Raw genomic sequence first — 113,119 nt, 5'->3', positions numbered from 1 at the left:
AACCCATTCAGAGCCACGATCTTAATTAAAATAAAATATATTTGTTTTTCTGCTTATCCATCAAAGCGACGAGCATGAAAAGAAATATACTACAAGAAATGTTCAATTTCAGAATTCAAATAAAAGGAATTTATTTTACTTTGCAGTCATCCTTAAGAAACTGTTTCCTTTAAAGCAACCGGAATGTACAAATCATTAATAATGATAATTTTACTTTTAGATACACAGGATCTATGTAAATAGGGTATTTTCTTATTAATGCAGCCAATGTTTACATAGTGCATAGTCACTTCCCTCAGCACACAAAGTACCGAAATGCTAAATCACGCCAATAACAAACTGGATGAAAACCGGCTACCCGTTACCTGTTCATGTTCTAGACCAGTGGTGGCGAACCTATGGCACGGATGCCAGAGGTGGCACTCAGAGCCCTCTGTATGGGCACCCAGGCCATCACCCCACCTCAGAGTTTGCCAGACAGGACTCAAGGCCTCTTGCAGTCCCAGGCAGCCCAGAACCCTAGAAAGAAGCTACAATGATAATCAAAACTTCTTTTCCTTCTCTCTACTATATTGGTGTCCTCAGGTGCCTATATTATTTAAACCTGTGACCGAGCAGGGAGTAATAAGTTACTGCTTAAATTGTCGCATCGGCACTTTACGAAAAATATGTGGGTTTTGGTTGTAGTTTGGGCAATTGGCGTCTAAAAGGTTTGCCATCACTGTTCTAGACAGTCTGCAGAGAGATGCTTTTCATATTTAAGTTCATAAAGTCAACATGATTAATATTTCTTGCTTATTCCATTACACTGAACAGGGGTCAGTATTGCAACAATGCAGACATCACGCCTCTATATGACTGATGTCTGCGGCAACGAGGCTGATAACATCCTAAAGATCAAAAAGTACTATATTCATAAATGATTTGGCTCTCCTTTTTTTGACTATAGCGTTTCCAAAATGTATTAGAGATTAATTATTGTACTCATATATAACGTTATAGAGTTGCAGATTTACAAAAGTTCTCTTATTGTTATAAGAGGCTATTGTTTTAGTTAATGTAATCCAAAAATTGTGGAACTGTGGCCTTTTTCTCCAAACAGACAACCAATTTCAGCTAAGCCATTTTCCCATCCACAGATATATTGCAGTAGTCTAAAATATATCTTAAAGAGGACCTGTCACCCAGAATAAACCCTCTAGGAGCTGCTCACTAAAGTAAGCAGCAGTGGCGTAACTTGAAGTTTTCGGGCCCCAGTGCAAAATCTGTACCAGGCCCCCTAAGATAATCTATGGTTTATAAAACTTTTTCAGATGGCGCATCTATGATGCATAGTGAGCGTTTACACGCTCAGTTGTTAAAATTGCAAGTTTAAAATAAATAAAAATAAATAATTTAGAAGAACTACGTGTTTCGCACTCGAACCGAGCGCTTCATCTGGTTTATCTATGGTTTAAAATACTAGTCTCCTTATATAGGAAACTAACATTTATTGGGCCACCTAAGCGTCTTGCGCCTGGTTGCGACTGCACCCTCTGCACCCCCTCAAGTTACCCCCCTGGTAAGCAGCTCCATAGCCCTACCCCATTATTAGTTTAACTGCTAGCTCTATTGGAACATACCAATAAAGTTAGCAAACACTGTACTGCCATAGCCCTCCGAATGCTGGACCAAGCTAACAGCAGCACCATTATTATGGAATGACAGCAGTAGCTTAGGGAGCTAAATAGGTGGATTAGAAAAAGGTGCAGGAAGAAGGGTTTGGGTTCATGGAGACCTGGGACGAATACTACGATGGCTACAGGCTTTTTGCGAGGGACAAGTTGCACCTAAAAGGGGAGTGTGCAGTTGTGCTGGGAGAAAAGATGGTTAGTCAGCTAGAGGAGCTTTCAAACTTGTATGTGGGTGGAGAGGGGCTAAACTGTACAAGATAACAAGCCTCATACAGCTCTGTAAATGGAGAAATTAAACACAGTCATAACAAGTTTTCACCTGTCCACAGGATGTGGAATAACTTGCTGCTCAGTGGGGTCCTAGCAGCAGGAACCCCACAGATCACCCGAATGGGGGTCCATTGTATCCCAATGAATGGCAAGACAGACGTGTGTGCTGGCAGAGTGGTCAGCTATCTTGGCCACTGCCATAGAGGTGAGAAGAGAAGAGGTGTCAATTTGAAATACAACGCACCCCTGTTCCTGTGATGAGTGGGTACCCCAGTTGATTATTTGCACATAACTATTTGATTAGGAGTATGGGGGTGTCTTTCTATGGTTCACCTCAGGCAGTAGAGGGAGTAGGTTCACTCCTACACCAGTGTATAAAATGGACATAGAACTGCAGCAGGTGCAGAGAAGAGAAACCAAGATTATTAGGGGAATGGGGGGACTAGAATACAATGACAGATTACAAAATTTGGGGTTATTCAGGTTAGAAAAAAGAAAATACCTAGGCCTGTGGCCAAACAAGGGGGCATCCTCTCATTGCCATAGACAGGGATTCTTTACTGTAAGAGCAGTGAGTCTATGGCACTCTCTGCATTGTTATGACTGTAATGAGGTTGTAATGACTGATAATTTGAACATGTTCAAGGGGGGCCTGAATGCCTTTCTGGAGAGCAATAATATCACATTGTATGGGAACAAAACTTTTCTGTTGATCCGTCAAATTATTCCGACTGCCGTTTTAGGAGTCCGGAAGGAATTTTTCCCTATTGTGGGCCAATTGGCATCAGCCTTGCAGGGTTTATTTTGCCTTACTCTGGATCCATACTGTAAAATGAAGGATTAATAGAGCAAAGGAAGGAGGCATTATAATATGTGGGACCAATAATGGGAGTTTTATACTTTATGGGCACACTTATTGGGTGGGGAAATGGTATGCTCCATTTGGTATGCACCATCATTTTTATACCTCTTTCGCCATCCAGAATGTTGGGCAGTGTGCATATCTTTGGACAGTTATCAGACTTTTCAATTATGGGCAGTGTTACAGCTTAGGGAAAGAGAAGATATATTGATAGACATTTAATTGCTGCTATCAGTTCTCCTTTGTGATCTTTCCCCATTTTTCTTTGCATTAGCTTCTCATGATTCTGGTCATATCCAGTCTTCATAAATTGCCAGGTCACTGCTTCCCACCCACAATATCAGCAAATTCCCCTCACGCTGTGGTGATCATTTCAGCGATCTGCAAGATGTTATGATGTTTTCATTATTCCATTTACGACGGCCTACTACATTTTTACTGCAGGCTGACATGGGCTTTAAACCTAAGCTCTGTAATTTTATAGAGCACGGGAATGGTGGCTGCTCACTGCCGCGTGTTGTCGTACATCTATAGCTGGGCTGTCAGTGACAGCATGGGACGCCAGAGACTTTCAGAAGGTAATAAGAATAAATGGCTCTTGAGTGGATGATCAAACATTCACAGAGTAAAATTTTGATTGTACAGAAAGCAGGATCTCTATTTAAGGGAAATACTGTACAAAACAGAAACAGGGCATAGGCAGAATAAAATAGGCCCCTGTCCCAAAAATGTGCTCAATTATAAAGATCACCTATTATGACACATCTTTGTTTGTGAATATACGTAACATCATAGAGATAGAGCTATCGCGTCCAGGAATAAAGAATGAACATTCTCATTAAATGGCTACGAGCAGATATCCTAAATGTGGTGAGAAATGTAGTCTGTCCAAATATTCTACTTTACATGTTGAGCACTATCATTAAGTAAAAGGGAGTGTTCTCCTTTAAGAGTCAGTCTAGTAAAATGTTCAAGTTTTGTTGATGTAATTCTGTATTTTTTCTTGCACAACAGTGCCATCATGTGGTAAGATTGGATAGTACACAACATTATAAAATCTGCCGGTCATCTTTTCATCTGTTCAGTGTCGTCCATTCTATGTATGGTGATGATATCTTAGCATCATCATATTATTACAGTAAGTGCATCCTAGAGATGTAACATGGACACAGAATTCTGACCTATTAAAGCCAGTTTATTGTCATCTCCGGGTATTCGAAAGGCATGAAAGGTGTGATTAGGGACTTTAGGAACGGCTGCCAATGGTCACACTTGATTGGTCTCTTCTGTGGGTTTTCATAGGGAGGACACAGATCAGGTTCAGACAAGCAGTTATGAGCAATAGGCCTATGCAACACCCCTGCCAAAGTGTAGGAAAGAGGGTAGTTGCGAATAAGGCCCTCTACCTCTCAGGATCCATCTAGTCAGCCTGTGCAACTCACCCAAGGGATAATGCAGGGAGATCTCAGGTAATCTGCAGCTGTAGCCTCTGCATGGAAAGGCAATAGTTAGGTGGGTGTAGAATGTTATCCAATTATGTGGCTGTATTGTAAACTGGAGTGTGATTGGAGAGGTGCTACCACTTGACCAGGGGGAGAATAAAACCCCTGTTCAGTGGGAGCACAGGTCTCTAGACTTCATAGACTTTCTACAGCAGTCCATGAAGTCTAGCAGTCCAATCTGCAGAGACAGAGTGAAGACAGCGACACTTAACCTAATCCCAGGACCAGAGTCAGGAGACTCTAACCAGAGCTGCAGCTTACACAGTTTGGACACAGCTCCATCTCAATTCTCCCAGCCTGCATCTACTACCAGGCTGGCGCACTATTCCTGAGAACCACTCTCCACAACCACTCCAGTACCAGAATCTGCTGTTGATCATTTAGGCCCATTGCCTGCTTCCTGTTCAATAAGGAACCGTGAGTTGATTTGCATAACGTTGCCTCCGTCTGATCCCTGAATTCGGCTGTCTACCACCACAGGTTCCCCATCCATTACCCAGGGACTCATCTTACAGACACTCGGGGGTTGCCCCAGGGAGAACCAGTACATCAGCCTCTTCCTCACTATTTCTTGCACACACCACCTGCTGGAGACCTGCCAGGTTGTGGGACAGCCCTCTGGTCCCCATACCAAGCACTGTGACATCAGCACGCGCTTGGCCGCAATCGCCAGCCTTTCCGTTATTCTGGGCCCTGGCTGCCTCCAGACCCCAACAATAGGCTAGGCCCCGGTGGGGGAAGTTGCAAGTGACATCCCGAACAGGATATTTACTTCTGTGCCTTATACTTACACTATAGACTGTCCTTTTATTGAAAGACTGTGCTGCCTAACCCTGCTGCCATCCGGGTTAAGGCCCAAGTGATTGTGTTCTACAATCCTAGAACCCTGATTATCATATGTTGACCGTTTGCAAACTTGCTAAATATATAATAATCTATTACAACTAGTAAAATCTTTTGATGCAATGTTAACAAAAGGTTAAAAAAAACCTCTGGGCACTGATCTAAACCTTGAGGGCAGTTTCACACTGTCAGTCTGTGAATACTGTCAGTCCATAAGTTCAGTTTCCTGAACCAACAACTCTGCTGGGAACAGGAATCTTTACATCATAGCTTTCTATGTTGTAAGGCAGAATGGACAGATCCTACATCTCATCACAGAATAGCCTTATACAGTATATGAAATGGGTTTTCTAAAGTAGACTTTTCATTTAAGTCCATTGCAGTAGAACAGTAGGCAGGGGTTAATCAAGAGTCCCAAGGTTGTCAGTGCAAAGTTACAGGGAACCTGTCATGAAAAATTGGCCTAATAAACCACCTGCTGTATGTTGTCAAGCAGCCGAGCAGCTTCTAGATTATGTTTCTTTCATGACCTGATGCGATGGCATAAAAAAAGATCAACTTTGAAGTCAGGTGTAAATTGGTTTTATGAAGTGAAAGCTGGATTTTAATACTCAAGTCCAGCTTTCCCTGCCTTAGAATACTTCACTGTAATTGATGGCTTGCGTCCATGATCATCACTGATCACATCTTCTGATGTCAATCACATGGGAGGAGGTGTTCAGAGAAAGAGAGAATGTGACATCAGTGTTAAACTCTCCTCCTCCCTGACTTTATACATCTAATTTACATCTTACTTTAAAGTTGATTTTCTGGATGATACCACCAAGCTAGGCCTTGAAAGAAACATGATTTATAAGGCTGATTTCTGATGACAGGTTCCCTTTAAAGCGGTTTTCCCATGAAGGGCCTAACTTGCTAATAAGTGGGGGTCTCAGTGCTGAGACCTCCCGCAGATCGCAAACACAAGGTTTCCGTCAGAGCCCTTGTCACTCCTCATGGAACTAATGGAGCAGTCAGCAACGCATGACCATTCGGAAATTGCCGAGCGCAGCGCTCACTGATCTCTGTCAGCTCCGTAGAGATTAATGGAGCAGAACTCTCATGCACGGCCGTCTGCTTCATTAGTCTGAGGAGCGACGAGGGGTCAGACGGAAACCTTGTTTTCACGATCTGCAGGGGCCTCGGCACTGAGATCCCCACTGATCAGCAAGTTAGGCCCCATCCCATGGATAGGCCCTAACTTTCCTTCGTAGGAAAAGCCCTTTAAGACTTGGCCATCCCCACAATGCTGAAGTGTTGAAATGATCTAGGACTTAGGGGGCTAAATAAGAACCAAGGAGGCCCATAACAAAACTTGGTATGCCCCCCTCCCAGGGATTGCACACACAGTGATGTCACACACATCAAAGTAAACAGATAATTTAAAAAGTGATGTCTTGGTATACACGGATTATGTATACAGTAGCCCAGATTTATCAAAAGTGAGGCAAACCTCACGAAAGTGCAGAGTGCGACAGATGATTGAATACCGGCACACATGCTTCAGTTATCTCGTGCAACCTGCCTTGTTCTGGAAATGTGCAACATTTCTTCTTTTGGTGCACCTTTAACATACAGCATATGACATAATTCTGTCAAGTCCCTGTATTAAATGTGTTGCAAACTCTGACTAAGCACTAAAACACCCCTTTAGGTGCACAGTTTGTCGGGCATAGTGCAGCCGAGACACAAAACTGGCACATAGACTTTTTAAATACAGGTGCAAGCTCCAAAGATGTTCTTTTATGTGCAAATTTAGACAGAAAACTGTCGCAGCCAGAATAATATATCCGGGCCACTGATGTCAGAGTAAGGGGATTACACACATAGGGGCACATTTACTAAAAACTTAAGGACACCCGACTTACAGACGACCCATAGTTAAAGACGGACCCTCTGCCCACTGTGACCTCTGGTGAAGCTCTCTGGATGCTTTACTATAGTCCCAGATTGCAATGATCAGCTGTAAGGTGTCTGTAATGAAGCTTTATTGATAATCCTTGGTCCAATTATAGCAAAAAATCTTGAAACTCCAATTATCACTGGGGCAAAAATTTTTTGGGCTGAATCTACCATTATAAAATATACAGTTTTGACTTACATACAAATTCAACTTAAGAACAAACCTACGGACCCTATTTTGTATGTAACCCGGGGACTGCCTGTATGTGTATAGTGTGCAGACGGCGCTAGATTCAGGATTTCTGGCGCACGTTCTACACTGCCCCGGCAGAGTGCACCAACTTTTTTATGATGCACCTTTAACATGGGGCGGGCGACAAACTTCTGCGGGATTTAAATTAAATGTGATGCACGGTCCGACCGAGACCGGGATGGCCATTTCAATGACAAAATTTGTGTTGCCTAAAGAATAGTGCAGCCATGACACAAAAGAGTTGCGTTTGACACATGTGGCATGGACACTACTACATGCAATCCCCTATTTAAGAACACCCAACTTACAGACGACCCATAGTTACAAACGGACCTCTGGAAATTGTCAATTTACTGTACTTTAACCCTAGGCTTCAATGATCAGCAGTAACAGTTATCAAAGGTGTCTGCAATTAAGATTAATTGGTAATCCTGGTTTCATTCCAACATTTTTAAAATCCAATTGAGACAAAAAAATTCGGACTGGAGTTACAATTATAAAATATACAGTTCCGACTTACATACAAATTCAACTTAAGAACAAACCTACAGAACCTATCGTGTACGTAACCTAGGGACTGCCTGTATACACAGTGAGATCACAGTACAGGCATTATATACTCAGTGATGTCACAGTACAGGGATAATACCCAGAGTGGTGTTATAGTGTAGCGGCATAATACACACAGTGATGTCAAATTACAAACATAATACACATAACAACTATACAGAAAATACAGACAGTGATGTCACAGTACAGGGACTATACACAGTGAAGTCATAGTACTCAGGGATTATACACACAGTGATGTCATGGTACCCAGGGATTATACACACAGTGATGTCATGGTACCCAGGGATTATACACACAGTGATGTCATGGTACACAGGGATTATACACACAGTGATGTCATGGTACCCAGGGATTATACACACAGTGATGTCATGGTACCCAGGGATTATACACACAGTGATGCCACTGTAAAGCAGTAATGAACACAATTATGTCATAGTGTAGGGGTAAAACACACAGTGATGTCACAGAACAGGGATAATACACAAAGTGATGTCATAATGAAAACAGTTATGTAACAGTCCAGAGATAAAAAACATTGTAATGTCACAGTACGAGGGTAATAAACACAGCGATGTCATAGTCCAGAGATAAGCTCAGAAGAAGAGAAGAGACCCTGGCAGTTATACCCATGACTATTATGACGGTCCAAAAAAATACAATATATATGCAAATGGTGCTTCTTCACTGCCCACTTCATGTGTGTAGTGTGGGTGGCTTAGATTTTATTTTTGATCCATGCACTGAAGAAACCTTGTCATAATTGTACTGACAACTTTTGGCAGCACACGAGAAAGTAAAACTGGTTTGCAAACATGAAAATTACCACTCACTTCAGTTAGACTAATGCACTCAGATGATTGGCATGGGTGCCTGGTACTGCACCTGTGCCACATACCTATTAGTGAAAAGGTTATTTATAGTTTATATGTAGAGGCTTTCTTATGCTGCCATGTTCTTTTTAGAGAGTAGAGCTTTTCTCCAGGAAGCCCTTTCCTCATGACAACTTATTCTTTGAATAGTCTTTTTGTACTGGCATCTTGAACATGCCAAGACTTGTACAGCTTGGAAGAATTTCTTGTTGGCAAGACTGAAAGTCCCATAGACATGGCGCAACTTCACTTTAGAAGTGTCTTTATTATTGTAAAAGATGAACTACTTGTTTCGGCGCTGGACTAGCGCCTTTGTCAGGTTCAGAAACAATAAAAAGATACAATACAAATTGCAGACAGCATTATATAAAATTCCCCTTCTCCAGAGGGGAAATACGTCATGGGGAAGATATTAGTTTGATAGGAAGATGTCGCTGAACAAACGTTCATATACAACCTGTATTTGAATACACAAGTCCTTTTTTCTATGGATCTGTTTAATTTGTATTTAATTTGTGTTTATCTACAATCCGATGTTCCGGAGTGACATTGAAGGACAGCGACATCTTTCTATCAAATTAAATACAACAAAAAAGAGGGATGCATATGTGGAAAAATATACAAAGTAATTTTTATTATAAGTTCACATAGACAAAATTTAAAAGCCATTTAAAAGTCCTCAATCGGACATACAAAATAGACCAGCAGACAGTAGTGTGGGACTTATGAATAGTAATTGCAAAAATGTGCACTCAGTATAAGTTGCAATTAGGTTACAGCATGTATGAAAAACACAAACATCAATAAATATGTTAGGATGGAGCACCAGTAGAAATATATATATAAACAGTATATGTATTAGTCTATTACAGTGGTCTCCATAAGTCAAAATTACATGATAGAATTCACAGTAACCAGGTATTTATAAACTAATCACAATATGTGCACATAACCAGATAACGGAAAGTTAGTTACCAGTCCTGACACATGTCAGCAGAGAGCGACCCGACGTGTTTTGCCTATCAGGAATAAATACATACAGTGCCTACAAGTAGTATTCAACCCCCTGCAGATTTAGCAGGTTTGATAAGAAGCAAATAAGTTAGAGCCTTCAAACTTCAAACAAGAGCAGGATTTATTAACAGATGCATAAATCTTACAAACCAAAAAGTTATGTTGCTTAGTTATATTTTAATAAATTTTAAACATAAAAGGGTGGGTCAATTATTATTCAACCCCTAGGTTTAATATTTTGTGGAATACCCCTTGTTTGCAATTACAGCTAATAATCGTCTTTTATAAGACCTGATCAGGCCGGCACACGTCTCTGGAGTTATCTTGGTCCAATCCTCCATGCAGATCTTCTCCAAGTTATATAGGTTCTTTGGGTGTCTAATGTGGACTTTAATCTTGAGCTCCTTCCACAAGTTTTCAATTGGGTTAAGGTCAGGAGACTGACTAGGCCACTGCAACACCTTGATTTTTTCCCTCTTGAACCAGGCCTTGGTTTTCTTGGCTGTGTGCTTTGGGTCGTTGTCTTATTGGAAGATGAAATGACGATGCATCTTAAGATCCTTGATGGAGGAGCGGCGGTTCTTGGCCAAAATCTCCAAGTAGGCCGTGCTATCCATCTTCCCATGAATGCGAACCAGATGGCCAGGCCCCTTGGCTGAGAAGCAGCCCCACAGCATGATGCTGCCACCACCACGCTTGACTGTAGGGATGGTATTCTTGGGGTCGTATGCAGTGCCATCCAGTCTCCAAACGTCACGTGTGTGGTTGGCACCAAAGATCACGATCTTGGTCTCATCAGACCAGAGAACCTTGAACCAGTCTGTCTCAGAGTCCTCCAAGTGATCATGAGCAAACTGTAAACAAGCCTTGACATGACGCTTTGAAAGTAAAGGTACCTTACGTGCTCGTCTGGAACGGAGACCATTGCGGGGGAGTACGTTACTTATGGTATTGACTGAAACCAATGTCCTCACTGCCATGAGATCTTCCCGGAGCTCCTTCCTTGTTGTCCTTGGGTTAGCCTTGACTCTTCGGGCAAGCCTGGCCTCGGCACGGGAGGAAACTTTCAAAGGCTGTCCAGGCCGTGGAAGGTTAACAGTAGTTCCATAAGCCTTCCACTTCCGGATGATGCTCCCAACAGTGGAGACAGGTAGGCCCAACTCCTTGGAAAGGGTTTTGTACCCCTTGCCAGCCTTGTGACCCTTCACGATCTTGTCTCTAATGGCCTTGGAATGCTCCTTTGTCTTTCCCATGTTGACCATGTATGAGTGCTGTTCACAAGTTTGGGGAGGGTCTTAAATAGTCAGAAAAGGCTGTAAAAACAGATAATTAATCCAAACATGTGAAGCTTCTTTGTGCCTGAACTACTTCTTAATACTTTAGGGGAACCAAACAGAATTCTGGTGGTTTGAGGGGTTGAATAATAATTGACCCATACTTTTACGTTTAAAATTTATTAAAATTTAACTAAGCAACATAACTTTTTGGTTTGTAAGATTCATGCATCTGTTAATAAATCCTGCTCTTGTTTGAAGTTTGAAGGCTCTAACTTATTTGCTTCTTATCAAACCTGCTAAATCTGCAGGGGGTTGAATACTACTTGTAGGCACTGTAGCAGGGGAGGATTGCCCTATGTACCTGTGACTGCTCGGCGCGCAGTTCCAGTCAAGATACGGCGCATGCACTGTACAATTCACAAGCGCCGGAAATACATCATAGTCTGGCAGCCGCTCAGTGAGTGGAACGCAAGCTGTGTGTCGCCAGGTACTAGGTAGTATCATGTGGTCCATACTGCAGACAAAAGGCGGAGCTACAGTATAATAAGACTATCGCATCTATAATGAATCGGACCTAGAAGTCCTATTGACGAGAATATGTTAAGTCGGCGAAGTAATCATATATTTATAGTCATATGCAATCATTATAGAACATAGAGATTGAAAAAGAAAATCTTCCTATCAAACTACTATCTTCCCCATGACGTATTTTCCCTCTTGAGAATGAGGCTCTCGGACTTTTATATAATGCTGTCTGCAATTTGTATTTTATGTTTTTATTGTTTCTGAACCTGACAAAGGAGCTAGTCCAGCACCGAAACGCGTTGTTCATCTTTTACAATAATAGAGACACTTCTAAAGTGAAGTTGCGCCATTTCTGTGGATCTTTCAGTCTTGCCAACAAGAAATTCTTCTAAACCGCGGGATCAACCTTCTGGACGCCTAATCCTTGTGGATCCGCTCTTCCACAGGTAGCACTCCACACCCATCGGACTGCATGCTAGGCTACAAGATAGCCGTAAGGTGAGCATTCTAAATTTAAATTAGATAAGGCTACAAATCTAATACTACACCTGAGTCGTAGCACCCTGGATCTTCCCTTCTATCTTTGATTCATAGAATTGGTCCATAGCCTTTCCTTGTACAGCTTGGGACATCTACTCCTTGAAGATTATCAGCTTTCCTTATTGTTGTGATTAATCTCTCTCAATGCAGAATGATGATTTTTTTTCCTACATTGATAGACAGCAACAACTGCTTCTCTGACATAATTACTGATGTCTAAGATCATTGCTGATATTGCTAATGAATCATCCAGACCAGGAAACTGCCAAAACATTTGCTTTTGCAGAGATGGTCACACTTGCTGATGATCAATTAATGAATGTTGGTAGATTAGCAGCACCTGACTACTTCTAACCCTATCAATTATTATGAAATTAGAAACAGTATAACTTGTCAAATATTGGCCTAGTTCTTCTTGAATTAATGATGACATGGTATACCATGTCATGTGACATTGGGCATATACTGTAAGGTTATACATCAGTCTGTCAACTGAAAACTGAAGTAACACATCCATGTCTGACAGTCATGTCTCAGGTAGATATGTAAATTATTTCAGATATGGTCTGATAAGACACTTGGTCTTGCCACTCAAAAACAGGACACCTGTCTGGCACATTTTGTGGGCCCTGTTCACCCACACACACATTGGCCCACATTTATTAAAGTGCCAGTTTTCTGTCTGACCGTGCACTAAATAGAAAACAAACTGCTTGTGCATGTATTTATAAAGTGTCTGTACCAGTTTTGTGTCGCGGCTGCTCTGTGTCCGACAAGACAGGAAAAATGTGCACCTAAAGGGATGTGTTAGTGCTTAGCTAGAGTTTTCACCACATATATTACTGAAGTGCGCTACAATTCTGCAGCATGAACAAAGTGCACCAAGAAAAAGGTGCACACTCCCAGCGCAGGGCAGATTTGATGAATCTGGCGCACTCTGCACACTCCAAACTGCACATAGTACAGACTGCACTAGTTTTAATAAATGTGGGTCATTATTTTCTAATTTTATACTACTACACCACATCACAAGGTTAAGATAGACCCTGAACTCAAAAAGGATTGAGGCTTTTCCAACAGTTTGTAGATTTTTAAATTATCTGATGTTTAAATGATCTGATCTGCCCCCACAATATCTAATATAGTAGCAGTTCCTCTACAGTAATCCATTTAGTCACAGTCCCCACATAGTAGCCTATAGTCACAGTGTCCTCTCAGAGGCAAATATACAGTGAGGAAAATAAGTATTTTACAGGCCGATTTTGTAAGTTTTCCCAACTAGAAAGAATGGAGAGGTCTATAACTTTTATTGTAAGTGCACTTAAACTGTGAAATACAGAATCTAAAAAAAATTCCAGAAAATCACAACGTATTTGATACCACAGAAAAACAGAAAGTAATATTTGGTACAGAGTCAAATTACAGAGGTCAGACGTTTCCTGTATTTCTTTTTTTTTTTTTTTATAAACAACCAAGTTTGCACATACTGCAGCAAGGAATTTGTCCCAGTCCTCCATACAGATCTTCTCCAGCCAGATCTTTTAGATTTACAATATTTTTCAGCTCCCTCTGAAGACTTCTGATTGGGATCAGGTCTGTAGACTGGCTAGACCACTCCAGGACCTTGAAATGCTTCATACCGTGCTGCTCCTTAGTTAGTGGCTGTGAGTTTTGGGTCATTGTCATACTGGAAGACCCATCTTCAGTACTCTTATTGAGAGGAGGATTTGTACTAAAGACACTTCTAGGTTCTACTCATCCTTATTCCTTCAAACCCATCAAGTGTAGTCGATACTAAAGAGTTCTATTTTGGTCTCATCTGATCATCAAAAATTTGATCGCGAATAGACCGGGTAAGTAAATGAGCCCCAATCTCTCCATTGGTTGCATAAAACCTCTTTCTGCCTTTCCTCCTCTCTCATTAGTGTTCTAGACATTGTTTTTGCTGCCAGCTGATATCCATTGGTATTCCTATGGCCTCATAAACATAGTTGTTATTTTCACAGCCCGTGTATGAGTGCAGTGTCACAGAGAAAATCTCAGAGCAGGTCCTATTCCCGGGCTCAACCCATGTATGGAAGGGAACGTGAAAAAAACATTCAAGTGTATGGTGCCTAAATGTAATTTCACCATGTGTAAAAGGATAAGTACCTGATAACTGGATAATGTATATTCTAGTTGCACAGAGGCCTTCATGTGCAATGATCTTATCAGTTTAATTGTAAGGCAATTCCACACAGTGGCAAGTGCACAACAGTTTCCTTGATAACCTTCCTCCGAAAGTTGTCAAGCCTTTGGGTCCTCACATTGTATTTCATGCTAGTGACTTACAGTACCTTGAGTATTCGGCCCCCTTGAAATTTTCTACCTTTTGCCACATTTTAGGCTTCAAACATAAAGATATAAAATTGGAATTTTTGGTGAAGGATAAACAACAAGTGGGACACAATTATGAAGTGAACCAAATTTATTGGCTAATATAAACTTTTGTAAAAAAGTAAAAAACTGAAAAGTGGGGCGTGCAATATTATTCTGCCCATTACTTTCAGTGCAGCAAACTGATCCAATGTTGTCCTAAATGACTATTATCCCCCTGTGTGTAATGAAGTCTCCCTATAAATACACCTGCTCTGTGATAGTCTCAGGGTTCTGTTTAAAGCGCAGAGAGCATCAAGAAGACGAAGGAAAACGACAGGCAGGTCCAATACAAAAGGATATCACAAACTTTAAACATCCTAATGAGCACTATAAAAACGATCATATTGAAATGGAAGGAGTATCAGACCACTGCAAATCTACCAACACCGGCCGTCCCCCTAAACTTTCATCTCAAAGAAGGAGAAGACTGATCAGAGATTCCGCCAAGAGGCTCATGATCACTCTGGATGAACTGCAGAAATCTACAGCTGAGGTGGGAGAGTCTGCCCAAAGGAAAACAGTTGTACACTGCACGAATCTGCCCTTTATGACAGAGTGGCAAGAAGAAAGCCATTCCTCACAGATATTCCTCCCGGCGTGCGCCGGGTCCCGGTGCATGGAGAGGGCTCGCGGGCCGAGCCCTCTCCATAGCCGGTAAGTCTTTGCTGCATATTGCAGCAAAGGCTTACCGGTAACACCCGCGATCGGTGCTAGCACCGATCGCGGGTGCTTTCACGGCGATCGCGGCTGGCAATGCTGCCGGTGGCTTCAAAAAGATGGCCGCCATCTTGCCGCGGATCTTCGCTCCCCGATGACGTCACGTGGAGCGGTGATCCGTTGCCATGACAGCTTCGGGTCTAACGAAGGCCCGAAGCTGTCTTGTTTTAACCCATTCATTTCAATGTGCTATCAGCACATTGTAATGAATGAGGAGTAAAATCCCCATATACTGTCATATTGCAGTATGGCAGTATATGGTAGGATCGATCAGACAACTTAGAGTTGTGGCAGTCACCTATTCAGTAATTTATTAATGTCTCCTCCCTGTGGAGCCCTTAGTCAGCAGAGTGTTAAATGTGGGGGAAGAGAGGACACAGCACAGAGTAGCTTACTTCTTACTTGTGAGGCTGCTCTCCACCTGCAGCCTTGGTGTCAGACATCTCTCCCTCTGTCCTCTCTGTGACCCGACAACTGAAGGAGCTGCACAGGAAACATCTCACACATTGCTCCATATCAGCTCATCTCCTGCTCCTGTGACTTGGGAACATTGTGTCTCCACACTGATCGGGGGCAGAGACTGACACTAGGGGCGGAGCCGGCACTGAGGAGGCAGAAGACTCCGCACTGTAAGTTATAAACACAACAACCTGCAGCTCCTGCTGCGTGTTCTCCGCTCTGCATTGTGTCGGGACCACAAGCGGGGCAGGTATGAAAAACCGGGACTGTCATGTCAAAATCGGGACGGTTGGGAGCTATGTAAATGCAGTGTCTGACCGCACACTCAGGGTAGTGCAATGAGGGGGTTGCATACCTCCCAAATCTTGGACGAGTGAAAGAGGGGCTCCCTCCTGCTTTTTTCTAAACAATGCCCATTGTCCCACCCACAAACATAGTATAATATCGACCTTGATGGTCCCCACATGGTAGAATTCCCTCTAACTTTGGCAACCCCGCCACCCCCATGGACCCGTATAATACCCCCTAAAACCTCTCTTTAATTTCATCCTCCCATTACATTTGGTTTTCCGTTTTTATTTATCTCCCAAAACTTTCATATAATGCTATTTGTACTTCACATGGTGTGATCCCTGTTCTCCATCCAACTCCTTTAGCCCCTTGTACAGCCTCCTCCTGTGCCCTCATGTCCTCCAACCTTCTCCTGTGGCCTACTGTCCTCCAGCCTCCTCGTGTGGCCCTTGACCTCCTGCCACCTCCTCCTGTCCTCCAGCCTCCTCCCATAGCCTCCAGTCCTCCATTTTCCTCCTGTGGCCTCCTGTCCTCCATTCTCCTCCTGTGGCCCCGTGTCCTCCATTCTCCTCCTGTGGCCTCCTGACCTCCAGCCTCCTCCTGTGGCCCCTGTCTTCCAGCCTCCTCCTGTAGCCCTGTGTCTTCCAGCCTTCTCCTGCAGCCCCCTGTCCTCCAGCCTCATCATGTGGTCTCTTGTCCTCCAGCCTCCTCATGTGGTCTCCTTTCCTCCAGACCCTCCTGTAGCCCCCTGTCCTCCACCCTCTTCCTTTCCTCCTGCCAACACCAGTAGCCTCCTGTCCTCCAGCCTCCTCCTGTAGCCTGCTTTCCTCCTGCTGTAGCCTCCTGTCCTCCAGCCTCATTCTGTGGCTTACTGTCCTCTATCCTCCTCCTGTGGCCTTATGTCCTCCAGCCTCTTCCTGTGGTCTGCTGTTCTCCAGACCCTCCTGTAGCCCCCTGTCCTTCAGCTTCCTCCTGTCCTCCAGCTTCCTCCAGTAGCCTCCTGTCCTCCATCCAACTCCAGTAGCCCTCTGTCCTCCAGTCTCCGCATCCTGTGGCCTCCTGTCTTCCAGCCTCCACATTCTGTGGCCTCCTGTCCTCCAGCCTCCTCCTGTGTTCCCTATCCTCATGCCTCCTCCTCCTGTAGCCCAGTCTCCTCCTATTGTCCTCCTACCTCCTCTTCCTGTCCCCCAGACTCTTCCTGTAGCCTAGCCTCCTCCTCCTGTCCTTCAGCCTCCTCCCGCTGTCCTTCAGCCTTCTTCAGCATCCTCCTGTCCTCCTCCTCCTCCAACATCCTTTTTCTCTCCCCCAGCCTGCTCCAGCCTCCTCTTGTCCTCCAGCCTCCCCTCCTGTCCCCCAGCCTGCTCCAGCATCCTCCTGTCCCCCAGCTTCCTGTCCTTGAGCTTCCATGTATTCTATCCTCTTCCTGTCCTCCAGCCTCCTTGTCCTCCAGCATCCTTCTCTTGTCCCCCAGCTGCATCATATCCCTCAGCCTCATTTCCTTCTGTCCCGAAGCCTCCTCCATCTTCCTCCTGTCCCCCAGCCTCCTCTTCCTGTCTTCCAGCTTCCTCCTGTAGCCCCCTGTATTCCAGCCTTCTCCTGTAGCCCCTTGCCCTCCAGCCTCATCATGTGGTCTCCTGTCCTCCAGACCCTCCTGTAGCCCCCTGTTCTCCACCCTCCTCCTGTCCTCCAGCCAACACCAGTTGCCTCCTGTCCTCCAGCCTCCTCCTGTAGCCTCCTGTCCTCCAGCCTCCCCCTGTAGACTCCTGTTCTCCTTCTGTAGCCTCCTGTCCTCCAGCCTCATTCTGTGGTCTACTGTCCTTCAGCCTCCTCATGTGGTCTCCTGTCCTCCAAACCCTCCTGTAGCCCTCTGTCCTCCATCCTCCTCCTGTTCTCCAGCCAACACCAGTAGCCTCCTGCCCTCCAGCCTCCTCCTGTAGCCTCCTGTCCTCCAGCCTCCTCCTGTAGCCTCCTGTCCACCAGACTCATTCTGTGGCTTACTGTCCTCAAGCATCCTCATGTGGTCTCTTGTCCTCCACCCTCCTCCTGTCCTCCTGACAACACCAGTAGCCTACTGTCCTCCAGCCTCCTCCTGTAGCCTCCTGTCCTCCAGCCTCCTCCTGTAGACTCCTGTCCTCTTTCTGTATCCTCCTGTCCTACAGCCTCATTCTGTGGTCTACTGTCCTCCAGCCTCCTCATGTCGTCTCCTGTCCTCCAAACCCTCCTGTAGCCCTCTGTCCTCAACCCTCCTCCTGTTCTCCAGCTAACACCAGTAGCCTCCTGCCCTCCAGCCTCCTCCTGTAGCCTCCTGTCCTCCAGCCTCCTCCTGTAGCCTCCTGTCCTCCAGCCTCCTCCTGTAGCCTCCTGTCCACCAGACTCATTCTGTGGCTTACTGTCCTCAAGCATCCTCATGTGGTCTCTTGTCCTCCACCCTCCTCCTGTCCTCCTGACAACACCAGTAGCCTACTGTCCTCGAGCCTCCTCCTGTAGCCTCCTGTCCTCCAGCCTCTTCCTGTAGCCTTCTGTCTTCCTCCTGTAGCCTCCTGTCCTCCAGCCTATGTGGCTTACTGTCATCTATTCTCCTCCCGTGGCCCCTGTCCACCAGCCTCCTCCTGTGGTCTGCTGTCCTCCAGACCCTCCTGTAGCCCCCTGTCCTTCAGCCTCCTCGTGTCCTCTAACTTCCTCCAGTCCCCCAGCCTCTTCCTCCTGTCCTCTAGCATCCTCATCCTGTCCCCCAGCAGCCTCCAGCCTCCTCATGTCCTCCAGCAACCTCCATGTGCCCCAATGTGAGGAGGCAGCAGGGACTGGTCCCACCTCCTACTGGTTCCCATGCCTCAGCTGCTCTACAGCACTAATTTACGGGATCAGGAGGAGGCGGGAAAAACTGGGGGAGGCCAGGGGAACCTGATACATTCTCCCAGCTGCCCCTGACGGCGAGACAGAGCCCAAAAACAGGGAATGTCCCGCCAAATCCTTGACGGTTGGGAGGTATGGGGTTGTAATGTAAAGTATGGGACCCATGTATTGTTGAGGGGCAGTAATTGTGGAGGCCACAATGGACACAATGTAGTATGTGCAAACCTGAATGAGTAGTGTATTTAGGTTATTCTTAGGGGGGCCAGCAAACCATTGTCTCTGTTCAGCATTACTTGGATGTGCAAAACTTGAGCAGAGAGTGTGCTTGGGTTATATAGCATGCACCTGAGTAACGCCAGGTGATGCAGAGCTGCAGCCATGCTATATGTATTTGCATGTCTTATGATTTGGTTACATTAGATTGTAAGCTTGTTTTTATTTGAAAGGGGAAACAGACTCTATTTTTATGCTTAATACATTATTTATTTCTAAAATATATCTTATTTGTGATATTTGTTATGAAAGGTGCAACCCAAAGATGTATCCTTTTAATACTCTAGCAGTCTTGGAATAGTTGGGTATTTAACCCCTTAAGGACGCAGCCATTTTACAGCTTAAGTCTCAGTCCCATTTTTTGGATTCTGACTTGCGTTGCTTTATATGTTTATAACTTTTTAATACTGTTACTTATCAAAGCGATTCTGAGATTGTTTTTTGCCCACATATTGTACTTCATTTTAGTGGTAAAAGTTGGCTGATAAGTTTTGCTTTATTTTCCAAAAAAATAAAAAATTATGAATTTTTTGAAAGTTCGAAATCATTACATTTTCAGGTAGATAGATTTACCACCTAAATAAGTTGCTGAATAACATTTCCCATATGTCTGCTTTACATTTTCATAATTTTTGAAATGTCTGGATAATATATTTTGATGTCGCGCGGCTTACAAATCGAATAGCGATTTTCTGTATTTTCAGAATTTACTCTTTTGCGGATAAATACTGTTTTGAATGAAATTTTACATAATTAACATCAAAACCCCTATATGATCAACCCATTTTCAAATCTGCAACCCTCAAACTATCAGAAACAGATTTTAGGAAGATTGTTAACCCCTTGAGATTTTGATAGTAACTGAATCAAAATGAAGGTGAAATTTAGAATGGTAAAATTTTGTCGGTTATACGTTCATTTAGCCCTAAAATATACACATTTCCAAAAGATAAAAATACAAAACTCACCATACAATTTGTTCTGCAGTTTCTCCCGAGTACAGAGACCCTCCACATGTGGCTGTTACTTGTTTTATGGGGACACAGCGAGGCGCAGAAGGCAAGGAGGGACCTGCAACTGCCAGGATTTTAGTTTCCTCATTGGTCCCTTTTGTAGACTATAAAATTTTAGCTTTTTCGTTATTGGGGCCATGTAATGGCATTTTTTTTGCGGGATGAGATGCTTTTTCCAATGTTACCATTTTGGCCTAATAATCATGTTATCTTTATTCCATGGGTCAGTACGACTACGGGGATACCAAACATGAATATATTTTTTTTAACCCGGCATTTAACGGGTTAAACACCTGCGATCGAAGCCCACTCCAACCGCGGGTGTTACACTGGGGTGCCGGCTATTAGTTACAGCCGGCACCCGTTGTTTCCCTATGCCGGTTCGGCTCCGATCCAGAGCTGAGCCGGCATCAGACTACAGCCGGCTAAGTCACTGCGCTCTGTGGCGGATATATCCGCCACGGAGTGCTAAGGGGTTAATGACACCTGTGTGTACATAGATTGGCTCTAGGTCAGAGTGTCTGATCTGACCAGGGGGGGAGCTGCTTGTTCCAAGGTAGCTGCAATCTGATCCCTGAATTATCATCATTTTTGTTCTTGCTATGGTGTGTTTATTTTCTTTTTTGCTCAAATAAATACAAGCCTTCCTTTGACCTGAAGCCTGAGTGAAGACCTTTATTAACAGCCAATAGAAGCTAAATCTTAGCAAGTTGATATGGTGGATGGGGAGCAAAATCAGGGCAGTATAATGTACATTGCCACAGTTTCAGGCATTATAAAGTTTGGATTTTCTGTGGAGCCGTATTACAGTATTTGAGGGAAAGTGTTGGGGGCAGCAGCAGGATAACAATGTAAGGGGACCATAGGAACAATGAACATAGGATGTCTATGCGGTGAACTCCACGGGGTGGACACATGGCTGAAGAGGAGACATGGTGATGTTGGACCTGATAGAGAACAACTATAGACTGAGGACACATCACCTCCAGTCACTGTATGAAATAGGTAGGGATTTCGCCTGTATTTTCAGTTGCTTTTGGCGGAAAATCATTTGTGGGGGCTATATACACAAATGGTCACTATGGAAAATTTAGGCTGCATTCACACAGCTGTATGGGGGATGTATATACAGCCAATGTATATACATCGGATATACATCCCCCATAGACGGCAATGGTCGCACGGCACCCTACGGGAGTGGCACATGCGGCACCGTACCATTCTGTACCCCGTGAAAAGATAGGCACCATGCCCTATGTTCATCTATGTAGAGGGGCCTCCTCCTCTCCACGGGGTCGCCATGTGCACACCGTGCTATGGTATGGCGGGCACATATCAATGTGAATGTAGCCTAAATATGTATGTGCCACAGATCTTTTAGGACCCTAACAACAGCCCTACTGTATGGGTTTCATGGGACTGTCTATATGTAGCAGTGTGCAATATAAATAAATGTAGTCTTCCCTTTGTTTCTTTCACTCAAGTTGTTTTCAAGTCTATTTCCCATAGTACTCCCATAATAACATGTTGTTCTTATGCTCCTTAATACTTGATACTTTCTAATTCCAGTATATGTCTATTTTGAGACTGGTAACACTCAGTGACACCAGATTCTTAGTGCAAGGCTGAGTCACACTAGTATGAGACATACCACAGGCCTGACTTCCACTTTAACATGTGAATGAGTCAGACTTAGGGGAACTAGGAGAGAGCACACGCTTCACTATCTCCACGCCCTGGCTCTGACGTCACCGGCCATATCCTAATGCCCCGGCCAGGAGCCTCCGGTTGTTTTACAAAGTTAAGATTTCCATCTATGTTAATAAATATAATATACCGGTGTTTAAATAAATATAATATGCTGGTGTTTTGCATTAAAAAGGGCATGTGTGCCACCACCCTAATTAGTACTAAAAAGTACTATGTAGATAAAGGTTGAGAGTCCTCAGTTGTTGATACCTTTTATTGGCTAAAAAGGTTAATGACATCTGAAAGCTTTCAGGACGACTCTGGTCTCTTCATCAGGCACGGTATAAGATACCATCTTTTAGCTAAAGCAGTTGTATACACTTATTTTAAATTATTTGCATGCGATCCTGTAGCTACACTACCGGATTGCATGTGGCCATAAGTAAAACCCAATTCAGGAAAAACAAGTATATCCTGATATACCTTATAGGAAACCTATCATAATAAACCAGTATCATGTACTAGAGAGTAAAAGACCAGCACAGCTTGAATCCAACAGGGAAAGATGAACGAACAGGTCCTCTTTTATTATAGTGCAATATAAATACATCTAAAATGTTGCCTTTCACTACTGGATGTCAGGATTCGGGATCAGTGGATCCTCTGGACCACCGCAGGAGATGGTACTAGCTGACACCTGGTAGTCTAAGTGGCACCTGTTCTTCACCAGAGCCCGCCGCAAAGTGGGATGGTCTTGCTGCGGCGTGGTACCACCAGGGCATTCCACAGGTGCGACTAGCCCGCATTGGCAGCCGAGGTTAAGGTAAAGAATCAGCATTCAGGCACTTAGTCAGGAACACGAAGTCAGCGCAGCCGGCAGAGATGCAGAAGTCAGGTCCGAGGTGACAACAGGAATACAGCAGAGCAGGGAACAGCCGGCCTTTGAGGAAACCCGGGAATGCCAGCGCCAATCAGAGGAGCAGGAGCGTGGAGAGGTGAGTTTGGTGTTGGGGCCTAAGGGAGGAGGCAGTGCCACGAAGAGGGGCACAGGTTACACTGGAGCTTCCCCAGCCGTTGATATAATCTTCTTCTCATGATTGGGTATTGGTTGCCATGGACAGCTAAGCACATTCTTACTCTTAGGCAGCTTGATAAATCTGCCCCATTGTGCTATGGGAGTCTAAGGCTGCACGGTGCATTCGCATTGTTTCACGAGTAAAGGATGATATCACCAGCTGGTGTAAGCTCTGGAGGAGAATGGAAGAGTGAAATAAGTACTTGGTGACCACTCCCCTCTCCATTGCGAGAGGGGAGAGGTCCCTGTGTACGAAGCGGTACGGTGCTGTATCGTTCCATGCGCCCATTGCCGGCCTATGGGGGATGCCCCCTACAGTCATGTGAATGTAGCCTTAATCTGATGGTAGATTTCCATTAAATATATGACATTGTGGCAGTGGTGACTGTGGGATCTCAATAAAATCATGGGTTATTAACTGAATAGTACACTCTTCTAAGAGGTTATGATATAGATCCAGGTTGGTTGGTGTATATACGAGTGTATACATAAGATGCAATAAAGTAAGATAATGAAACATCGTTTTGTAGTTCAGTTTATTAATATGTATCACAAATGCTCACAATATCAAAGCATTTTCCTTAGCATGCTAGAGATGGAGACATTATAAAAAAAAATATCATATCCAATTTTATCTTTAAAAATCTGAACATTTCCAATGTCTGTTCTTACCTATACTCAAGTTTTCACACTTTCCTGAAAATATCATTTTGGTTGCTGTACTTCCAAAGCAACATGTGGACAACGAAACAGAAGGAACTTTAGCTAGGAATAAAGAACAAAAGGAATAGGCATGGTAGCACAATTGAGGTTACCTGTACACTAAAGGATAAAAAAGCGCTGATATATTGCCTTCACAGTAAGCAACAACAGTTTAGTAACAGTGAAACACAAGATCTTGAAATTCTGAAGCAAAAAATTCACTAGACAAAGATTAGCATTAGGCATACAGCACAGAGTAAGAATCCAGGGTGTAGCCTAGCTTTAGGCCTACTGGATGCCATTCAAAGCACTACATAGTTTAACATGACTCTTCAAGTATTGTAATATCACAGATTTATTTTAATTAATGTGGTATATGGCAAAATAAAAAAGAAGTATGCCTTGTAAATAAATATATAGAGATATATATATAAAAAAGATTAGATAGGCTATATTGTTTTCCATGTACTGATTTATATAAATGTGTGGAACATTTAATAAACCGTAGGTGAGGACGTCAGAGGTCCCATCGTTTGTATCAGCCACTGCATGCACAGCCAGGTCGAGGCAGTTAATGGATTATCATAGTAACAATACAACTACAGTATGACTAAAGAACACACAGAGTGCCATCATACGAAAAGCCTTCCCAGAAGGAAGTGTGCAGTTAGACACTATACAGGCTACTCTTCATGGCACAACTTTACTGGAACGGATGGTTACACTACAAAATGGGAACACGGAGTGCTTGGTAAATGTGTTGTGTGCTCTGCATTCTGTAAATTCCTTCTTGATTCCTTCAGCTCCTGATGTAGTAATGGGTGGATCCTATAGGGAAAATAAAAACAGTAAAGAGACCATAAACATCCCAATAAAAATATTTAATAGCTTTTTTAATTAAAAGGAAAAAGCAATAATGGCATAATTAGCGTCTTGCTTTTATTTAGGGCTCATGCATCGTAAAGGCTCAGTCGGACTGTGTTTATATGGAGATATCTGCTCCTAGACAAGTGGTATCCAATAAGACATGCTTGGAAATCTTTTCTCTCGGTATGTAATTTAAGACACATTTTAGTACAGTAGGGGCCCATTGGTCCTATAGGGCAGTCCTATTATGACTAATGACATAAGGGAGCTGTACACTGACTGTATTGCACTGACAAGCCTCAGTGTCACGGGGGTCACGGGTGCTCACGCTCACCCGTGCCCCTCTCTGTGCCCCGGCGCCCCGCGGCTCTCACTTACCCATCCCCACACCTGACTCCGATCTGTCGGCGGTGGCTTCAGGAGATTTAAAGGGCCAGCGCATGTTAATTGGCGCTGGACATTTCCCAGAATCCCTTACAAACCAGCCTCTCCCTGCACACCCTGCCGGATCTTTGTGCCTCACAGTCTTAGAAAAAGCTTGTTGTATGCCTCGTGCTATTGTTCTGTATTCCCGTTGTGACCCCAGTTCTCCTCTTGACTTTGATCCTGTTCCGCTTGCCTTGACCTTTTGCTACGTCCCTGTCTCCAATACCGTGCTGCCCGTCCTGACCTCCTGCCTGTACCCGACTACAATTTTGCCTAACGTCTCTGTACCTTGCCTTGGCTGCCACCGCAGACAAAGTCGCACCTGTGGAACGACCTGGTGGTACCAAGCCACAGCAAGTCCAACTTTGAGGCGGGCTCTGGTCATAACCAGTTACCACTTAGATTCTGGTCCCAGGTGTTGGCTTACATAATTGTCCATAGAGGTCCACTGGGTCCACTGCTCCTAAAGTCTGACACTGAGTCACTAGTTGGCTTAGAAATCATCTCTTGTACATAGTAATGGGATCAAGAAGCAGAGACCAGCAGCTTACAATCTACCATCAAAATCAACCATGATAAAACGGAAGACATTTTCTCATAGATCCAGACTGTGATTATCTTCTTATATTTGTCATTCATTCAAAACTTAACTTTTAACATTACACCAATGAGCGAGAAGGGCTCTTGGTGGGTAACCTTTGAATCTTTTATTTTTCCCAGGATAGGCCATCTTATATGTAGGTGGATTACTAAACCACTGGTCCATGAGGACCTGTATTTGGTTTAGCGTCCAAAATCTACCTGACAGGTTTTCTTTTTCTCCAATTTTTATATTACCCTACTATCTATGCAGTGAAGCCAAATGTATAAAACAATATTCTACAGTTTTACCAACCTGCTACATTACCACTAATTTATTTTAAAAAATTGCGTTCACTCTGCTTCCTATCTTGCAGATGAAAAAGTGTTAATAGATAAATTGCACATGCTCTATGTGCAGGTGCCTCGCATACACAAATAGGGCCAGGCAGATTATTACCAGCAGAATGGATTTCTTTTAAAATCACAGCATTTGCTTCAGCAATTTAAAAGCAAATACAATTCCAGGCTTGTAAGTGACGGCAGACGCTCGTGGCCTATTGCTATAGAGAGGGGGGGGGGAGCTGAAATTTACCATGTTACACCATCTCGTACTGATTTGCAGTGATAAACCGGGAAAGACAGCACGCCAACAGCATTCCAATCAGCTGCAAGACACAGGAGCAGAACACATACATTAGGAGGTAATCATGTAGCATTTCCTCTTAATAAAAGTCATCAATTTCTCTGTGTACATTTCATTATCTCATTTTTCAACAATACGATATGTAAATCTGCATAATATAGAAAACACTGGGGCACATTTACTAAGGGTTCGAGGACCGCATTTCCATCAGGTTTCCCGACTATTTATGTTTTGCGCTGCATTTAACAGGGGTTTTTGGTGCATGCGATTGGATTTTGTTACAATTGCGCTGATTTTCATGCAACGCAAATCGGGGATTTTAATGCAACACAACCCGACTGATTCAGACAAAGTGCAGGATTTAAAATTCAAATTGTATCGCAAGACAAAGGTGAACTCCGGCGGACCTGAGCGGGGAAGCGACACATGCAGGATCTCCGGTTCCCGCACGTAGTCCCAATCCGTTGGATCGTCCGGTGGCCGTCTCCTGATTTGGAACGATTGCGTGCGACACAATCCCTGGCGTGAACACTGAAAAGTCGGGAAAATTTACGAAAATCTACGAAAATGCATCCTCTGGACCCTTAGTAATGCATCCGCTGGACCCGTCTTGGGCCGTTTCATAGAGCCATGTTTACTGTGTGAACCATAGGCCATTTTCTGCCTGGATTTAACAGCCCAAACCTGAATCAGCTGAACTGAACTAACATATGAAGTCTAGTTCTGCCGATTTAGGTTTGTATCATTTAATCTGGGCAACACATTGACTGAGTTTGACACTTAAAGGGGTATTCCACGAGGACAAGTTTCTTGTATGTACTCAGGAAAACAAAATAAAACATTCTCTAATTCACTGTTATTAAGAAAAATAAAGCATTTCACAGATATAAGCTCAACCTGTTTCTATCAGTCCCGCTGTACACAATTTTGGTTGGCACTAGATCTTCTGACAGACATATTGTTCTCCATTCTGACGCATTCCAGGAGGAACACACAGACACTGACTTTCTGCCGGCAAACAGCGGCATTGTGAGGAGAGAAAATTACACGCTAAAGGCAGATTAGGTCTTTATCCAGGGAAGGGGGATTGTGGCATATAGCAGATTTGACTGTGTGTTATGGCTGTGATAGCAGAGGGAAGAATGTCATGTGTAATATGCATCTCATGGATCTCTCATCTCTGATCTGTCTCATCTCTCTTTCCAAGTGACAGATAATAGTAGAATGTTCAGAAGCTAAATGAAAGTGTATATAAACCTGTACCCTGATAATCTGACCACAGCTTACAGAACTAGATGGATCATAATATGTCTGTTTAGAAAGTCCCCGCCCACACTCTCTTACACTGATCATCACTGAGTGATAGGAGCTAAAACAGCAATAAAACTATAAAGTGAGGAGTTAAAAATGATCTTTATTACATCACTAGGGGATTGAAATTTGAGAATTTACTTTCATGGTCAAACCCCTTTAAGGAATAATACTGAGGTAAGTCCCAAAGCTATCCTTCTACATGTGTTGATAGAAAGCATTGTCGGCGGAGAATGCATCTACCTACAGTCAGACAGCTGAGAATACTTACCGGAAACTATACATTTCTCAACAACATAACATACTAACATGTTTTAATATCTGTACATTTGCCTACGGACAGTTATCACCTGTACATATGCACATACTGCAAGCTACTTCTATTTTTTTTTTTTTATTTAGAAGTTATGGCATGCTAATGTGATCAATGAGGTTGGGACCAGAAAGAAACCCAGTGATCCTTGTAGGAAGGGTTTTTTTTCTTTTTAAGAGAAGCCACCAATATTAAAAGAGGTTTTCATGGAATTCACAACTATGACCTACCTGTAGAGTAGTTTATCAGGTGTTTTTGAAGCCAAGGGAAAGATTATTAAAATGATAGACGGGATTTTCCTCTTAATTTAAATTAGTTCCTAATTTTACTAAATGGATAAAACAACCAGCCTATTCTTTTTATATTTTTTGTTGAAAGTGTCTTTTATCTGTGCTCACTGCATGTGTTAATTGCATTAGACCTGATTAATTTTTCTGATTTTAGTATTTAATCAGTATGACCAGGAAAGAAACTCAAAGCAAATCTTTAATCATTTACAACGTGTGGAACTAATTTCGACGGGTCGGAACAAATCAATTTGATTACATCCACAGAATGCTTCTCCTAAATGTCCGGTTACATAAGACTATTGTTGTGCATGGCTATGGTAATACAAAATAAAGCTTTCAAGGTTGTATAGATTACTATGACATTTTGGTAGTTGTAGAGGCATTATAGGAATAGTAGGAATTAGGTGGAAACCAAAAATGGTAATTATTAAATTATAATGGTTCTATAACCCAGCAATGTGGGGTCCGACAAATGTTTGAGACTAGGAGGTTTGATTTTGGACTAGAGACGGTCAGGGCTCAAAAGCAACAGAATGATAGTAAATAGGACAATGTGTAAATTGGATCTGCAACATTTTCAGGCCTGAGTGACTGTTGGTGGTTGAGAATTAATGAGCTTGTTTGGGTATTATGAATATTAGGCCAAAGCTATATCATGGGCAGAGGCCACACAAAAATACTCTCATGTCAACTGTGGGTAAATGATCCTTCTGCAATATGACACAGAAAATAACTCAGGTGGAAGGTTGTACCGTAAATTGCCATAATGTACTCATTTCCATCTATACAGAGTGTTTATGTGCCTAAACTGCTGCAACACCACTTGTAACCATATTGTTTTGTACCTCTTTGGATAAGTTAAATTTCTGTGGGAAGATACTTAAAGAGGTTGCCCACTCATTTTGCCTAACATAAATTGCCTATGTGGCTTTACAGCTTTAATAATATTTCCTGAATGTTGACCAATTCATTCATCATCCCTGATGCTTCCTTTATTGCCGCGTGCAGACCCTCTGTGCACTGTGTAGGATGCCTGTTTACAGGTCTATTCACTGATAGATAAGAGGGACCTGCATCAGGAGATTATGACTCTTCCTGCTCCACCTCTCCCTTTGTTTCTCTCAGACGAGTGGCTTCCATTATGGACAGAAACAGGTAGTTGTGTAGAGGTGCAAAGTGCAGCATGTGGAAAACAGGGAAAGGCTGTGGCTCTCACAGGAGGCAAAGACAGGGGTACATATATATGCATAGACCTGTCTAATGGATGAGAATAATTGAAAAGTGGCCAACCCCTTTAAGGCTTACAAAGCAACCCACTTTAGTCATGTTCCAAGGGAAAAAGCTTTAAGGTTGTTGCTGTGCTGAGGGTTTTTCAGGCTCCTGTAAATCTAATGACCTCTACATAATGACAGCTCCACCCCAAATACACCATGGGTGGAGCTGTGTATTTGCATAGCTCTGACTGTAGCGTATAACAGCGGTGCTAGGTATCACAACACCCATCAACTACTTATCCCTAGGAAAGTTAAAGGAGAACTTTAAGCTAAAAAACAGAACTAATTGCACATCCTAATGGAAAACTGTCCCTAGCTGTCTTCCATTTATCAATAATAACCAACCAGAGGCCATACTCCACAAGTCCAGTACCACACTGTCCGAACACCCCAACGTACGTTTCGCGTTGGGGTGTTCGGACATACTTGTGGAGTATGGCCTCTGGTTGGTATTATGGTTGTGTTGTAGCTGGCTCAAATAATTTGTGGTGATTTTGAGCATTGAACTAGACTATATATATTTAACCTTCTGTGTTTCCCTAAAAATGTTTAATTGCTGCTTTGATGTTAATGATGTGTTACCAGGACCTTGTTACAGATTTCATATATGATAACTCCCAGTCCAGATATTATCACACTGTCTGCAGTTTTTTTTATATGTATCTCTTTTAATGGGGTGTTTTAAAATATTTTTCTGGTCATTGTGTATGACTGATGTGATGAATAAAGACTAATTATGTGTACCATATGTAAGTATTGGTTACTCTACTTATTCAGTGAGGTTTTTTTTGGTTAAATACAAGGTCATAAAATGCAGTGACCTTGTGTCACCGTTTCCAATACCCATACAATAGTCCTCTTCTCTGCCATTGTCATGTACAGCTCTGCACTGCACTCAGCCAGAGAAGAGAAGAGGAATTCTGAGGGGTAATTATACATGTGATGCTGTAGGAAAGGGGTACATTATAAATGAGGAAGTAAATCCATGTGTTTAAATTGATGACAGTGTACAATAAAACAAAGAAAGAAATTGTTGGAGTTATATTTGCATGGTCAGTCCTTTTTACACGCAGTTACATGCTTATGCAGTTACATTCATCAAACAAGTCAATTGCAGCTCTGAATTGAAAATACAAGATCCACAGATGGCTAGTATTAATACATCCCTCTCCAAAACTTAAATGCATTGGGATTTCCGGATCATAACCTTCTTTGAAATCTCTGTGTTAAACTACAGCTTAACTGTCCCGATCTATAATGTAAAACGGAGCAGCTGTGATTTATTGGCTAAATGCAATTAAATGCCTAAAGATTTTATATTCAATTAGCAGCCACGAAAATGAATGTTAACCAGTAAAATCAAATAACGACAAACCTGTCTGCTAATATGTCTGACTGTCCCTGATTTACAGACAGGCCTGAACAAGAGGATACATTTTTACCTGTGGCCCATTTGGGGATGCACTGTAGTCATTACATAAATTAAAAATTGGGTCCGACATTTGTATGTGGAACATTATGTTAAAGGTTTTTGCCCATTAAAGAAAGTTATCAAATTGTAATCCCCTAGTGACGTTTACACAATAAAAATCGGTTTTATCGGTTGTAGTTTTAGCTCCTATAAGTCAGTGATGTTCATTGTAATTCCAGATTGTGGACGGGCCTCTCTAAGCAAACACTTTTAAATTCCTCTATACTATGAGATTCTGTGTACTGACAATGTTCTTAGATTATCAGGGTTCATGGTTTATCTACACTTTTATTTAGCTTCTGAACATTCTACTAACATCTGACACAAAAGAAAAAGAAAGATGAGACAGATCAGGGATGAGAGATGATGAAGAGATCTATTATGTGGATATGAAACACAGTGATACACTCAGCTGTGCTAAATAACCTATAACACACACAAAGAGTCAGTTCTGCTATATGACTCTCTCCTGTATAAAGACCTTATCTGTCTGTAGCTTGTAGAGCAAGTCTCTGCACGCTGCTTGCTGACAGGAAGTGCCTGTGTCTGAGCGGTAATGCAGGGGGGAGGAGGGAGAAAGTACTGCAGTGTGAGTACAAGAGAAGCTATTCATGAGAAGAATTTGACCAGAGTCAGAAGATTTACGATCTTATCCAGTGGCACCCAAAATTGTAAACAACAGGACGGTTAGAGACTATTTGTAATTATATCTGTGAAATGCTGTATTTTTGTTTATAACAGTGAATTAGAGAATGTGTTATTTTGTTACCCCGCGTATATTTAAGAATCTTGTCTTCATGAAAATTCATGGCACACTTCATTTCACTGAAAGCAAATGCAAATTTGCAAAAGCAAATTATTTTTTTTTAACTAATTAAAACCAGAAACTAATTGATATATTATTTTTCTATTCCGTTTTTATTTATTATTGTAGATTTTATTTATTGTGTAAGATTATAGGGGCAGGGATCTTTCCTGAACTGCTATTAACAATATACTTTACAGTTACCATACAGATAGGAATTCTGAAAATATTTATTGACTTTGAGGGGTAGATATCCTAAGCATTGCACAGAAGGGAGGAGGACTACCAACCATCCCCTATTGTCAGTGATGGATCCTGTGTTATCTGCCTCCAGTTTTATAATAAAGATGTTACCTTCCATTTAATTCTTTCTGTGCTGAAAATTGGATGATTGGGGAGAAAGGATCCATATGTAAAATCAATTAAGCGTCAGTCTATTGCCAATTTATTTTTTTATATAATTAGTTACATGGAGATAAAAGCGAATGATAAAAAATGTATTTGAAACAATTTGGGGCTGTTGGAGGTTTTGGATGTAAGAATGAGGAATAGAAAGTACCCCTGTGTACCCCTGTGAATGAAGCACCAGTGCACATACATGACCAGTGCTCTAATCACTTTTATGGGGGGGGGGGCAGTACAGTGTCTTATTGGTTAGCATTACAGCCTTGCAGTGCTGGGGACCTGGGTTCAGGTCCCAGGGTCAACATCTAAGAAGAATTTGTATGTTCTCTCTCTGTGTTTGCGTGGGTTTCCTGCAGATCCTCTGGCTTCCTCCCACACTCCAAAACATACCGGTAGGTTGATTAGATTGTAAGCCCCAATTGGGGACAGAGACCGATTTGGCAAGCTCTGTGTAGTGCTGCGTAATCTGTGTGCACTATATAATTAAAGGTATTATTATTATAATTATTATTATAATTATGGGGATGCATGAGGTCAGCCCTGGCATCCCTATAGATGTGAATGAAGTGCAAGTTATGTTAATGTGATCCTACAAATACAATGGACAAATTTCTTATATATTCAAACTTTCAGTTACCCATTCTTGGGGGAGGGGGGGGAGGGGGGATCCCAGCAATCTGACACTTATTATCTGTGGTGATAACAATCTTTTGTGGGCGACACCTTTAGGAAGAATATTGGACTTCTAAATGACCTTCATTGATCTCATGAATTTATGTACATAAATCTCCATGTTCATGCACTTTAAATGTCATATTGTCTTATTGCATTGTGTGCAGATATTATACTTTGCCTAAGGAGGCGCACAAAGTCCCAGATGGCAGATCTTTGAATGATGTGGTAGTTGATGTACTTGTTACATACAATAAAATACAATTTGCTCATGCTATATATTACTCCTACCTGTGAAAATGCAATTCCAAAAGCCACTCCAGCTATAATTCCCATATTAACCTCCATGAAGTCAGTGACCAGTTCATAGCATCCCTAAAAACACAAGCGATTTATATAGAAATTAACCAGAAACTTTTACCAACCTTAAATGAAAAAAAGCTTTTCAGATGAGAGATAAAAAACCTTAGATAATAAACCCCCATCTGTCAGGAGAAGAGATCATCCTATGTGATGTTTTCTTCCCTTGGAGCAGCACAATAATATGGCGTAATGAATGATATGGCAGCAGACGTCATAAGGACATATTAAACTATCTTTAGATACCTGTACACAACAAACTTTGTAACACTTTTTAACCAATTTTAAAAAGAAAACCTTTAAGGGGGAAAATATTTAACATCTTCAGTACTCACCCTCTGATGCACCTTTGTTGGAGCGATAGTCATGTTGCGCATATCCGAAGGATTGCAGTCACTCATATTAGAGCAGCAGCTGGGAGGGATACCATGATCATGAAAGTAATTGCTGCTAGTCCAGTTGGCATAGCTCTGAACACCACAGCAACTCAACTGTAAGGGAAAAGAAATAGGACAAATACACATTAAGCACCCAGCAAGTAGGTGATCAAATAGATAACCCATAAGGGGCCCACTACCACCTAAGCTAAGGCATTCCATAGCTTACAATTGCTGGCAGGTTATATAGAGCCCATGTACTATTCTTGGTAACTCTGTGGGCTGTGTACCCAATCATGCTCATGCAAACCTAAATAACTCATTGGAACAGCTTTACTACATTGTATTAATTCCCCCCTTTAGACAGTGCAACTTTCTATCATGGGGATTTCTTTGATGACCCAAAATAGTAACATTAGTGGCAGAATATTAGTAGAGGTAGTGGTTTTAGTGTTTTGTGGGTTGTCATGTGGGTTAATTCTTTTTAATTCTCCAATGGTATTTATCCCCGTTATTGATGCAGTCTCTATGATAACATTTGTTATATATACAGCAACTTACACTTTTCTGAACATCATCAACTGCACGACTCCTTTCATCATTGCCATTGTAGTTCTGGATTGCTTCGGTGTAAGTCCTAAGAAAAGTGTCCTTAATCTTGCGATAAAAAACCCCAGAAAAACAGTAAGTTAGGTGTTAAGATACAGAGAGACTTTTCATCAACATTATAAGGCTACGACAATAACCGATTGGTGGGGGACAGTCACCTGGGCCTCACCCCAATATTAGCACATTGTATGGAGCTAAAATTATATAATCTTTAATGGAAAAGCTGTGCAACTTAAAGAGGACCTGTCATCCATAAAAAAGGACTTGTAGCTGCTTACTAAAGTAAGCAGCTCCTAGCACTATCTCCGATGCAGCATTGTTACACTGCTTCCATTATCGGAACCCTCCGATAACGCTAGCAAAGGCTGCTGCGGAGCACAATAGAAACGCCGGACCTTGATCAAAATGCTGCTTCTCCCCTGGACCGCTCTGCCCACTTCATAGGCCGATGGTGACTGCCGAACTTCATGCGGCAGTCACCATCCCTAGCCCCGCCCCCCTGATGAATACGCTGGACCACTTTAGAAAGCAGCTCCTAGTGCTTTTTTTTATGGGTCCTCTTTAAATCCCATTTACATGTAATAGCGTAGTATAACCCCTTCAGAGTGTACAGATCTACATGTTTCCGGCACTGAACTCATGTATGAGGTAGCCTAAGGACAGGTCATTAGTTGTCAGTCTTGAAAACCATTAAAGGAAACCTACCATGAGGATTCTACTATCAGAAGTAGACCTGATGGTAAATTCCTTCTGCCTGCCTCTGCCCTTATCTGTAATTTAATAATCCTGGAACCCAACCTAACTTGTTAAATACTTTATTTTAGTAATATGTAAATTAACCACAGAAGCTACTGGGGAATGTACTAGCCACTGGGAACTAAGGCCACTCCACGCCCGAGTAGCCTCTGCTACTTATTTACATATTACTAAACTAAAGTTTTGACAAGTTAGGTTTGTTTCCAGGATTATTAATTTACAGATTAGGGCAGAGGCAGGCGGAAGGAATCTAGCATCAAATCTACTTCTTATAGTAGAATCCTCATGGTAGGTTTCCTTTAATCTCCCCTTAATATACTCTCCCACTAGATGGCGTCCCCAGCATAGAAAGGGACATATAGTCTGAATTCACTATAAAGAGCTGGTTTGGCCTTGTAGTTTATTTGCTCTAGGCTATCTAAAAGCACCTATTAAAGAGCTGCAATGTGTGATCCTGGAGCAAGGAGTTACATTAAGTGACTACATGTAATATCTTAGGGCAGTGATGGCGAACCTTTTAGAGACTGAGTGCCCAAACTACAACCGAAAGCCACATATTTTTCACAAAGTGCCAAATGCCAATTTAAAGTAACTTATTGCTCCCTGCTATGTCACAGATTCGAACGTATTGGAGCCCTGAAGACACCAATACAGTAGAATGATGGAGAAATTTGGATTATTATTGTAGCTTCCCTCTAAGGTCCCCTTAACAGGATGAATCGCAGGCCCTGAGAAGGGGCTTCAATGATAATCCAGCTCTGTCCACTCCTCCTTGCTCCTCCCTTACTCTTCAAGTCACTTTAAAATAGTGCCTAACATGGCACGTTCTGGGTTGCCTGTGACTGCAGGAGGAGGGGTCCTGAATGGTGACCTTTGTGCTGGGTGATGGTTTGTGTGCCCACATAGAGTGCCACCTCTGGCACCCGTGCCATAGGTTTGCCACCACTGTCTTAGGGGATTATAACAGTAACAAAATACATTCTAAGAAGTGCTGTACAATATGGCGGCACTATATGTACAAAAAGATTGCTGATCGACACTAAGCTTATTACAATTACTAAATTGGAGGTTTCTCATCTTCTCAAGCAGAAATTAAGTTTAACCCATTTCCAAAGTCAGATAATGTTCTACTTCGACAATAATTAGTGTAGATTCAAGAATATTTGTTTCCAGAACTAATATTACATCAATTTAGCTGAGCAGACAACCATTTAAAATGGTCTCCACACTCCTGACCTAATGTTTTTCAGTTTTGTCAGAGGAATGATGATTTCTGCTGAAGAGCCATTTGTTCTCTACATTAAGCTTCTCCATTACTTTTCCCCTCTGCTTGGAGTAAAAGCTCAGACAGGCTTCGGGTTGGGTATCACAGCTCCTACTCTTAGCAGAGGGCAGGAATTATGGAGTAGTTCCTTCAGAGAGCTAAAATGACAACAGTGGGATGACATAGTGAATTTGGAGAAACTACCTGTAGGGATCTTACTCACTACTGTAAGCCTTTCTGAATGGCCAAAATTGTTGATTTCTTTAAATGTTACCAGAAAAGCTCTAGCTAGAAACCTTAAAGAGATTGGATGTCAGCATAAAAGGGACATACCACAATAAAATGACTCGTTTACATATGTATTTTAATATTCAATTATTTTTACCTGGGTAAAGCCAGAAATACCACTTAATAAAACTATCCGGTTTTAACATCATAATTTATCAGACCTTTTTCTGAAAATATATAAAACTAATGGTCAATTGAATTCTGAATTAATGGGGAAAAGTGAGCACCCAATGAATTAAATGCAAGCGTGATTTGGCTAGAAGTTGCACTGACATGTTGTTGGAAATGTTTCAACTTGATCAATTTAACTAGGTTTCACCTGCCCCGCATAGGCAGTCTGTGTCGGTACCCTGCAGCGGTGAAAACATTTTTTTTTTTGTAATGCTGTATTTGAAAAATCACAAAGGTAACTTAAATAGTTGCAAAACTTCAACAGTGTCACCTTAAAATGACACCAGAAATTTATTTCTAGGTGCCACAGTTCAGAAAATATAGTCGTCACTGCCCTGAAATTAATACATGTGCTATCTGCAATTAGGTATGTAAGGAGATAAAAGACTAGCATAGAATTTACTAACCTCATGTCGAAACACAAAACCTGAGATTCCGGCAATTAGTTCAGCCAGGAACACCAAGGATAGAAACATTGCATACTGCAAGACAAAAAAAGATAGGAATTTGTTTTACTATTGTCATAGAGGAAGCAAATAGAATATCACAGAAGTGTCAAAAAGCTGAGAACCAGCAGAAATACTGAATTTGGAGATCTGGCTATGTGATAAGTCCAATTCCAGCATGCCCAATCTTTTTTCTAAATTTCCTAAATGTCAAGGTCATTGTGAAGTGCTATGTGAAGTGTATGTAAAATGTAAATGAGATAACTGAAAAAGACAATGGGGGAGATTTATCAAGCTGCCTAAGAGTAAGAATGTTGTTAGTTGCCCATGGTATCTAAATACAGCTCCCCTTTAATATATTCATGAGCACTGGTAAAATGAACGCTCAGTTGTCATGGGCAACTAAGTACATTCTTACTCTTAGGTAGCTTGATAAATCTCCCCTACTGATCAAAATTACTTTAAGATACCTGCCGGTTAGGAAGCCAGTGTGGAAGAGCCCTTATGGGTGTTATTATGCAAATTTGGTTTATTTGGATCTGACTGGAAACATTACATTCATTTACATACTGGGAAAAGACTGAACGCACAGTGTAAAGAAATCATTGGTTGAGTAAGTGTCATGGTTTGGGAAATGTTTTCTGCAGAAGGACTTGGACCTCTCATAGAGATACGTGGGAGAGTGAATGGATGTGTGTATCAGAACCTTCTTCAACAATACATGGTTCCTTTCTTGCATAGATCACTCCACTCAATCAGCCAGCAATTTTCATACAGGACACTGCCCTCTATCACACAGCAACAATTGTCACTGGGGCCAGACAGAAACTCGAAATTGTCACTGGGGCCAAAAATTTTTTTTCCTGGATCTACAATTATAAAATACAGTATACAGTTCCAACTTACATACAAATTCAACTTAAGAACAAACCTACGGACCCGAGGACTCTGAGGTACAAGACATCATCGGCCTGAACATGGCTCTCTGCCCACCCCTTGAAAGCATTTATGTTGGAGCAATTGGAGATACACTGAAAAAAAAAATTAGGGAACAATGTATGATCACTTAATATTTTTTTTAAATAAAGTAATATCCATTGATCAGCATTTGATGGATTTGTAAGGGATACACCAGGAAACTAGAACAGTGTTCTACAAAATACTGTTTTCAAAGTATATCAACGTAAAATCAATTGTCACTGGGGCCAAACAGAAATCCTTGGTGACTTCCCACTGAGTGTTGTAACCTTCTGAAAATGTAGTTATGATCTTTCTCTGTGCTAATCATGTTATGCTGTTATCTAATTATGATTTTACGTTGATATACTTTGAAAACAGTATTTTGTAGAACACTGTTCTAGTTGCATGGTGTACCCCTTACAAATCCATCAAATGCTGATCAATGGATATTACTTTATTTAAGAAAAATATTAAGTGATCATACATTGTTCCCTAATTTTGATTTTCAGTGTATCTCCAACTGCTCCAACATAAATGCTTTCAAGGGGTGGGCAGAGAGCCATGTTCAGGCCGATGATGTCTTGTACTTCAGACTACAGGAAGTCCCCGGGTTACGTACAAGATAGGGTTCGTAGGTTTGTTCTTAAGTTGAATTTGTATGTAAGTTGGAACTGTATATTTTATATTTGTAGATCCAGACCAAAAAAATTTTGGCCCCAGTGACAATTGGAGTTTCAAAATTTTTTTCTGTAATGGGACCAAGGATTATCAATAAAGCTTCATTACAGACACTTTACAGCTGATTATTGCAGTCTGGGACTATAGTACAGAATTCAGAGAACTTCACAGGGGGCAGAGGGGTCCGTCTGTAACTAGGGGTCGTCTGTAAGTCGGGCATCCTTAAGTAGGGGACTGTCTGTACAATGGAAACTTGTACTTTGTTTTGCAGCATCTAGTGATTCTTTCAGCTTTTGGTCATCGCAAATTTACTTTATAGTAAGTGATACACAAAGATATCACAGTTGTCTCTCTGCCACAGCTCCCACACAATGTACTGTAAAAACTCCACAAATTAATTGGTCTATCGGGGCTGAAAATAACACAAGCTCATGTTCTTCTGGTACTGTATATAAAGAGATCTCTCCTGGGAGCTCCACAACACATGCAAAGAAAACCCCTCAGAATAAGTTCCCAAGCAGGGAGAAAACCTTTTTTTTTAGAAATAAAGGCAAATATAAGAAATCCTCCTCAGTAACTAAATACAATTCAAAAGAATGTAAAGAAAATTCAAGATAAGTCTAATCAAGTCTATAAATATGGAGGTCCTTATGGAAAAACCATGAGGATGTTCCTAAGTATTTGTGGGTTTACAATGGGTTTACCGTATCATCAGAATAAACCTCTCTCTGTCTCAGCTGCTCACATAGGCTGTTGAGTTGTGACACTGGTGACTAGTCTGTGTAGCAACTGAGAGGCAATAGTAAAAGTACAAGACGATGTACCAGTATAATGATAGATTTTTATTCAGTCATAACAGAACATTGTTATTATTTTTACTAAACTATTGTTTACTATTCTCTCTATGTCTTGTCAGAAAGGAATTTACCACTTCCCAGAAGAGGGACCTGCCTCAAGCTTCATGCACATTGTGTTTTTACCCTCCTTTGTAAGGGTACGTTGAGTGAATTCCCAAAGTGTCCTTACGACGTGGGGCAGATATGGGATATGTCGTCCTGTTCCTCCCCTTCTCCTGAATGCAGAAGGAGGAGTGAACATTGGCAGGAACCTATCACTGGTTTTCAGGGTGTTTTCCCCAGTGATGTAACTGTCCTTAAAGAGGACCTGTCACCTCCCAAAAAGACCCCCACCAAATATACCCCCATAATCCTCTCCCCAACAGCTTTCTATTTATGCCATTTATTAAAAAATGTATGTTGCGAAAGTGTGTTTTAATCGATCCGACCTCTTACCAAATAAGAGGTTGGATCCTCGTTTCTTGTGAGCTCCAGTCGTCCTTATTCATGAGGGGGCCGGCTGACACCCCCCCTCCACGCCACTTGTCAGCGGGGACCTGTAAGAATAGCTGGCAGCAGCGCATATATTGTGCAATCGCTGCCAGCTCTATGCAACCCGGCGTGCATATTCGCAGTGCCGGCCCAATGTTATATATATTCGTCCAGCACTCTGAATATGCACGCCGCAGCCGCTGTCAGTTCGGTGCGGCCGACCAGAGCTGTCAATATGCGTGGTCGGTGTCAGTGCAGCCGCATTGCAGAGAGCCGGCAGTGATTGCGCAACATATGTGCTGCTGCCCGCTATTCATACAGGTCCCCGCTGACAAGAGCGTGGAGGGGGGGTGTCGGCCACCTTCCTCATGAATACGGCCGACTGCTGCTCACAAGATACAAGGATCCGACCTCTTATTTGGTTAGAGGTCTAATCGTTTTAAACAAACATTCGAACACAGATTTTTTAATAAATGGCATAAATAGAAAGCTGCTGGGGAGAGGATTATGTGTCCTTCCATTACACATATTTAGCACTATACAATGTATTTTGTGCAGACGGAGGCAGAAAGGATGTCTCCGTCTGCCACTATTTATCTTTGGGTGCATCGTATACATCAGGAGTTTATACAAAAGACATGATGTGAGCTTTGCATCAGTTATTGGGCATTTGAGTGGGCATACCCCAAGGGATATGGCAGTACCAGCAAGTGGAAACCAGTGGAACAGCTTTGGAACAAGAGTGGTGGTGCATTACTGAGGTTTGTCCAAAATGGAAAAAAAAAACACAAGAAGAATATGTGCATAAATCATCCTACATATATGCGTATGTCCGGAAATATAAAATAATCTTTTATTGTTTAGTTCTCCATGAAATAGCAGTATAAGAATTTAGATGAATTTACTCTAAATAGAATCCTTCCTTTTAACCAAAAATATATAGGGAACGATTAATATGAAAACAGACAGTGCTAGTTAAATTTTACAAATAACATGCAAAAAAAAAATTATACTGCTTCTAGAAATGTAATTGACATATTAAAAGCTCTCACCAGTTTCAGCATCCATGGGCTACCACGGCAAGTGGCAAAGCATCCAAAGAGTCCAAAGACAATGATTGTAGTTCCGGTTCCAATGAGGACATAGGGAGCATTGGTGGAGTTTTCAGCAATGAGAGAAATATACGTTCCTAATGTAAGCTTTCCCCACACTCCAACAGCTAGAAGAATGACCCCGGTGATCTGTAATACATAAACATAAAATACACATCAATGTAAAGTGGATCTTTAGAGGCAGAATGAACTTGTGGCATGTACATACGACTAAGGTTTAGTTATTTAACAAAAATATTTAGTTTTTTTCATTAGTCACATATGCCAGGATGCATGACCGACAAGTCCTGTGTTGAACTCTCTAATGATGTAAAACACACACAAACTTAACACATAGGGGGTTATTTATCATATGCCGGCGCTCGTGCTTAAGCCTCTTGATGTATCCAGCGGGGTCCTGCGCAGAGTAGAAATAAACGCATGTGAAAATTGGCCGGCTGCAGCGAGTCTGCAGACGTGGGTCCAGTAACACCCTGCATGGCCCACTTCCGGCCAGCCGTGCCCTCCACTCGGATAGCCACTCCCCCTTCACCCCCCCCCCCCCCATTATTTCAGGGCTTCTGCACCATGTCAGTGTAGAAGTGTTCACTCCTAGCCATGAATCTGGTTATGGACTCCAAATGTATAGCCACATTTTTTTTTTCTTATCACATAATAGACAGTTCTTAGATACAGTACAACTGTGTCTGACCTTGGAAACAGGGTGTGTAGCTTTGCAGGAACAGGTTTGTGAGTTTTTGGTGTAAACAAGACCATACTGGTGCAAAGTATGAATGTCTGTTATACTAAACCATATTCATCTTCCACAACAGACACAGTTTTAAGACGGTCTAGTCAATTGTCCCCGTTTTTTACTGTGTCACCACTGATAAATGTCCCCCATTATGTGTGAACAGAAACTGGTAGAAGAACCAAGAAAATATTATCACGCTATCAGCAGGGGAACAGATTGTTACTCCCTTCTATTTTATAACAGTAATATTAATTACTATATTCATAATGTGTAAGAGCAAACAGTCTCCTAGCCACAGGTCTACTTGGCAACTGCAATACCTCATGTCCCAAAGCATTAAATGCATTAACAATGAGGATTATGTAGCCCTTTAACAAACAGTGCTAGAAAAGGGAACACTCCTACCTCATTTATGCTGCTGACCTACTGTGAGCAGTGACCTAGTTTTTACAAGCTGAACTCCAGAAAAGCTGTGTCCACGTTAGAAGAACTACCGCAGGGCCAAATACAATGTAGAATATTAGATCTGAAATGGAAACTGTAGCCACAGCATGAGGAACTTTTTCATCTATTTATTCTGCATTACTCAGTTCGTGTTTCACTTCATTTTTCTATTTGTTTGTAACCTGACCAGACCATCTTCAGTTTCCGGGTGTTGATTTGTACCTGATGTGTATCTTGTTTATTGCATAAAACAGTAGAATTGTAGAGTATAAGACTGGATTACATCCCATGCACACAATGCAGCAAAAAAAATTTCAACTGCAGCAAAAAAGCAACATGTCACTCATTGATGTGGATTATGGTGTGGAATTCAGGCCTTGCTATGCAAAGGTTTTGCTCCTCCCACTGGTCGTGGCAGACTCCTGCTAGTATCCGCATCAGAAACAAGTGCGGCTTCCTCGTGTGCAGATACCTTTAAATCATGTCAGATACAAAAAGGATTTTTTATTTTTAGTAATGGAGTGAGTGTCGTAATAAAAATAACCGACTCCCCAAACATATAATAAATTATTAAAATCAGGAAATTTCTTTTACATGTATGCTCTATTCCTTGATCTAAGGATCAGGTGTGAGCAACATTTATTGGTCCAACGGCTGTTTTGTTATACTGCTCAACTTTAAGGGGCCGCACCCTAGATGTACTAACAACATCAACCAGCACCCTAGATGTACTAACAAACACAGTAGAGCACAAAATGCCACCCCAGAAATTATAAATTCAACAGTACAGCAATAAATACCTACCCAGAAACCAAACACTGCATTCAGAGCACATAATAATAGTGGAGACTCAGGAGTATACAATAATAATACTGGAGACCCCCAGAGCATAAAACAATTAGTACTGGAGACCCCCAAAGCAGACAAAAAGATAAATTCTTTTCTTTCCTGGCTCCTCTTCTGTTCCCTACCCCACACTGCAGTATCTTCTCTCCTCCAAGTGCGCTCTGTGCTGGTTGTATGCGCTAACATTAGGAACCAGAGCAGAGCTGCACTAGGAAAGGACCCAAGATCAGTACAGTACTGCTGACAAGTACTTTCCACTCCTGGGTCCTCTACTGGGCTGCTCTGTATCCTTACCCCAACGCATACAACCAGAGTCAGGACACAGAGCAGGGCAGCAGGAGAGGACCCCAGAGCAGTGAGGACCAATGAATGCTTTTATCAGGTATGGAGGTGCTCTGCAGTAGTGTAACTAGAAGCTGATGAGCCCCAGCGCAAAGTCTGTGCCAGGCCCCCAACTATAATGTATGGTTTATAGTACTAGTCTTTTCATATGGGAAAGTGACACCTTATTAGCCCCCCAAGCCTCTTGGGCCCGGGTGCGACCATACCCTCTGCACCCCCCCAAGTTACGCCCCTGGTGATCTGACTGTCAGAAGTGTGTGGACCGCAACTCATGGCTTGACAGCCTGCATGTGGCCGCTGCCTACGGATTGTGCATCCTCTTATAGGCTTTTAATTAAGATGAATGTGTGCTGCACTTTATGTATGTTCAGTTGTGAAGTTCCTCTGCTACATATCAGAGGAATAAGGCACTGGGAAGGAATGTCTGCATTTATCCCAGCACTGCTAGAGTTACCAGGAAAACAGGACTGTGGAGTCGGACTTGTGTAATCGGAGTAAATTCATATTTTGGTGCAGTAGGAGTGGGAAGTTTGCTTACCGAATCTGCAGTATTTAATGGACTGTACTACAATAAGAACAACGTTTCTCTAAATATCTGCTACAAAAATGTTCCCCTCCTCCATTTTAATAAAGCAGTGTGATTCCAGCATTCCATAAATATTCAGTGGATTCTATGAATTTATTATCTCAGCTCTGTATTTTCCCTCCAGATTTATAGGATCCTATATCATGAGACAATTTGCCTGTCAAATGCAAGTAGGCAGTGTACCCATCTTACAGTCATCTGCAGGCACATAATATTGTATCCGCATATTCCCACCACTATGGCATTCAGTAATAACCTTTTAATTCAGTCATTTATCACGTTTTATTACCTCGGAACGTCTTTTTGTCACCACTGATGATTATAGACCTAATGGAGCAAATACAAACTGTATGGCAATAAAGCAATAATTACTGGACCGCTCTAATGTGGAAGCTCTTGTGGTTTACGTTTATGTAAGCAGCCTCAATTGGGTCACATGGCATCATGTGCTGGGTGCCAGCAGGACAGAGGGAAAGGAATTACACCATGTACCGTTCCATTCTGCTGTGTTGCTACTACAAACTTGCCCGAGGTCATACTAACAAGAAATATGTATAGGTGTAAACCGATCACAGAGCTACAGCTTACACCGTACATTTATATTTACAAGCACTGGGTTACTTTCAGGACATCCGCTTAATCCTGGCAGACTCTAATGCACAGACCTCAATTGGAAGAGATCACATTTACACAATGGTATTTGCAATGTAAGCAGTTCTGTGCAATCACCTACTAAGTCTTCTGGCTGCTTTATACTATTCCGAACTACAGCATGTTATTTCTATACAAAACTCTTAACACCTGGACCGAAAGGAAAGAGCAGATGCCCATGACAGTGAAAAATCAGAAGCAGTGTGACGTCCATTTGTAGAACAAGCACCACGTGGTTGGATAAAGTGCTATACTTAATGGATCAGTGCACACAGCCGTTATTTTAACGGACCATGTGACCAATCCTTTAGATAGTGGGGTGTTTTTCACAGATCACTAGTAGACTATTGAAGATCTATGAAAAAGGATGCCTTACTGATGCAAAGGAGCCATGAAAACACACATTTAACTATTACTATTATTATTACTAAAAGAGTGCAACTTTTTTTTTTGGTGCACATGTAACATGGGGTGTGCGACACACTCCTGTCGGACATTTTAAATGTGGGGCACGGAACGCCCATTTCAGGGCAGAATTTTGTGCCGCAGTATATTTGAGTGTGCGGCACAAATTGTTGTGCCACACATGTGTCTCAGATACTTCTTAAATACATGTGCTAGCAGTGTGCACATGAAAGAATGTGCAAAGTCCAACATAAAACTCTTGCAGGGCTTTAGTAAATCTGGGCCAATATATTTGAATTGATATCGCTTTCACTACCTGTATGGATTTTAACCCGGGTGGCAGTGATTGGTGGACTATAACAGTCTATAAATACTATTCCTCCAAATCACTCAATACACAGACATTTTGGCTCCGAATAGGGGTGAAAAATGGAGAAAGCTGCTGCCGCACCTTTCAGATTTTACTTCTCCTGAGGAGAAAAGAATTTGCCATTAAAATGAAACAATCATGATCTTCCCTTCCCCTAACATCTTCTATGAATATGAACATTGGCTGTGGACTGCTGACTTTGACCTAAAGTGTATGGAGGCCTTTAAACAGCATAGTCAGGTGACAGATGGCACAGCATCTATCCACGCCATTTTTACACAACTAAACATTTTTCAGTGTGGCAACTAGACTGATAAATGGCTCACGGTTTGAGACTAAGTGCTGACTCTGTAAAACTGTACCAGAAAAAAGCCATTTAACCCACCAAGGATAACACTACAACACAGACTAGCAGGATGACAAATGTGAAAGCATCTGTTTTTCCATGTAAGCTTCCTACATGGAATACATTGAAACAAATGAATGTACATTGTAATAATGTTTTGTTACAAGCAATTTCCTGATGCTAAGACATAAAGATGGAACTGCAGTCTTAGGGCTTCTGTATACAAACCTATTATGACTCTATCTAACCTACAATTGTGTAAACTGTTAGACCTACTTATTTTTACTTAAAAGAAAAATGTTAGGGCGTTTTGGGATATTAAACCACCCATGGACCGTATGGTCTGGTGGTTAAGCGTTCACATTACCCTTATATAATGGTACTCCGAGCATCAGTGTGGCGATTTGGTGTGTGAGGTTTCACACTTGTGCAGAGAAGCTGAACAGAACCTATATGGACATTTGGGAAAGTAAACTACGGTACCAGTCTATAAAGAACTGTGTGTTGTTATGTCCCTGTAAGTCCTGACAGGTTCCCTTTAAAAAAGATACTGTAATAAAGATTTCTCATCTAAAGCATCTCATGAAGCTGTCAGACAGTTTTACAAGTAAGGAAATAGAACTCTCACCGCTGCAGCTGTCATTTGTATAAAGCTGAGTCCCATTTTAGGGAGGAAGCAATGAAACAATAATCCTTCACACTGTTAAAACGGATTTCTACTCAGCACCTGCTACGCGAGTCACAAATCTATTCCTAAACACCTCATACCATTTTATCGAAGTTGGTACCATCTTGCATTCTGTGTGTCACCTGCCATCATTTGTATTTGTGCCATTAACCTATGGTCATTTTTAGTAATGAAATTCTATTCCATAGATCTGACCATTCATTGATTTGTACAATGTTTTTTACTAGAATACCAGTTGATATTGCTAAAATGATAGAATTGACTAAACCTCATCCAATAATGCTAATAGTGTAAAAAAGAGTTTCCGTTACAAAGGCCCTTACGTATCTAGACCAGATCTCCTCCTTCATCAAGGGTTGCAAATAAGCACACAAGGAGTAAGCGGTACTGAGGAGTTCAGCACAGAGGAGAGAAAGTGAATGATTGCAGAGCTGGGAAATCCTATATTATATGCCAAAAGGCCGCTGGTGCATAGTGGCACCGATGACATTCAGGAGAGGGTATGCAATGCCTCTTAAACAACGCAAGGGGATAAGATACTCAGGAGAGAGTATGTGATGCAGGGAATTTTGCAATTTAGTTAACATGTTTATGATTTTACTTGTTTATTTTTATATCAGTTCTGGGGAAAGAAGAGTGATTTGAACTTTTAGTTTTTTTGCACCCTTGGGGGTCATAAAATACAGCAAAAATAAATCTGGTCTGATCACTCTCACCACATACTGCAATACTTCTGTATTGCAGTATACTGTATAGGGATTTTGCAGTACATCTGTATCAGTCTGTTACTCACCGACCGTTACAGATACTGCCTAAAGACAGGCTTGGGAGTTTAACATAAACTCCCGGCTGTCAAGGCGACTGATCGTCTGGCCCCGATGACGTCACAAGGTACGCCGATTGTAACCAAGATGTCGGCGCCTCGCACTGCAATGCCAAAACCAATTGTGGGTGATAACAATGACTGTTTGCTGCATTTACAGCACATACTCAGTAAGTATGAAGAGGGCTAATGCTGAGCCCGCCTCATAGTCCCCTTACTGCAACAGGACGTTCAGGAATGTCCAAATGTGAAAAGGGGGTTAAGGAGAAGCTGTCATTTCAGATTATCTTGAATATTATGTATATGTTTGTGTGTGTGTGGGGGGGGGGGCGTTTTTGTAATATACATCAATAAGAAATTCTACTTAGTTTGTAAAGAAACAGACTGTTACAATGTTACATCTAAGTTGCTATGGAAACTGTCTACCAGATTAAAGAGGGGTCACTCTCTCCTCTCCTGTCTGTTACACAGCTATGTTAACCCTTTTTGTTCTCTCTCTGTGGCTATACTATACTATGAGCTATATTTCCAAACATCAAACTGCAAGTGAAGGGGTTATTACTCCCATCTCAGAGCTGTTTATCCAAGTAAAGGGAGAGTAGATGTGAGCTCATGCGGCCTCCGTAGACACACTCTGTACAGGCGGGAATACGGATCTCTGTGGGAGGGAGCAGCTTGATTTACAAACTAAGCAGAATTTGTAAATAAAGTATATAAGAAAATTGTTCACCATATCCTTTCCCTACACAATATAAAAAATTATCTCAAATGACGATCATGCTTTAAGTTGTTTTACAGTCAAACCACAGGGCAGCGAGGACACAGCTTCTGTGACAAAGAGAGATTTCTTCAAATATGTTCCTTTTTTTGGAATAAGTGGCAATATTCAACAAAGTAATATAGGAGGGAAGAGCGGTTACATTGTTCTTTATATCAGATTTTTGCGTTTTATATTTAATTTTTTTTATTACCTTATACCACCAAGACAATCCAAAGGTTTCCTCTAAGAGGCCCACCCATCCACACCTGCCGCTCCTAGTAAGGTAGCTGGTAAACACAACTCACATTTCCCATCTTCCATGTACAAAGTTGTACCAGATCTTTAAGATGCAACCATCATATACACATTGCCATTCACTAAGCAGCTTGCATCTAATCTAGTATAAAATGCTGGAATGAAAAACTAAACCACAATGGTTTAGGATAGAGATCAAGAATGGTCTTGTGGTCCAAGAGATGCTTCCAAGTACCCGGCAGGGAGAAAAGACAGAGGACTGTGTAACACAGACATTTAAGTATGTAGACATTTGGCTTCATAGCCAGAGTGGTAATGTGGTTTTACTGGCTTTCTTTGTAGGAAATCCATCGAAGAGGCCAAGATACAATGGGGCAGATTTATAAAAAAGTGTTGTATGGTTACGCGGTGCAAAGTTAAATTAGACAGCGTTTTGCTGCACAAGATTCATATAAGAGTCTGATGCTGGATGATAAACCTGTCGTAAGTATAAGACTGTCTAGTTGTACTTTGCTACTCCCATTAGTGGGCAAATATTTACGCCAGAAAAGCGGGACAAAATTCTCTGTAGTCAGTATTATTTTTGGCCCACTGACTTTTTTTTCTGGAAAACACATCCCTTTGTTGTACTAGTCATAAGAGTGCCTGAACATTGTCTTAATCTCTTCATTAATGTGACACAAACATTTTTTTAGCACAAATTACTACAGAATATTGTCATAAGTAGATTAATGAATCTACCCCAGGGGTATTCTGTTTTTCCTAAATCTAGTGCCAATCCTTTTTAGATTGACTTTAAGCTTGCACCACTGAAGAAGTAGGGGTCCTCCGATCACAGGCCAGTGATGCTACTTTCATTTGCCATGTGGCCATTGCCCAGCTCAGTCCCATTCAAGTGAATTGAGGTTATTTGTACATTGGAAAGAAGGGATGAGGCTGCAGCTCTCCAATCTGAGTGCTGTGATAATTTTACTGAACTGATCTAGGAAATCCCTTCAAAAACAGTATCAATATGTCTAAGACAGAAATAACGGCCTGTGTCTGCTTTTTAAAGGGTGTAAATACAAGAAAGACCAAAGAGAGTGTGTATAGGCAAATATAAACATGTCTTTATTTTTATCATAAATACACCACATAATTGATACCAAAAGTTAAAAACATCTAAAATGTACCAGAGTACATGTTCTGCATGACCCATTTTTTGCTTTTTAAGGGGTTTTAGACAGTTTTCACTCACTTTTATGACAAAGGGAAATGCCCTAAATAAATCTGATGCAGCATGAGGCGGTCAGTCTATCTTTTCACAGTTCATCTTTTAGAAACTTATGGTAAATTTGCTCCAATATGTAGAACAGAGCTTTTGCTACGGCTGTAAGTTGCATGGAGAGTCTATACTTGTAGGCTGCTCAGTAAACTGAGGTGCCACAGTTCATCAGATAGATCACAGTTGGCTAGTTTCCACATCCAGCGCTGATACATATGTTTATTTAGGAAGTATTCTTAGCAGCTTATCACAAGGCACTTTTTGTTCAGATAACAGAGTACTGTGCTAGTGGGACATTTCCTGACAGATATATGCACAGTATACAAAATGTATTGTCATCTATAAACAATCAAAAAATAAGAAAAAATGTGCAAATGTCCTTAAAACAACTGATTCGCTCAACCTCCAGATGTTGGAGACCTGCATTTAGTATATAATGCATCACAACAAAGAGTAGCGAGTAGTATCTCAAACTCCCCTGGGTTATTCATGGTATAAAGTTTACTAAAAGGCACCTTGGTATTTCACAGCTGATAACAAGTGGCAATACCAGAGATTCCCAAATATATTCAGGGGTACACACCACAAAATGAATGAAATATCACAAAGCCTAGAGCTTTGTTCATACACACCAATCTTTGATCTTTGGCATTTAACAGCATCACTTAGAAAGAAGAGGGTTACAATATCAAAGTTGAATAAAATTAAATAATATGCTGAAGAAATCACAATGACACATCCATCCACAGAACGACATGAAATTCTAAAAGAAAAGCATTGAGGTACAAGCAAATAAAAAAGTCAAAACCTCAAAACAAAACATGTTTTGATCAAAACCATACATATGTGATGTCTCCTTTGACATTGCATTCTCCACTCACCAATGAAGGCAATTTAATCATACCAGGGCCAAGAGTGACTATTTGTAATAGAAATAAAGACAGAGGGGGATATGTATCATACGCTGGCGCTCGTGCAGCCCGATACATCAAGAGGCTTCTGCCTCTTGATGTTTCGGGGCTGTTGGCATCGCAGAGTTGGCTGCTGGCGTAGAAAAGAATGCAGCCGGCGACTTTTCACATATGAAAAGTCGACGGCAGCAGTAAGTGCGCAGGCGCTCAGCCGGCCGCGCCCCCCTTCGTCACGCCCTTCACGTGCCACTTGTGTGAAGGTGGCAGATCGGGGCAAATAATCGCAAAAGCTTATTGCTAGCTTTTGCAATTATTTCAGGGCCTCTGCGCCACTGGCGTTGCGCAGAGGTCCTGATAAATATCCCCCAGAATCTTTAAAAGCGATGCCAAATATGTTGAAAATAATTGAACACTCAGAAAAGTAGGTTTAGAAAAGTAGGAAGTAGTAATTTAGTGGTTTTCCAAAATATTCACACCTCTTGAACTTTTCCTCATTCTAAAATGTTACAGCAACAAACGTTCAGGGAACTTATTGAAATTTTATGTGATTGAGCAACACAAAAGGGGGAATTTAACAACGTGTTTTAAGATCCACCAGTTTCTAACTAGAAAACATACGTTTTCTTCTGCGCCATTTTTATCAATGTGATGACAAATTCTGGTGGAATTAGCTTGATAACCACAGCCACGTTCAATCTAATTATAATATTTCTGCAAATTAGCCCAAAAAGCTGCAAATTTGATTCTATTTGTGCCAGAAATGTATTGTGCTTTGTACACTTTGAATGACACTTCATAACCTCCTAATGGCTTACTTACAACAGCTGAAGCCTTTTTTTCTCTGAAAAAAAAAATAATAAAAACACCCCATTCGCCCAAATGCCACAAATAGAGGGACCTTTGCAAATAACACAGGGCAGATTAAAGGCCAGTTCACGTCTTATTATGTTATCTGTTTGGTATCCTTTATTAGGACCCATCTTTTAAGTAGTTTCCACACGCTTTTAGCTAACCAAGATAATCAACTAACATTAAAGGGGTTGTACACTTTCAGAAAATAATTGATATGTTTACAATTTTTTTCAACACACTTTCTGTATCAATTCCTCATGGTTTTATAGATCTCTGCTTGCTGTTCTTCTATAGAAAGCTTCTATGCTTACTTCTATTGTATAGAAATCTGTCCATAATCTTGTGAGGGACGCGCAGGTGCATTAGCGTTTCTGGCACCTGTGTGTCCATCACAAGATCATGGACAGATTTCTATTCACTGGAAATAAACAACAAAGCTTCCTGTTTTAGGACACCAAGCAGAGATCTAGAAAACCATGAGGAATTGATAAAGAAAGTATATTGGAAAATTGTATACATTTTGCATACACAAACCATATTAATTATTTATTGAAAGTGGACAACCCCTTTAACTGGTCTCAATCTGGCCGAAATTGAGACAGAAACTACTATGATGTCACATTGTTTAAAAGTCTTACACAGTTTTTGACACTTGTTTAACTACAGTCAGTAAATAAAAAGGAGAATGGCTCATTGAAACTTAGAGGGCAAAATCAAAGGCCCCCAAAAACCCATTTTTTTGTTCAATTATATTGCATAAACAAATAGAAGTATGAAAGTAACACCATACAGTATTAGTAAATAAGTGAAACTAATTTTGGGCATTGCGTAGTAGTAAATAGGTGCAATTACAGGTGCATTGTCTCTGTGGAGTCTCCAAGTCTGTTTTTTTTCTCACAATAACTGGTGTAAAAAAACTTATGAAATAACGGAGGTGTTTACTTGCCCAAATCATGGGATTTCCATTGACCCAGAAAATGAAGTTGCCTGTCCCCAGAAAAGAGTTGTCAGTTTGTATATTGTCTCTATCAATAGGAGATTTGTGAAGTGCCAAGTGAGCCGGAAAACCTTTATTAATTCATGTTCAGCCGGCAACACTTTGTGATCATTACTTAGCAAATTTCTTTTTCAAATTTACAAAAAATGAGTACATGAAACAAATGATAATTTGGTATTCATGACAGTCTTTTCCTGTACTGCATAATTCAGCTCCAACACCTAATGTACAACATGAAGGCAGATATTAGCGCTAACAACTAACCTTGAATACCGAGTCACAAAACAAGCCGTGTCTATGCACTTTCCGGAATAAAATATATGCAAATCCAGCGCTGTCTGCTTCTCGACTCCCAATCAATGGCAAAAGAATAATAGGTGGTAGACTGGGGATTTTCTACAGGCACAGACATGGACCGGGGTTAAACGGGGTCATGCAGTTAATGAACAGTGAAAATGCCAATATCATGGTGAGGTGGGAAGTAAGGCTTGATTTAGCAAATACAGAGTTTCGTTTTGGAAGCAGAACTGGAGAAGACTATTGAGTAACGTCAATAACCCTTAATAGTCACAGTAATAAGGTCACAGCTGAAAATGAACTCCTTCAATTGTGTCTTCCACAATTTTCTTTTTAACAAAAGTTTTGGTTCATAAGAAAACACTAAGGGAGTGACCCCTATTATCAGGATATGAGACAGAAATGCTCAGAGCAGACATATCAAATGTGTCCATTGGGCTTCATTTATTTGACAGAGACATAGACATAGAAAAAATGTAATTTTATCCTGTGCTGAAGTGGTAAGTATTATATAATCTTTTTTTTTTTCTTTTTAAGATTTACTGCTGCCAAAGCAGCTTTACAGCTACTCATAGATCCAGGCACATTGACTATGGTAATACTTTTATATTTCTTATCCATTGCATCCTTCCTACTAAAATCAGCTTTTAAAATTATGCCAATGAGCCTGAGGGGCTCTAGTTGGTGTTTGCAGAGCCCCACAGTTCTGCAGTGCCACAGGCTGTTACAATGAGCAGAACATGTCTCACCCAACCCCCTGCTCTCTTCCACATGCCTTTGCCTGTGTAATATAGCAGTAGCAGGAGATGTGGGGGAGAAGAGGTCTGATCTGCTGATTGTAGCAACCAGTAAAAAGACATTTCTGATTGGCTCTTGAAACAACCACTAGAGCCCTTCAGGTTAATTAACATAAAAGTTTATTTTGCAAGAAGGGCCATAGATAAAAAAAAATATAAGAAGATTACTACTGTCACAGTTCCTGAATCTATGAGTAAGTGTCCCTGGTTAATCATGCTTAGTTATATTTAACTGTTGAAAGGTTCCAATAGACTATGACAATTTTAAAATGCCCTTGTCAGCATTCTGAGTCATTTCAGTAGTTTATAATAGTTGATTTACAGCATGTGGTAATTCCCGGGGGAGGGGAAGCAGCAGCTTGTGTGTGCCTGTATCTCCTCATGCAGTCTTCCTCTCCTCCACCCCACCCCCTTCCCTCCCGTATCTGTTCAATGCTCTAAATAGGAATAGGGTAGGGGTGAGGAAGCTGTATGAGTTTGGTGGAGAGGAGACTGACACAGACACACACAAGCTGCAGCTGCTCCCCCTCGGGATTCACCACATGCTGCTGATAGGGAGCCAGGATTCAGAATTTGACTCATATTTACAAAAGTATTCACTAGAATATAGTTATATAGGGTAGCTCAATCTATGTCTGACTTTCCATATGACACTTTTTTTATATATACAAGTATATATACATATATATAACTGTGAAGGGTTCTGGTATAATTGTGCTAGAAGCAGGGCCATGACAGATTTTAGCGAATTTTTTGAAAGGAATCTGAAACAACATGCTAACTAACTTTGTATTATTTTCTCTACATTATTATCTTGTTTAATTAGAAAACATTTGGACATAATTATTACAAATATCATACAGTTAATTACAGGCGGTCCCCTACTTAAGGACACCCGACTTACAGACAACCCATAGTTACAGACGGACCCCTCTGCCCACTGTGACCTCTGGTGAAGCTCTCTGGATGCTTTACTATAGTCCCAGACTCCAATGATCAGCTGTAAGATGTCTGTAATGAAGCTTTATTGATAATTCTTGGTCCAATTACACCAAAAATTTGGAAACTCCAATTGTCACTGGGGCAAAAGAAAAAAAATTGTCTAGAACTTCCATTATAAAATATACAGTTTCGACTTACATACAAATTCAACTTAAGAACAAACCTCCAGACCCTATCTTGTATGTAACCCGGGGACTGCCTGTATAAGGGTCTTTATGTGGTGCATTTATAAACCGCCTTAACGTTAAATAGTGGATGCAGTACTAAGCGTGTGGTAACCCTTTACAATTAGAACCAATTATCACTTACTAGAATACGTGTGTGGAATGTTGAGAAGCTGATTTAATGCTATTCACTGTACACAACAAATCTAGCTTGATGGTTAACATGCTAACACCCTGTTCGGAGTGGCCTAAAAAGCATTTACTTTCTACAAACCTCAGCCTCCTGCCAGATCTGCGTATTGACACATGATATGGAGGAGGAGAGGGATTTGAATGAAGAGAAGAATGTGACACATCTCCCATAGACCCTGACCTTGTGCTTTTAATAACTGTAAACACTGTGTACAGGACACCTCCTCCCATCAGTGTCATTCCGGTTATAACAGATTTACTATAGCTGTAAACACAGGGAGGTAAAGAGTTTATACCTCAAAAAGTTCAGAGGATATGACAATCCAAAAAAAGGGGCCCATCACCCTTCATTCCTAAATATACAAAACTACAGCTAAAATGTTGAAAGAAATTTGGGAAAACAAACACCTGCACTTTGCATATTCACTATGTCTAGGATAAGACAATCGTGGCTGGGGGGACTGGTAAGACAAATTTATAAAAAAAAGATTCAAACAAAATAAAAAAAAATTACTTCAGTAAAATGGTGGAATGTTTATTTTTAATTATTTCATATTAACTTATTCTAGTTCCCACCCAAAACTGACTACAATATACTACAACTGACTACCCTGATACACAGCTCTGTCCAACTCCGAACCACTGAGCACATTCTCTCAGAGGTTTATGTTATCCAATCAACTGTTATGATGGTTGTCTTAACTACGGTTCAAAAGGCTGTAAAATATGTCTTCTGGTCCATACTTTAATTTTCATGGTAAGAATCCTTCATCTGTATTTGATACACTCAACAAGACAGCAAATTCTAAAATGTTAAGCTGCAACTGACTTTAAAGGGAACCCGTCACCACTATTTTCACAAATACAGGTAGTGACAGGTTCCTATAGAGCTCTAGTAACTATCTGACACCCTGCTTGTAGCTAAAAAATATTCCCCTGAGATCCCCATATATTCAACTTTATAGTTTTATCTAGTAACTAAGCATGGCTACAGCGAGTCCAGGTGGGCGTGGCCTCAGGCTGAATCCAGCAGCTCCTCCCCATCCTATTTCTGTATGCTGCTATAATGTCATGTGACCAGGGTGACATCATCACAGGTCCTATAGCTTTTGTTGCATTAGGAACTGTACACTAAGCATATATGTCATGAAATCACAGCATATTTTATCACATGAAATCACAGCAACATGCATGGAGAGGAGTAAAAGTCCATTGAGGCTGCGGTGATTGTTTTATGTGGTCAGATATGTACATGGGGTATAGTTTTCATATTAAGTAGCTCAAGGACCTTTGATGATGTCACCCTGGTCACATGACATTAGGCCACGCCCCCCCAGGGGGAATCTAGACAACATTTGCTATGCAAATATATTTCTATAAAACCTGGGGAATATTGCGTGATGCTTCTAATACCTTTCTACCAGAATATGTACATGCATTGCACATTAAATCTATCCAAAGACTCGGTGAGCTAGACTGCAGTTCAGTTTTACCTTTGTTGTAGGGAAACATGAATTATAAGAATGCATGAAAGGACTGCAGTACTTTGTAATGATGTTCTACAAACTCTTGCATACAAAGCTGTTCCAATGCTGGAAACTCCAATGCTAATGAGCATTTCACATCTCATTATGTATTTATGGAGGCTTTATTACTGTGCTCCTCTCTGGGCCGTGTTCTTCAGTGACACATGGGCGCAAACAACAATCATGTGGATGTTGTTTGTGTTCCGTATAACTGCACATGCAGTCAACTGACTTTTAAATCTAGGCTCCACCAAGCATGTATGTTCTCCATATGGGCTGAGGGGAATGAGAGCAGTTTCTTTAACTCGGGGGCAAAGAATTTAGTGTACAGGAATCCGGCATACCTGAATCCTTAGGAATTACCAGGATTTCTGCATGAACTAGCAATGAAATGTCTATAAACACATACTGTTATAAGATACTTTATTAATAATATGATCTCTAATTAATATTTCATTTCATCTTGGCACAAAATAAAAATCAATGGCCCATATGAGATATTTGCTGTATAACAATGCCATGCATATACCATAGGCAAAGAAAGAACATTTACAGCATCAAATTCACTTCATCCTTTCATCCACGTATGGCTAAAACAGTAATCATTATGGCGCATTGTAATATGTTTTCTACAAAATCATTAACTTGTTTTTCCTATAAATGTGTGGGATGGCATAACTAATTATAAGCCTATTAGCTTATTCTAATGAATGACACACATAATATAGGCAGTAATTTAAGTAAACAGAGACATGATTTTCTGCAGAAAGCAAAATGAGATGGGATTATTTCCTACCAATTATGTGATTTATCTCTGGATCATTTTTATTACAGTGAACATTTGAATTCAGATGAAACACACGTAGAAATATAATCCAGCTACAGAAACACATGTTCTAAACATTAAGTCAAGTACAGTTACATAAGCAACAATGTTATTTTGCTACAAGGAGTCTAGGACATTTTTGAATCCTTCTGCTGTTACTGCTGTGATCACCTCCTGTGGAAAGCTATTCCAAAGATTTAGCCTTTTTTCAAATTCCAATAAACAAAGTAACCCTTGGCCTAATGAGGTGACTTAACAAGTACCGTATATACCGGCGTATAAGACTACTTTTGAAGACAGAAAAATCTTCTGTCTTCTCTGGGGTCGTCTTATACGCCGGTAATCGTCTTATACGGCGGCATGGAGAGGGCTCACGGGCTGAGCCCTCTCCATAGCCGGTAAGTCTTTGCTGCATATTGCAGCAAAGGCTTACCGGTAACACCCGCGATCGGTGCTACCACCGATCGCGGGTGTTTGCACAGCGATGGCTGCCGGCAGCCTCAAAAAGCTGCCGGCAGCCTCAAAAAGACATCGGGGGGAAAATACTCACCCTCCGTTGGCCCCGATGTCCGCGCTGTGCTGTCTTCAGTCTTCCGCGCCGTCTTCTTTCTTCTGCTGGGCGCCGCCATGTCTTTCCCCGGGTCGGCGCCTAGTATGACGTCAGCAGCGGCGCGTCATACTAGGCGCCTGCCGGGGAAGATCAATGGCGGCGCCCAGCAGAAGAAAGAAGACGGCGCGGACATCGGGGGAGCAGCGCCGCACATCGGGGCCACCGGAGGGTGAGTATATAAGTTTTTTTTTTTTTTTTAATGCTGGGCAGTGCTGTATACTACTGGGGGCAGTGCTGTATACTACTGGGGGCTGTGCTGTATACTACTGGGGGCAGTGCTGTATACTACTGGGGGCTATGCTGTATACTACTGGGGGCAGTGCTGTATACTACTGGGGGCAGTGCTGTATACTACTGGGGGCTTTGCTGTATACTACTGGGGGCAGTGCTGTATACTACTGGGGGCAGTGCTGTATACTACTGGGGGCAGTGCTGTATACTACTGGGGGCAGTGCTGTATACTACTGGGGGCTTTGCTGTATACTACTGGGGGCAGTGCTGTATACTACTGGGGGCTGTGCTGTATACTACTGGGGGCAGTGCTGTATACTACTGGGGGCAGTGCTGTATACTACTGGGGGCAGTGCTGTAATGGTAATGTTGTTGTTGTATGCCTTATGTTTTTGAGCGACAGTTTTCCTGCTACATACCTGCATGTCATAAGAATTTACATTAAAAAAAGGACCATGTTAAATTTAAATCTGTTTTTTTTTCTAATTTTTACCGGTGTTTTGTATGCGTTGGAAAAGGGGTAGTCTTATACGGCGAATATATCTTAAACTCTATATTTTAAACAGGAAAGTAGGGGGGTCGTCTTATACACCAGGTCGTCTTATACGCCGGAATATACGGTAATAGATTTTTATCATATTTTTAGTATATGAAGCTTTCTAGTGAAGGTGTGCTATTTTGTCTCATGTGTTCTGGTCATGGTCATGGTCATTTATGCAACTTTAAACCTTCTGCTTGCCCTAAACCATTGCCCAGATATCCAATTTATCAAATGCTGCTGTGAGGATTTAAACCAGCGTCCTGTGGCCTTTCTAGTTGGGTCTCTACCACTATGCTATGTAGCCTGATTGTTTTTACCTGTCTTTTCATTGCTGGTATTTCTGCATTACCTGCTGGTGTTTGTCTCAGCTCTGTCAATTTGTATTATCCTACCAGCCTATCAAGTGGCTGGGCTCCATTTAATACTGGTTTTGTATTGTTGTATCTGCAGCTTATCCCTGGCTGTGTTCTGTAGGAATATCTATACTTACTAAGTAGCTTGCTTCTTTGACTGTGGTGAGATAGTCTGTGACGTTTGTCTGTTCTCTTGTATTCACTCACCTCTTTCCTGTCTGTTCCCCTTTGTCTGTGTTTATTTTCTAGTAATTGTGTTTTAGACCTGCTCTAGTTGCTACCCACTATTCCTGTCGGCTCTATTACCCTTCTTCCTGCATTCAGTCTCGGCTGTGTGTTTGCGTGCATGCAGGGTTTGGTTGTTCGCCAAGTTTTACTTGCAGCAGTTGTTTCGCAGGACCCAAATTTAGTACCCCATACCCTAGTATCCTTTAGTATCCTTATTCTTTTCCCAATTTTCCCAATTTTCCCAAAGTCTTTGTATTCAGAGAGAGAAGTTGTAGGGACCACAGCTAGATTGGGTTGGTTGACCATCACTCCCAGGCAGGGACTAGCATAGCCTTAGAGTAAGGGACAGTTTCCCTTCCCTGTTTTCCTAGTACTTGCAATTCTCTTTAAACGTTTTCCTGCTTCCTTGTAAACCGTGACAGCTGCCTGTCATGCCCTTAGACATGGCTGTTGACCATGACTCTTTAATTCCCTTTGGTGTCTTTCCTATGTCTCTTGACCCACCTGGGACGGATGTGAGTTGAGAGACGTCTTCAAAAAGTAGATACTTGAAGTTTTCCCTGTAGATCCTTATAAATCAATTCTATTTCGTATAACAGAGGATCAACACCAACTACAAGCGTCTAGAAGAGCTCTAAAGACCCCCCAAAATGTTGACTCCTGAATGGTTCTAACTGACCCTTATGGTTTGAAGTAATGTCAACAATTTCTAACTTTAACTGGCTGGACCTTTTGGTTTTTCTCTGACATCACCAAGAATCCTAGCCAAATAGTTCACAATCTGCCAATAACTTCACTTTCTGATAAAGAATAGTTATGGTCTCAAAAGATTGTTAGGTACACAATGTTTGTCTACAGCAAAACTGAGCCAAAGTCACCACATACATAAAAAAGAACACATTCTTAAGAACCTAAAATGGAACAATAATTATTTCTGCAGGTTTGTTCTCAGCTGACTTCCAGTTCTTATTATATCTGCCCTAAAATGTGATAGACCTATTTTTAGAGTTCAACAACGTAGAGAATGTTGTTAAGGAGGCAATTTCCTGCTTTCCTGGTAGTTACAAGACTTTTAAGATGTACTGAAATAGACTCCAGGAGTTGCCACCCCTGAAGCTGATGTTGAGACTATGCAGGTAATCATATAGGGGAGGAGGCAATCATAAGCCTCTTTATACATGCAGAACAGCTACTACTTATTGCCTACAAGATTCCAGCCCTAATAATGAAGAGCCAGGAAACTTTGGCTAATAATTAAAATGTCCTGTTTTCCAAGCAATAAATTACATTGATTTCCTTGCCATCTACTCGTTCTACATAATACAGGCGCCTGCTTGGAAAAAGATTCTGCAGACTCCATCACCACAACCATCTTAAAAAGGTGCGAATGCTACTGTGTGGTTTAGGAGTTGGCACCGATCCTCTAAGAAACTACCCATGATAATCTGAGACTTGTGCAAGTACAAAAACAAACTAGAGTACAGGAGAAGGGGCATGTGATTGCGGTAAATATTTGCATAGGACGAATTTTCTACAAATTACGTTTATATGTGCTAAAGACAAATCTATATTCACCATATCTGAGTCCTTACAACTCAAACATATCCAGTTATATTGAAGTGCTTTTTCTAAACAAGTTCCTGGAGAAATTCAGAATGTCAGACAGCATACAAGTATATAAAACAAAGCAAAAACGTTATCTCACATTCTACACTTTCTTCTTCTCCAGCACAGTGGGGTCACATAAATGAAAGACTGGAAGTATCTTCTCTTCAGCAATGTATCAATAATTGAAATGTAGCAGGAAAAAAATCCTAACAAATAAAATTCAATATGAAAACAAAAAGTCAGGCGATTATTTTCTCTTTTTTCTTTTTAAACCATGCCTTCCATGCAATATGTTCCATGGCTTGTCTGAAAAGATGGACTAACAATTACATCAAAATGTAAGAAGCTAATGAAAAGAATCAATCTAATGTCTATGTTTGTTAGCTTTTAGAGAGGTAATAGTGCCATTAGATAGACCTTGATATTGGTTTACATTGTGGATTCCAATTAATATCGGTGTTTGTCCTGCACCCTTTAAGTGCACAAAGCCCAAAATGTGTAAAATAGAACTTGTCTGAGGTACATCTGAGGATACCTTCAATTTTAGAGGCATATATTACATATAAGGTCACAGAGCTATAGCTTCCAAATAATTGTGTTCCTTTTATTGGTCACCGATGTGCAATGTTTCAGGGGAGGGCCAGCTTTCTTTATGTGTCAACTTTCCATGTGTCAACTCAGAGGTAAACTCCCCGCAGAATCCGAATTGCATTTCAAAATACAATTGAAAATGCATTAGGGCACATTTACTTACCTGTCCGAGTCGCAATCCCCGAGGTGCGTTCCCGGACAATCCTGCACTGTGCCGCGATCCACGTAGATCCTGCGCCCGATATCCTGCATGTGTTGCTCCACGCTCAGGTCCGCCGTAGTTCACCTTCTTCTTCCTGCATGTAAGTGCTTGGCTTGTGACACAAATGTGAATGTTAAATCCCGTGCTTAGTCCGAATCCATCGGAACGTCCAACGGCCCGCTCCCCGATTTCTGTCGCTTGAAAGCCAGCGCCGATGCGCCAAAATCCGATCGCGTGAGCCAAAAAACCCTTATGAATGCAGTGCACATTGTAAATAGTTGGATATTCCGATGATAGTGCGGTCTGCGGACCCTTAGTAAATGAGCCCCATTGTGTGAACACGACCTCAAACTCCACTAATTGGAGGACCAATAAAAGAAGCACAACCTGCATGCTGCAGTACTTTGACTAGAGTATACTATTTTCTTTACTGTTGTTTTGTTACTTATAAACCTATAATAAAAATGATCATATCATATGGTTGTGGCATTACTACGGTAGCTAATTACCTTTAGAGCCCTGTGTAATGAAGAAATTCAATGCAGAGTTTCCAAGAGTACAACTGTCTTACAACTGATGGCTATATATACACACGAATGTCGGTAGTGATGTTTTAGACATCAGATTAAATCTAAAGTAGCTTCATTCTTTCTGGAAGGAGCGATCTGATAACATATCTATTCCTGTGGAAGCAAATACATTCTGCTCTCAAAACAAATGGACCTGCATTACACAACCAGTTGTCTTCCTCTGTCAGTGGCATCTGAATTGCACATTAATGCTCCACATAGAAAAGCCAATTCAAAATAAATTGCATGCACCTCATTCAGATTTTTTTGGAAAATGGCCAATATTTAAATTGCTAACACTATACTGATAAATCAACACTGTCTTATTCTGTGCTGTGTTACCTGCTAAATGGATTGCTTTCCTAAATCAGATGACAGTCAGCACAAAGCAGCCCTGAATGAAAGCCCGCACACGAACGAAAAAGGTAACTACGTGTAAACTCAGAGGGATATTTATCAAAGTGTGGCAAAGTAAGACAGTCTCGGCTGCACCAGATTTACCACGGCGTCCGATTCTGGATGATTAATGATTAATCTGGTGTCTAAGACTTTATTAGTGATGAGCGGACCTCAACCCGCAATGTCAGCAATAAATTTAGGTTTTGTTCATACCCCCCTGCCCTTTGCGCGTGTTAACTCTTTAAATGCTGCAGGCAAAGTCCTGTGATGTCACTGTGGGGCGACTAGCCATGGGAGAATATGGTATCATGAATTCGCTGCCAGGATTTAAATGCTGCAGACGGCGTGGTTGGCTGCAATTTAAAGGTATTACCTGTCGGGGTGAGCGTTCGGGTTCAGTGGCGGAACCTGAACCTTGACGGGACTGTTCATCCCTAGATATTAGACTATTGTGGCACAATTTTGGAGCATTTGCATCATTTTTGGGCGCTTTGATTTTTCCTGATTTTACACACCACAATTATGAGGCCATGCCCCTTTTGTTGCAGTTTGAAAAGTGTTCTACTTCCTAAATGTCTTAATAGATGTGGTAAAAGGTACTCTAGACAGTTTTTGGTGCTAATTGCGGAAGTGTTATATTGCAAACAGTTTGATAAATCTTCCCCATACTGTCCATTCTAATGCAGCACTTAAAACATGTAGCTAATAACAGATGCAGAATTAAGGGAATATCAATTTTTAGAAAAATAAGTAGATTCTGCTGCAGATTTGACATGGATTTTCACTGCAGATTTCACCTGGTTCAATGTGTAAAGCAAAATATGCAGTAAAACTTCAACACGTCTCCAATACATGCAGCTTTTGCTACAATTCATTGCGGTTTGGCCACGGATTATTGTGATGAAATCTATGATGGAAAAAGGCCCCCAGCATGGGAATGGCCCCGGCACACAAACATGTTATGGACTATGGGAAAAAAACATTTTGTGTAATACGTAAAGGTTTGACTTGATGGATTGTGTCTTTTTCCAGCCTTATATCCTATAATACTATGTTCGGTCCATGAAATTGGACCCATGTGCTGGTCGGAATCCACAGACCAAGCACAGTGCAATGGTTTGGATGAGACCCGGCCCAACAGAAACATGATGCAAGGACTCCCTGCCCCCCTATCAAGTTATATGCAAATTAGCTGAATGCAATCCCATAGGTGGAGAGGAGTGTTTTAATGTCAAGCTCTTCCCCTCAGAATGCACCCCGATGTCTTTGGATCCTTCAGAGGAGCTGACTAGTGTTGCACCATGTGGCTAGGACATCAATCACAGCGTAGGGGGCATACTGAGAAAGTGTGACTGCATACAACTAATTTGCATGTCACCTCAAAGTTGACTTTTCAGATGATGCTACCATGCAGAGTCATAAAAGAAACATAGCCTGGAAATTGTTAAAGAATATCTACCACCAGGATTAAGGATTGTAAACCAAGCACACTGACATACTGGTGTCTGCACCCTCTGGCAGGATTCACTCTTCGTTAAGTTTCCTATGCAAAATTAGCCTGAGGGTCTCCAGGCTTCATTAACTTCTATGGAGCCTGGAGCCCCTTAGGCTCATTTGCATAATAGCATTTTATTTTAAAAAATCCATTACATAAGAAGCTAAAAGAAGAGCAGATCCTGCCAGTGGGGGCACACACCAGCATGCAAGTTTACTTGGTTTACAGTCCTTGATCCTGGTGGTCGATATGTGATAAGATATTATATGTTGTTTATTAAATTGATAGGTTCCCTTTAAATTCTAATTATTTAATCCTGATCTCAGTGATTAGTATTAGAGTGTACAGTATGAATTACAGGGAAAGTGGATCACAGCATCTATGCCACATTAAAGATAAATGTATGGCTTCAAGGGAACGGCTGACTCTGCAGAGTGATATGAATAGGAATTTTGTCATCTGACACGGAGACAAAGAGACCTGTTTATAAGGGAAAGATGAGCATTCAATCACACAGAGCTCGGCTGTTAATCAACCCATTACTAAAGCCGGGCAGATGAGAGTTAGAAAGTTTCTTTCATGTGGTACACATATGCTCTAGGAAGATAACACAAAGCCCTTGAAGATGAATGGAGATTTGCTTAGAAGTTTCTTTACTTTGTTTTTCCCCTTTTTTGAAACCCATAAATGTTTTACATTTTTTTATAGTAAGGAGCTTAATGGGCGTGTTGGGTTGTAGCTTCACCTTTATGGTTCATTCACATGGGAAGAGTTTCTTTTGTTCTCCTCCTGAAACAAGACGCATAAATGGCTGTCCTTGCACAAAGAAGTGAACCCTCATCTGTAAACCTCTTTGCTACTAAAGTAGCAATGAAAACATTTCATTACTCATTCTAAAAGCATATAATAGCATGATACCGCAGCAAATTCCACATATGGTACCTTGAGGTAAATGCTATAATTCTAGAAGGCCACTAATATTTCATAAATGAATAGAACAAGTGAAGACATTACATTTGTAATATATCTTACAAATCAGACCATAGGGGCACATTTAGGCTTAGGCTTTGCTCCACACTTTTTTCGGACTGTGCCCTATCTTTAATGGGAAAATGGCAAGCATAGGTATTTAACTAGCGGGTGTGTTACGATTGTGTTGCATGCAACCCTTTTTTTGGCACAGCTGTGGGGCCTTGTCGTTGGACGATCCAACTGATTTGGACTGAGACGAGATTTAACTTTCAAATTGTGTCGTAAGCCTTAGCCCTAATATGTACCACTAAAAAGATGGTGAACTCTGTCAGACCTGAGCGGGGAAGCAACACATTCATGATATTGGGCGCACAATCTTAGTGAATCGCAGCACAGTGCATTGGAATCGGACTGTGAACTCCCGGGACGGGGTAAGTAAATGTGCCCCATTGTGTTTCTTCGTTAATTTTTTTCTCTTATCTTCCTTCTATCCTTCCTTCTTATTCTGCCTTTCAGGTTGAAGTTTCTCTTGAATTCCATGTTGCTAACAAGATGGACAGAAGCTTGCTGAGGTGTCAGTTTACATAAAATCTCTACGCAGGGGGAACAATGGATCATTGGAACAAAGTCTTCTCAGCAACTGCAAATCCTGGACACAGATAGCATGAGACACAGAGAACCCGAGCAGAAAAGTTTTCTGAAAGCTTAGGTAATCTTTGAAGCTGAGCTACAAAACCAACATTATTTTCCAACTAAACTTTGCATAAAAAACAATGAAGAAAAGATGTATTTAGTATCACACATGTAAACCCAAGAAATATATTCTTGGTAAAAAGAAAAAATATATTACAAAAATCATAATTGTGGTCATGAATGGAAATTGTCGCTGGGTAGGAAAACATATCATAAAATTGACTTCCAAATCGTTTAACAACAATGATGTTTTTTTCATGCTAAAAGTTATTAGAAAAGTTATTTTTTGAGAATGCTTTAGTCTTCTCATTAAGCAAAGTTAAAATTGAAAACTGGCCAAATTTCTACAGAGAAGCTGTTTGCTAAATAGAGACAGCTAAAAATGTTCCACATCCGGAAATAATACATGGCGTTAAAGAGGAATTATCAAATGCTTCACAGAACAATCCCATTAGGGCACATTAAAATATAACAATTTCTCCACCTTATATCTATGTGGTCATTAGAAAGGAAAATAACCATATTCAATATGGCTTCAACGTCCCCACTACAACTAAACAGATGTTATTGAAAAGCCGTCATGTTGGTTTTTTTTTTGGTCATCTTATTTCTTGGTGTTTCATGAAGAAAAATAAATAAAATGCAAGTCGAAATAAGTAAATAGATATAATCCTATGCAGCTGACTAACGGAGGAACAAAACATCATAATTCTGGTCACACGTAGCCGATGGAGCAGTTTGCTATGTTTTTATTTATCTGCTCGGCAGCACCAGATAAACAGGGCTCCTGTTGACCATTCATTGTGCCGTCACACCTGTTTCCTGCTCGCCTGCTGAGTGTAGTTTTCTGCACATGGGATCAATAAAGAGACGCTTTGCTGAAGTCTTCTAGATAATTAGACACACAAACATGCTCTTCTTATTCTCTAGCGAGCCATCAATTTTTTTCAGCTAAAATTCAACTTTAAATTTTTAGCTTTTAGAACAGGGTTGCTGAACTACTACATAACTTTTGTGGCTTTAGCATAAAGGAAATCTACCATGAAAATTAAACATGGTAAACCATTGACACTTTCTCATAGTTCCAGGCACTGTGACTTTAGTAATCTTATATTGTTATCCATGACCTCCTTCCGTCTAAAATCAATTTTTGAAATGATGCTATAATTCCGAGTGGCTACTATAGCCCGTCCGTGATCTGGCTTTACATGCTATTACACTGTCTCACCCTCCCCCCTGCTTCCTCCACACTTTTGCAGTCAGCACTTCCTGCTTAGTAGTACTTGGAGTGGGTGCATGCTATAATTTTCAGGTCACCTTTGTATACAAACACAGGCGGAGACAGTTTACACGGAACTTCTGTAAAAAAAATTTACACTGCTCAAAAAAATAAAGGGAACACTCAAATAACACATTTTAGGTCTGAATGAATGAAATATACTCATTGAGTATATTTTGAATGTGCTGACAACAAAATAAAAAAAATCAATGGAAATCAAATTTATTACCCAATGGAGGCCTGGATTTGGAGTTATACACAAAATGAAAAAAAATGGAAAAACACACTACAGGCTGTTTCAACTTTGATGTAATGTCTGTAAAACAAGACTAAATGAGGCTCAATATTGTGTATGGCCTCCACGTGCCTGTATCACTTGGCAACCACACAAGTGGCTCAGGCAGTGCAGCTCAATCAGGATGGCACATCAATGCGAGCTGTGACAAAAAGGTTTGCTGTCTCTGTCATTGTGGTGTCCATAGGCTGGAGGTGCTACCAGGAGACATGAAGGGGGACTTAGGAGGGCAACAACCCAGTAGCTGGACCACTATCTTCGCCTTTGTGCATGGAGGAACAGGAGGTGCACTGCCAGAGCACTGCACAATGACTTCCAGCAGGCCACAAATGTTCACGTGTCGGTTAGAATCCGACTCCATGAGGATGGTATAAGGGCCGGATGTCCACAAATGGATGTTGTGCTCAAAGCCCAACACAGTGCAGGATGCTTGGCATTTGCCAGGGAACACCAGGATTGGCAAATTCACCACTGGTGCCTTGTGCTGTTCACAGATGAAAGCAAGTTCGCACTGAGCACATGTGACAGACTTGACAGAGTCTGGAGATGCCATGGAGAGAGATCTGCTCCCTGCAACATCCTTCAGCATCACTGGTTTGGTAATAGGTCAGTAATGGTGTGGGGTGTAATTTCTTTGAAGGGCTGCACAACCCTTCATGTGCTCGACAGAGGTAGTTTGACTGCCATAAGTACGGAAAGGAGATCTTCAGAATCCTTGTGAGACATATGCTGGTGCGGTTGACCCTGGGTTCCTCCTAATGTAGTTCAATGCTAGACCTCTTGTGTCAGGAGTGTGTCAGCATTTCCTGCAGGATGAAGACATTGAAGCTATAGACTGGCCCGCTCGTTCCCCAGACCTGAATCTGATTGAGCACACCTGGAACATCATTTCTCGCTCAATCTACCAACGTAACATTTCACCATGGACAGTCCGGGAGTTGGCGGATGCTTTAGTCCAGGTCTGGGAGGAGATCCCTCAGGAGACCATCCACAACCTCATCGGGCATTGTAAAGAGTTCATACAGGCACGTGGATGCCACACACAATATTTAACCTCCTTTGTCTTGTACTTTGTCTTTTTACAGACATTTCATCAAAATTGGCTGGCTATATACTACAGGGGCTGGGTATATACTACAAGGGGCTGGCTGGCTATATACTACAAGGGTCTGGCAGGCTATATACTACAAGGGGCTTGCTGGCTATATACTGGGGGGCTGAGAAATACATTTTCCTGGCTTATACTGGAGTCAATAGGTTTTTCCAGTTTTTTGTGTTAAAATTAGGGGTCTCTGCTTATACTCGGGTTGTCTTATACTGGAGTATATACGGTAATGTCTGGCATTTTGCAGGCATTTTACATTTATTATTACAATTATTTATTAAAATCTAATTGCGTAGTGAGTTTTCCCACTTTAATTTTGTGGGTGCCTCCAAATCCAGGCCTCCAATTATTAATACATTTGATTATTATTATACAGAATTATTTATTAAAATCTAATTGCTTAGTATGGACTCTGTATGAAATAATTAGAGGGGCTTTATATGGATAAAATAATTCAGTTACATAAATTATATAATGATTGTGGAGTGGAATACAACATATAATTAGGGGTACAGTAATAATTTAGGATTATAATATATATTGGAATATATTGAGGGTAGCAATGATAATATATAATAATAATCTTTAGACAGGGCAATCATAATCTGTGGAACTTTACAAATCAAGATGGCAATGTAATTTTTGTTTCTTATGGGGGTAAGTTTATATATAAACCTATTAATTCAGGTATAAGCCTTGTGTGAAAAACACATTGGTCACAGCCTCTCCCCAGTATATAGCTATTCAGCCCCCTGCCCCCCAGTATATAGCCAGCCAGCCCCTAGCCTCAGTATCTAGCCAGCCAGCTCCCTGCCCCCATACATAGCTATCCAGCCCCTTGCCCACAGTATATAGCTAGCCAGTCCCCTGCCCCAGTATATAACCAGCCAGCCCCTGCCCCCAGTACCTGGCTAGCCAGCCCCCGCACCCAGTACATGGCTAGCCAGCCCCTACAGTATATAGCCAGCTAGCCTCCAATATATAGCCACCCTGCCTCCAGTACATAGCCAGTCCGACCCTGCTGGCGCTCCACCTATTATTGAGAACAAGATCCACATGCTTGATCTTGTCCCATTCTCATGATTAGTGGGCCCCTCAGTCAGCCCCTCAGCAAATTTATGTGCAGTCTAAATGTTATATGGCATTAAAACATACCCTATATACACATAAGCAATAACAGCTGCTTAGGAACTAACTGGACAGTATGTCATATATTTCCTTTTGGAGTATAACACTAGGTATAGTTAAGAAAACATGTTTCAAACCTATGATCTCACAATGTAGGAAATAACATTTTATATTGAACAGATACGTCCAGAGAACTTACTGGTCCACTTTAAAAAGTCAATTGAAATCAGCTAAAGAAAAGGCTAAATCGGCATGTAAACAGCATGTGTACATACACAATGCAAAGGATAAAGAAATATTGCTCTTCATTAACCAGCATCAAAACGATCCCAGAAAACACCATGAGTCTGTACTTTATATGTAGAAGATGGAGCTGCGTACCTGACGACATCAGTGACCAAGACAGAGATGAGGAGAAGAGAGAATATTAATAAAACATTACTCTGAGAGGTACATTAACACACCACAAGCTGTAGGAGAACCAAATGCTGCTCTACAGTCATTCCCCAGAGGCTGGCACAGTTGTACATCAAAAAGAAAACATTAAATTCACATTTATATTCCATTTGAAGCAAGAATCAGCAGAACACAATAGAAAAGATGTTCGAAGACTAGGATGAGGGAAGAAGGTGGATGATGTCCATTGCAACCAGACTCCAGAGCATGAATTGTGGTCAGACTGGATAGACAGTGCTGGCCACACATTTTCTTAAACTGACGTTCAATAGGAATTACTAATAATTCATGTCAACCATGACTGAAGAACTAGTCCATTGTGGGGTTCATGTGCATGACTTAAGATTCACTAAATGTCAGTTGTGTAAATCAGTTGTGTATTCAGTCTAATGATTTTTCCTAACTAACTCTCACATACATGTGTTAAATATGGATCCATACGTACAGATCTCATAAGGTTTCCATTGCTCTTATATGTAGAAATGTAGAAAGCACCCAAAGCTACACACATGTGTTTGGTGCATGTTGTTGAGCTGCACCTACCTACCTGCACATTTTAGCACTTAAGGAGTAACTGTAAACTTTGAAGCTACTTTTTTTCAGAAATGAATGGTGCAGGACCTAATAGTTAACTTTGTTATATACTTCACTAAGTAAAGGAGCTTCTCTCTGCATTGTTTCAGCTTCTTCTCCCGCAGTGAGCAGTGTATATAAGAGCCTTCTGAGGTCCTTCAGACGGATAAGCAGTCTAATGATTACCTAAAGAATATTTCTATGGAGATTAGAGATTATCTGGAGACCGTCAGTAAAGAGACCGTCAATTAAAGGAGGTATCCTACTTAAGAACCATCATTATCACTAGAACTGAAGTGTATTTCTACAACTACCACCAGGTGGTATATTTGTCTGCAGGGTAATAAACGTTTCCTAGTAAGACCAGGTCTGATCTGGCAGAGTCTCTAACAGTTTTCGGTTGGAGACCCATAGTAAATGTTCATGCCCCTGCCCGTTACCTGCAAATTGGCATTTGAGTCAGAGAAGCCAGAAATCTGTCAGGAAGGAGGAGATTTATGTGCCTTCTCCTCCAGAAAACTGACAATGAAGGCATAATGAATCTCCCCCATTTTTTTAAGCCTTGGTTATGTCAATTTATGGTTCAATAATAGCTTTATTTGTAATGCACATTAACAGGTAAAATGAGACAGAATGAGACAATCAGATTATGTAAGTAGGGACCTGTACGTTGAGAGTGAAGTGATTAGGTGCATTATAATACCAAAATGTTCTGGAAACATATGAATCAAGGAACTACAACAGTCCAAAGAGGACCTTAAACAATATTGCAATTAACATAATACAAACAATACAGGGACACTATACAGGGGAAAATGGGGCAGAAAAAGTAGTGGGTATGCAGGTAAGGACAGCAGAGACACACTTTTGTGTCCAGGAGTTATGCCCTAGGACAGTTGTAGTGAACCTATGGCACAGGTGCCAGAGGTGGCACTCAGAACCCTCTTTATGGGCACGCTTGCCATCACCTCAGGGTAGTGTTTTCCAGACAGGACTCAAGGCCTATTGCAGTCCCAGGCAGCCCAGGACCCTAGAAGGAAGCTACAATGATAATCCAAACTTCTCCTTCTTTCTACTGTATTGGTGTCCTCAAGAGCCTGTACAATTTAAACCTGTGACACAGCAGGTAGTAATAAGTTACTGCTTGAATTGTCGCATTGGCACTTTCGGAAAAATATGTGGGTTTTTGGTTGTAGTTTGGGCACTCGGTGTCTAAAAGGTTTGCCATCACTGCCCTAGGATGTAGGATTGTCAGCTGTTAGCCATGGCTGGAAGTGATCTAAGGTTATGTCACTTTATGCATACCTTTACCATCCTGGAGAATATTTTCTTATAATTAGTATTACAATGCAGAGAGAGCAACCCAGTCTAAGGTGTAGAATTGAGACATAAAATGTTGTTGCAGTTCTCCCATATCTCCCCTAGGTAGGAAAAGCTGTAAAGACTATAGTCACGGCAGAGGTGCTTATTTAAAACTCCTTAATAACCTTTTTTGCCCCATGGTAGGCCACGGACACACAAATTAGTGAAAAGTATTGGTTGTGATGTCATTGGTGTCATTGGCTGTGACCAAAAACATAATTTACAAATAAAGCTCTGCCCCAGCAGACAGGTTTCTTCTGTAAGTATACAGTGCCTAATATTCTTTCACAGCATGTAGTACACTTTATGGCCTTCCCACAGGCTGTGCACGTCAAAAGATGGTCTTACACAGTGAGCATCGGCTTATAGGAACACTAAAGCCATGTCACAAATGGTTCTTAAATAAAACTCCAGCCAGTGCACTAATGGACTTTATTTATAAACCAATACATAGCTCAACACCTCACATCTTTATTAGTAGTTTCTACTACTATTTAGTGAAATATAAAGCAGGGAAAGCTCCTACGGCATACTAATAATAAAATGGGGATCTTCATCAACCAACAGTGAACATAAAAGCCGAAGGGCATCTAGGAATTACATTCTTGTCTTTAAAACTGGGGAGTATTTGTGCAAATGGGCATAACATGTAGGCTGGGGACGGGAATGAAAGGAAATCTACCATTAAAATCAAGCATATTAACCCAAGGGCCCTTACTCATAGATTCAGGCACCCAATTATCTTATTTTGTTATTGACGGCCTCCATCCTTCTAAAATAACTTTTACAATTATGATAATGAGCATGAAGGACCCTGGAGGCATTACCAGATCCCCTCCAGATGAAGATTCACAGGCTGTTACACTATTCAGGAGCACTTCCCCCCTTCCTGCTGAAACTTCCTCTGCTACTCTGAGATTACAGCAGGCAGGGTCGGGGAGACAGTATAACAGCAGCACTGAAATGCCCCCAAAACCCTTCAGGCTCGTTAGCATAATTTTAGTCGATTTTAGAAGGAGGCACACTGCATGGGCTTTGGTTTGAACAATGATTTTCCAATAAACGAGTGTAGCCAAATTAAGGGGCATTATCATCATAGCTATGGGAAAGCCAGAGAACATACAGGGATTCTTTACTAGAATAACAGTAAGAACTTTGTCACATGATGTTGTGATGGTTGATGAATTTATCAATTTCAAGAACGGCTTGGATGCCTGGAACTAAAATGACAAAACACTTGAAGGTAGACTGCACTGTCAAAATATCTGACCAGCCCATCTAAATGCACCTACACAAACTAAAAGCAGACTGGCCCACAAGCCTCATCTGTTACTGCATCTCAGGAGTATTGAAGTTAATAGCACTAAGATACAATACTATACATACCTTGAGGGCATGTAGCTCTCATTTTGAAAGAAAGCAGAAAGCAATGAAAGAAAGCTATTTTTTTGCAATAGAGTATAATCCCTTTAAAGGGAACCTGTCTTCAGGAAGGTCATTTTTACATGATGACAGGTTCCAATCATGTAAAAATTACCTTCCAGATGAGAGGTTGCCTATATCAATCACCTAACATTAATATGAGATTTTAAATGAAGTTATTCATTCTGTCAATTATTTAATAATTTAAAAAGGTATAGGTTCAAAATAAGTTATATTACAATTTCCTTTGCCATCTATCTATACTTGTATAACTTGAACAGATCCAACCCGTCTTACTAATGTCACATGGATACATTATCCAATGTATAATTCATTCAGTGTCATAGTAGCCTTTATCACTGAACATTACAGATAAACATAACTTTCTTTTCCTTTTATCTTCTTGGGTCTGTGTTTTTGGAAACTTTCCACACAATCTATAATTAAAAACCCATTGACACAGATGCAGCTCTTGGGTCTCCCTCCTATATTGAGCAAATGCTGGTGTTCAGTACTTTCAGTCCTGAAACCACTGAGAATAAGACAGTGCTCAGGATATTGTCAAGGAATATTTTGTTCCTTATTTTAATATTGAAGTGGTAGGGTTGGGGGGAGGGACCTGCATTTTCTATAATTTATACTACTGTGGATTTAATTAAGTTTATTTAATGTTTTATTGATCACAAATTAGATCCTTAGGGAGATCAGGGTCAAAATTTATTGACAATTGTCACATTATTTGTGCTCTAGTAACATAATTGTATTTCACACTATTCTCATGATGCACATTTATTGCTTGCTTAAAGGCAACCTGCCACCAGCTTTTACACCACTAAACTAGAAGTCACTTAAAGTGAAGTATGAAATGGCCTTTCTAGAATCCCCACCTTTATGTGAAATCTTGCATGTTTACCTATAAAAAAAACAATTCCTCAAAAGTCCTATGCAAATGAGTGAGGAAGAGTCATGTATTTAAAGGTTGGAGGGAGAGCTTCACTGTATCTTGGGCTCTATGATACCTAGAAACATGGTTCTGGAATCATATTAATCTCTTTATTACTTAATCTCATTATCTCATATCATAACAATTATATCTGGGTTGTGGTTCTGTGAGCTACACAACTGGATACAGGCAGTCATCCTGATGAAGAACAAGAGTAAAAACTTCAATTCCTAAAGGTCATATATTTTTATTGATCTGAAGAAGACAATTTGTCTTATTCTTTTGACAAAATCCACTAAGACAGATATTCACCTCATAATCGACCTTCTGCCCTGAGGAAGGACCACTATGAACATTCCATATTCTTCTACAACTTTAACCCTAAGATTTGTACATTTGTTTTGACCCTATAGAAAAATAGGAAGTGACATAAACCTACTGCACCTCACACATGTGGTCTCCTTTTTCTTGCCTTTTTCCTAATCCAACATTTGTGGCATAAACATACTTTTTGCATACATAAAAGGCATTGTTCTAGTTATACAGGAATAAGAATAGCATCAGAGTAAATTTAGAATACCGTAAACAGTAACACTACACTGATACTAGACCTTCATTCAGGTCCTCCAGTTCAAGTGTCACAAATAAAGCAATTCATATTTTCATCCTTATTGGTAAACCTTTTCTTGGTGCCTGCACGCTTTTAATAATGGTAATGCTCATTGCAAACTGACCAGCTAAGAGCATTGGATCAATATGCAAAGAATCAATGCAATCTCATTTTGCTTGAGAGATTCCATTTGATACATTATTGAAGAGTGAGACAATCCTCGGATTTGCAAGCATAATTCTGCTTTTCAGACAGCTGGCAAGCAAGTGCTGACCTAGATACTTAGCAAAACACACTGAGGGGCATTATGAGAGTCATTTAAGAATCAACACTTACAGACAAAGATGGAGTTAACTCTTTTTATAATATATGCCTTCAACTCAGCAGAATATTATACTTTATGTATATTGTACTGGTCTGTGTAACAGTCTGTATTTTAGTTATTTATTAAATAATGGATATTTATTATTATTTCATATTAAATATTTAATCTTAATATTTTATATTATTAATTAAAGGGGTTTGCCCAATAAAAGAAAGTTCTTAACATAGCAGCTGCTGCTAAAGCAAATAAAATTATGGGATTTATCAATAAAGGAATAGATTCTCTTGATAAGGACATAGTTTGGCCCTTATACAAATCCCTGGTCAGACCACACATGGAATATTGGGGCACATTTACGAAGAATTTAGGTAAAGTGGACTAAAAGTGCTCTGCCTGTGTATAATGATCGGTGCGCTAGATTCATTAACAGCTTGCGTCACAAATCATGAATCTGTCGCTTCCCTGCACTGGCCCGACAGAGTTCACCAACTTTTTTGTGCTGCACCTTTAACATAGGGCGTGCAACAGACTTTGTGTGTTAAATCTGACGCATGGTCCGACTACGCACCCCCTAAATTGTGTTGCATGGTGCCTACACATTTGTGGTGCAGGAACTTCTTAAATACCTGTGCAAGCAGTTTACACTAGAAAGAATGTGCAAAGTCCATCAGAAAACTGTTGCAAAGCCTTTAGTAAATGTCCCCATTGTGTACAGTTTTGGGCACCATTGTATTAAAAGGACATAGTAGAACTGGAATGGGTGCAGAGGAGAGCAACTAACATTATCAGGGGACTGGGGGCACTGGAATAATGAAAGATTACAGAATTTTGGGTTATTCAATTTAGAAAAAAGACAGCTGAGGGGAGACCTCATTACAATGTACAAATACCTGAATGGGCAGTACAAGGATCTCTCCAAAGATCATTTATTTGCTACTGCATAGTGTATGGAGCTGTCTGCATGCAGCTCTGCACATTGTCTCTTTCTCCTCCCATCAGCTAATTGTAGGGGTGTCTGGTGTAAGACCCCCAACTATTGTAACACCAAAGTTAATGATGTACATGTAAAACCAATGAAGAGGTCCCCCCCAACAGAGCTGCATTAGGAAGCAATCTGATGAAATAAGCAGGCACAATACTCATTCCTAGTAAAACAATACATTGTAGAATAACACAAAATTGCAGATGCAACCTAAGAGCTGTCCGGGTGCAGAATTATCAGGGTAGTTATTAGGAAATATATTAACGATTAAAATGTCATCTAAAAAAGGTAGAGTTGACAAGTTACATCAGGATTCTTTCTTAGTTAAGTATAGTAGTAAACCACAAAGTAAGGATATTATGGGTCGGATTTCTGAAATATAGCCTTCACTAAAACCGAAATGTTCATTTCTTAGAAATACATTTTGTCTCCTATCAGCACAATAATAAACCGAAGGACACAATGTTTTCCCTGCAGTGAACAATCTCAAGGTCATTCATAGGTTGTATGCCTTGAAAACTGAAATATTAAAGGGAACCTGTCACCAGGAGACCCATTTTTAGCATTTCGCCAGTCCCCACAGAGCATAGTACATACACTGCCAAAGTGTTTTTGTATAAAAAAAATAGGTTTTACACAGGGGTGTACCAAGCTTGTCTGCTGCCTGAGGCGAGCCATAGAGAGACGCCCCCCCCCCCATATATGTAATATATCGGGGAATATCAGGACCAGATCCATCATATTGGTTTGGTGTAAAAATAAAGAAATGCAAAATGCATACAGCGTGCCGCCATATAGTATAAGATAGATAAAGCATATCATACCGCCATGCAGTATAAAATGCATACAGTGTACCTCCATGTAGTATAAAATGCATACAGAGTACCGCCATGTAGTATAAAATGCATACAGCATACTGCCATGTAGTATAAGATAGATACAGCGTGCTGCCATGAAGTATAGAATAGATACAGAGTAACACCATGTAGTATAAAATGCATACAGCTTGACACCATGTAGCATAAACTGAACACAGCGTACCACCATGTAGTATAAAATGCATACAGCGTGACACCATGTAGAATAAAATGCATACAGCCTGCCGCCATGTAGAATAAGATAGATACAGCGTACCACCAAGTAGTATAAAATGCATACAGCGTACCCCCATGTAGAATAAAATGCATACAGGGTACCACCATGTAGAATAAAATGCATACAGGGTACCACCATGTAGAATAAAATGGAAACAGCCTGCCACCATGTAGAATAAGATAGATACAGCATACCGTTATGTAGTATAAAATGCCTACAGTGCCCCCCCCTATTTAGTATAAAATGCATACAGCGTAACGCCATGTAGTACAAAATAGAAGTCCTGATAAATATTACAAATACAGCATATACATACGGCATATATACACATATACAAACAGTAGATATAGCATATACACACACTGCACATACATATAGCAAATATACACACACACACATATATATATATATATATATATATATACACAAGCATATACACATACAAACACAAATATACACATACACACATATATATACATATATACACACACATATATATACATATATACACACACATATATATACATATATACACACACATACACTTACATATATACACACACACATACACACACACATACACTTACATATATACACACACACACATACATATATACACACACACACATACATATACATATATATATATATATATATATATATATATAGACATACACAAAGATAAAATACCATTACCTTTCTTTGATGGTCTTGGGGTCTTGGTAAGCTTGCTTCCTTGTCCAGCGGTGGCGGTTTCAGGCCGGGAGCGAGGGTTGGGGGGGGGGTAGACCGGACCGCGGGAGCGGGGGAAGGGGGGGCGGAGCCGTGAGCCAGCAGCCCAGCAGCGAGGTTTGGGGGGGGGGGGAGCCAGGACCGCGGAAGGGGGGGGGGGAGGTCGGGGCCGGGAGCCATTAGCGAGGGTTTGGGGGGGTTGAGAGCCGGGACCGCGGGAGTGGGGTCGAAGCCGGGAGCTTAGTTTGGGGGGAGTGGAGCCGGTACCGCGGGAGCAGGGTCGGAGCTGGGAGCTTGGGCTGGGGGGACTGCAGCCAGGACCGCGGGAGCTATCGTGGAGGGAGTGCACCTGGGACAGCGGGAGCGGGGCCGCGGGGGAGCAGTGTGGGGGGCGGGAGCGAAGGTATGCGGGGAGCCGAGGTATGCAGGGGTGGGAGTGTCGGCCAGCGGCCGGAAGCACGGAGCTGTACAGAGCACTGGAGTGCCGGAAACAGCGGGGAGCAGCGGGGGCGGGCGCACAGTGCCAGCGGGGAGCATGGTCCTGGACGGAGGGCTGCAACGTGGTCCTGTCCAGCGGTAGCGGGGGTCAGGCACACAGTGCCGGCTGTCGGGGAGTGGGAGCACGGTGCCGCCCCCTCGTCGAGCAGGAAGCGTGCCGCCTGAGGCGAGATGCTCAACTCGCCTCATGGCAGGTACGCCCCTGGTTTTACAGAAAAAAAGATATGTTATATTGCACCTTTCATTAGCATCTGCTGTGTTACTAGGCAGTTGCCTAATGGGAGGGGCTGGAAAGGAGCAGTTCCCCCCCCCACCCTTGGGAAACATGTGACCTTTTCAAATATATGAAAAACTCACCACACTCGGGATTGGCTGTAGAGGAGCAGGGGGTGTCGCTAAGCCCAGTGATGGGTGTTTTCATATATTTGAAAAGGTTACATGGAGTATCTGTTCTCCAAGGGTGGGGGGAACTGCTCCTTTCCAGCCCCTCCCATTTGGCAATTGCCTAGTCACACAGCAGATGCTAATGAAAGGTACAATATAACATATCTTTTTTTCTGTAAAACCAATTTTTAATACAAAAACACTTTGGCAGTGTATGTACTATGCTCTGTGGGGACTGGGGGAGCGCTAAAAATGGGTCTCCTGGTGACAGGTTCCCTTTAAGAGCAATATACAAAGGGATCATTGAAATGAGTCATTGATCAGTTTATAACTAACCATATATGACCTGATCATATATCTGAGGATCTATTCTACTTCATATCAACAGACCCGGATTACCAAGTCAGAATGTACATATGACAATTTATCTTATCGTCACTTGTGGTTTAGATATCTGCTCTAACCTGACCTCCTGGATTCCACTTACAGTCACAATCACATCCGGAACGTAAAACATATGAAACTACCTACGTACTGACATTGATCTCTGACATCATTTTCTAGATAATAATAATTCTTTATTTATATAGCACCAACAGATTACGCAGCGCTGCACAAAGCATGCCAAATTGGTCCCTGTCCCAATGGAGTTCACAATCTAAACAGCCTACAGCAGTGGTGGCGAACCTATGGCACGGGTGCCAGAGGTGGCACTCGGAGCCCTTTCTGTGGGCACTCAGGCCATCACCCTGCACAAAGGTCACCATTCAGGACTCCAAGTGACTTAAAGAGTGCAGGAGGAGCAAGGAGGAGTGGGCAGAGCTGGATTACCATTGAAGCCCCTTCTCAGGGCCTGCGATTCATCCTGTTAAAGGGACCTTAGAGGGACCTACAATAACAATCCAAATTTCTCCATCTTTCTACTGCATTGGTGTCTTCAGGATGCCAATACATATGAATCTGTGACACAGCAGGGAGCAATACGTTACTTTAAATTGGCATTTGGCACTTTGTGAAAAATTTGTGGCTTTCAATTGTAGTTTGGGCACTCAGTCTCTAAAAGGTTCGCCATCACTGGCCTACAGTATGTTTTGGAGTGTGGGAGGTAAGCAGAGGACCTACACAGACACAGAGAGAACATACAAACTCTTTGCAGATGTTGACCTGGGTGGGATTTGAACCCAGGACCCCAGCGCTTCAAGGCAGAAGTGCTACCCACTCAGCCACCATGTTGCCCATGATTGCACATTTGCTAAATTTTATTTCATGGGCATGTTTAGGTTCATCATTCATTTCTAGATTTAATGGTATTTTATTCAGATCACCCACAGTACTATAAACAACAAATGTGTGGGCCACTTTTGCGCTCTGTGTGTCATCAATCCATTTGCTGAGATGTATGTCAATATGTCATTGGTATCATCCATTTTTGTGGATCCGCCCAAAAAATGGAAGGGTGGCATATGATCTCTCAACTACGTGACAACCATGTATCTATATTTTTCATGTTCTTTTAAAATTATAATGGAAAAACTGAACCTGCTCCAAATTTTCTACAGCCTCCTCACAGGTCACTGAAAAATACATGTTTGCGCCATCAGTTAAAATAAAAACAGATAGCACACAGGCACAAACAACATTCAAGTGCAAGCAACCTTATTCTTGTTTAAGCTGAAGTCCCTGAACCAGTCATCTCATATAGTCTAAGAAGGAAAAACATTACTTATTATGTAACAGAAACATCCGAAAACCATACATGCTAGATTCAGCATTGTAGATATGTGCATGGACTGTAGGGAGCTGCCATGGTCAGCACTGTATCCAGTAACAGGATATACTACTGCAGTGTTGTGAAATCTTGCCAACACAGTGATTTCCTTATGCTGGGCCCAGGGTCGTGTTACACCATAGACAAGGAATATTTATAGTGAAACTTATAGGCAGTAAATAACAAACACCTAAAGATGGTACATAACACACATGAGAAGAACTTTTCCATCAAGCAGCTTGGGCGGAAATGTGAGAGCAGATTTCTCTATGACTAACAAGTCAAGGTTAATCTGGTCTTTAATAAAGGAGGACACATATAGACACTTCCCTCAGCTGCTTATGTAATATTCAGGGAGGAGGTCCTGCGTGGACACTACTGTAGAAGGAACAGCCTTTTAGAAAAGTTGACATTCAGAACATCGGCAGACAAAATCTCAAACTACAGAGAATCATTTTACTGAAATGGTCAGCAGATACATAAGGAAACTGCAATTGTCAAGTTTATCATAGCACCAGGAGGTTAAACCTGTCCTTCAGGCCATAACAATAAAAGTATCCCAGGAATGGGAGGCATGCGGCTTTTCTGTACTTCTAGGTTGTTGTAGCGTCAGGGGGCTGTTACAATATACATTTAAAAGCAAAAAGTATGTAATAAATGAACTAAATACAATATTAAATTATTTAGTACAGGGAAATCAAGATGAAAGACAAGTGTTGTAAGAAAAACAAATTAGCCTAAATATCATTCTGCATAAATAAACTGATAAATACTTACACATACAAGCATAACAATGCAGAAGAAAACCACTCCACTACCATCTCCACTACCTCTCGTGTAACAACTGCAGTAGGTCACAAAGTTTGGAAAATTTTACTGATAGTACATATGTTTTTACAAAGCTTATCCACCAAAAGTGGAGGGCAAATGACTCACTTTCTTATAGCAAATAGTAGGACAAGGTAAAACTATGGGGGCATTTATTAACACTTTGCTTCCTTCTACAAATTTTTAAGACTTTTTCATCTCAGTTGAGGCTTACAAAAACTTACTCAAAATTTTAAAAAAATTTAAAAAGTCTCAAGGTTTAATTTAAGGCATATGACATCTGAGCAAAGCAGGGTTAAAATGGAGCTGGTACAATTGGAATGCACAGAGGTCCCTGAAGTGATCCCAAACCTAGATAAAGTTTAGGTATAAACTGGAACTGTATAATGGCATCTAAGCACTTGCAACAGAAGGTAGAAAATAACTTCCTCTAAGTCCTCCCCCAAGCCCAATATCTGCAGACACATGTAGGATGGTATAAGGTGAATACTGGGTAGGGGCTTTGAATATCTGGTGCATGCAATTGTTTCTTATGATTGGATGTCATAAAAAGCCAGAGGGGCCCAAAATTCATCTGCAATAAGGCAGTAACAGGGACCATGTAGGTGACCTAGAAAGAAGTAAAAAAATGGAAACAATGGAAAAGTGTAATGGAAAGTGAAATTCACTAATTTGCATTAAGAGAGAGTAAGGCCCCTTCTCCACTGGCGTTTTTCACGCGCGAGTTCTGCGCGTGCATTTGACGCTCAGAACTCGCATTGCACTCTGTCCCATTGTATTCAATGGGTCTTTCTCCATTAGCGTGGTTTTTAACGCGCGTGCTTGCGTTCGTTTGCACGCGCGTCAAAATCGCAGCATGCTCTATTTTTGCGGGTCACGCGCGTTTTTCACGCCCCATTCAAGTCTATGGAGATGCATCAAGAACGCATTGCACTCGCAATCATTGCAAGTGCAATGCGAGTGCAATGCGTTTTAAACGTAAGGGTTGCTAGGTGACCAGAATAACATTATTTCCCCTGCTCGCGATCGAGCATTTAATTAAAAAAACACAATGAAGAACAGTGAAGAATAGAATAAAATCATTGTACACAGTGAACACAGTGACCACAGGATCATTTAAGATAAAAACAGAGTGCAGAACACAGTGCAGAATAGATTACAGATGTTCGGCACATCTGCTTACTTGTCGGGAGATAGGCGCGGAACGGTGCGAACAAAATAGCATGTGAAGAACAATATATATGTGTGTAGAACACATTGCAGATGTATTTAAACATCTGCAATTTGTTCTTCACACACATATATATTGTTCTTCACATGCTATTTTGTTCGCGCCGTTCCGCGCGTATCTCCCGACAAGTAAGCAGATGTGCCGAACATCTGTAATCTATTCTGCACTGTGTTCTGCACTCTGTTTTTATCTTAAATGATCCTGTGGTCACTGTGTTCACTGTGTACAATGTTTTTATTCTATTCTTCACTGTTCTTCACATCTGCTAAATTGTCGGGAGATAATATACGCGCGGAACAGTGAAGAATAGATTGCAGATGTTTGCAACTTATCAGAAGACATTATTTTTCAATTAAATAACACATTTTAATCCCAAACCATGGTCCCTTTGAAATATGCTCGAGTCTCCCATTGAATCGCGCGTCAAAAATGCGCCGAAAACGCAAAAAAAACGCAAATTACTCCAAGGAAAAATGCAACAAAAACGCAGCAAAAACGTCAGTTTTTCACGCATTGCACACGCACGTGAAACGCAACGCTAGTGTGCAAGAGGCCTAAGGGAAAAGCAATGTGATCAGGAATGGCCTCTGATAATAATGCCTACACCACAGCTATGAAGGGGAGAAGGCAGGGCTTACACAAAGCTTTATATTTGTAGACAAAATTAGACAAATTCACAGGAGAGACTAAAAGGGCTCCATAGAGAGCAAAAAGGAATTATATTTAATAAAGCTCTCTATGGGGTCAATATAATTAAAAAATATAAGTTCTGTTTTATTATGTTTCTAGCCTCTAGGAAGCCATATAAAGATCATTTTTATGTGAGAAAACCCCCTTAAAATTAACAAACAAACCCATTTGGTTCATAATAGCTCCTGGCACAGCTCTCTGGTCCTCCCTGCTGGGATTTGTCTATACATTTACAGTAGTGTACATCCATATGCACACATCAGCACTACATCCAATCACTGGTCTCAGCAGTATATCTCACAGCAGTGCAGAGCTCAGTGATTGGCTACTTCAGTGATATGTAGAAACAGACCATCACCCCTGCAGACATTGAGGACCAATTGGGTTTAACTCCTTCCCTGATACATGGACACATTTTCTAATAACTTGGACAACCCCTTTAACCATTCTGTAAATGTAACGTGTCCCAGCTCACCTTGATTGATAATCCAAGAAACTTCTTGAGCGTCAACCAAATTAAGCTGGCTATGATCACAGGGCAAGTCCAGTTCAGCTATACTCCAGGCAGACATGTCCTTGTGGCATTATAAGACCAGTTTCATTTAACTATATTTTGAATGGAACAGGTTGAAAATACAGAATAGATACACTAATGATTTTAGCTTTCAAATACTGGCCATGTTAAAATAGCTTAAAGGGGTATACCCACAAAGAAAAGAAAGAAAATTCTTAAATATACTCAGGATAACAAAATAACACATTGTCTAATATACTGTTTTCAACAAAAATAGAGCATTTGTTAATGCTCAGTCCAACCTGTCTCTATCAGTCCTAGTGTACAATTTCGGTCACCTTGGGACCTGACCGTTAATTTTCTGACTTTAGGGTCGGCCAGGACAGATTTTTCTCATTAATTTTTCTCCTGTCTGACACTGCAGTGCCTCACAAACTCTCACATTTCCTGCCAGCAAACAGCAGCATGAGGAGAGTAAATCTACAAGCTACAGGCAAGATAAGATGTTTATATCAGGGGAAGGAGGTACAACAGAGCTGACTGTGTGTTATAGCTGGGTTAGCAGTGTCATTTTGTGTAATATGCATCTCATGGATCTCATCATGTCTTTTCTCTGATCTGTCTCATTTCTCCTTTCTATGTGTCAGATACTTGTGAATGTTTAGAAGCTAAATGAAAGTGTAGATAAACCTGGACCCCGATCTAACCAAATTGTCAGCACATTTTCGTGCACATCTCATAGCACTAGAGGGATCATGAAGTGTCTGCTTAGAGAGTCCCTGCCCACACTCTGGAATTTTGCTCTGGTCATCATTGAGTTATCGCAGCTAAAACAGCAATAAAACTGGGTAAAATTGAAAATAATCTTTATTGTGTAAACATCACTAGGAGGTTAAAATTTGAGAACTTTCGTTCATGGGAAAACCCCTTTAATGCAAACCTGTAACCACATTAACCCCCCAAGCCTACAAACATTACTTTCTTCTGTAATATGTGTGTCCCCTGGAGGTGTTTTTAGTATATTTCTAGGTTGTAGCATGAATGAAAAATCATTTTTTATTCTTTTGTAGGAAACAGTCAGGTAACCCAGCCCCCTGAAGTCAGGTAACCACGCCTCCTGAAGTCAGGTAACCATGCCTACTGCATTCAGGTAACCCCGCCTACTGCAGTCAGGTAACCCCGCCTCCTGCTGTTAGGTAACTCCGCCTCCTGCAGTCAGGTAACCTCTCTTACTGCAGTCAGGTAACCCCGCCTCCTGCTGTTAGGTAACCCCGCCTCCTGCAGTCAGGAAACCCCGCCTCCTGCAGTCAGGTAACCCAGTCTCCTGCAGTCAGTCTTCTCTGCCAACTCCATGCATCTGAACTCCCAGCCCCTCGTCATGGCTGGGCCAGATGCATAGAGTGGGCAGAGCAGACTGACGGCAGGCGGAGCTGTATTTTGCCTCCATTGGGGTTTTCCAAGATAAAAATAGTCCACCATTAACAGCATATTGAGGGTCCAGTGCTCTGATTCAGAGGTAGTGTTCACTATACTAATACTATTAGCCTCTTGTCACAGTCCTGGGAAGTAGATCTCTGTAGGTGCCATGTATCAATCTCAAACACAATTGATATTACCAACCTTTCCATAGGGAATTGTCCCTTAAAGTGTGATCTGTATATGAGGACATAAGTTTCAGAGATCTCTACTCAGGGCCGGCGCTATGGGTAGGCAAAGGTGGCAATTGCCCAGGGCCCCCTGCCCCCTGGAAGAGGAGAATCTCTTCTTTCAAATGAATCTTGAATTGTGTTTCTAGGTGCCATGGATCCAGAGATATTCAGGTTTAAAGTGAGAATATCAGGTGCCATTTTTATATATAAAAATCACTCCCGATGGCAGTTTAACAGTTATTATCTCCGTTTTCCTAAAACATAGAAACACAAATTTTAATTCATACAAAAGAGGAGACTCTCTTCTTTCATAGGAAAAAAGAAGTGAGGTTCTATGTCTCACAGAGCCAGAGATACAGCCCCCTGAAGTGTCCCCCCCTCCAGATTCTTAGCCATCAGGCTACAGCAGGGGTCGGGAACCTATGGCTCGCGAGCCAGATGTGGCTCTTTTGATGGCCGCATCTGGCTCGCAGCCAGGGCCAGGGCCGCATCTAGAACTTGGATTTTTAAAAAAGCCTCGCTTCCCCCCTCCCGCGCTGCAGACATAACATTACATAACATTAGCTGATGGCCCGATGCATGGTCATGTGACCGGAGCCCAGTAACTGCGTACATACCAATGACGCTCCGGTCACATGACCAAACACTAAGTCTGCCGGGACCTCGTGCTGCTGGAGCTGTGCCTGACCCTCTCCTGCAGCATCCGACTGTGTGAGGAGGGGGGAGGGGCTGCAGCTCATGTCTGCCGGGATCCAGCTCAGAGAGCAGACACTGAGCTTCCTGTGCAGCCCCTGTACAGACCCCTGCACTGATATCCTGGGGGATCTCCACCACAGGCTGTAAGTGTATAAAATTAACTGTTAGTGGGTCATATGTATTGTACTGTATGTATGTGTGTGTGTGCAGTATCAGTGGGTCATATGTATTGTACTGTATGTATGTATGTGTGTGCAGTATCAGTGGGTCATATGTATTGTACTGTATGTATGTATGTGTGTGTGTGCAGTATCAGTGGGTCATATGTATTGTACTGTATGTATGTGTGTGTGTGTGTGCAGTATCAGTGGGTCATATGTATGTATGTGTGTGTGTGCAGTATCAGTGGGTCATATGTATTGTACTGTATGTATGTGTGTGTGTGCAGTATCAGTGGGTCATATGTATTGTACTGTATGTATGTATGTTTGTGTGTGCAGTATCAGTGGGTCATATGTATTGTACTGTATGTATGTATGTTTGTGTGTGCAGTATCAGTGGGTCATATGTATTGTACTGTATGTATGTGTGTGTGTGCAGTATCAGTGGGTCATATGTATTGTACTGTATGTATGTATGTTTGTGTGTGCAGTATCAGTGGGTCATATGTATTGTACTGTATGTATGTGTGTGTGTGTGTGTGTGCAGTATCAGTGGGTCATATGTATTGTACTGTATGTATGTATGTGTGTGTGTGCAGTATCAGTGGGTCATATGTATTGTACTGTATGTATGTGTGTGTGTGCAGTATCAGTGGGTCATATGTATTGTACTGTATGTATGTATGTTTGTGTGTGCAGTATCAGTGGGTCATATGTATTGTACTGTATGTATGTATGTGTGTGTGTGCAGTATCAGTGGGTCATATGTATTGTACTGTATGTATGTGTGTGTGTGCAGTATCAGTGGGTCATATGTATTGTACTGTATGTATGTATGTGTGTGTGTGCAGTATCAGTGGGTCATATGTATGTATGTGTGTGTGTGTGCAGTATCAGTGGGTCATATGTATGTATGTGTGTGTGTGTGTGCAGTATCAGTGGGTCATATGTATTGTACTGTATGTATGTATGTTTGTGTGTGCAGTATCAGTGGGTCATATGTATTGTACTGTATGTATGTATGTGTGTGTGTGTGTGTGCAGTATCAGTGGGTCATATGTATTGTACTGTATGTATGTTTGTGTGTGCAGTATCAGTGGGTCATATGTATTGTACTGTATGTATGTATGTGTGTGCAGTATCAGTGGGTCATATGTATTGTACTGTATGTATGTATGTGTGTGCAGTATCAGTGGGTCATATGTATTGTACTGTATGTATGTATGTGTGTGTGTGTGTGCAGTATCAGTGGGTCATATGTATGTATGTATGTGTGTGTGCAGTATCAGTGTGTCATATGTATTGTACTGTATGTATGTATGTATGTGTGTGTGTGCAGTATCAGTGGGTCATATGTATTGTACTGTATGTATGTGTGTGTGTGCAGTATCAGTGGGTCATATGTATTGTACTGTATGTATGTGTGTGTGTGTGTGTGTGCAGTATCAGTGGGTCATATGTATGTATGTATGTGTGTGTGTGCAGTATCAGTGTGTCATATGTATTGTACTGTATGTATGTATGTTTGTGTGTGCAGTATCAGTGGGTCATATGTATTGTACTGTATGTATGTGTGTGTGTGTGTGTGTGTGTGTGCAGTATCAGTGGGTCATATGTATTGTACTGTATGTATGTGTGTGTGTGCAGTATCAGTGGGTCATATGTATTGTACTGTATGTATGTATGTGTGTGTGTGCAGTATCAGTGGGTCATATGTATTGTATTTATGTATGTATGTTTGTGTGTGCAGTATCAGTGGGTCATATGTATTGTACTGTATGTATGTATGTATGTGTGTGTGTGCAGTATCAGTGGGTCATGTATTGTACTGTATGTATGTGTGTGTGTGCAGTATCAGTGGGTCATATGTATTGTACTGTATGTATGTATGTTTGTGTGTGCAGTATCAGTGGGTCATATGTATTGTACTGTATGTATGTGTGTGTGTGCAGTATCAGTGGGTCATATGTATTGTACTGTATGTATGTATGTGTGTGTGTGCAGTATCAGTGGGTCATATGTATTGTACTGTATGTATGTATGTTTGTGTGTGCAGTATCAGTGGGTCATATGTATTGTACTGTATGTATGTGTGTGTGTGCAGTATCAGTGGGTCATATGTATTGTACTGTATGTATGTATGTGTGTGTGTGCAGTATCAGTGGGTCATATGTATGTATGTGTGTGTGTGCAGTATCAGTGGGTCATATGTATTGTACTGTATGTGTGTGTGTGCAGTATCAGTGGGTCATATGTATTGTACTGTATGTATGTATGTGTGTGTGTGTGTGTGCAGTATCAGTGGGTCATATGTATTGTACTGTATGTATGTTTGTGTGTGCAGTATCAGTGGGTCATATGTATTGTACTGTATGTATGTTTGTGTGTGCAGTATCAGTGGGTCATATGTATTGTACTGTATGTATGTATGTGTGTGCAGTATCAGTGGGTCATATGTATTGTACTGTATGTATGTATGTGTGTGTGTGTGTGCAGTATCAGTGGGTCATATGTATGTATGTATGTGTGTGTGCAGTATCAGTGTGTCATATGTATTGTACTGTATGTATGTATGTATGTGTGTGTGTGTGCAGTATCAGTGGGTCATATGTATTGTACTGTATGTATGTGTGTGTGTGCAGTATCAGTGGGTCATATGTATTGTACTGTATGTATGTGTGTGTGTGTGTGTGTGTGCAGTATCAGTGGGTCATATGTATGTATGTATGTGTGTGTGTGCAGTATCAGTGTGTCATATGTATTGTACTGTATGTATGTTTGTGTGTGCAGTATCAGTGGGTCATATGTATTGTACTGTATGTATGTATGTGTGTGTGTGTGCAGTATCAGTGGGTCATATGTATTGTACTGTATGTATGTATGTTTGTGTGTGCAGTATCAGTGTGTCATGTGTATTGTACTGTGTGTGTGTGCAATATTAGGCCACATGCACATTAACATGGGGGCATTTTGCAGGCCACAAACAATGGGCTTTGTCCCATTGTCTACGACCCATCTGATAACGGTGGGGTGAGTGGTACTCTTCTCGTAAATGTCCATAGTAAATGACTGTGCGGGATACTAAGACGGCAGGTCTTACTGCTGTCGTCTTTGCATGTATGAGGAGGTTCTGCAGAAGCTGAGGCTTGTGTGTAACAGTGTCTCTCCATGCTGTGCTAAGCCACCACTGGACTGAAACAATGGTAATTCCCTGTAAAATAAAAACTAGATAATTTATATTGGAGCTTGTGATGCATGTTTCTTCTGCGCAGGCCTGATAGCTGCCCCTCTCTCATCATCGGGTGGGAAGAAGACAGATCCAGTCATGCACATTAAAAAGAAGCCAGAGTGCTGGACGAGATGTTATGGATTGCAAGCTCGCATGTAAATTCTCTAGTTTTTATTTTACAGCAAATAACCATTGTTTCAGTCCAGTTGTGGCTTAGTACAGCAGTACTAGTCAGTGTCCCTTTAAACATATTGTACGGCTCTCGCCAAATTATATTTTAAAATATGTGGCGCTTATGGCTCTCTCAGGCAAAAAGGTTCCTGACCCCTGGGCTACAGGGAGCATTTGCTGCACACAGGAGCTGCTGCACCTCACAGATAATGGAAATATTCACTCTATATGTTACTACATTTTGAGAATGGATAATATCAACTAATATTCATGTTTTTAACCCTTCTCTATTCAGAACTATCGAAGAACACACTTTGGGCCACATGTATCAATCGTTTTTTTTCTGTTGTTTTTGGGCCTTTTCATTCAGGCGCCAAACTAGCTGCGCAGCAAAAATAACCAGCTTTCCCTCATTTATCCTAGCAATCCAGATGTTTTGCTGCGCCTTATGATATTCATCACTTCCGACTTTTCATTTAGGCGCAAAAATGGGCGCAAAAACACTCCAGCCCGAAGGTGGTGTTAACTGAGAAGAAAGCACTGAGCCCCTTTGCAGAACAGCTCATTTCTAGCAGCAAAGCTCAGCCAGACACTAGAACAGATCATACAGACATTAGATACTCTGCAGACACTAGAACAGATCATACAGACATTAGATGCTCTGCAGACAGGAGCTGCAGACTCTATTTACAGTTCATCACCTTCTATTTACAAAACATTCTGCAGAATCCTGAGCTCAAAGCAAGAGAGCTGAGAACGTTGCAGAATGTTGCAGATACTACAGACAAGTGTCCCCCATGTAATTCTGCACAGTATCACCAGTGTGACTGAGGGGGATACTGTACAGAATTACAGGGGTGCAGCAGGAGATCAGCACTGGGGGATCCCCTCCAGGAGAAGCCCCTGCTGAGGAGGTCACTGGGTGCAGGGTGTCACACACCTGGGTGCTGCTGTGAGTGTTATCTTCATTCTGGGATGTGGGAGAAGAAGAGAGGAGCTTGTAGCAGGATCACATGTAAGTGCCCGAATCTAACATTACGCCGAAACTGCACCAAAACTGTGTTAAAGTAAAGTGATTAATAAGAGGCAGGAAATTACCTTATCACAGATGGTTGTAGCTTGTGATAATTCTGGAAAACAGTGCACCAGAATTTAGGCGCAACTACTTCACTTAGGCGCACAAAAGTGATAAATGTGGCCCTTTCTCTCTTATTCCCTTTTATTTTGTGATAGTTTTTTCTTGTTGGGAAAATTGACTGATACGATGAACATTCGATCCTCTTCGCCTAATGTGACTACACCGTGACCAGAACATGTCCATAAAGTTATATGTAACACCAAACACACACACATGTTCTGGAATAAAGTTTTTATTTCACACCATCCTCCATTATTTACACCTGACGTTCTCACTCTCATTCTTATGAAGCGCGGAGGGTTCTGTTATTGTGCAGCTAATACAATGGCGCACATCTAAAAGTGACTTTTATTATCTCATTAGAGAGGTTTAGACTGTCTAAAAATGTCTAGCTGAAAAGCAGATATCTAGTTATTACAGTTTTAGTGCTATTATGTGGATTTATTTATGTGAACATATCAATAGGGCACATTTGTGAACTATACACATGTCCATGCATTACATTTAGGAGATGTGAAGGTAAACATTTTCTGTTTGGATCAAATTTTTTGCCATCAAAGTCAAATTTTAAGTATTTTTTTTAATAAACTGTTTCAATTTGAATCAAAATTGCATGAAGGCGCCTATGTCTATAAACTCTTTGATGCAATTTTGAAAATGGGGCAAGTGTCTGCTTTCAGAAAATATCGGTCCCTCTCCCCAATGGGCCTCACAGTCTAATCAACCTACCAGTATTTTTTGGAGTGTGGGAGGAAACCGGAGGACCCGGAGGAAACCCACGCAGACACAGAGAGAACATACAAAATCTTTGCAGATGTTGACCAGCGCTGCAAGGCTGTAGTGCTAATCACGGAGCCACCATGCTGTCCCTATCATCTATCTCCTATAAAATTCTCCCATATTACAGTTTGTTTTACCATACTAAAGGGAGCCTCTTACTGACTGTGACTGGTCATAAAATAGTTTTATTTTGGGGCCCCACTTTTAATTTTGCCCAGGGCCACACTTTGTCTAGAACCGGCCCTGTCTCTACTATATGCCATGTCTTCACAAGGGGATTGGAACAATCAGATGTGACTGTCCTCTCAAGATCTCATTAAATTTCTTCTCAAAGAAAATAACATTGCCACTACAGAGATTTGTCTTAATCTAAACCATAGGGCACAATAAGAGGTGGAACATGTGATGCATCTCAATTCCCCAGATAACTGGTCACTAGGTATCCGACCTAACAGCATCCTGTTATGTATCCATGTCCTAGATTTAGCTCTGTACAAGAAATAAGATCTTACAAAGAGAAATTCCTCTACAAAGGGAGACTCGCCGCAACCAAGAGTACGATGTCTACTGGCAGGCAACAGTCTAGTATATTCTTTAATATTATTTTACAGCCATCTAGGAAGAAGACATGAACGCTGGGCAGTGGACTTATGGGTACATATAAATAAATGTACAATCCAGCTGCAAGTTTTAGGGGTAAAAAATGGATTAAAATGACAAAAGAAAGTCAGGGTGACAAGCAGCATTTACCTGATAACAGGGGCTAAAATCTGCCCTTAAAATATATATTTTTATATTTTAATATTTAGTCTTTCCTTTGTAGCGTAATTGGATATTGAAGAGTTGCACTGCCAACCTTTGTATAACATTAACCAACAGAGCATCATCTGACTTTATAGTTTCTACTTTATTTTATGGCCGGGAGTGTCCTTTATGCAATTAGCATTAAGCATTTTGCAGTCTATTTTGCAACACAATTTATCAACTTACACTGCAACATTTAATCACTGAGTTCAAAATCAAAAGATTTAATAGTATCAATTTATCATAAGGAACTCAGGTCAGCAGTAAGTAGATATTAAGAAAAACATATACGGTACACTATATAGTTTCAGACTTCATATGATTTCATCATACATGTTGCTAACAACTAGAGCAAGACCGGTCTACAATGGCCAAATAACAGTCCCATACATGCAGTCTATGGGACAAATGCAGTAACAAGCAGGCAATGGAGAGACGTGTAAAGTCTACCCCAACTTTCAACAAACTTTGCACAACTCCCTAGTCTAGAGCATCACATGAGGAATAAAACTGTTTCTGGCCATTATGTGCCCTGTAATCCTTATTTTTTCAGTATTCCCCTTTGTAATCTCTTGCTCTGTCCTACGACTCACTATTCACTCTGCATAGAGATGATGTGACACCTCACTCAAATCAGAGATTTCAGAGTGAAAAATGGATTGGGCGGGAAGATAAGAACCAAATTAGACAATGAGACATCTGTATTATATTCACTTGAACTACTAATTTATGCGAATTGCTGAAATAAGAAGACCCATTTAAATACCGATATGGAGTATATAATGAGTGTATAATGATTATGTTTTATTACAATATAGGGTTGTAACAAGTCTGTATGTTATCTACAGGAGAGGTAGCTGATCGATGAGGGCCCGACTGCATAAACCTCCACTGATCACGAGATAGGACCCCTATCGATCCAGAGAACAATGGTCCCATTATCACTAATTGGTGAAGTTGCAGGCCGCAGATATAAACAGTGCAAGGGAGTCCCGGATATATCCGTTTACCCTGGATCACTAGAGGTCCCTTATTAAGTTTGTGGGGGTTCCAGCACTTTGTACAACCCCTTTAAGTCTCTATGGCTCTAAATATTGATGGCAAAAAAGTTGAACTACTGTATGCTTAGCTTTTATCAATCAAGTTTTCCACGGTCTCCTTTAATTTAAAAGAACGGCCCTTGTGTTTGACTGAATCACGGGTTCAAAGGCCACTAACACAAAAGTCACATGCCACCCCATCAAACTGTAAAGATTTATTCACATGACTGAGCTGAAAGTTAGCCATAAAGAGCACTTCACAGATCCTTATAAACTGCAATCTGTGAGTGGTCAGTAAAAAGTAGACCAGACGCGCTCTAGTTTTTAATGGTACCATAAACTTGCATAGCGTTGAAGCTGCAGATAAGCCTGAGGGGGCGTTCACACGTTCTGTTTCTCAGATGTAGTTTTCAAAGCCAAAAGTAGATGTGGATCATGATGGGTGAAAACTAGAGATGAGCGAACATACTCGTCCGAGCTTGATGCTCGATCGAGCATTAGCGTACTCGTAACTGCTCGTTGCTCGGACGAGTATTTCGCCCGCTCGAGAAAATGGCAGCTCCCGCCGTTTTGCTTTTTGGCGGCCAGAAACAGAGCCAATCACAAGCCAGGAGACTCTGCACTCCACCCAGCATGACGTGGTACCCTTACACGTCGATAGCAGTGGTTGGCTGGCCAGATCAGGTGACCCTGGGATAGACTAGCCGCTGCCCGCACTGCTCGGATCATTCTCTGTCTGGATGCCGCTAGGGAGAGAGCTGCTGCTGGTCAGGGAAAGCGTTAGGGTGTTCTATTAGCTTACTGTTAGGCAGGAGTGATTCTACAACAACCCAACAGCCCTTCTTAGGGCTACAATAACGTTATACTTTTTTTTTTTATTTGCTTGTGGCTGGGCTTGCTGGCACTAGTAGTGCAGCTAGTACCATATTGTGAGGAATTAGCAGGGGGACTTGCTACCGTTGTGTTTAGCTCTTAGTGACACACATATCCACCTCAAACACCAAAGTGGGAAAATTTATTAGGGGTTTGATTTCAATTAGGCACAGTCTGCCAGTTTCTTTTTATTTTACGTTTATTTTTTTAATAACTCAGTGTCATCTCATCTTGCATAGTAGTGTGCTTTAATACTTGGCTAGAAAATAGCCATAGGAGAATCCAAACGGCTTACTTACGCCTACAGTAGCGTTATATATATTTGATTTCTGGTTGATCTGCTGGTGGCTGTAGTTGCTGCAGTGCATCTACTAGCAAATTGTGAGCAATTTGGAGTGAGACTTGCGACCACTGTGTTTTGCGCTTAGTGACGCACATATCCATCGCAAAGACCGAAGTGGGAAAATTTATTAGGGCCCGGGGTTGGATTTCAATTAGGCACAGTCTGCCATTTCCTTTTTTATTTTACGTTTATTTTTTTAATAACTCAGTGTCATCTCATCTTGCATAGTAGTGTGCTTTAATACTTGGCTAGAAAATAGCCATAGGAGAATCCAAACGGCTTACTTACGCCTACAGTAGCGTTATATATATTTGATTTCTGGTTGATCTGCTGGTGGCTGTAGTTGCTGCAGTGCATCTACTAGCAAATTGTGAGCAATTTGGAGTGAGACTTGCGACCACTGTGTTTTGCGCTTAGTGACGCACATATCCATCGCAAAGACCGAAGTGGGAAAATTTATTAGGGCCCGGGGTTGGATTTCAATTAGGCACAGTCTGCCATTTCCTTTTTTATTTTACGTTTATTTTTTTAATAACTCAGTGTCATCTCATCTTGCATAGTAGTGTGCTTTAATACTTGGCTAGAAAATAGCCATAGGAGAATCCAAACGGCTTACTTACGCCTACAGTAGCGTTATATATATTTGATTTCTGGTTGATCTGCTGGTGGCTGTAGTTGCTGCAGTGCATCTACTAGCAAATTGTGAGCAATTTGGAGTGAGACTTGCGACCACTGTGTTTTGCGCTTAGTGACGCACATATCCATCGCAAAGACCGAAGTGGGAAAATTTATTAGGGCCCGGGGTTGGATTTCAATTAGGCACAGTCTGCCATTTCCTTTTTTATTTTACGTTTATTTTTTTCATAACTCAGCGTCATCTCATCTGGCATAGTAGTGTGCTTTAATACTTGGCTAGAAAATAGCCATAGGAGAATCCAAACGGCTTACTTACGCCTACAGTAGCGTTATATATATTTGATTTCTGGTTGATCTGCTGGTGGCTGTAGTTGCTGCAGTGCATCTACTAGCAAATTGTGAGCAATTTGGAGTGAGACTTGCGACCACTGTGTTTTGCGCTTAGTGACGCACATATCCATCGCAAAGACCGAAGTGGGAAAATTTATTAGGGCCCGGGGTTGGATTTCAATTAGGTACAGTCTGCCATTTCCTTTTTTATTTTACGTTTATTTTTTTCATAACTCAGCGTCATCTCATCTGGCATAGTAGTGTGCTTTAATACTTGGCTAGAAAATAGCCATAGCAATAGGATAGCATCGTTTGGTTTTAAAAACTAAAAAACACACAAAAAAAAAAAAACACAAAAAAAAGTTAAAAAAAAAATTAAAGTTATAACTCTCATTTTCAAAATGTTTAACCCGAGGGCTAGGGGTAGAGGACGAGGGCGGGGACATGGGCGTCCAACTACTGCAGGGGTCAGAGGCCGTGGTCCTGGGCGGGGTGAGACACCACCTGCTTATGAGGGAGCAGGGGAACGCCGCAGAGCTACACTCCCTAGGTTCATGTCTGAAGTTACTGGGACTCGTGGTAGAGCACTGTTGAGGCCAGAACAGTGCGAACAGGTGATGTCGTGGATTGCCGACAATGCTTCGAGCAATTTGTCCACCAGTCAGTCTTCCACGCAGTCCACCCATGTCACCGAAATCGGCACTCCTCCAGCTCCTGCACCTCAGCCTCCTCCCCCCCAGTCTGCCCCCTCCCAGCAAAATTTGCCATTTGAACCGGCATACTCTGAGGAACTGTTTTCTGGACCCTTCCCACAGTCACAAACCACTTGTCCGGTTGCTGATGAGCAATTTTCCGATGCCCAGGTTTTCCACCAGTCGCAGTCTGTGGGTGATGATGACCTTGTTGACGTACTGGAAGAAGTGTGTAAAGAGGTGTCCGACGATGAGGAGACACGGTTGTCAGACAGTGGTGAAGTTGTTGTCAGGGCAGGAAGTCCGAGGGGGGAGCAGACTGAGGGATCGGAGGATGATGAGGTGACAGACCCAAGCTGGGTTGAGAGGCCGGGTGAACACAGTGCTTCTGAGACGGAGGAGAGTCCTCGACCAGAACAGGTTGGAAGAGGCAGTGGTGGGGCCAGACGGAGAGGCAGGGCCAGAGCTGGTGCATCAGCGCCAAATGTGTCAACTAGTGAAGCTCCCGTGGCGAGGGCTCCTGCGGCGAGGGCTAGATTTTCAGAAGTCTGGAGGTTCTTTAAGGAAACACCGGATGACCGACGGACTGTGGTGTGCCACATTTGCCAAACCAGGATCAGCAGGGGTTCCACCACTAATAGCTTAACTACCACCAGTGTGCGCAGGCATATGAATGCTAAACACCCCACTCAGTGGCAACAAGCGCGTTCACCTCCGGCCGTGCACACCACTGGTCCTTCCCCTGTGTCAGCTGATAGTCAGCCCCCTGCCCAGGACCCTGCCACAAAAACCCCATCGTCACCTCCACGATCCTCCACAGCATCCACCAGCGTTCAGCTCTCCATACCCCAGACGCTGGAGCGGAAACGCAAATATAGTGCAACCCACCCGCACGCCCAAGCCCTTAATGTGCACATCTCCAGATTGCTAAGCCTGGAGATGCTGCCCTATAGGCTAGTAGAGACCGAGGCCTTTCGCAGCCTCATGGCGGCGGCCGCCCCTCGGTATTCGGTCCCCAGCCGCCACTACTTTTCCCGATGTGCCGTCCCAGCCCTGCACCAGCACGTGTCAGACAACATAATCCGTGCCCTGACCAACGCCGTTTCTGACAAGGTCCACCTGACCACGGACACGTGGACGAGTGCTGCCGGGCAGGGCCACTATATATCGCTGACGGCACATTGGGTTAACTTGGTGGAGGCTGGGAGCCCGAGTCTGACCCTGCGGCTGGTCATATACTACCGACGCCGAGGATTGCGGGGCCTACCTCGGTCCAGGTGTTTCAGGCCTACTATGCCTCCTCCTCCTCCCACCCCTCCTCCACCTCCTCCTCCGAACGACCATCCGTGGGCATGGCGCCATCAGTCGGTAGCTCTAGGCACAGCAGCAGTGCCGTCGCTAAGCGACAGCAGGCGGTGCTCAAACTGCTGAGCCTAGGCGATAAAAGGCACACCGCCCAAGAACTATTACAGGGCATCACGCCGCAGACTGATCTGTGGCTGGCACCGCTGAACCTGAAGCCAGGCATGGTTGTGTGTGACAACGGCCGTAACCTGGTGGCGGCTCTGCAACTCGGCAGACTGACACATGTGCCATGCCTGGCCCATGTGTTAAATCTGATAGTTCAGCGTTTCCTCAAGACATACCCCAATCTGTCTGATTTGCTCACGAAGGTGCGCCGCATCTGTGCGCATTTCAGGAAGTCCAGCACAGATGCTGCCACTCTCAGGGCAGCGCAGCGCCGCCTCCAACTGCCCGCTCACCGACTGTTGTGCGACGTGCCCACGAGGTGGAATTCAACACTGACCATGTTATCCAGAGTTTACCAGCAGCGCCGAGCGATTGTAGACTGCCAGATGTCAACTTCCACCAGAACTGGTAGTCAGGTCAGTCAGCTTCCTCAAGTCTACAATGAGGAGTGGACGTGGATGTCTGATATCTGTCAGGTGCTGAGTAACTTTGAGGAGTCAACACAGATGGTCAGTGGCGATGCCGCCATCATCAGCCTCACCATCCCGCTGCTTGGCCTGTTGAAAAACTCTCTGGTCAGCATGAAGTCGGAAGCTTTGCGCTCCTCACAAGAGACGGGGGAAGAAGATTCCCTTGTTGATAGCCAAAGCACCCTTAGGTCTGTTTCTCAGCGCATATCGGAGGAGGTGGAGGTGGAGGAGGAAGAGGAGGAGAATGTTGGCGAGACACAAGAGGGGACCATTGTTGAGTCCTTCACTGTTCAGCGTGTATGGGCAGAAGAAGAGGAGTTGGAGGAGTTGGAGGAGGAGGAAATGGACAGTCAGGCCAGTGAGGGGAGTGAATTCTTACGCGTTGGTACTCTGGCGCATATGGCAGATTTCATGCTAGGCTGCCTATCCCGTGACCCTCGCGTTCAAAGAATTTATTCCAGCACCGATTACTGGGTGTTCACTCTCCTGGACCCACGGTACAAGCAAAATCTTTCCACTCTCATCCCTGGAGAGGAAAGGAGTGTGAGAATGCATGAATACCAGCAGGCCCTGGTGCACAAGCTGAAACAGTATTTCCCTTCTGACAGCGCTAGCGGCAGAGTGCGTAGTTCTGCGGGACAAGTAGCGAGGGAGAGTAGGCGAGCAGGCAGCTTGTCCAGCACTGGCAAGGGTACGCTTTACAAGGCTTTTGCCAGCTTTATGTCACCCCAGCAAGACACTGTCACCTGTCCCCAGTCTCGGCAGAGTAGGGCTGATCTTTACAGAAAGATGGTGAGGGAGTACGTAGCTGACCATACCATTGTCCTAAATGATCACACAGCTCCCTACAACTACTGGGTTTCAAAGCTGGACATGTGGCACGAACTGGCGCTGTACGCCTTGGAGGTTCTTGCCTGCCCTGCCGCTAGCGTCTTGTCCGAGCGGGTTTTCAGTGCAGCTGGTGGCATCATCTCCGATAAGCGTACACGCCTGTCGACTGACAGCGCTGACAGGCTGACGCTTATCAAGATGAATAAAGCCTGGATTTCTCCTAATTTCCAATCTCCACCAGGTGAAGGAAGCTCAACCTGAATAATTTATCCACTCCTCCTCCTCCTCATTTTCCTCCTTCTCCTCCTCTTTGTACAGTAAAGCAGAGGAAACTGGCTATTTTTTGACAGGGCCCACTGGCTCTAGCTATAGTACTTTATGCATTTAACTTTTATGGAGGGCCACCGACCCGGTCCTCTGTTTTAAACAATTTTTGGGAGTGCCACATACAGGCACTCAATCTATTCCATTTTTCTGGAGGGCCACCTACCTGCTCCTCTGGTTTGAAAACTTTTTTGGACTGCCACATACAGGCACTCAATCTATTCCATTTTTCTGGAGGGCCACCTACCTGCTCCTCTGGTTTGAAAACTTTTTTGGACTGCCACATACAGGCACTCAATCTATTCCATTTTTCTGGAGGGCCACCTACCTGCTCCTCTGGTTTGAAAACTTTTTTGGACTGCCACATACAGGCACTCAATCTATTCCATTTTTCTGGAGGGCCACCTACCTGCTCCTCTGGTTTGAAAACTTTTTTGGACTGCCACATACAGGCACTCAATCTATTCCATTTTTCTGGAGGGCCACCTACCTGCTCCTCTGGTTTGAAAACTTTTTTGGACTGCCACATACAGGCACTCAATCTATTCCATTTTTCTGGAGGGCCACCTACCTGCTCCTCTGGTTTGAAAACTTTTTTGGACTGCCACATACAGGCACTCAATCTATTCCATTTTTCTGGAGGGCCACCTACCTGCTCCTCTGGTTTGAAAACTTTTTTGGACTGCCACATACAGGCACTATCCAAATTGAATTGTCTCCATAGCAGCCTCCACACGTTGTCTCCATTGCTACCTCCAAAAGTCGTCCATATGGCTGCCTCCATACATCGTCCCTTTATCAAACGAGGTGTGTCAGGCCGAAATTTGGGTTGTTTTCATGGATTCCACATCAAAGTTGTTAACTTTGTCGCCACCCTGCTGTGTTATCCACAAAATACACTGGCAAACTTTTACCATTTACGGATATTATTTCAGCGCTTCTTGCGCATCTGTTTACATTCCCCTCACCCGCCATATCCTAAACTTATAAGAACGCTACTACACTTGATCCTATACAAAAGGTTCTTAGAAGTGCTGTTTGGGGAGTAGCCTAGAGACAGGGGCTTGGATTGGCGAAAGCTCGCCTGGCAGCGGAGCGCCAGCTCCATGCCAAGAACCAACTAACATAGTTTTAACTGCAGCACCTTTAATCTACTACTAGTTCACTGCCTCCATACATGGCCGCCTTATCAAACGTGCTGTGTCAGGCAGAATTTTGGGTTGTTTTCATGGCTTCCACAACAAACTTGTTAACTTTGTCGCCACCCTGCTGTGTAATCCTCAAAATATACTGGCAAACTTTTACCATTTACGGATATTATTTCAGCGCTTCTTGCGCATCTGTTTACATTCCCCTCACCCGCCATATTCCAAACTTATAAGAACGCTACTACACTTAACTTGGTGCAGGCTGGGACCGAGTCTGACCCTGGGGCTGGTCATATACTGCCGACGCAGAGGATTGCGGGGCCAACTCGGTCCAGGTGTTTCAGGCCTACTATGCCTCCTCCTCCTCCCACCCCTCCTCCACCTCCTCCTCCTCCGAATTACCATCCGTGGGCATGGCGCCATCAGTCGGTAGCTCTAGGCACAGCAGCAGTGCCGTCGCTAAGCGACAGCAGGCGGTGCTCAAACTGCTGAGCCTAGGTGATAAAAGGCACACCGCCCAAGAGCTATTACAGGGCATTCCACATCAAACTTGTTAACTTTGTCGCCACCGTGCTGTGTAAGCCACAAAATATACTGGAAAACTTTTTTCATTTACGGATATTATTTCAGCGCTTCTTGCGCAGATGTTTACATTCCCCTCACCTGCCATATCCCAAACTTATAAGAACGCTACTACACTTGATCTTATACAAAAGGTTCTTAGAAGTGCTGTTTGGGGAGTAGCCTAGAGACAGGGACTTGGATTGGCGAAAGCTCGCCTGGCAGCGGAGCGCCAGCTCCATGCCAAGATCCAACTAACATAGTTTTAACTGCAGCATTTTTAATCTACTACTAGTTCACTGCCTCCATACATGGTCCCCTTATCAAACGAGCTGTGTCAGGCAGAATTTTGGGTTGTTTTCATGGCTTCCATGTTAACTTTGTCGCCACCCTGCTGTGTAATCCACAAAATATACTGGCAAACTTTTATCATGTACCGATATTATTTGAGCGCTTCTTGCTCACCTCCTTTGGTTCCTCTCTGCCACCCATTGGTTTGAAGCCTGAGTCCATTTAGGGTATGTTGCCATGACACTCTCTAGCCTGCCGCTGCTGCCGCTGCCTCTGCATGCCGTCCCCTATAGTGTCAGGGTCAATTATTGGATGTTTTAGATGCTATCTAGCCTCATTCGGTCACTCTGTCATGGCCATGCTGTTGCCCATAATTTTGGCATAATGGTGCGATTAAGCAGCCTCAGAGGCATCCATGCATGCTGCCCCTGCTGTTTCCTGTCCATTTCCGTGGTGTTTCCATCCTTTTCTGAGGTTCCCAGGTGTTTGGCCAAGCTTCCCTGTGCAGAGCCTTGGTCCCCTTGAAAAATGCTCGAGTCTCCCATTGACTTCAATGGGGCTCGTTACTCGAAACGAGCACTCGAGCATCGGGAAAAGTTCGTCTCGAATAACGAGTACCCGAGCATTTTAGTGCTCGCTCATCTCTAGTGAAAACATATTATTGAGTGTTGCTACGCCTCCTCTTTTTTTCACTCTATTCCTGGTTTGGACATGGAAAACTGTATCTAAAATAACTGAACAAGTGAACGCACCCTCAGGATGTAGAACTCAAATAGGTTTATAAGGTAAGTAGGTGTATAATACTGGGGTGGAAATTACCACTATAATGGGATGAAAGATAAGAGCAAAGTCGCTGTATTTGGGGGCACTCTGGGCAATATAATCTAAATAGCATATCTGGTGCACAGACAGTACCATGCACAGTATTGGAGCACTGTGTGTCACTATTTGGGGGAATACTTTGAGCTGCTTTATGATGATTTATAACTGAAAAAGGGTTTCACTTAGGCTATATTCACACTGCCGTTGCCCGCCCGTACCGTACCGTAGCGGGCAACGGCAGTGCACGGGGAGAGGAGGAGGAGGTGAGCGCAGCTCACCCCCGCCCCTCTCCATAGGAAGTGATGGCGCACGGCACCGTACTACGGGTAAAGATAGGACAGCTCCTATCTTTTTCCCGGGTATGGAGCGGTACGGTGCCGCACGTGTCGTCTATGGAGGACGTATCACAGAACAGGAAAAGGTAGAGATCGGCACTCCAGGCTGGCTAAAATCTTAATCTTCTTTATTCAAAAATCCATAAAATACACAGTAGTCATAGTGCACAGTCCATTAGACCTACGCGTTTCGAACGTAAATATTAGTTCTTACTCATGATCTGATCTCTACCTTTTCCTGTTCTGTGATTGCTTCAGGGCGTTCCGACAAGCCCATTTGGGATACGTGCACCGGACTCCACAGAGGTGTTTCCCACGGCTCTTCAAGGTTTCCCACGGCTCTTCAAAGTGTTGTTGTATACTATGGAGGACGTATATCGGCCGTATATACGTCGGCCGTATATACGTCCTCCATACGTTAGTGTGAATGTAGCCTTAGACTTCTCCTCTCATTTTGGCCTAAGTGTGCATCTACAACATTAATTTTTTCAGATTCAGATTTTGAAGCCACAAACAGATGTGTATAGTAATGGGTGAGGACTTATCATTGAGAAGTGCTAGTCTCCATCTATTTTCCCTCCACTCGTGGTTTGGACATCAAAAACTGCATCTGAAAAAGTGAACATGTGGACGCACCCTCACACTATCTTAATAAGTAATGATATTATGTTCGACTCCCATCCACACCCATGTGCACTCCAGCGTTAATTAGAGTGACAGCTTATCACATGGTCACGGAGGATGACTCTAGTCATTGCATAAGAGTAATTTAGTCACATTGGTGAGGTGTTCTTCGCCTGCCTGGATACAGGTTGTCTGAGCTACTCAAATCCTGCTGATAATCTCATCTGCAAGTTGTTCACCAAGATTATCTGAAGAGTAACAAATGATATAACTTCATAAAGTAAGCACATGTAGGTAACTCATTGCTGAATAAAACAGTCCAACTTTATATACGCTTGACAGCATATATACAATATTCTATAAATTCCCTGCAAAAAAAAGATTTTTTTTACTGTACATAAAATCTCAAGTGTACCTGGGGTGCAGTCCTATGCTCTACAGTACCAGTTCCTGCACAAACCTGAAGTTAGAACCACCCTTTAACAAGCTTATTATTAATACCAGCCAGTATCATTGCTCCCTACACAAAGAGATCAATTAGTGCATGCACAGCTCTACCTTCTTCTTAGCTTCATCTACTAATTATATAAATTATAATAAATTCAAATAGTGCCGCATAGAAGTTGGAATAAATAGTGGGAATAAGGTTAAAGAGAGTTAAGTAAGACAAGGTTAGGGAATGTGATATGCATGCCTAAAGAGATGGGTATTTAGACATGTTTGAAATTTTGGAAATTGGGTATTAGTCTGGTAGTCCAGGTATGGCATTCTAGAGAATTGGCGCAGCTCAAGAGGAGTCATGGAGATGTGAGTTATATTTTCAGATTCAAGAAGATTTAAGTATTCTGTATTGTCTGTTGCGGATCATTTGGTGCATATGCAAGACCCCAGACAGGGTATGATATTGATATTGAGTGTTTGTGTTAGTAACCACAGAAAAAAGGAAAAGTATTTTTAAAAAGCTATTAAAGTACCTAACACTATGTTATTATTACTGCTATCAGACATCATACTTTTTATTAAATTCAGCCGCAAACTGATGTGTAACTAGAAGGAATCCCAGAAGCCTTAGAGGCACATGAGGTTTCTGTTCTACATGAAAAAACACTACTACAATACATTTTTCTAGCAGGAAGGCCTGTTACTAATTTTTCATAGTGGTAAAGCCGCTTTAAAGGGGTTGGTCACTGTTTTTTGCAATGTGTGTGTTTAAGTGTGGGGGACAGGATATTAGGTAATTTACCAATATACATTTATTAAAAGTTGTGCTCCGCTTTCTTGATATGTAAAGTGAAGTCTCCTGTCTCTTACCTCATCAGCCAGAGATTCCTGTCCATAAAATAACTACTGATGGAGGGTCATGTGATCTGTCCATGAACAATCGCCAGTTACAGATCACATGACCCTCCATCTGCAGCTATGAGGGTGCGGTCACACGTTGCAGTTAAAACTGCATCACAATTAGTTTTGGGTTGGTTTTAGGTGGTATTACTTATTTTAACAAGTAAAAGACATCAAATCAACAGGTGAATGAAATTTGTGGAACAGCTTTTTCCTTTAAAATCTAATTCACCCATTCAGGTCATGTGTTTCACCTGTGAAATTGACAAAACTGCACCTAAAACCGCCTCAAAACTAATTGCGATGCAGTTTTAACTGCAACGTGTGACTGCACCCTGAGGGCGCGTTCACACGTTCCGCTAGCGCTGCGTTCATAACGCGACGCTAGCGCACAGGGGGCGGAGTTTGGGGCGATCGCATATGCGTTTCCAGAGAAACGCATGCGATGGGGTTATTAATCGCATGCGTTTCCCGGAAACGCATATGCAATCGGCCCGAGCCCCGCCCACTGTACGCAACGATAGCAGAACGTGTGAACGCGCCCTCAGGGTTAGGCTTTACGTCCAGCTCTGTTCATGGCGTTGGTTCCTGAGCCAAATTACTAACATGTCCTATCAATAGGTCATAATTATCACTAAATTGGAAAATCCATTTAATCCAGCATAAAAAAAAGATACTGTAAAGAGGTGCTAGACTATACCAGATATTACTGTCGCCCTAAAACCACAGTGAGGTCCTACTCGGTTCTGATGATTTAAGAAGGTGGTAAGAAGGAAATGGTTGTTTTAGTGCTTAGAGCCGTGCACCACTAATCCTTATGGGCTTGTAATAGGCCAAATCTGCTGATTTCCAATTTACTAATTGAGTTCAATGTCTGGTCAGGACTACCCAACCCTACACTAACAACCCTGACTATGCAGCTAAGGCTTACTGCACATTAGAAATATAGGGTCATGTCCGACCTAAACATTTCATAAAGAGAATAAAAAGGAATCTTCAAAGCTATTTATGAAAAAAAGTATTGCATTTTTTCAGTGCATTTGTTTGTTTGACATTTATGTTTTTGCATGGATCTGGGTACATTAACATCTGCAAAAAAAGAAGCATTCAGAATTTTTTAAAAATAGCCATAAATAAGTGGGAAAAATGCCACAAAGAAACATTTCATAGCTTTCAATTTTCTTGCAGAGAACATCTGGCCACATCGGTTTTCACTGTAAGGAGCAGATCCTGGAAGAGCTGGAGGAGGGAAGTATTGCTTGGTTACTTTTATATGGGGGTCCTGTAACTATATTTGTATGGGGATCCTATTACAGACAAATTAGTGGATGTCACTTTTATGTAGCTCTCTATGTCATAGGAAAATGTTTTCACACTTAGGAGAAAGCAACCTCTTTAAGAAGGAACACACAGGAACAGAAGCCTTACCTGTGCAATCAAGGGTTGAAGATGGGCAGTGACAACAAGGCTCCAGTTACAGCTGGATTTTTTTTTTACTATTGCAGGTTGAAATTCTATTCCTCATAACCCATTGTTACAGCAGGGTTGTAGACTGGAAGAGTCAGAGTTGTGATAAAATGGACCGTTTCAGACAAAAAAATGTATAATAAATTGGTCTAGTTTGATAAATGCACAATGTGCTAAATTGTAATCAAATGTCCTTTAAGCCCTTCCCGCCGAGGGCCTTTTTTGTTTTTGCATTTCCATTTTGTCACTCCCCACTTTCAAAAATCTATCTTTTTTATTTTTCCTCGTAAAACACTATGTGTGTGCTTGTTTTCTGCAAACAAATTGCTCTTTACAGTCACTGTATTTTAAATTCCATGGTATGTACTGGGGAATGTAGTGAAATTGGTGAAAATATGCATTTGGCAAATTTTTTGCGGGTTGGATTTTTACAGCTCTCGCTGTGCAGCGCACGTATTTTGGTTGGTACGAACACGGTTATACTAAATTTATATTGTTTTATTGTGTCTTAATACATTTTACCCCGGAGTAGACCCTCCCCCCAGAGCAGAAAAAAATAATCCCCTCTTTCCTGGTTCCTCTTCTGCTCCCTCCACCACATTGCAGTTTTTTCTCTCTTCTACGTTCTGCTCTGTGCCAGGAGCAGGAGAGGACGCAGTAGCAGTACAGCTGACAAGTTACCCTTCTTGGGATCACAATTTGTCAATTGTTTATGTTATTTATTAAATTTAATTTCCTTTGCCATTCATTTCATATGGTTCAACTTCTTGTGTCTTCTTCTGAAATTCTGTCATTTCTCTTTAATAAACCAACTAAATTAGCTCTGTGTATATTGCATTTTAGAGCTTGATGATGTTTTGTTAATTAAAATCTAGTTAGATAGTGGATTCTGGGAATGGAAAACAAGCCAAGCAATACCTTTTGTTAAAGCAACATTTTTTTCTCTCGAAAGAATGTATCTCATTAGTCAAGTTGTAGCTGAAGGCAAAAACATTTTCCAAGGTCCTCCTGTTATTGGTAATAAGTTACTGAGAAAATGTTCAGGGTCATTATTGTGATTCCATCCAAAACAAATTGCTAATAAAGCAGAAAATTGTTGTCTTGAATTTCTCTAGCACTTAGAAATATATGCATTTGCAAAAAAAAATGTAATCCAGATTATCATAGAATATAATATTAGTTGTGGTTCAGATTTTACGATAGACAGAACTCTATAAAGGTGACTTAGCAATGAGATGACCAATCTAATTACAGATTTTTTCCTGTAGATTGTTCATCTACTTAATAGTTACCATAGAAAACCTATTCTTCAGCACTAGCGGCAAGTTTCCTCGAAATCTTGTGGTACCAATCAAATGGGAAGGATTTATTCATGAATATACGTGACGTTTTTATAGGTCAACAAATCAATCCCTGGACACTTAGTCAATAGTGTTGCTTCAGATGGCCTAGAACTTCTAAAGCTAATAAAAGCTATACACAGTGTGTCAGGGAGAAAGAGCTATGAAGTCTATCAAAGATCAGTCATCACCAAGTGCAAATTTCAGCTCTGGTTTGGAATTGGTGTCCAGCATCCTCTAGTCTTTGTATAATCCATATGTAATTATTTTTTTTTTTTTTGCCGCATACACCCAGGCAGAATAAATAACAATGTCAGGTTGGATCTCTCACACTACTATTCCATATATAGTACACTGAATCCGATCAAAATGACATCTCCAAATCCCAAACCCCACTTCCACCAGCTATAAGAAGGGACTGATTACATAATTGCAAGATTCCCCGATGTCTTAGAATAGAAAATATCCCCAGTTAATATAGTAAGGGCCCCAGAAGAAGTAACCTTAATCTAATGAACATTTATGGCATGTTCTGTATATGCCTTAAAGAGTTCTCCGGGCTAATAATATTGATTAGTGATCTTTACAATAGGTCATTAATATGAGATTAGTGAAGGTGTGACACTTTACACTACAGCTGTTAAGCTGTTCTCTTAAAAAAAAAACAGCAAGAAAACGGACAGTGTTGTGGGTGACCCGAGAAATTGCAGCTCAGCTTCTATTCAAGTAAATACACATCTGGTCATTTCTCAGGGAACAGAGCAGCCTGCTTCAAGCTTTATTCTCTGTACAGTCTCTGCCAAGAACAGCTGAGAGTTGGTACCAGGTTTCAGACCCCCAACTATCGGACACTGATGACCCATTGTCATCAATATTTTTAATCTGGAAAACCCTGTTAAATGATTGTGATTGGAATACCTCTTTAAAGACCGCATTATACAAGGCTATTTAATATTATTCACCCTGTGGAAATCCTTTAATAAGAACTCATTGTTTTAAGTGTAGTGTGCTGTAGTGTTATGGACTGTGCACTGATCAATTGTAGTTCATAATAAACAGCAGAAAGCACTCAAACATCTTGCACAGTTTTTTGTTTCTGTATTTGTGTCTTTAAAGGGATTGTTCTATTTTAAGATATAAAAGTTACTGTTTTTACAATGCAAAGTTACACAATTCTCTAGATCTCTGCTTGGTGCCATTCTATATGAAGCTTCATCGTTTACTTCCAGTGGACAGAAATCTGACCATGATCATGTGATGTCACACAGGTGCACGGCTCGTTGTATCACAGAGAGTAATCAGAGCTGTGTGACATCACATGATCGTGGCAAGATTTCTATCCATTGGAAGTGGACATAGAAGTTTTCTATAGAATGACAGCAAGCAGAGATCTAGAAAACAGTGAGGAATTGATACAGACAGTATATTGAAAACTGTATAACTTCATTATACAAATAATATTATTTGAAAATGGACAACCCCTTTAAATTAAAAGGTAGAGCTCAAGATAAGCATTAAAAAACACATTACTGTTTATGCTGTGTTTTTCCAGGGTAAATTTCAAAGGGTGCTGACAAATCCACAAAGGATAAGGTCAATTGAAAGAATTACTACTTGACACACTTTCCACTTCCTGTTTGTTGAAGAGCTTCCTAACTCAGCTTCTGGCATTTGACACAGATTGTAAAAATAAAGGTTCACATCAATTCTACATGGACTATGTAATGATGGAAATGGCATGGCGCCAACAACCAATTAACACTGCTCACATCACACTGACCTCAAGGTTTAATACCTGTGCCCAGCAACCAGCTCCTGCACTCAATGTACGACAAAGGGAGAACACTACACAATGCAATGAATACCTTATCTATATATTTACAATGCTTCAGTGAGTTAGCAAAGAGGCAGTAACTCATACCGATGAGATAGATGCCATAATCTTGTATAAAAGGCTGAGGGACATAATCCATCTTCTCTCAATGAGACTATTACATTATATAAGACAGACAGTGCCGGAGAGAACGAGGATCACATGGAGCTTCATTCACATGATCCTGATTTGTCATAGAATTCCAATAGATTTACCCTAAATGTAACACCAATATAAAAGTTATAAACTATTATCAGAGAATGCTATGGAGTTTAATGGGTCGTATCCACTTGAAATGTAGATAGAATAAACAATGAAGGTCTAAGTGCATAGGCCACCCCACCAATGCCCCTATAAATTGTCAGAAATGGTTCAAAACTTCACCCAGACTATTATTTTAAACACATGTGAAAGAATACATGCATTATCAGTGTTCTGACATTTTCTTTTATTATTAGATTTAGAACCTGCAGATATTTTTTGCTAATGCGAACAGTTATGAACTCTCTGCACTCAAAGTTCAGACAAATATCCTTGGTAAACAAAAAGGGGTTGGCCATAAATAAAACATTTATCCTAAGGTAAGAACGATATCCTCATAGGGTAACAATTAGAAGGGAGCAGGGTCCCTGTTTTTGGTGCATGAATTCTGCAGTAATATATTGTACACTGGGATGTTAGATGGTGGTGCAAGGGGTTAATGAATTGGTGCACAAAAATGCTCAGAACTGTCTCCACATTCATGAAGGTGAAATAGAACTTGATATTCCAGCGTTCAGCTTGTCTGTTTGTGCGCCAAAAAAAAGTGTTGGGAACCTAGAAGCGCAAAAAAGGTGTAAGGATTACCAAACTGAGTGAAAAAATTTAAAAAAGGAGTGAGTGTTGGAAAAGGGCCAATATTGAGGCGTCGACATTTCATAAATATGGCATAAAAGGCGCAGCAAGAGAAAAAATCTGCCAAAAAACTGGCGTAAACTCAGTATGCCCCCATATTTTGCCAACCTAGGTAAACTTTCTTCATCTGCCCGGAGGAGCTGTGGGCCATGAGAGTGGTCGGTAGCCACTTCCAGAATTTACTGTGTCATCCGTTGTCCTGTAGACATCCAATGGATCAGCTGGAGGTCCTCAGGACATGGGAAGTCACAGAAAGTTCTTAAAGCACTTGCCAGTGAGTCATGGGACCCAGGGCATCTCCAGAAAGAATACGTTTACCAGGGTAAGAACAATATGGGCGATTGGAGGTATGGTACTACTTACATGGGTAAACCTTCTTATTTCTGTCCAACTCCTTCAATACAGGCAGACACACATGTGGATTTTGCAACAGACTTGAGAGGGTTCTTCTTTATATACTATAAATATATATATATATATATATATATATATATATATATACATACATATATACAGAAAAACCGAAAAACCCTGCACCATAAGTAAGCTTTCACGTTTCTGTATAGCAGCCTTTTTACCCTATAAACCAAAAACACAACAACAAGAATGCCACTTGCTGAGTGTGAATCCAGCATTAAGATAACTAGACAAGACATGATAAGATGCTGAATCTATATTCACTGTATCTGCGTACCACAGACTGCCCCCACCCAATAAAGACCACAACTGCTAGGTAAAATGTGATCTGCTGTGTAGAATTTTCAGATGTCATTTATAGTAATCTGAAATTTATTGCACAAAAAGCTGAATTTACGTTCCATTGAAATGGTCATTTCTTGTCCGGCCTCCAGGGGTGGTACATTTTTATTGTAGCAGCTTAGCAATATATTCCAGTATAAGAAAACCGTCTGTAGATTTCTATCTTATGGTTCTCATATATGGAGCATACCTCATATTGTTAAAGGGATGGCATGTCACAGCTATAATACTATGAACATGGAAATTGTTATATTTGTTATAGTAAAATCTCATCCAGCAAATTAATCTGACCATAAAGCAACATTACATTTTTAGTTTATTACAATATTTTATGATATGAAAACAAGTGGGTGCATAGGTAGTAAATAATCCTGTATCCATTCTCAGTCTGTCATATAAGATGTATATCTGAAGCAGGCAGCGACATTTCCTGGGAATACAGCATTTCAGACACTGATATAAGCCCAACCTTTGCAGTAGTTGATTATCTCTCCTCATTATAGTTACATTCCCCTGTATTCCATCCAGTGTCCCTGACAACACCACAGACAGGGGCAATGCCTCCCTATTAACAAGGGGCCTCATCCCCATAATTAAAGCCAGTGCCCGAGGTGTGTGATTCTATGATCAGGAGAAACATATATAAGATGGATTGTAGATAATATAAATGATAGATCCATCCATAACCGTGCAGACGATTGTCTGATACAATGTCACTTTACAGATGATTATAAGAACCCCATATACCAACACATTCTTCTTCATTAAAAATATTATTATAATGTAATACACTGTCACCCGCAATAATACCAGACAGATTGAGTAAACAACACCACAACCATGGAAAAACCATTGCCATCATGGCATTTCTTCCAATAAAATGTTATTTGTATGTGCAAAACAGTCCCAACAAGAAGGGTTAAGTCAGCATAGCCATGTATAGCAGGGAGGGTGAGCTAATTCAGACTAATCCCATTGCAGGTAGACGTGACTGGATGCGTAAACAGCAGTGATTTGCCCCATATTTCCCCATAGGGCACCCAGCCTGCCCCATGCCCACAGCCCCCGGGCTGGCAGGAGCTGCCTCTTATTTGGTGCAGTAAAGACGATGCAGAAGGAGTGGAGGGAAGAAGGATGAGGTGGGGAGGGACGTATAGCACCACAATATATAGATTTATCTCATTAAAGACACATTTTTGCCGCCTGGCAGGGAATAGTGGGCACCTGCCCTGGCACTGCCACCTCTGGGATGCAGGAGAGTGATTCTTACTCACCCAGAAGACGAAGGAGTAGATGATGAGCAGGGTTTTCAGACACGTTATGACTGGTTTGGTCTCCATTCTCCTAGATGCCATGCTACTGAGATCCGGTAGCCGGGTGTTACTGTTGCTGCTCTCAGCCCCTCCTGCTTGCAGTTTATCCCCAATCCGCAAGAGGAGAGAAGAGGCGCTGGAGCTGGAGCCTGCCTCCTGCCTGCCGCCCTAGTGCCTGCCTCATATGCACAGCTCTGCCCATGCAATAGTGCTGTACACCACCCCTGCCCCCAGGAGAAGCCCAGACCCCTCGCCCAAACACGTGTGGGACGTGTGTCTTATCCCAGTGTAGGCAATGGACAGCTGAGATTTACTACCAGGGGCAGTGTGTGCGGAGATATCCACTGAACATATACAGCAGCAGCACAGGGGAGCGGGTCCTCCTGTTATCTGTGTAGTCGGGGATCTCGCTCTGTACAGCCGCCTGGATTAACTCCTTGATGGCTGTAATATATGGCAGCAGTGTGTGGAGGCAGAGGGGAGCGGGTCCCTCCTGTTATCTGTGTAGTCGGGGATCTCGCTCTGTACAGCCGCCTGGATTAACTCCTTGATGGCTGTAATATATGGCAGCAGTGTGTGTGGAGACAGATGGGAGCGGGTTCTTCCTCTCTATCTGTGTACACAGGATCGTGTTCTGTACACTTGCACAGCCGCCTGGATTAACTCCTTGACTGCAGTGATGTGATGTGTATGAGCCGACTTTGAATCCAAAGAGAAACATTGTTGCATTTAACTGTATATAATTCTCCTGGGAGTCTAAATATTTACCATACAAAGTGTCAACAACTAATTTACGCACGCGGTTTGCTTTCTCATTTATTTTCTCCCTCTATACAAAATAAGTAATATCAATGGTAATGAGCGGAACATTGTATAATATTT

General features: G+C 41.7%; 1 protein-coding gene across 1 annotated transcript; it reads right to left on the bottom strand.

Annotated features, from left to right (window-relative positions):
* Positions 1–23,452: 23,452 nt before the first annotated feature.
* Positions 23,453–112,410, bottom strand: TSPAN7 (tetraspanin 7). The gene is made up of 8 exons (XM_072137812.1): positions 112,199–112,410; positions 40,984–41,172; positions 36,927–37,001; positions 33,993–34,088; positions 33,390–33,545; positions 32,986–33,069; positions 26,103–26,175; positions 23,453–24,463 (listed from the first exon to the last, which is right to left on the bottom strand). Exons 1-7 carry the CDS (start codon positions 112,277–112,279, stop codon positions 26,107–26,109), a joined length of 750 nt encoding a protein of 249 aa, XP_071993913.1. The 5' UTR covers positions 112,280–112,410; the 3' UTR covers positions 23,453–24,463; positions 26,103–26,106.
* Positions 112,411–113,119: the final 709 nt, after the last annotated feature.

Source organism: Engystomops pustulosus, chromosome 2, assembly GCF_040894005.1.
Source record: "Engystomops pustulosus chromosome 2, aEngPut4.maternal, whole genome shotgun sequence".
Lineage (NCBI taxonomy): Eukaryota > Metazoa > Chordata > Amphibia > Anura > Leptodactylidae > Engystomops > Engystomops pustulosus.
Note: the sequence above shows the minus strand (reverse complement) of the source record. Positions and strands in the feature narration are given on the sequence as shown.

Excerpts from the sequence above, each read along its gene's own strand:
- TSPAN7 (XM_072137812.1), bottom strand. The coding sequence starts at position 112,279 with ATGGCATCTAGGAGAATGGAGACCAAACCAGTCATAACGTGTCTGAAA. Across the intron at positions 41,173-112,198 it reads TCTACTCCTTCGTCTTCTGG|ATCACCGGGGTCATTCTTCT; the intron begins GTGAGTAAGAAT and ends TATGTATTACAG. Across the intron at positions 26,176-32,985 it reads TTGGAATTGCATTTTCACAG|CTGATTGGAATGCTGTTGGC; the intron begins GTAGGAGTAATA and ends TGTGTCTTGCAG.